The sequence below is a fragment of the Vitis vinifera genome, chromosome 5, assembly GCF_030704535.1.
Source record: "Vitis vinifera cultivar Pinot Noir 40024 chromosome 5, ASM3070453v1".
Taxonomy (NCBI): domain Eukaryota; kingdom Viridiplantae; phylum Streptophyta; class Magnoliopsida; order Vitales; family Vitaceae; genus Vitis; species Vitis vinifera.
The window spans coordinates 5,656,574-5,796,517 of NC_081809.1; the positions used below are offsets into that span (position 1 = coordinate 5,656,574).

Below are 139,944 nucleotides of genomic sequence, written 5' to 3' on the forward strand. Positions count from 1 at the left end.
TTAAATATCATAGCGGACGAAAGTGTATTTTAAACTATTACATCTAATAGAATATAGTGTGTTAAACTTATGTTTGGTTTAGATTTAGAATGGTGGAGGGAGTAATATTGTAGTAGGGTTGTTGAAACAATGGGCGAAAGAGAGAAAAGCAACAGTGAGGGCATTAATGGTTAAGGCCATTCTCGACAGGGCATGCAAAGAGGGTGAGTGTGAGAGTGACGGAGAAAATGGATTTTTTGGGGTTTGGGGAGGAGAGAAGAGCGACGTGATGGAGGGATAGTGAGTGGGGCGGTGTCTTGTAACGACAAAGAAAGGAAAGCGAGTACAGAGAGAGAGACAGGAGAATGATCATTTTTGCTTACATGTTTTGTTTCTTGTCTTTATGTTTTCAAATTTAAAAAATAATAGTTTTTACTTTTTACATAAGCTACGGGAAAATTAAAAAATTAAAAACTAAAGCTGTTTTAAAAAAATGATAAATCAAAAATATTTATTTACTTAAATTTTAAAATTTTCAAAAATAATTTTTAAAGGTATAAAATAAATTTATATTTTTTTTATAAGATATTCTATGTTTACATGATGTCTTATCCCCAAGTATTGTCTGTTTTGGGCACAAAAAGTTTCCACAACTTTAAAACAATGCCAAAAACTTTTTTCCCAATCCAATGTTAGATATCACAATCATTATTCCATATAAACATAATATCCTCATTGTATCTCATGGGACTATGGAATTAAACGTACCCTTACACCAAGATCAAAGATCGATACCATTGTAATGACCTACCTAATCAGACAAAAAAGTTCCACCTAATTAAGCATCATTTGTTATTTAATAGTTAAAGTAAAAATATTTTGAAAACATTTAATTTGATTTGATATATAATTATTATTGACAAAAATATGAAAAAATGTTTGGTTGAAAATTTTTCAATGTTTTACATGTTTCAACTCAAGAGTTTTTATGAAAAAGATTACTAAACTATATCTCTTGTTTACATTTATAATTAAAAAAGAAATTAAACATGATATGGTATTAATAGTCTTTATTAAGCTTTAAGTTCATTCCTTAGTTTGGACGTAGAATAATAGTTAAGTTGGAAATTTGTTTTTTAAGGATTTTTTTTTATTTAGACATTGTTTAAATGTTAAAAATAAAATACTATTTGAAGTTATGTGGACGTGTTATTTAGTTTTTTAAAGTTGAGTAATGGTTAGGTTAGAATTTTTTTTAGGATACTTTTTTTTATTTTTGACTTTTATTTTTAAATATTATTTAAATGTTAGAAATTAATTAATGTTTGAAGTTATATGGACAATAGCACAACGATTGATGTGCTAGTTTTTAAAATTGAGTTTTAAGGATTATAGTACCTTTTATTACTTGCACAGGAATTTGGTGATTGATAATCTTTTAGTTATAAGATGATTATTTGAATTATTTGCACTTCTAGTTACAAATATATAATATGCTTGAGTATTTTGGCGTTATATATATATATGAACTTTTAATCTTATAAACATGTTTTAAAATCATGAGGGTTCCTTGGGCCCAAAACAGAAAATATATATACAATTGGGGACAAGTTATTATAAATGGTATTAAAGTTAATACTCGACCTTAGTTTGAGAGTTTGTTTGGTCCCGCAATCTTGTGGGACACAATGAGAATGTTATATCTGCATAGATGAAGGAGAGTTGATTGTGATATCTCACATCGAATAGGGAAAAAAGTTCTCAATGCTATATATATATATAAGTTTTGTTTTTAACTTTATAAACACGTTTTAAAATCGTGAACCCTCTGGGCTCACAATAGATGAAGTCTATATGATTGATATGATTGAGAACATGTAATTTTAGGATATATATCATATGGATACTAAATATATTTATTTATAATTTATATTTTTCATGAATTTTTATATTTTTGCCTACTCATTTTATTGTGGTTAGCTTATGTTAATTTTTTATCTTATAACGTGTGGCCATTTACAAAATTATATTTGTATAATGGATATAAATTCATATATATTTTATTTAAGAATATATCAATTGATCAGTTAGTGAACCAATTGAAAGGACATTCATGACTCTTGTGTATAGAAAATTAAAATTATAAATAAAGAGTTAAGAAATTTTTGTTAAAAAATTAGTTAAGTTAAGCTAAGCTAAGGTAACCACCCTAAAGAGGGGTTGAATAAAGTAATGGTCTCTTTTTGCAAATTTAAACTATATAAATGTAAGAAACAATTATATGCAAATATATAATAAATATAATGAAAAATAATTACATATAAATTAAAGAGATTAGGGAAGAGAGAAAGCAAATACAAGATTTATAGTAGTTTAACCCAATCTCGACATACATCAACTCTTGTTTAACTTTAATCCTAAGCTTAAGATTCCACTAATCCAAGACTTTCAAACCAAGTTGTTAAGCTTTATAATTGAATTCATCGGCTCCAACAGGAGCAACAAAAATATTTAAGAGATACCTCACTCTTGAACTCTCCAAGTGATATCCAACACTTGGTAAACACTAAGTGATACTTTACATTTAGATTTTCCCTCAAGTAATGCCCTATGCTTAAGTTCATCTCACAATGGTTATAAATGATAAAAATTGAACTCACAAAAGTCTAGTACAAAATTTAAGTGCAAATGATACAAGATAAATTAGGATTAAATGATGCATTAATAAAATACAAATTTTGAAACAATGTGCACTAAAAAACACTCCTCCAAGACTCAAATATGTTCATAAAAGATCTTGAACTCATACTCTTAAAAACAATGAAATTTAGAGTCTTTAAATAGGAGTTGGAAGCTCAGACTAGTTGTTAATCACATTTAGGGGGTCGATTATAGTCAAGTACCAATTTGACTGGTTCGCTAGTCGTTAGCAATTAATACTTTTAACAGGTGACCATTAGGGTCAAAGTCCTCAACCAAGAAAGGCAAAGCCTTGATTGACTTACTAAGCTACTAGTAGAGAGAGTGTGTAAAAATATCCTTCGATCAATCAAGCCCAACCAACTTAATTGATTCCCTAGACCCTCAATAGATTGCAGCGTGAAGTGCTCAAATACTCCAATTTAAGGCTTGTAATCTCTAATAACTTGTATTCAACTTCTTAAAACCTTTTAAATAAGTTTAGAAAACATTTGGTACAGAATTTTGATAGAAAATATAAAATCATCTAATTATAAAATAATTTAAAACATTTTAGTTCTTGGATGATTTTAGCTTTTGTAGATTTTGCTACTACATTCTAAACTAAGGAGACTATAATAGTATGCTAGATACTGTTGTAGGGGTGAACAAAGGTTATAAATATATAAGCCCAATAAATTTTCATAAAACCAACTATTGCATCCAAATAGGATCAAAGAATATATATATATATATATATATATATAATTAAAATTCTATCTCTGATTGCAATGAGATGTTAAATGTCATTAATTACTTAGAATGAAATATCATCAAATACAATTCATCCATAACCCTAAAGATTGGAATTCTCAAAGGAAAAAAAAAAAAAAAAAACTTTATTTATTAACCCTCAAGAACCTAATTCTCAAAAGTTTACAATAGAATGAGATGATAGCTTAGTTAGTTATAAAAAAACGGATTATTGACTCCAAATTGCCCAAAAAAAAAAGTTCATTCATTATCAATAATTATAATTTTTCAAAAGGTTTTATTTCTATGTTTCTATTTATTTGTATACTTTTTTCATATAAATTAAATATAATTTTTCAAAAGGTTTTATTTCCATGTTTCTATTTATTTATGTAATTGTTTCATATAAATTAGCATTTTTATTTTTCTTTTATTATATTGTTAGGACGATGAGTCTACACTATATGTTGATAATTTTGTTTCGATTATTTTCTGACTTAAAAAACTTTTTAAATAGTGAATTGAAGGTTGTTGTTTGCTCAATCCAAAAGTTATAGATAAGTTTAAAAAAAGGTTGAGTAAAAGCAAGCTAGTTTTTCCAATAAGGTAAAGTTGAATTGAAAATTTAATTAAGTTAAAATGTTTTAATTATTTGGTAAAAAATTTAAATTGAAAAGTTAAAAAGAAAAATCTTTCTAAATAATAAAAATAATTTGAAAAAGAATTTTAAATTGAGGATATAAGATATAAGAATTTTAAATAGAAAATTTTTCCAAATCTTTTTAATTTGAAATATGAAAACTTTTTTAATTATTTGAAAAGAATTTTAAATTGAGAATTTGAAACAAAAAATCTTTCCAAATAATAAAAATAATTTTGGAAATGAATTTTAAATAGAAAATTTTTCCAAATCCATTTTAATTTAAAATATGAAATATTTTCAAATATTTTTAAAACTCTTATGTTTCTAAATTGTTTTTAGTAAAATATGATTTCTAAATCGATTCTAATTCTACTATTTTTTTTTTTCCTATTTATACCTAGGTTTTTTTTTTTAAACACTTTTAGAGATATTCAACCTAATTTGGTTAATCATTCCTAATCTTTTAAGAAGAATTCAGAGCATTGAGTTTTGGGTTGTTGCGTTGTAAATATGGATCAAATTGTAGGTTTTGGAGAATAAGTTTTTAAGGTAAATTCTTATATCCCTTACATGCTTATTTGTTTATTTTGATTATTTCGATTATAGTGACTATCCCTGATATCTCCTAAATTAAAATTGGGTTAAAAATTCAACTTTTTATTTAGTTAGTATCCATAGGATAAAATTGAGTTAAAAATTCAACTCTTTATTTAATAATTTTTTAAAATTCGTCCATGACACATTATCAATAATTACCGTTCATTTTCAAAGTTGAAAATTGAGGTATCAATTTCTATCTTACGAGGCTAGGAAAGGAACCCTCCATAAGATTAATAATAAAATTACTTAAATAATAATAAGAGTCCGAGACTGATCCAAAACTTCTTCAAGCTGCATCCTTAAACCCTAAACCCTAATAATAATACGAGTCCGAGCTTGATCCAAAACTTCTCCTAAACCCTAATTTTCTTCCTTCCTCTCCAAGATACTCCATTAGATCAATGAGCAAGAAACGGAGTCGAGTTGTGTGGTCGTCGAGTCTTGGAGACACAGGTCTGTTCAACAACATACAGCCCATAGAAACTCCGGCAGCCGTTTCAAGACCAAAGCCGAAGCAATGGGAGCGGCCTCGCCGGAGCATTCTGACGTTGGGGTCACCGCTGAAGGACTCGAACGATGATGGATCTGACATTGACGAAAGCTTTGGGGTGTTTCTTCAGTCTTGTTTCTACTGCAGAAGGAAGATTAGTCCAAAGGATGATGTATTCATGTCTGGGTGCGTATATATGCGGTATGCCTACTTCATTGATTTTCTCTTCTTCTTGTTTCAGGGTCTTTCAAGAACTACCCTTTTTTTATGATTATTATATGCTTTATAATTGTATGCAATAAATTACATGATCATGCAATAAATATTTCAATTTAAATTTTTGTATATTTATATGGGAAAAAAAATATTGTATTAGATTCCATAAAAATTTTAAAATTTTTAAAAACATAAATATTTTTATAAGTTAGGGTTTTTGGTGGAAATTCAAAGAAATTTATTCCTACACAAAAGTCTCCATTATTTCTTAATCGTTCTCCATAATGCATTTATGATCTCAAAAATCCTATGCTTAAGTTGCCATCATACTTTATTTGAAAGCTATGTTTGGTTGGAGAGAAAATTTTGAGGAAATGTGTAAGAGTACTTTTTTTAAAAAAAGGGATTAACATCCTATTGAACTTTTGGATTTGATATTTTTAGTAAAAATTTCTAACTTCATTTCATTTATTTTAAATTTTTTATATAAAAGTGTATAAGTTTTTAATTAATTTTAATTATATTAATTTTCTTTTCTATTTTACTTGATAAAAACAAATATGAGAATTTTCTTTTCTTTTCTTTTCTTTTCTTTAAGTTTCCTGGTAACCAAACATATATTTAAACAATAGGTGGGTGAAATACACTTGATTATTATACCCAATAACATGAAGCGTGAAACCTTGATGGTGCAGTTACCTGCGCGCATTTTGCTCCGAGTCATGCCGAACCACACACATTGCTCTGGAGGAGGCCGAGCAAGACGCGGCTTCCCGACCAACACAAGCCACTGACTGCCTCACCTCCATTTAAAAATTTTAATACTTGACTCAAACTGTGTAGAGAAAGCGAAGAGCTGCTGTTATTATGCTGACAACAGCTTATGCTGGATACTTTTTTTTTCTCATTTCATTTGTTAGAAGTAGGTCGGAGAAGAGAAGAAGCTGCATGTAAAGCAGGGCATAGAGCTTTGTATTTTTTATTCTTTTGGATTTACAGGGTAAGGGCTGTCATATGGCTGTATCTGCAAATCGATAAAGCATTGATCTTCATGAGATGTTCATATACTTGTGATGATGGTACTTTCCTTGTATTACTACCAATGCGTTTTAATTTGTTCTACTTCTCCACCCACATTCAATGTTATCATCTCCATGCTTAAAAATTTAGAATTTTTAGAATTTTGAAGATCATACGTAGATGGAGACTATGTTAGATGGCTTTCAAGTTTCAACTTTGTTGAAAGACAGAAACTAATGATTTAGTGTAGACCCAGGAGGTATATATAATATACATTATGACTTTTAACTGTTGTAACGACAAATGCTCATAATTAGGCCACTGCAAGCAGAGAAAAAGAACAAGTGGAGTTAGAGGAAGGTCCCCCAAAGAAAAGACAGCCTCTAAATCATGAGATCCAAATATATGTATACAAGCCAGAGCTGTGAAGAACCGTGCTCTGCTTCGCCACTTTGTTTTTCACATCTTACTGTACAAATTAAAAGCAAAATCATTAGCAGACTACCTTTTCAGTTAAATCATTGGCCGAGGCAGAGACCCAAAAACTAAAAACAAAGCAGGCGGCTTCAGATATCCATCATAGGGATTACAGACTTCAATTTGTCATTCATACTTTTTCAGGTCATTATCTCTTTGTTTCTCTATTAATTTAAAACCAAAAAGAACTTGAAATAATCAAATGATTATTTTCACCACCTTTCATCAGTGTTTTCAGTCATCAGAAGTTCCCTAAGCCTGGGCTGCTCAAAGTCATGTATCAGTGCTTGTGGTTATGACAACTGCTGCAGTGATTATTACTGTTTGTATTTAGGAATTTATCATCATTGTGGTTGTCCATCACTGATCCTACAGGAATCATTCTCCATTTACATTCCCGCATTACTTTTCTTAACACCCCATCGCTTTCTTCTCTCATGTTCTTTTTTTGAGTTTGAGTTTGATCATCTCCCCTAACTCTTCATCTCCAAGTTCTGAGGCTGAGCAATGCCCTTATCATGAATTTGTTTGTTGCATTTGCACACATTTTGAGTAAGGTTAGCTAGCAAAACCATGCAGAAAAACAGAAATGCTTCCCCTGAGGACAATATGGCTGAGTTACTAGGAAATTTGCCCATGCCCACATGCCAACTTGAAAAATGTGTTTCAAGTTGTAATCGAGTGATGTTCTTCAAGATCAGAACTCGTTCTTTGAAGAATGATAGAAGGATAATGTTGATTTCTGTCCTCAAAAGAATAATCAAAGATGGTTTCCTGTTCAGTAGTAGTAAGCATCCAAACCATCAGTCAATAAATTCTTTGTTTTCTTTGGAAGAAATGAATCAGTCCCACTTCCCCTCTTGTTTTGCTGCTTTCAATTTATATAGGTATTTTTTTTCTCCAACGTCATACTCGTGAGACAAGCTAACATTGGATGTAAAGAGCAAAAGACAAGAGGAAATGGAAATGACTCCAAAAGAAAAACCCACTAGATGATGACTTCCCAATATACCTTGCCAGATCTGTCAACTGTCCTATGCTTTTCTAGTTTGTTGTTCACCAGTCACCACAGAGAAAAGATAAAGCAGACGACAGTGGAGATGGGAAATGGGAGAAAATCAAGAAAACCAACTTTTTTTTTTTTCAGTAAAATCATTAGTGGCAACAGAGAGCAAGAGCTTTCAGATCTCTATCCTAAACTACAATTTTATATCCTTTGTATCACTTCAGTCATGACTATCCATCAGATCTTTACATCTTTTTTTTTTTTTTTCATTAAAACAAAAGGGAAGTACCCAAATGATTGTTTTGACCATCTTCCATCTTCTTTCAGTCATCAAAATCCCCTCAACAAATAAAGAATCATGAATAAAATAATCTTCATTTACCCACTTGGCAGTTTCTGATTGAGTGAGTCCATCCTGCAAGATGAGGGGAAAAAAGTGAATTCATGATTAAATGGGTAGTAATATATATGCACCCAAATGATGGAATGATTAACAAAAGTACAGTACCTGATCATCATGCAGGAAAGCAAATGCTAGTGGGAACTTTGAGATGCCATGAAAGTGGGTGTTAGTCAATCAGGTAACTACTGAATTATGCTTCATACTGGTATATTATTCACTAACAAAGAATGGGTGAGCAAAGGTACAGCAAGTTGGAGTTGTGTGAAATTAGTTGGTCAACCATATTACAAAATTTACACCTGAGAGGAAGAAAGAAGGATGAAATTAGAAAAAGGAAAAGAGATGCACAGGAAAATAAGAAAAGGAAAAGAGAGAAGGGCCCAACCTTTATCGGTTAGTGGGCAACGGAATGTCTCCATCATCCTTCAAAGACAAATTTCTCCAAAGCAATTCCCGCCTGCAACTGGGGACCAAAGAGCAGATGAGAATAGGGACATGCAACATATAACTTTTGAAGGGGGAGAAAATGCAATTTATGGAACACTTTCAGAAAATATGCCAAGTCACATTCTGTTGTAGGGATGAATTTTCCTACCGATTCGAATAACCCATGTGCCTCTGAATCATTTGGTTCCTTGTGAAATAAATTATAGGTATCTCCTCCAGATTCACATCAATGGACTGGACCCACAAGATTAAGTCTGAGAACTACCATAACAAAGGCCCTGATGTAATAAGCCATTTATTTACTCCCAACCACCCAGTTGATAAAAGAGGAAGAAAAAGAAGAACAAGAAGAAGAAGCAAAGCTCAGTGGGGTTGGTCACCTGATTGATTGTGGGGGACAGACCATACTTGATGTGCAGAAAGACATTGAAATTCTTAAACAGGATTAGCCCTTGTTAACCACTCAAATGTGGGAAAAATGAAATTATTTGCAACTAAGTAGTTGCATCCAAATCATTTAATCATAGATGTAGCTCTCCTAGATATAAAAGGAATTAATTAGCTCCTAATGTAAGGTATCCCCCAGATTAAATGCCTAGTTATTAAGATAAAGGTACTGAAATAAAAATATGGAGAGAGAGAGAGAGAGAGAGAGAGAGAGAGCATACTTGATTGTGGTTTTTAACAATTCCCTCCATCCTTCAGAAAAAGCTTAGTTCAGTGTATCCATGAGAGTATGGCAAGAAGTCCTCTACATCAATCCTTGAACTAGAATAACTCGTGCTTTTCTTCAATCGGCTATTTATTGACTCAACCTCAGCCCAAAATATGCTATAAACCGGTCTATGATCTGAGAATCTAGATTCCCCACGGACGTAAGACAATTGATGGAGACCACCCCCATACCACAAAATACGATCGCACCTTCACATGCAAAAGAATTTACTAAATCAGATTGGGTTTTAAGAATCTATAAGTGTGCTCAAATATGGGCTTCAGAATGCTTATTTCTTTTTATTTTTTGTTCTATATATATCTGTATGCTTACTTCTTTATATCTTGAGATAGGATAGGTGTACATACCATGCGGGTGTCCGTCGTTTCTCCTTGGGGTGCATATCATCCCCTGAATATCTGTCTGAGTTATTTGAATACTTGTATGTTGGTGGGAAATATATCTTCCCTTCATTCCATCCCTCAAAAACACGACCTCGTCTCTGTTCTATCCTTAGCTGCCATAAAAGAACATCAAAATTTCAGATTGAAAGCCCTCAATAAATAAAGAAAAAAAAACCAAGGATTTTAAACACAGAGAAAGGAAACAGAGAAGTGGATGGGGAGAGGATTTGGATCATGCCTGGTCATTCTCTAACAAAGCCCTCCAGTTTTGCATCTCCACAAGTGCCTTGGCAGATCGATAGGAGAGAGCAATACGATAATTCAAATCCCCAAGCCAAATAATTCGACTGCAAAGAATTTTAATGATCAGATAATTGAAGGGGCTATGCAGATGGAGAATAATAATAAAAATGGAGTGTATCACCTGGTAAAAGAAATTTTTGTGAGTATGCATGTATTCATGAAATTATGTCATTTCTTGATTAACCCGAGGTAATTTAGGTGTGAAAGCAAACAAATTCTTTCTTTAAACACCATGAAAAGCATACTGTAGTTTGCCTAAAGATGATTTTAGATGAAAGAACAATTAGATTTATTCAAATTCTATCAGTCATTAAAACACACACACAGAGTCTAATTTCAAATCTGATGTAAAGTAAGATGAACTAGTTTGATGTCAATGGAACATCCAGAAAGCAAAAAATAAACTTGTTTGGAATATTATGAAAGACAAAGTGGAATTATTTGACTCTGGAGTTTTTTCAGAATCCCCATAAGAGCAGAGTTAAATGATAGCTGATGATTATGTCTTACTCATGCTCAAGAATTGTTTCTGGAGATTTCTCATCACCCGTATCATTAACTCGTGGAAACCTTGTCTTCCTGAGGATTTCCATGACATCAGAGTTCCTTCTTAGCTCATCGCCTTCCTTCTGTCCTGAGGTTAAGTGGCTACAGACGAAGCAAAAACTTGTTTGGTGCAAAGACATGCTGATCGAGATGGATCCCTGGAGAGGCAAGCATAACATCGTTTCATTATTTAAGCGAAATGGTAATATTCATTAATGCTTCTGATTTTTCAATTAATCTAATCAAAGATATACAAAAAACAATGAAAAGACCAGGATTTGATCAAAATGATACCTTATTTCCAAGGTAACCCATTAATCCCCTGCCAACACAAGAGACTTTCATGTTTCGAACATAATCCCTCAGCTCACTTCTCACCCACACTGTAAGAAATATGCCAACCATTTGCTTACTCGCAACTAAGCAGTATCTTGAATTCCCAGGCATTCTATATCCTTCTTCCACAGGTGCAGAACCTCCACAAGAGATTGGTGAGAATAATACAGTGCTTGGTGAATCCCCAGGACCATTGTCATCATCAGAAGAACCCCATCTGGAATAGTCACTAGGCCTGTGACCCCATCTGAAATTAGGGTCAAAGTCACTTGGTCTATGACCAAAGATTACACGATCACAAACACTGAATCGCCGATCAAGTCGGGGTTGAGTCATTGAAGGGTCATTGTCCATTCTCCAGCTGCGGGTTGTCTGGAAGGATCTGCGATGGAAGAAAGATGAGGCCTTCTGCCTAGCTGATCCCTCAAAATCTGCATCCAGTTCTACAATGGGCTCTGGGATGGGTGATGGTGTATAGCACCCACCACTTCCACTGGTTCCAGGAAGATTATTTAGAGTATTCCGAATCAGAGAGAGCCATTTTCTTGCTGGGCCATTATCTTCTGCTCCAAGAACATTACCCGCATTCAAAGGAACTATTTCCTGAAATCTGAAAAAAGGAATACAAATGTTTTCATTAGTAGTAGGCCTAGAACTGAGTTAGGAAAAAGAAGATATGAAGATTAAAACTAACAAATCATACCCAAGAACATAAATGTCGGCAGGAGGTGAGGCATGGAGCCAATCATCCAGATTCAAATTACTAGGTGGAGATTTTCCGCCCACATTCCAGGTGGTAACAAAGATGCTGCCCTCAAACCAAACACAGAAAACCAATTAATACTAATACACCACCAGAAACAAAACATGTCATAAGAACATTTCCAAGAGAAAAAATACCTATAATTCTGCACATCTATAACTCGAGGATGGTCAAGATCTATTCTGCTCTGCCGGACCCGCTCTGCACTCTTGCTTATTTTCTCTGTGTATCAAAATGAGGAAAATAATGTCAAGGAAGTAATGACATGTTTTATTATCAAAACAAATCTTTTCTTCTAGGTTTTTGTGGTTCTTGGAAGGGAGTGCTACAAAAAACGGGGTAGTAACGATACTGAACCTGTCTTGCTTTTCTTGATTGTACATGGCTCCCTTTCGGAGAAGCTAGTCCTCCATTCTACATCACCCCCTGCACAGGAAATCACTGTTAATGCATGAACTTGCATTGAAAAACAGATAGAAAAATAGGAAAATGAAGAAAAATAGAAAAAGAAATTTGAAGAATGTAATTTTGAAAAGGAGAGGAAATAATGTCTTAAATTAGAATTAGTAGCAGCACCCACAAATTTGGTCAAAATACTGTCACAGAAAAGATGAATTTACATGCTGATGCTCTGTTTGATTTCAGAGAAAAGGTAGGAAAAGCAGAGAAGTTAGAATTTTGAATCTTAGATTCTTGACTACTTGGGAACCCAGAAAACAGAAACTCCATCGAACTGAAATTAATTCAACTGTTTGGCTCATTTTAATTCAGTTACCAACCATAACAGGATAAAACATAAAGTTCAAATGAGAAATTTTCTTTTTTGTTTCCCTCTGTTTTCTCAACAACCAAACAGAGAGTTGAGAATCCTAGTAGGCCTTTCCAAGTGGAGGAAGAAAAATAGCTTTTTCTTAATTATTGGAGAGAAGGCTTACTCTCAAAACCCTATCTCATAAATGAACCTGACTCATACAAAAGCAAAGAACAGAAGCCAATAACAGGGACACCCACCTCCGCACACAACCTCATCTGCCTGAAATTCCTCAGTTTTGCTCTTGATATTGAACCACTTTCTGACCAGTGTTTTTGACCATGAGAGCTTCATCAAACAGAAGACAAAGAACCAACCAATCAGAAACAAATTAACGATCATAGGCTCCATGATGATGAAAAAAATCAGGATTTCTTTCCATGAAAAGTAAGTTCGAAAAAACCTTGCTTTTCTTCGAGCTCCCATCTCTCATTGTTTCAGTACTTCTTCATACAGCTCTTCTGCTATTTCAGGATTTCTGGGTTTCGCTACGAACCCACAATAATGTCAAAAATTCAATAAAAAGACTCCCATATATATGGGATTCCTCTCACCTAATTTGTGGGTTGTCTCTATAAAAAGCAGTGGGCTACTAACATGCTTCGTTCTTTGTTTCAGAAGTTTCTGAAACTCTTACAACTAATTCAAAGAAGCTCGAACGCTTAAGAAAAGACACGAAATAATTGATGGGTTTTCTTATTCCCCTCTTCTTATGTCATGTATATACTCTCTGAAAGTGGAACAACAACACCACAACGACTATAGAGAGAGAGAGAGTGAGAGAGAGCTTTAAAGCGTGGAAGTGAGATGAGATTCTGGGGGTAGAACAAGACAATGCGGCAGACATAGAGAGGGAAAGCAGAAAGAGAGAGAGAGTAGAGAGAGAAGCTTTCTCTCTGTTCAAACAAAGCCTGCCTCTCCCTTCTCAGTCACAGCAAAGTATCGAATTTGAACAGAATAAAGGGCTGAGACTGGAGACCCCCTCTCTCTCCAAAAGGCTTTCCACCCCAAATCTCAAGACCACCCCAACATGTTGGGGCAACGGGCATGTCGCCTGGCTTTACCCATTACACACAAAACAACCCGGTCAGCTTCACCGCCACCTGCCCGCTGGTCAGCAAAGCATAGAGGTGTAAGATCTAATACCTCCCTCCATCTGTATCAATTCTCCCCCATTTGGTCTTCCATGAAAGTAAAAGCAGTTAAAGAAGGAAAAAGATAAAGCGATTGTGTTGCTGGTAGTACTAGTACTATATGCGTTTTTTGTTTTCTCTAGCTTTTGTTTTTTCCTTTCTTTTCTTGGGTTATATGCCTGTAAGGAATGTTTAGACTGAGGGTGGTAATGTAGCATGGAGAAAGTGATGCTCCTCCCATCTCCCTTCCCTCTCTCCCTTTTCTTTATTTTATTTTTTGGGTTTTGTGAAATTTCTTTCATTATTTTATTTCTGCTTCATTTTGGTTTCTGGAGCGACGTGCAATTTTGTAGGTCACAGTTTGAGATTGTATGGGGTAGTGCCGGGGGTTGTGGTTAACCAACTTTGAGGGCCTTTTTGGCTCATTCTAGGGTTTGTGTCCTTCAAAACAAAGGCAGTTATCCCAACTTGGGGACCCTGGGAGTTTTTCCTTTTCATTCCTTTAGCCCTTACAAGCTAACAACTTTGCGACCATATTTATGAATGTGTAGACTAATTTAAGGCTGTGTTTTTTGGGTACATGGCCGAGTGATCTTAACCTAGTTTGCCGCGCCCCCCGCCGCCCATGCTCGGTCGGAGCCCTTGGCTCAAGCACCCCTTGTTCGAAAAAACTTAGTTGACTGGTCTTTGTAGTCTTAATAGTTAATACCCATATGGAACATGCTGTTGGGTGTCCAATGGTATTGGCTTCTTTCCGCTCTTCATGATTGTTGGGTATTTAAGAATTGATTAACACAAAACTTTACAGGTTCAAAGGCTAATCCAACATTCCAAAAAAGCAAATCCCGTAAACCATGGTATATACAGTACATAAATTCAAAATGGAGTCCTTGCCGAATAACCATAACCCCTCCTCCAGTCCACCTCCACCGACCAATTGTGTAGCCTCCACTAGCTATAGCATAACTATTTGGGTTCCAAGTAGAGATCATTAAGGCTTGTCCAGAGTCCTCTAAGTGTCACTGTCAAGCAAGTGTCCCGTGACATGGTGTGTAGCTTCTCTTCTTAGATTTTCCTGAGCAAAAACTCCCTAAATCTTCCTTTCATTCAACTCAGAATCTCTTCATGTTTGCCAATAGTCCTGCTCTTTGTCAAACGTGTCACGCTCTTCTCCACAGGTTCTTTCTTGTGGCGGCCTTCCCCCTTGCTGATAGGCAGTCCTTTTCTCTAAATTGTGACACGACTCCACTTCATACTAACTAGTATTACACTTTAAATTTTTAATTGAACTTGTAACGGTTCACTCCTTTTATGTAAATATTATTGTTTGAAGTCCTCCACAACTTTAAAAGTTGTCATTTCTACTCGTACGAACATTTGAATGTCTTGAGATATACATATATATATCATTTCTACAAGTACGAATATTTGAATGTGCCTATATATATATATATATATATATATATATATATATGAAATCTCTTGTTGTATCTTTGGTACTTGTGTAGATGGGTATAGACATAATATCTATGATATATCTTTAGTACTTGTGTAGATGGGTCTCCGGATAATATCTTATTAAAAGTAAATTATTATAGGATTAACAATTAGAATTATTTATTTCATGGGTTTATGAATTGGTAAAAACTTACCTATGAAAAAGTTTAATATTAAATTGTAGTCCTGTTGGATGATTCTCATAGGCGCACAAAGCAGCAGGGCGCAGACAATCAGCTGGCCTCACAATATAAGAATGCTTTTACTTTGTCAAAATTTAAGCATGTAGAATGAGTGGACTTCCATTTTGATCAAATCAAGGTTATCTAATCAGCATAAAATCAATAATAGTCATGAAATGGTGGATGATGTGCTTTCCCTTTATGAGAAATCCAGAATAAACTTTGTTTTTGCTTCTTCTAATGTGGGTCTTGGAAATCATTGGTGGCAATAAGGAGGAAAAAGTGAAGATTGAATAATGCAAAGAAACTTGTATGGTGAAGACTAGTATCAAAAACTAAAGAGCAATGGGCCATATCTAGTGAATGAATATATCTAAGGTCCAAAACAAGTGGCCCCCATCAAGTTTGAAATATTCCATTCTTATATTTTTCTTCTTTGACAACCTTGATGCAGTATTCTCATTCTCATGGAATGGTATCTAAGGGAGGATCAATGTTTTTGGATTCAATGAAGACATGATGAAAAAGGAAGTGTTTGGAACCGCATTTTCTTCATGTGTCATTGTATGGAGGAAAAAAAGCCTGCATCATTTTAGAATGTTTTTCCTTCATTAATGTTGTTTGGTTGTATTTTCTCTATACTAAAACATCACTCATCCTTCTATACATACTTTTCTTAAACTAAAAATCTTCATGGGTAGAACCAAAATCATCCATAAGATAGTATATATTTGTTCTAAAGATGCAACTTACCTTTCACACTTTCAAATTTTAGTTAGAAAAAATGGGTTGAATGAGAAAAGGATCATGAGATTGAAAGGGCATGAAGATTCAACCCAAAAATGATGGTGGTGAAGTGGGGGTTGAGGGGGACTTATCTGAAAGATATGCTTGGAAATGAAAATTTGAACATATTTGTATCTACTGTTCTATCTACTTCAAGTCATAATAGTACTATTGATGATCCGTAGGCATCTATTTCCACAATGTGAAACCGTTAAAGTAGAAATACACATGGACCAAGGAATAATATTGTAGACGAAGACATGGAGAAGACCATATGAATTTGGATTCAAAGAAGCCATAATGAATCCACGGTTCTCATGATATTCTCCATAGAAAAAAGGATACAAATGGGATCTTACACCCAAGCACCACATTAGTATTGCGTGTTGACTCTTGAGATAATTTTAGGGCAAAAAAAAAAAAGTGCAGATCATATACTGTATATACTATCATGGTGGCACTTTTCATTGGAAAGAGAAGTGTAGGTCATATGTATTCATTCCACTAAGAATTGGTATAAATGTTGGAACACAACTGTTGTCATGCTTTGATAATTCTGTGGGTAAATCAACATAATCTGGTCTACATTTTGATCACAAGCTTAAAGCCTTGAGTGCATTAAGGACGGTCATGGATAATCATTCTTGTAATGAGCACATCTATCTTAGTGTAGAAGCTTCTTTCATTTAGCAAGATCCTAATGGATTAGTGGGTGACAAGCCTAACTCTTTAGGGAATATTAGAGTATGGATGTATACTTGACTTTAACTCATCGAACTGACTCAACTCACCTCCTCAAAAAAGAAAGAGATAACATTACATTGAATTTGATATTAAATGTATTGAATCTAGTTGTTACCAATGATTTAGTCAAGACATCTACTATTAGATTTTCAATCAAAATATATTGCAAATCTATCTCCTTAGCAATTACTTTGTCTTGAATAAAGTAGTATTCACATTAATATGTATTGATCCCGCATGAAAGACAAGGTTAAAGGCCAAAAATTGAGGTCTTATATTGGCACTGCACAATATAAGACATCCAATAATTTTAAAACCAAATTGTATCTATGACAATTTGGGCTAAGGATATATATTGTACTTGGACAAGTTAAGACCTTTTGTTTGCTCGAACTCTATCAAATTGAATTCCAGTGAGTTAAACCTAATATCCATTAGTGCACCTACTATCTCATCCACACCACTAATTATCTAATATGTATCTATGAATCTTTTCAAGAACAAGGCATTTGTTGATCATAATCAGTTACACCCATAAGTAGTGCAATAGTCATTTACAAGCGTGACCAAAAGAAATTGACTTAACTTGATAAAAGAAAAGCAAATATCAAAGTGTTTCATGATTGGATATTATAAAGCGTTATCGTGCTTGTATATAACAGTGAGTAGTTAAAACAATTCTTTTGTAGAGATAATCTCCAAGTAATTTTAAGTTATTGGTAATAATTAAGATAGTCCAAAATTAATAATTATTATGATTTAACTTCAGTGTTAATGTAATCAAATGTGATAAGAATAAAATTAGACTTGATTATCGAGGATTTTAATTTTCTCCCTATCATGTTGTGCTTGAACCATAGAGCGAATTAACATCGGAAGCCATCATTGTAAGTTGTTAGCTCTAATACCAAACCAATGAAACATATCTGGCGAGTATCTAAAGAAAAAATAAATCTAACTTTATTCCTTATTACAATGATCACTACTATATTTATTTATATTAATACATTGAAATTTTCTTTCATCCAAAAAGATCCGGACAGCGTAACTGAATAACAAACTTCAATTCCTTTCAAGATAGTTGATTGAGGCCTAACTCCAACCCATCCAACCGAGCCAAAACGAATCGGAATCTCACACAAAATACCTAATATGACAAAGACCACAATCAAATGATGGAAAGATGACAAAGGGTGGACGTGATGTGACTGGCTAGGTGACAAAAGAGGATGTGACAAAAGTCAAATGTTAAAAATCATTGGACCATCCTTTGTTTTTTGTTTTCAGTGTAATTTGTTTTTAAACCTCAATATAATCTTAAATTTGTGAATAAAATGTGATTAAACTTTGAATTGTGAAAAATAATTCATTGGATTTTTTAGCAAGAATTCATGGATAGGGGTGGCAACGAGCAAGTTCGAGATGGGTCACCTCCATCTCATCATCATCTTATTTATTTAAAATAATTTTTAATTTCGTTCTATTAAAAAAATTAAATTGGGTGAATAAGGGAATTTTAAAAAAAATTTCAAATAAATTATTTTTAAAATTTTTTAATTATATTAAAATAAATATATTTTTATAAATAATTAAAAAATATTATAATTTTTCATAACTTATTTTATTGAAAATATTTTTTTATTATTATATATATTTAAAATAGAAAAATAAGAACTAAATTAAATTAATTTTATATATAATTTGAACAAGACGGGATAAGACAATACCCAAACCCTCTCTAAATCTGTCTCCAATAAAAAAAAAAAAATCTCAAATTTTCTTTTAACTTATTTATTTAAATTTCAAATTCATCTCATTAGGAGTAGGTGAGACGAATATAAAAAAAAAATCGTCCCATCGTTATCCCTATTCATAGAAGAAACGACCTTCGTAAACTCATTCAAGAAAAAATATATTTTTTTTTTACTTGAAAAATGTCATAAAATCGTTGTCTAAGATAATTTAAGTGATAGAAAAGTTCATTTAAGTTTGGTTTATATGATGAAAAATATTAAAAAAGAAGAAGAAACATAAAAAAAATTAAATTAAAAAAAAAAACCAAATATAATGAAAGTATTTATAAATTTCTATACATCATGAAAGAAAATAAATACAATTAATGGAAAAAAAATTATGAATCAAACTTATTTTCGTTTTGCTTCTACCTTTTTATTTTGGACAAGTTGGTGTATGCTACACAAAAAGCAATGTTATGCCTTGAGTGATCATTAAAATGGTGGCAAGGAAAATGATGAATTCCATCCTCACCTGAAATTGAGAAAAGTACAAAGATGTTAAGCAGAAAATGCTAAGAATAATCAATTTGATGATAATGGGGTTAAACAAGTTCTTTTCATGGGGTGGGGTCCAAACTTAATTATGGTCCAGGGGGACGAGACTAAATGATAGTGACTAAGAAAGTGGGACGGCTATCCACTTATCAACAACAATTAGCCCTAGGAACCCACTTCATCCTCTCCATTTTCAAGTAATAATAATAATACACTTTATCCTGTTCATCTTTTGGCAGTTTCCCCCTTTCCCTTATATTTCCTTCTCAAAATTGTTAAACAATATCACACTCTTTTAAGTGACTATTATATTCCAATATTTGGTCAATTTGTTGGTAAGAACAAACACTTTTAAAAGAAATAAAAAATAATATTTGTTAAATTTTAATAGCCGGTCTAGTCTAGGATGGCTCCTTTTTTTTTTTTATTTTAACATAAAGTTAATTGGAGTAAAAGTCGTCATTTTAAAAGCCCTTTATAATATATGATAATGGGTAAGACAAAATCAATAAATAAAAAAATCTCTTCACCCAAAAAATGACAAAGGAATTTCAACCCGGGATGGTTTTGTTTAGAATTATACTGGTTTTCAAGTCCGAAACTCTCGATCATCTTTTCAAAAAATAATTTTTATTTTATTTTTGTTCTTCCAAATAGAACATGGTCATATGACTCATATCCATGTGAGTTGATATTTTTATTGGAGATGTTTAGTAAAATTTAATACTTATTATTTAATTATTTAAGTTGACTTTAAGTTAAACTATACTTAAATTATTAACTTATAATTTATTACTTAATTCTTATTTTAAGTATTAAGGTTGTTTAATAAAATTAACTTAAAACTAACTCTAAATTATCAAATTGACATATTTATTGTAATAAAGTTTAATTAGAGACAAAAAAAATCTAATAATAATGAAAGTCATAAAGTAATAAAGGAGAATATAGAGATAAGTAAGGTAAATAAAAATAAAAAAATAAAATAAAAATATAGACTTAAAAATAAATTAATTATTTTTACTTTTTAGTTAAAGTTGTTTTTGACTTTAATCATACTATTAAGTTATTTTACCAAACTAGTTAATTTACTTAATAACTTAAATTAAGTTATCAAGTTATTTGATTTATCAGATACCCACTAAATATGAAGAAAAAAAATTGTGTAAATTAAAATAGAGTTTTTATTTTAAAAAATATTTTTTTTACATCATAAGTTCTTTAAATAAAATTAAATAAATTAAATATAGAAGTTCGGATGAAACTTCAAAAAGAGTTTTTACTTTCTACCTTCTCAAAATTCTAGTGGATGAACAATTTTTGGCATTATGTTCCAAAGTAACAAAATGGTTTCTTGTCTTTGCACTCATAAGTATTATACATACAATAGTTAGGGATGGATTGCCCCATTAGATTTTCAAACACAAAATAAAATATTCGAGATGGGTCAAAAACATAGAAAGTATTTCAAAGAAGATTTGGGTTTGCTTTTATTTTTTCATGTTTCCCAAACTAGCCCTCTTTTCTTTTTGGTGAAATCTAAGAGGAAATCAGGATTTACGAGGTAGTCAAAGGTGGGATTTGAATTTTTTCTTGGTAGAGATTCCTCTTTTGTTGCTTTTTTAGGCTTTAAGATCGAAGGCCTCTTCCTTTTGGTTTTTTTTTTTGGTTTTTAGCCATTTTAAGGTTCTGAATTTTCACATCACTAGTCATTATCCTTGGCATCTTTGAACGGTAGGTAGTATTTATCTTCCAAGCATGGTATGCTGTGATGTAGACGTGACTATCTCATGTATTTATCAGCTTGTTTTTGTCCAAATATAAAGAGGGACTATGAGTTGGAATCACATTAAATATGTTGAAAAATTAGGGCAGGGCGGGTAGTCAAGAAGAAAACAAAAAGAATTGAAAGCCAACATGAATTGTTGAATTGTTGTCTAAACTATAGATCAGATCCCTAGAAATCCTATTGGACGGGTTTGACACTATGGGTATTTTGAAAAATGAGAAATTATGTAAATACGTACTATTTCCAAAATATGGAGGAAATGATAACTCATAAAATTATTTTCATAGAGAGTACATTTTAGAAAAAATAATTTTCATTTCATATATTGGAACCGTGTATACTTCACAATACGCTTATATGCGTATATTATTTGTCACCTATATTAGCGCAACTCACATAAGGATGATACATCATTCAACAATGTTACTTTTAAGACTAAAACACATAAATATATTTTTAAATAATGTGAGGTAGACATTGTTCTAATGCATGAAATAAAAATTATTTTTCGGTTCTCTTTTCATCTATATTTTATAAATATTATATGTTAATATAATTTCCCCTTTGAAAAAAAGAAAAGAAAAATACAATAATGTTTTAAAAAACATTTATTGAAATATGGTACTTTTGATATATTTTTAAATATATTGTATTTTCAATAAATTCATTTGAAAATTGTCTTTTAAAAAAATAATTTTAGTTGAATGTTGAAGCTACAACTTCCAATTAATGTTATCAAAAGTACAATAAATTCCAAAATAGTTTTAAAATTGTCATAAATTCAAAAATAATCCCAAAAGTATCATATTTTAATAAATATTTTTTTAAATACATTTTTATTTTTTTAATTTTAAATCCCGCTATGACATGCAAATGATTCTTTTGATATCTCCCTTTTCCTCTTTACATGTGAAAAGTTTTGTAATAATTAAACAATCATGTGAAGACATCCAAAATTTTATTAACTTTCTTCCTTATTCCTTCTGCATTTTGGCAGCTAACATTATGAACTCTAGCTTGATTTGATCACTAGGAATTATTGTTTGCTTCGATTGAGGAATTGAAAAAGAAGAATACATTGAACCTTAAAACAAACATGTTCCTGGGTTTGCACTCAAGTCTCTTAAGCTCCCAAGTCTTTTTGTCGATCAAGGAGAGCCACAAAGCTTGATGAAATAATTTTGCCAAAATCTACGGCTATCATCCAAGACGCGTTTGTTTTGGGCCCAATGGGGCCCTCACATAATTATGCAGGAATTATTGCAGCCCTGAATTTTAGGGGGATTATCCCCACAGAAGAGAATGGGTCTTAAATGCACCAAATTCATAGGAGATTGACGCCAAAGTGGCTTCACCAATGGCGTAAAAAGGATTTTAGAGATGGGATAAGTAGAGGCATCAACACCCACCTCCCAAGTTGGCCATCTTGGCTATCAAATCATAAGGTTTCTGTCATTTTCAATATTGTTTTCCCTCAAACTCTCAATGCAGCATCTAATTCCATATGGGCCTGCTGATGGCTGTGGAGGGCTGAGTCAAATCCCTATCTCATCGTCTCATCCCGAGCAAGTTGCGTCTCTTTTAATTAATACATAAAAATAATTTATTAAATTTAAATCTATTTTCTATTTTTCTTCCCAAATTTTCCTTGGAGTTTGAAATGGCTGCTCTCCTCCAGTCTTCTTTGAACAGCACATGGCTGAGATGGGCGGTGCTTGAAATTTTGAAATGAAAATGACCAATGGTCATATTTTTCATAAACCCAGAAAATTCTGGTCTTTGTGACTTCGCCATCAAATGTAGCTTTAAAGGAACAATGTCATTGTACCAATGACACGTCCATTCCATGTCTGTTGCCCTGTAGAATTCACTTGACCAGAGTGACCACATAGAACTGGGAGAAATTTTCCCCAATTCCAAGCCTTACTCCTGTCAACTGTCCTTTTCAGTTAGTTTGAATGAATGATGTTGCAAAGAGATGCTGCTCTGCTCTTAACCTAAAAAATAAAAGGGTATATCATCTTTTCAAATTTCATCTAAATGGCTTTTACATATAAGATTTATATCAAAGAAATATATCTTTTTCGATATTTATAAATAAAAAATAAAAAAATATTATCAATCAGACTCATTATTCGTACCTTAATCCTATTTATTTGTATTTTATATCTTAGTGTCACTCGTCTGTAATCTCGTTGATGGAATATCACTATAGTATCTTTATATTAAATAATTTATTTTTCAAAAATTTACAACTTCTCTCTACATTTCTAAAAAATAATGGGGTCTAGCACATGGATTTAATGTTTATTTAAATTATAGTTCATTTAAGAAAAAACCTTTTAGGCAAGTTACCGTTCAAGTCTTATTTTTAAAAAAATTAGGAAATTAATTTAAGTATGAAAATTTAATTATAATATGCTTAATAGTATAGAAAATAAATTAAAATTCAACTTTACACTCGTTTATTACTTTGTGTAATGTTTTAATTATAAAATATTTTGTCTTTGTAATAAAGTTCGTTATTTAATTAAATTTTATTTTTATAATTTTAAGATATATAAAAATTAATAAATTTATATGGATTAACACTGTCATGACAAAAGTACGATTATCCGAACCACTAAAAATCTAAAATTCATGTTATTGTGTCGTGTAAAAAGTACAATCCATGGCCTTTTGTTGGGCCGTAGATAGAAAACCAACGAAAGGCCCAATGAATATGTAAGTACGTACTCTGGCCCAATGGATCAAAGATGTGGGCCACTTCTTGCCGGGCACTGTCTGGATGAGGTTCCCCAAGTCAATTTCTTGTGGTGGCCCAATGATGCAATCAATTTATAATTTTAATTGAAAGAAAATATATAAAAGCTACCCTCAAATGTAGGTATTGATCAAATCAAAATCAAATTATTACTTTTATGATTTGATCTATGACTCCATTAGTCCATTATATTCAAAAGTGTTGGAAATTCTCCCAAATTCTTAATTAATAAAGATTTTTTTTATAAAGAATATTGTATAAAATATTTCCTAACTTGATATATTATTATAATATTAGATTTTTTATAAAATAAAAAAAGTTTGTTGAAAATATCTCTATAAATATATTTAAGTTATGAGAAAAAAAAAAGTTATAAGATGTAGATGAGTCTATAAAGACTATATAAGGTGGATAGAAATGTAAAGGGAATACCAGTCGAACGCAGAGGTTGAAGGCTTGTGGTTCAAGTTGTGGACGTAAGTAATGGGGGTGGTCCAGGGTGCAAACAAAAGAAGTGGAGAAATATGAGATGAAAAATTATTAATTTTGTACATTAAAAATAAAAAATTCTAATCATTATTATCATACAATTTGAAAAGAATAAGGGAAAGAGTAGTCATACTAAAAAAAAATATCTAACAATGACAATGGAATTTTTTTTTTTTTTCATTTATTACAAATGCAAAAAACTTATATCCTAAGTATGAATGTCCTCTATATAAGAACGGGACTAAGAAAGGAAAGAAGAATGTAACAATGACTACTTGAAGTGATAGTGACGATAATTTTACTAAGGAAGAATGCAAAAACAAGTGGTCAACACGTGCTTGTGCTTCGTATTTTTAGAAAATTATGAAAATGAGATAAATTTTTTAACTAGTAATATAATCTTCAACAAGCTTTTGAAGAATAGTATATTGATTTTGAAAAGTTTGGTTTAAGAATGTAACAAAAAAAATTTATCTCTTGAAAAAGAACTTAAAAATTATTTTATAAAAAAGCCTCAAGTATTTCTCTTTCAATCATTTGTAACTTTTACGGGAGAGAAGGTTAAATTAGCAACACTTGTCATTTGAGAAAATTATCATTTATTACTTATAAATCTTTTTATTTGGGTTCTAAAGGGGAGAAAAACCCCCAATGATTGGTATTAAAAATTAAAGGAAAAAAATATATGTTATTTTTAAGAGAGTTTGGATTTGTTTGATAACAATTTTCGAGAATGATTTTATGTTTTTTAGAATAAAAAACTAGAAAACAGTTTTGAAAATTAGAAAACTATTTTTTATTTTTTGTCATAAAAAATAGAAAACATCTTTTAAATATTTTTAGTTATTTTCACTTATTTTTTAAGAGTTATTTTTTTTAAAAAAATTATATACAATGATTAAAAATAAAGCTTTAAACATAAAAAATATTTTAATTTCCCAAACAGAATTTTGTTATACATAAAATGGATTTTAAAATTTATTTTTCAAAAATGTTTTAAAAAATAGTTACTATTCCGGGACTTCATAACTTGTTGGATGTTGTAAGTTGTAACTTCCCCATTCATCTTCTAGTGTCATATTCCGGAGAAGGCGCGAGAATCACAGGGTTCCGATGAAATAGGCACTCGCCGGAGGTCTCTCTGGGAATTTGTTATCTTATAATCCTCGATTCTTTCTAGTTTTGGTAATTCATAATATCGGGGTATCCAAGCATGCCCTCATCATTCTTACTTCGCCGGCACTTGTCATTCTCCGGCATTTCTCCTACATTTCACGGTTCGCGTTCTACTTTCCTGTTTTCTTCTTATTTTATGTGTTTCTCCGATTAAGCTATAATCCTCTGTTTGGTTGCAAAGAGAACAGAAGAACCAAAATTTTAATTTCCTGTTTTCTCTTCCTTCTGTTTCTCGGGAATCAATTGGGGAAAAAGTGATATGCCTGTGGGTGGTGATAAGTATAATTTTACTGTGCGTGGGAAACCCGTTTGGGGAAGGATCCAAGAAAGAGGGTTTTCCAATAAGCTATACACTTGAACGAATTGCCATTTATTGGCAAAATGACGTTTTGTGCGTGTTCATTGATTGGAGAAAATGATTTTGGAGGTCTTGAAGATTTAGCCAAAAGCTGAGGTAATCACTACACCACGGGGCCACATATTTCCTAGGTTGAAGGCTTGAGGGCAGATGCAGAAAGAATGCCCTCTTATGGATGGTTGCTGTTTTGTAGCTATCAATTTCACATATGTCGAACATTTGGTGGGCATTGTATCCCAAATTAGGCAATGTTCTAGGTTTTTATATGTGGTGAAGAGAGACACCATAACAATTTACTTCCTTGTTTTACTGCTTTAGTATTGGTCATTTTCCATGGCATGGTTAAATGTAGCTAGCTTACTATTACTTTATGCCAATGTGGCTGCACGAAACCCTGTTGGTTGAATCATATGATTGTCTGTATGTGCTGCATGCTGCTGGGAGTAAACTGGGTAGTTCAAGCGTATCTAGGTTTAATACTTTGAAAAGGGTGTTTGGGCAACTTAATGGATCAAAGCATATTTTCTTGTGCATGCTTAGTTATTGGATTGATCAGATTTAAAGCTTAGTTAATTTATCGTGCATGCAAGCACGATATTTCAGTTTTGTCATCTTCTGTCCTGTTTTCATTCCTACTATTTGGTAGACATTTCCGCACATTACCAAAAAGAAAAAAACACTAGGAGTTTTTGAGCAAGGTAGTAAATATATTAACAAAAGAAAAAACGGAATGCTCTAGGAATTTGTCAAGCAAGGTGAAATGGGTAATTCTTATCTTCAAATTTCTCCACTTCTGTTTAATCACTATAAATTTAGGATTTAAGTTGTATTGATATTCATGTTACTTTTTCTTGGCAGGAACGATGGAGCCCTTCCATCGGCACCTGGAATTGAGGTTCAGAATTCTAGTTGGTGTTTGTAATAGGATAAGGCAGTTCAGCAGCTCCAGTAGTACCTCGAAGCTTGATTTCATGGACCTGACGTAAGAAATTGTTTTGTATTCCAAAACATATTGATAAAAAACTTAAGCCATGTCTGCAATGATTCTAGTTTTTTTTCTTCTGATAGGCTCGGTTTTAGGATTTCAAGCTATCTTTCCATTTCTGTTTTTCTTATGGTATAGGCTAGGATATACTTCTCAGAGTAAATTTTTTAATATCTTGGGATCACAAAACTTGCAAGTTGCTATAGGTCGGATTTGGGTGAATCAGCTGAGTCTAGTTTTATAAGCTGAAACCATCTATCATGGGTGAAAAAAAATCAATTATTTTCCTAAACAGTGTTTCAAAAATGTTGGAGTGGTAAAAACATATTTTCTAATAATTAACCATAGAATATGTGTGATGTCTGTGTCAGTGCTTTTTTTTGGGTGGGTGGGTGGTGGGGAGTGTGCAGGTGGGCAGGCGGGCGTGTGGGGTGGTGGTGGTTTCCTTTGGAGATAGAGTGGGGGAATGCAGAGAAAACAATCATGTTTCTGTGCTTTCTCCCATCCCTCAGTTCGAATTTTTGAATAAGCAACTTAGATCAGTGTTGTTTTCCTCAATGGTTTATCTTAGTTCTATATACATCTCCAAATTGATCTTTTGTGCTAAATGTGATCATAATTTTGGCCTAGATATACCTACCATCTGCTGGTATTCTTCTTATAATCAGGTTTCTGTTTAATTTCAGTCATCCTCATACATGGTACCCAAATGCTCGAAGAAAGAGCCGGAAAGTGATCATGCATGTAGGTCCCACAAATAGTGGTAAAACACACCATGCTCTGAAGCGACTAGAGTCAAGTTCTTCTGGTACGTTAGAAATGCTAATTTACCATGATTTTTATTTTTTGTTTTCTTACCCAAGTACTTAGTAGGACATTGAGGGTGTAATGAAATAAAAATAAACTGGTTCAGGTTCAAATTATTTTCATTTGATTTGTTATTCTGCAGGCATATATTGTGGACCTTTAAGACTCTTGGCATGGGAGGTGGCAAAAAGGTTGAACAAGGCAAATGTTCCTTGTGATATGATTACAGGACAAGAGAGAGAGGAAATTGATGGTGCAAAACACAAGGCCATGACTGTTGAGATGGCTGATGTGACCTCGGACTATCATTGTGCTGTCATTGATGAAATTCAGGCATGTTAATGGTTTATCTATAGAAACATTTTATATGATAGTCTAGCAAGCTCATAACAGTATTTCTTGCTATTAAACCCAAGCCGGACATTTTAGATGGAATGCCAAGTCAGAGAAAGCAAGTGCTAGCAAACAGCAGGTTACAAAGTAGTATCTAGGCCTGGGAATCAGCCAATCAACTAATTCTGTGAGGGTTTGGTTCTGGACAACCTGAAACTAACCTGTTTGTAGTTGGGTTAGAAAATTTTTTACTTGTTCTCTACCCGTTTGGTATGGATTTAATCTTAAATCCAACTGCCAACGTTTGTATTAAAAGCAACGGGAAAGAATTAGTAACATAAGCAATATTTTAAAATAATAATGGGGTCGGAATCTTTTAATGAGTTCAGATGTTTCCAGCTCCAGATGTTTATAGCTGGGTTAGAAAATTCTGATTCTTGCTGTAACATTCCATATGGTGTTAGCCTTAAATTTAACTGCCAACCTTGTAATATTAAAATCCTATGAAAAGAACAAGAAACATAAAGAAATGCTTTATAAAAGATCATAAGATCTCTTTTTCTATCAAAGCCAAAAGCCTAGGCCAAACTGAACTTGTCTGTATCTGAGTGCTTCAATTTGACCTGTTCCTTAATTGGTTCCAGATAAATGTTAAATCTCAGATGCTCTCATGTCTTTGGGGTTGATTTATTCAGCTATTAGCGTCTTCTGTCCTTGGGCAATTGTGTTTCTAATTTTCCATATAAATACAAAAATAAGGCAAGTATGCCATGTGGAGTTCCTAATTCTCTCACCTCATGCTGCTAGCACTGCATCATAGTAGCATTGTGAAATATGCCTTGAGATGCACAGAAAATAGATCAGTGATGAATTTGGTTTTATTTTGTACTATAATATGGATTATGTATGAGACTGAGTTGCTCTGTTACCTTGTTATGTCAATTAATAGATGGTTGTTCTTAAATCTTTATTTGCTTTTTGTTTGAAGTAATTTGAACCTTTAAGCAATGAGTCTATAGTAACCATTGTTGTGCTTGTTTTTCAATCAGATGTGAATTTATGATAAATAGTTAGGGAGGACTAATCCTTACTGTACTGTAGGAAAAGCCTCATACTATGAAGAAATATATGGAAGTGGGATTTATCCCAAATGTATGATTAAAAATAGGATTTATCTCTCATCTTGGTGACTTTATAGATGTCTTAAGCTATTGGTATAGCCTTTTAATTTTCCCTGTTGTGGCTCCTTCAGGGGTGTCTCATGTACACCATGTATACAATCTGCTGGGCCTTTGGTTCCTTCTAATTAATTACAAAAAAGCAGTCTATATGTATTGATTATTCAGTTGCAGTTCCTCATTTGTCTTGCACTAATGAAGTAATCTCACAAAATAGCTAAGTCCATCAAAATGATATGAAGCAAACTCCTGATATAAAGTTTTGTTGTTGGAACTTGTTTTTTATCAAGCAAACTTGTGGAAATATCTTTTCATCATTGTTATTGTTGTGTGTTTTTCGTTTTTTATCATCAATGTTATTGTTGTCTTTATCATTGTCTTTGTTTTATCTTTATTTTTATTTTCTCCCTTTTTTTCAGATGTTGGGATGTAGGACAAGGGGTTTTTCATTTACGCGTGCTCTATTAGGAATTTCTACTGATGAACTTCACCTCTGTGGAGATGTGTCTTCTGTTCCTCTTATTCAGGGAATACTTAAGGTGACAGGAGATGATTTTGAGGTAATGAAATCAAGTGTAGACATGCATTTGGTCAAGTTGCCTCTTGTTTTAATTTTTGAAGGGACATTTTTTCTGCAATACTTTCCTTCAGATGAGATTCTATTAGAACATGGTTTAGTGGGGATTTTAATGCTGTATCTTGCCCATGTACACATCCATCTATTAATGTTGAAAGGTACCATTGTGCAAAAGGTAGATAATGAGAAATGATAACTATACTGCAAAGCTGTTATTGTATTACCTTTTCCTTCTTTTTGGTGTGTGGGTAGGACAAGGGGAGAGATTGGTGTTGACGATTTGGGGTTCCAGGTTCATTTTGATCCATAAAATTGCTTTTCCTGCAAATTAATGTACCATGAAGTTTTCTTTTAAAGGCATGGATAGCATAGGTGGACATCCATGTGAGCAGACTCTTAGGAAAGATTGTCTGGGAAGTTTTTTCACCTTGTTGTGCAGTTCTTTGACTGATTTTTTATTGTGTCGCTTCCTTTTTTTTTCTTTGGTGTTGGGGGTTGAGGGATTGGGGTTTGGGAGGGTGCTTCCACTATTTCTAGAAGCACTTCTGTTGATTTGGCTGTAAAATTGCTTCTCCTTGCACTGTGTCTAATTCACTAAATTCTCTTAAGGGTTTTCTGTTACAGTGTACAAATGGTAATGATCCAATGGTATTAATGAAATTTCTTTTTAAATATCATGTGTACCCCCTCAGTCCAATTATTGTTAAGTAATCGGTAAATCCTTCTGATTTTGTGGCATTGGTTTGAGTGCTTTTATCATGTTGCTTTTGATGTAATACTGTTTTGTTCTGTTCTTGGCCTTAGGTTCAATATTATGAGAGACTTTCACCTCTAGTTCCATTGAATGTTCCTCTCAGATCCTTTTCTGATATACAAACAGGCGACTGCATTGTAACTTTTTCACGTCGTCAAATATACAAGTTAAAGGTGAAAAATTACTTTCCTTTTAGTTTTGTTTATTTTTTTTCCTTCTTTTCTTGCCCATGTTGTGGATTCAACCATTTGGCATAGAATATTCTTGTATTTACTGGAATTTTCTCATTGTTCACAATATGTTTGCTTTGAACATGACGCTTTATGTCATGTAGTAGTTTGGTTGTTAGTTAGATCCACAAATTTGTACCAATAAGCTGTGGCCTTGTGGGATCCAGAGGCTTCCTTCATGACCCCAGGTTTGGAGTTTGGGATTTCAAGTCTGCCAGGTAGCATAACTTATATAATTCAATTAGTAATGAATTTCTTGGAGTGAAACATCCTCCCAACCCCAATACCCAAAGACAATGTAGGAGATCACTAACCATGTGGCACAAAGGGTAAGGACTTATTTAAAAAACAGTTTCCATTTTAGTCTACTTCTGGTGTCTGAAACAGAGCAATTTTAAACCTGGACTTGTTAAACTGTCTGGCCTAAAACCACATCACATCAGGTTGGGCTCACTGCTGATCTAAATTGAGCTAACAACCTGGATGACATGATATAGCTGCATGACTAGTGTGGATGGTAGTTGAAGTGGTTTGAACCTTAATCTAGGATGGTAGTTGAAGTGGATCAAACCTTAATCCATCTCACAAATGATTACCTATGTTTGAAATAAGTTGATTCCACATGTTGAAAACTGTATTTACATGTCCTGTGTTAAACTTCACTAAACTGTATTTATCTTTTGCTGTGATTATCATTATCATTATTGGCTAAGTCTTGCACAGGACCTTATGTTGTTAATTATATATTGCCCTTAGTATATGAGCCCAAGTAACTTAGTTTCTTTTATCTTTCTGGCTTACTCTGCACGGTTGACATGCAATTGAAGGGACTAACTTTTCTAACTGCATTTGTGTCTTCTCCAATTCTGCTAGAGACAAATTGAAAATGGGGGGAAGCATCTTTGTTCTGTAGTTTATGGTTCACTGCCACCAGAGACTCGAACAAGACAGGTATCGGTTCCCTCCTATTAAGAAGTACTGTTTTGCTTCATTAAATTTCTTTTGGTTTGTACAAATGAATGCTCCCAGTTGACAACTTTTAAGTTTTTCTTTCTTTATGCATGTCCATATTTTTTTTTTCTTTTTTATTTTTCTATTTTGAATGACATCATTTCCTAATGTTGAAAACAGAACTCATTCTCTCAGGTTTTTTCCTTAGTCAAGTTTGACTTTTGCTATTAATCCTTTGTCCTAAAATATCGTTTGTTGTTCTTATATTTGATCTATCTCTCTCTCTCACTCTCTCTCTTATATATATTTATGTATGTATGCATATTCATCCATCCATCTAATTATGTATCTTTATATTGATCTATCTACATGCTTGTACACATCGTGTCTCTAAAACCTTCTGAAGGTACACTGTTGTTCTTATATTTGATAAGGATTAGCTAGTTAAATTTTCTTTAGGGTTGCAGGCAACAATGTTCAATGATGCAACCAGCGAGTTTGATGTTCTTGTGGCTAGTGATGCCATTGGGATGGGTCTTAATCTGAACATTTCTAGAATCATATTTTCAACATTGAAAAAATTTGATGGCATAGAGGAGCGGGATCTCACTGTACCAGAGATCAAACAAATTGCAGGTACCTTATTATCCATGTAGCAGAAGTTTGGGATTTTCCCTTTGTATCAATATGCCTGTTTTTGTATTTAGATAACTATGTCCTTTTCTTTACATGATGATTCTGAAACAATTTTAATGTTAGTTAAAAACCATTTTATCTGTTTGCCTGCTTCAATGTTCATTTGTCATAGACTCATAGCTGTTTGTTTCTGAAATTTTGTGAATGGCTGCTTATCTTTTATTTGCACAGTCCTAGCCAATATACATGCTCTTCTAAAGATGAATTTAGCTTCCTCCCTTCTTTTTTTATTTTTTAATTATTTGCTTGTATCATTTTATTTTGATGTAAGAAAAAAAAAATGTTGCAATCAAGAATATTGCTATACTGTTGGGGAACCCATTTTTTAATTTAAGATGGTGGCTTGTTACTCTTGTTAAATCTTTGTCAAATAATGTGGTTCAGTGATGAAGTCTATGCTATATGTGGCTTTGTATGCCAACCCTTTGCATATCTAGCAAAGTAGTTTATTTTAAATGATTAATTAGTTGATCTCTTTCCCCTTGAAATGAGGCAACAATATTTGACTAGAATCAGGGGGCATGGATCATTAAATATACCCATTTGAACAAAGCCTTGTGAGAAGTTTGTGAAAATTTTGGCCTGGTGGTTAGGCCTTTTATTTTTTCCTGTTTTGGCTATAGGATGATGTATGCTTTATATGCCCTATAGTGCACCCCATCTATGACACACACACACACACACACACACACACACACACACACACATTATGTGTTTATGCATACGTATGTGTATATGTATATATATTGAAAAAGAAAATTCTGCTTCAGATGGCTTATTGGTTCTTTTTAGGGAGAGCTGGCAGGTTTGGATCAAAATTTCCTGATGGTGAAGTGACTTGTATGAATGTGAAGGATCTACCCTTGCTACATTCATCACTGAAATCCCTATCTCCTGTTCTAGAGGTGATTGCACAATCGAAGAAGTGACCAACATGAAAAATATCCATTTGATTACTCTCAAGAGATTAGACCTTGATATGAATTCATATTATTTACCCCATAGATCAAATTATTCCAGGCATTACTAGATTTTTTTTTTTGGTTTTTCACCCTACTTTTCTATTTTCCATTCACTAAAACAGAACACATCTTGTAATGCAGCGTGCTGGATTATTTCCAACCTTTGATCTCTTGTTTATGCATTCACGTTTTCATCCAACAAAAAGCCTCTATCAGATGTTGGTAAGTCACTTTTTTAGTATCTCTATTTCACTGTCTTCCTGCCTATCTAAATATCTTTATTTCATACCTCAGTAACATGAACATAGGATTTCTCATGCTTGATATTTTATTATTAGGTAGAACAGATGTGTAATTGCAGTGCGTTTGTGCAGGGTTACCTTGAATGGTTTATGAAAGACTGTCTAGATAGGATAACCAAATCAGTTATTCTGACAACTGATTTAGGATATGTTTGGTTGACCATAATTGGATGCACATAACTTGGAAAGTTTTGATTTGTTATTTCAAATTTGGGAACATGTCGTACCTATGGAGGACTTGGTAATTCTTCCCATTCCTAGGAAGAAAGCTAAAATGAAGGTGGATAACTTATTTTTATTCTCTGTATTATTTACATCTAAACCCATGTATTAGTATTATTGGGAGTGTTAATTGTGTAAATCCAAATTAATTCTCAAGATAACTAAATGCTGTAATGGAAGTAAAAAATGACAGGAGTTTCAAATTCCCAACTTTAGCCAAACACTAGAATGGATCATATTCATTATATTCTTGGACTTTATTTCCAGAAATATGATTTCCATTCTCAAGTTTAGATGCTGGCGAACCAAATGCAGCCTTAATGTATCTTTTTAATCATCAAAAATTGCAGAATAATTTCTATGAAATTCTGTAAGGAATTCTCTGTTCTGATCTGCAGTCTCCCACTATTTATATTTATCGTATGTATAGACATCAACCTAATTCTGGTTGAAAGCGAAACACAATATTAATTGTTGAAATTTGTGGAATTTCCTAGATAGATTTGAGATTTTCAAATTTTTGAAGATTTTGAAATAGCTCGAGATCCAATTCTAAATGTTGAAAGTTTTAACAATTTGAAATTCAATCCATCCTGCTCTTTTCTGTGACACCTAATCATGGTGCCCACCACTATATAATAAGTGTCACACACACTGATACTGTGATACATATTTATCTGACTTACTTTTTCTTTCCAGGAGCATTTTGTAGATAATGCCAAATTATCTTCAAACTATTTCATTGCTGATTGTGAAGAAATGTTGGTAAAGTTCTTAGTGTCATGTTTTCTTCCCTACTTTCCAGAAAAAGGCCTTTTTTTTATCAACTGAGAATATTACCTTTTTTGGTTATTTACTCTTAATGCCACTTTTGCTTCATTAACAACAGAAAGTTGCTGCAATCGTTGATGAGTTGCCCCTTGGGTTGCATGATAAGTACCTTTTTGTCATTAGGTAACATTTCTGGCCCCTTCTCAAAGAGAGCTTTAAATTTATATTACTTTGTTCCCCAAAACTCTTTACTTTTTTGTGGAGGGTAATTTTTGAGACCCCCTTTACCCACTATCCGAAACTATTGAGTCTCCTGAAATTATTATTCATGTTGTTATGTGGGGTTGATAAAGTTCAACTTAGCTCATTTGCCAAAAGATATATTATGCTGTGGCATTGGGGTCTTACAACTCAGTTCTGCAATCCTAAGGTTTCAGGATGTATTGGCTAGCACAGTTTCTTGGATTGTTGCTGATTGCAAAGCAACTTAGCTGACTAATTAAGCTAGCTTAGGTGTATTCTAATTTCATTAACTTGATTTGATTTAAATTTAATGATGTTTGTGATGTGCAGTCCAGTTGACATGAACAATGACATTTCATCTCAGGGTCTTATACAGGTAAGATTCATCTGAAGTTTTGATGATTTTTAGATGTTTGTTGTGAATGAGGGAACTGAGATATATTATTAATTGGATACTGTGGACTAGTTTGCACAAACTTATGCGAAGAAGGGCATTGTTCGACTTCGGGAAATATTTACACCAGGGACACTTCAAGTGCCGAAATCACATTCTGCACTTAAGGAGCTTGAATCCATTTACCAGGTTAGATTTGTTCTCATCATCTTCTTGTGTTCTAAGGAGTAACATGAGATTCCACATCCAAATACCCTGGCTACAAATTGTCACTCAAAGGAAATTGGTATTTGTAGCTTGTTTACTGAATGGAGAAAATGTGCAGGGTTGGTATTCAAAAGTTCTAGTTTATTTAGTGGGTGAATATCAGAGCAGGATCAGGAAAGTGAGAAGTATGGAAATCAAGATATGAAAGTTGAATTTCAAGAGTAAGAATTACGTTTTGTCACAATTTTAAAATTAATTAAAAAATGGTGTCATGAAAAATCAAATTGTTATTGTTTGTCTAGGACTAAGTTTTATGTATCAACCAACAGCTTCTTAATTTACTTGTGCTTTACGGCTGTTTGTTCTCGTGGAAGTCATTTTTCGGCAGAAAAATATCATTCCAGTGTCTGACTCATTGCACAATTTGGTGTGTTTTCTATTTTTCCAGTAGGAAGTTTCTCCAGTATTTTCACCTTTTAAGCTGTTGTTAATTGGAGGTTCTCTAGCTATGTTAATTTCATTTTCCTATCTAGAAATAGCTTTGAGACCAACTTATGGAGCCATGAAAGAAACCTATTATCTGTTGCATGTAGTCATTTAGTTGTTTGATTTTCTTCATATATATTTTTTTTTCATCAAACCAGAAAGCTGAAGGATTTGTCAAATACAAGTGAAAAATGATTTCTAGTCCACTGTCAACTATTCTGTTTATCAGATCAATTTGCTGCTAAAATCTTCTTTCTAATTTGGGTTATCACCTACTGAAGGTATTGGATCTTTATGTGTGGCTGAGTTTCCGATTGGAGGATTCGTTCCTAGACCGTGAGCTGGCATTGTCACAGAGGGCCATCTGTAGCATGTGAGTGCTGTCCGGAGCTTTTCCAGTGATCTTTTAGTTTTCATTTGGGTTGATATTTTGTTATTCTATATGAAATTTGTAGGTTGATTGAGGGGTTCCTGGAAAGAGGAGGGTGGCGACAGCCAATGGCAAGTAGTGTGCCCTCTCGCATTAGCTCAAATTCTCTTTTATCACAATCAAACAAGCAAGATCTGTGAGACATCATTTGAAAAAGTTCACTCCATCTCCTTTACGCTCTGTTTGACTTTGGACGAGTATGAAGGTTAAAGTAACTTGGAAACTAGAACGGCCAATACTTGCTACTTTCTTGTAGTCTCTGTAACTAATATATCCTTACCAATTCTTTTGGCAATCAAACCAAGCATTAAGCTTAAGCTTTCCGAGGAGAAATTTCATGCTTCTGATGCTACAGTTTTCTTGTAAATTCTAAATGCACACTTTATTCAACGTTGTATTTTCTTTTCTTGCTGAACATTCTTTGTTTATGTGAACCAATTGATGGAAAAGAAATAATCAACTATTTTTTTTGTTATTTTTTCCTTTTAAGTTCTATCTCTGTATATTGTGTAGCGAAAAGAAATAAAGTTGTTCTTTTTTCCATGCTTTTTGTTCCATCCTTCCATTTGAAGCTCTCTCCATAGTAATATGGTGCACACTTTTTGTTCCATATTTCCATTTGAAGCTCTCTCCATGGTAATACGGTGCACGAGAATGTAGATGCATTCTTAACTTTTGTGGTTACCTTCTTGTCCAGACATATATGCATCACAAATGAAGCTAACTGGAAGTTCGTTGCAATGCTTGGTTAGTAATGTCTATATATACATTTTGTGGTGGAGGTGTACAACAACTAAGAAAAAGTTATATACATGAAAACAGGTTAAAAAGATGATCTATTGCAAAAATAATTGAAATCAACAAGTATTCACATCAGGATTCTACTTCCTAAATCAATGGAACCAGAACCCCCATTGAGGGCTCCAAGATTCATCCTGGTCGCATGAAATGGCCATGCAAAAACAGGTCTCCCTACCTTGCCACTTTATCACAGTCATCAAATGTAGTTGTATTAATCAAATATGAAGCTACAGGATGAAACTTTAGCATGAGATGGCACATTTTATCATCTGAAGATCATGCTCCCCCTAATAGCCGACCTCTCCAACATGATGTCCTGCGGAGAGTTGCTTTTGCCATTGGCAATGTCTTGGAAACTAACAAAACCATTACACAAAATGACCCATGCCCAGAAAGAAAAAGAGTAGAGAAAAGTGATGGATCAGGGGATGCATCCTAAATCTCAACAGTCATCCTTGTTGTCTAGCCTGTGACATCAACTTTTCAACCCTTTCCTTGGCTTCTACCATACTCTTCTTTTCAAGCTCTTTCAGCAACAACTTGTGGGTACAGTCCTTAGGAACCAATCCCTTTGACACCATTTCCTCAAAAAACAAGCAAGCATGTTCAAGTTTCCCACTCTTACACAGTCCATGCACCAAGAGAGAATAGGTTCCAGCTTCAAGACTTGTGTCGTTCTTAAACATGTGGTTCAACAATGCTGAAAGCACCTTCATTCTGTTGTTTCTGCAGCACATTTTCAGTAAAGGGGAGTAAGTATTAAGATCAGGCTTGCAGGAACTTTCTTCCATTTTCAGAAGCAGCTTCAAGGCATCTTCTTCCTGGGAATGCATGCAGGCAGCAGAGATCATGGTATTATAGGTCAACACATCTGGGATTGCACCCTGCTTTGTCATGTTCTCAAATACATCCCGAGCATCCTTAAGCCTACCTGCTTTGCTTAGTATGTAAATCAAGGAACTGTAAATCAGGAACACAACTGCTTCCATTCATCTTCTCATACACCTCCAAAGCTTTAGATATTTCCTTTCCCTTGCCCAAAGCATGCATAACAATGGTGTATGTCACTACATTTGGGGGACACCCCTTTTCCTCCATCTCATTTAGTACAGAATCGACTTTGCGAAAATATTTCTCATGACAGTAAGCTTCCACAATGGACGTATAAGAAATCACATCTGGGCAGAACCCATGTTCCTTAATCTCTACCATAGACTTCATGGCATCATTCATCTTCCTAGCTTTGCACCAACCATGAATCAATACATTGAAAGTATGAGAGTTCAAAGGAATTGAATCCTTGAACTGTTGAGAAGGTCAACGACATCTGGCTTTCCATTGACAAAAATATCCAGCCATATTGTATTAGTTGTATATTTGATTAGTTGCCATTTATACTTAGACTACCAAGAATAGATTAGCATGATTAACATGATTGTAGGAAATCTCTTGTATAAAGCTACGTTTCCTGATTCAATAGTATTATTCAATAAAAAGGAAAATATTCTTTTCCCTTTATTTTACATGGTATCAGAGCAGGGACTGATACCCTAGCTCTCTGTTTTTCTTTTTGCCTTTTTTTTTATCGTTGTTTCTTATCATCATGGCAAATGAGCAATATTCAGATGGAGGCAAGCTTGATGCTATCAATCCATATTTCCTTCACCATTCTGATCATCCAGGGATGATGCTTGTTTCCAAGCCTCTCAATGGGGATAATTATTTGACATGGTGTAGAGCCATGATGATTTCTTTGAATGCCAAATCCAAGTTAGGTTTCATAGACAGGACCACCACAATGCCGTCTGCCACAACCAAACCAGATGACTATGCTTCATGGAAAAAATGCAATGATATGGTCCTCTCTTGGATTCTTAATTCACTCACACAGGATCTTGTAGGCAGTGTCATTTTTTCAACCACCGCCCAGGAGGTATGGGAAGACCTTCGGGATCGTTTTTCTCAAAGTAATGCCCCTCGTATTTTTCAGATTGAGAGAGACATTGCTTGTCTTGCTCAAGATCAAATGACTGTTGCGGCTTATTACACAAGGCTAAAAAAATTATGGGATGAACTAGGATCCTATAATGACACCATTTGCTCTTGTGGGGTGGATCATAAGAGACGCAAATTGATGCAATTTCTCATGGGACTTAATGAGTCCTACAATGCAATCCGAGGACAGATTCTATTGATGAATCCATTACCTGATGTTGCCAAGGCTTACTCTTCCATTGTACAAGAAGAGAAGTAGCGAAGCCTAGGGGCTGCACGTGAGATGACGGAGAACTCAGCCATGGTTGTTCAAAGGATTGAACTGGTGGTTCTGGCTGTTAGACATGGACAAGGTTCTTCTTCTTGTTCCAACTTGTCCAATAGAAAACCTTTGCATTGCTCTTATTGTGACCGTGACCATCATGTGCGAGAAACATGTTGGAAGCTGAATGGGTACCCACCAGGACACCCTAAACATGCATCAAACAAGTCCAATCAAAGAAGCACTCATTTTAAGCGCAACAAAAGCCATCAGCCCTCTTTGAACAATGTCAAAGAGGGTCCAATGATGTAGGAAGTGCCATTGGTGACAAATGGGCTCTCTGATTTGCAAATTCAGCAAATCTCATCCATCATGCAGGGTAAAGGAACAACACAATCTGCCAATTCTAAAGCTGATGTTGTTGGTACTTCTTCAGGTTTGTTACAAACATTGTTGCGCCTCCATCAATTAATTATCGACAGTGGTGCAACAGACCACATTACCTCATCTCCAACCTTGCTTGTCAACAGTAGTAAGAACACCCGTTTGCCACCAGTTGCTATGTCAAGTGGAGAACAGGCTCTGATTACATCCATTGGAAATTTACCTTTGAATTCCAATATTACTTTAAAAAATGTGCTTGTTGTGCCATCTTTCAAGGTGGATTTAATGTCTGTGAGTTGTGTCACCAGAGATCTCATTTGTTCAATAACCTTCTTTCCTCATTGGTGTATTTTGTAGGACTTGATGACGAGGACAACGATTGGTTTGGGTGAACAACGAGACGGACTTTATTACTTAGTTGCATTGGCATCAGAGAAGCCAAAACCTCAAACTTCATCCACAACAACTACTTCTTGTTGTTCACCCGGTCCTCAGGTCACCTTCTCCACCACTTTGTGGCATCGTCGATTGGGGCATTTTTCTTCCTCTAGATTACATTTTATGGCAAAACATTTGTTAAGTTTCCCTTTCCAGTCTAATAATGCTTGTGATGTTTGTGCCCTTGCAAAACAAAGTCGACTTCCATTTTCTGTTAGTTCAATTTCGTCTGTTAGACCTTTTGAATTAATTCATTGTGACATTTGGGGCCCCCATAAAATTGCCTCTCTTTTTGGTGCAAAATATTTTTTGACTATTGTGGATGATTATTCTATATTCACATGGGTATTTTTTTATGCATCACAAAAGTGAAACACAACATTTACTTGTCAACTTTTTTTCATTTGTCCAAACACAATTCCATGTTTCTATAGCCAACATTCGGGTTGATAATGGTGGAGAATTCTTCTCTATGCAGGAATTTTTTAAACAAAAAGGGACCACTTATCAACATTCTTGTGTCTATACCCCTCAACAAAATGGGGTTGTAGAGCACAAGCATCAACATATTCTTGAGACAACTCGAGCTTTTCGTTTTCAAGCCCATCTTTCTTTACATTTTTGGGCAGAATGTGTTTCTACTGCTGTTCATATCATTAATCGTTTGCCCACACCACTCCTTTCTCGTCAAACTCCTCTTGAGCGACTCTATGGAAAAATTCCTTCTTATTCCCACCTTAGAGTTTTTGGGTGTCTAGCATATGCTACTGATGTGCACGTTCCCTATAAATTCGCTCCTCGAGCCAAACGTTGTATTTTTTTTTGCTATCCAGCTAGTCAGAAAGCTTACAAGCTCTATGACCTTGACACCTATAAAATGTTCACTAGTCGTGATGTTGTTTTTCATGAAACTATTTTTCCCTATGAGTCCATTTCTTCCATTTCCTCAAATTCAGGCCTTGTGGTTCCTCTTTCTGTATTCGATTCCTCACCATCAGAACCAGTTTCTACTGTCCAACAACCCATACCACTGAATTCAATTTTGCCTCCGCAATCACCTACTAGTCCTCCTCGCGAACCCATTTTATGTCGTTCTCAACGACCTCATCACCCTCCCATGACTTTACGTGATTATGTTTGCAACTAAGTGACGTCTCCCACCATTTGCCACCTTTGTCATCAAGTCTAGAAAAAGGTATGCGATACCCCCTTTGCCATTTTGTCTCTTATCATCGTTACTCACCACAACATCGCTCCTTTATTCCTACTGTCAGTCAAGATATTGAGCCTACCTCTTATACAGAAGCAGCCTCTCATCCCCATTGGCAAGAAACAATGTAATCTGAATTGGCCACTTTAGATGCCAATCACACTTGGTCCCTCACTTCTCTTCCTCCTGATAAAAAGCCAATTGGTTGTCGTTGGGTTTATAAAATCAAACGGCACTTAGATGGCACTGTTGAGCGTTTCAAAGCTCGTTTGGTTGCAAAAGTTTACACACAATTGGAAGGTTTAAATTATCATGACACTTTTTCTCCCACTGCTAAAATGATTATTGTTCGTTGTTTATTGGCTTTAGCAGTTGCCCAAAATTGGTCTCTTCACCAACTTGATGTCAACAATGCATTTCTTCATGGTGATCTCCATGAAGAAATTTATATGACTCCACCTCCTGGTCTTCAGCGACAGGGGGAGAATCAAGTGTGTCTCCTTCACAAGTCGTTGTATGGTTTAAAGCAGACTTCCCGAAAATGGTTTGCCAAGTTCTCTACAGTTATCCAAGCTGTTGGATTTACTCAATCCAAAGCTGATTACTCGTTATTTACATGTCAGAAAGGTAAATCTTTTACAACTTTGTTAATATATGTTGATGACATTCTTATTACGGGTAATAATGTCAAAGACATATTAGCACTCAAGCACTTTCTTCATAGTCATTTTCGAATTAAAGATTTGGGTGATTTGAAGTATTTTCTGGGCATCGAAATTTCTCGGTCAAAGAAAGGTATTTCCATCCCACAACGAAAATATGCTTTGGAAATTTTAAAAGATAGTGATTTTTTGGGTGCTAAACCAGTGAGCTTTCCCATGGAACAAAACATAAAGTTCTCATATTTAGGTGAATTGCTTAAAGATCCATCTCAGTATAGACAACTTGTTGGACGCCTAATTTATTTGACTATTACCCGACTAGATATCACTTATTCGGTCCATATGTTAAGTAGATTCATGCATACACCACACAAACCACACATGGAAGTTGCCTCACATGTGCTGCGTTATTTGAAAAGTAGTCCAAGATAAGGTCTATTTTCCCCTTCTCATAATGATTTATCTTTACGAGCTTTTTCTTATTGGGATTGAGCTAGTTGTCCAATATCTCGTAGATCCACTACATGTTATTGTGTTTTTCTAGGATCTTCTCTTATTTCTTGGCGGACAAAGAGACAGAAAAACGTATCTCTCTCCTCAGCAGAAACCGAATATAGAGCCATGACAGGTGCATGCTGTGAATTATCTTGGTTGCGCTCGTTATTGACAGATTTGAGAATATTGCATCTGAAGCCAACATTGTTGTATTGTGATAACACAGTCGCATTACATATAACAGTCAATCCTGTTTTCCATGAAAGAACCACACATATAGAGATGGATTGCCATTTTATTCGTGACAAAATACAAGATGGTTCAATTGTAACCAAACATGTTGCTTCAAAGAATCAACTTGCAAATGTATTCACCAAGCCATTGGGAAATGAAGTTTTCTCAACTATGATGGGCAAGTTGGGAGTTCTTGACATTCACTCTCCAATTTGAGGGAGAGTGTTGAGAAGGTCAATGACATCTGGCTTTCCATTGATAAAAATATTCAACCATGTTGTATTAGTTGTATATTTGATTAGTTGTCTTTTATACTTAGACTACCAAGAATAGATTAGCATGATTAGCATGATTATAGGAAATCTTTTGTATTAAGCTACGTCTCCTTATTCAATAGTATTATTCAATAAAAAGGAAAATATTCTTTTCCCTTTATTTTTACATGAACTCTACAAACACATCATTAGCATGCTCAACGCTATTCTCCTTAACAGGGCATCCATAAGCGTATTCATCGCCAACGTGTCCTTCACGCCAAACCTCTCCATTCCTCGAAATGCCTCTATGGCATCCTTCCACCGACTCGCCCTTGCAAGCCTTCTCATGACCTTAGTCATTGTGGCCAAGGAAACATATCCCCCCAATCGATCCATCTCCTCCACCAACTCCCACATAAGATCAAACTTCTTCAACTTCCCTAAGATGTCAACCATTGAGTTGTAGGAATTCACAGAATGCCTATAACCCGTTTGAGCTTTTGCCCACTTGAAAAACCCAAAAGCCGGGATCCAATCATTGCTGAATCTCTTCAAAACTTGCTCAACCAAGCTTTCAGATACACTCACGCCACACCCACCTAGAGCTTGGACAATAGCATCAGCCGAGGAGTGCCTAAACTTGAGAAGTTCACTAATTTTATCGATATCACTGTCAATAGTCTCCTTTAGCACGTACGCATCAACTTTACTGCGATGATCATGCTTTTGATTCTCCGCCCAATAAGCAAGTTTAGGAATCACGAAATCATCATCAGAATCTGAGCCAGCAGGGCTGTTATTCTGAGAGAATTTGACCCAGTCCGGAAGCTCGGGTGACTCGGCCGTGGTGGGTGACCCAGTTGTGGTGCAGAAACGATTAAGCGACAAGTAATGGAGCGCATTGAGAAGGAGATTATTACCTTTATACATATATGGAGTTGTCGATGAGCCTGAATGCGAAAAAAGATGGAAAATTTTGAGTTTTGAAAGACCATTTCAGGCGTTTTCTCTCCAGGTCATGTAGAGAAGATACCCACCGTGGAAACCTTTCCAAAGGCCCTCTGAGGTACAAGCGTTGAAGAAGGGGCAATGGATTGGTCATTGTATCAAGCTCCAGAGGCTCCTCCTTATTAAGGGAGGTTACATTCAAGGAGGGGAGATTTGGCATCTTTTCAATTGAGAGGCACAAGCTCGTCCCATGTTCTTCTGCTAGTTCTACAATGCCCAACTTCCTCAACTGCGTAAGATTGTCGAGCCCTTGTATCATTCTGTGCTTCCGACTCATTCTGTGTTGCCCACTCGCCTTTACAAATGATAGCTTTTGTAGGTTCTTCAATCCCCTTTGGTGCCTTGAACCCCTGAACAATATCAAAAGGTGCACTTTCCATATTGTAGCAATAAATCAGCAGATGGCGAAGTTTCTCCAGAAATGTGATGGATTACCACTTGGGATTATTGAAATCAGTAGGGCTTGCGGAGTAAGCCTCGTCAAACTAAATACGAGTGGAAAAAATTACGTGATAGCCTTGAGTCTGAATTGAGAAGCGGTGGTGCCCTTTCAGATATTATGAGAGTGTTTTCTGCAAGTTACAAGGATTTACCTTACCATCTCAAGTATTGCTTCTTATACATGAGTATTTTTCCTGAGAATAATCCAGTTAAGCGAAGAAGACTGATTCGGCTATGGATAGCTGAGGGATTTGTAACAGAGGAGAGAGGCAAGACTCTTGAAGAGGTGGGGGAAGAGTACCTGAATGAGCTTATTTGCAGGAGTCTGATAAAGGCAAATGAAATGGACTTTGATGAAAGGCCAATAACTGTTGGAGTCCATAGTCTCATGCATAGGATAATTCTCTCAGTGTCACAAGAGGAGAACTTCTGTACTGTTTGTGCAGGACCAGAAGGAAACTTGGCTGACAAACCCTGGCGCCTATCCATCCAGACGGGAAACTTTCATCCGGACGGGAAACTTTGATGTGTCTCAGGACTTAACCTGTGTTCGAACTTTTTTCAGTTTCAGTACAGGTAGGGTAAACATTGGTTCGAATTTCAAACTATTGAAGGTTTTGGACATACAAAGCACTCCTTTGGGAAACTTTCCAAGTGCCATTACAGATCTTCTGCTCTTGAGGTACTTGAGTTTGAGGAATACAAATATAAGGAGCATCCCCAAATCCCTCAGGAACCTACGACACCTTGAGACCTTGGATCTTAAGCAGACTCTGGTAACAAAGGTACCCAAAGCAGTCCTACAATTGGAGAAACTTCGCCATCTGCTGGTTTATTGCTACAATATGGAAAGTGCACCTTTTGATATTGTTCAGGGGTTCAAGGCACCAAAGGGGATCGACACATTGAAGAACCTACAAAAGCTATCATTTGTAAAGGCGAGTGGGCAGCACAGAATGAGTCGGAAGCACAGAATGATACAAGGGCTCGACAATATTACGCAGTTGAGGAAGCTGGGCATTGTAGAACTAGCAGAAGAACATGGGGCGAGCTTGTGCCTCTCAATTGAAAAGATGCCAAATCTCCACTCCTTGAATGTAACCTCCCTTAATAAGGAGGAGCCTCTGGAGCTTGATGCAATGACCAATCCATCGCCCCTTCTTCAACGCTTGTACCTCAGAGGGCCTTTGGAAAGGTTTCCACGGTGGGTATCTTCTCTACATGACCTGGAGAGAATACGCCTAAAATGGTCTTCACTCACAGAAAACCCGATTGCAGCTCTTCAAAACCTCCCAAATCTGACAGAGTTGCAGTTGCTTGATGCATACACTGGAACCCAGTTGGACTTCAACTCAGGAAAATTTCAGAAGCTTAAGATATTAGACCTTGAGCAATTGAAACAGCTGAGGTTTATCATAATGGAAGATGGCACATTGCCTTGCCTACAAAAGCTGATCATAAGGCAATGCAATGAGCTGGAACCTGTCCCCGTTGGTATTGACAGGCTCCATCATCTCAATGAGCAGCACCTCTGCGATATGCCTGAGAAATTCGTGGCCCAGCTGAAGAAAAACGGTGGTCAATTTCGCCGTCTGGGTCACCATATTCTGTGTATTGATTCATATAACCAGGGCCAGTTGAAAGATCTTTCTTGATCATTATACATCTATGAGAAAGAATCAGGTCTGTAGAACAACCTGAATTCATCGTTTCCTTCTTACCTTGGATCTTAAGCAGACTCTAATAACAAAGGTATTGGATCTTAAGCAGACTCTAATAACAAAGGTACCCAAAGAAGTCCTACAACTTGAGAAACTTCACCATTTGCTGGTTTTATGTATCAACCAACAGCTTCTTAATTTACTTGTGCTTTAGGGCTGTTTGTTCTTGTGGAAGTCATTTCTCGGCAGAAAAATATCATTCCAGTGTCTGACTCATTGCACAATTTGGTGTGTTTTCCATTTTTCCAGTAGGAAGTTTCTCCAGTATTTTCACCTTTTAAGCTGTTGTTAATTGGAGGTTCTCTAGCTATGTAAATTTCATTTTCCTATCTAGAAATAGCTTTGAGACCAACATATGGAGCCATGAAAGAAACCTATTATCTGTTGCATGTAGTCATTTAGTTGTTTGATTTTCTTCATAAATTTTTTTTTCATCAAACTAGAAAGCTGAAGGATTTGTTAAATACAAGTGAAAAATGATTTCTAGTCCACTGTCAACTATTCTGTTTATCAGATCAATTTGCTGCTAAAATCTTCTTTCTCGTTTGGGTTATCACCAACTGAAGGTATTGGATCTTTATGTGTGGCTGAGTTTCCAATTGGAGGATTTGTTCCCAGACCGTGAACTGGCATTGTCACAGAGGGCCATCTGTAGCATGTGAGTGCTGTCCGGAGCTTTTCCAGTGATCTTTTAGTTTTCATTTGGGTTGATGTTTGTTATTCTATATGAAATTTGTAGGTTGATTGAGGGGTTCCTGGAAAGAGGAGGGTGGCGACAGCCAATGGCAAGTAGTATGCCCTCTCGCATTAGCTCAACTTCTCTTTTATCACACAAGCAAGATCTGTGAGACATCATTTGAAAAAGTTCACTCCCATCTCCTTTATGCTCTGTTTGACTTTGGGTGAGTCTGAAGGTTAAAGTAACTTGGAAACTAGAACGGCCAATACTTGCTACTTTCTTGTAGTCTCCATAACTAATATTTCCTTATCAATTCTTTTGGCAATCAAACCAAGCATTAAGCTTAAGCTTTCCGAGGAGAAATTTCATGCTTCTGATGCTGCAGTTTTCTTGTAAATTTCTAAATGCACACTTTCTTCAACATTGTATTTTCTTTTCTTGCTGTACATTCTTTCGTTTATGTGAACCAATTGATGGAAAAGAAATAATCAACTAATTTTTTTTGTTATTTTTTCCTTTTAAGTTCTATCTCTGTATATTATGTAGCGAAAAGAACTGAAGTTCTTTTTTCCAAACTTTTTGTTCCATCCTTCCACTTGAAGCTCTCTCCATAGTAATATGGTGCACACTTTTTGTTCCATCTTTCCATTTGAAGCGCTCTCCATAGTAAAATGGTGCACGAGAATGCAGATGCATTCTTAACCTTTGTGGTTACCTTCTTGTCCAGACATATATGCATCACAAATGAAGCTAACTGGAAGTTCGTTGCAATGCTTGGTTAGTGAAATCTATATATACATTTTGTGGTGGAGGTGTACAACAACTAAGAAAAAGTTATATACATGAAAACAGGTTAAAAAGATGATCTATTGCAAAAATAATTGAAATCAACAAGTATTCACATCAGGATTATACTTCCTAAATCAACGGAACCAGAACCCCCACTGAGGGCTCTAAGATTCATCCTGGTCGCATGAAATGACCATGCAAAAATAGGTCTCCCTACCTTGCCCCTTTATCACAGTCATCAAATGTAGTTGCATTAATCAAATATGAAGCTACAGGATGAAACTTTAGCATGAGATGGCACATTTTATCATCTGAATATCATGCTCCCCCTAATAGCCGATCTCTCCAACATGATGTACTGCGGAGAGTTGCTTTTGCCATTAGCAATGTCTTGGAAACTAACAAAACCATTACACAAAATGACCCATGCCCAGAAAGAAAAAGAGTAAAGAAAAGTGATGGATCAAGGGATGCATCCTAAATCTCAACAGTCATCCTTGTTGTCTTGCCTGTGACATCAACTTTTCAACCCTTTCCTTGGCTTCTACCATACTCTTCTTTTCAAGCTCTTTCAGCAACAACTTGTGGGTACAGTCCTTAGGAACCAATCCCTTTGACACCATTTCCTCAAAAAACAAGCAAGCATGTTCAAGTTTCCCACTCTTACACAGTCCATGCACCAAGAGAGAATAGGTTCCAACTTCAAGACTTATGTCGTTCTTAAACATGTGGTTCAACAATGCTGAAAGCACCTTCATTCTGTTGTTTCTGCAGCACATTTTCAGTAAAGGGGAGTAAGTATTAAGATCAGGCTTGCAGGAACTTTCTTCCATTTTCAGAAGCAGCTTCAAGGCATCTTCTTCCTGGGAATGCATGCAGGCAGCAGAGATCATGGTATTATATGTCAACACATCTGGGATTGCACCCTGCTTTGTCATGTCCTCAAATACATCCCGAGCATCCTTAAGCCTACCTGCTTTGCTTAGTATGTAAATCAAGGAACTGTAAAATGAAGTATCAGGAACACAACTGCTTCCCTTCATCTTCTCATACACCTCCAAAGCTTTAGATATTTCCTTTCCCTTGCCCAAAGCATGCATAACAATGGTGTATGTCACTACATTTGGGGGACACCCCTTTTCCTCCATCTCATTTAGTACAGAATTGACTTTGCGAAAATCTTTCTCGCGACAGTAAGCTTCCACAATGGACGTGTAAGAAATCACATCTGGGCAGAACCCATGTTCCTTCATCTCTGCCATAGACTTCAGGGCATTATCCATCTTCCTAGCTTTGCACCAACCATGAATCAATACATTGAAAGTATGAGGGTTCAAAAGAATTGAATCCTTGAACTCTACAAACACATCATTAGCATGCTCAACGCTATTCTCCTTAACCAGGGCATCCATAAGTGTATTCATCGCCAATGTGTCCTTCTTCACGCCAAACCTCTCCATTCCTCGAAATGCCTCTATGGCATCCTTCCACCGACTCGCCCTTGCAAGCCTTCTCATGACCTTAGTCATTGTGGCCAAGGAAACATATCCCCCCAATCGATCCATCTCCTCCACCAACTCCCACATAAGATCAAACTTCTTCAACTTCCCTAAGATGTCAACCATTGAGTTGTAGGAATTCATAGAATGCCTATAACCCGTTTGAGCTTTTGCCCACTTGAAAAACCCAAAAGCCGGGATCCAATCATTGCTGAATCTCTTCAAAACTTGCTCAACCAAGCTTTCGGATACACTCACGCCACACCCACCTAGAGCTTGGACAACAGCATCAGCCGAGGAGTGCCTAAACTTGAGAAGTTCACTAATTTTATCGATATCACTGTCAATAGTCTCCTTTAGCACGTACCCATCAACTTTACTGCGATGATCATGCTTTTGATTCTCCGCCCAATAAGCAAGTTTAGGAATCACGAAATCATCATCAGAATCTGAGCCAGCAGGGTTGTTATTCTGAGAGAATTTGACCCAGTCCGGAAGCTCGGGTGACTCGGCCGTAGTGGGTGACCCAGTCGTGGTGCAGAAAGGATTAAGTGACAAGTAATGGAGCGCATTGAGAAGAAGATTATTACCTTTATACATATATGGAGTTGTCGATGAGCCTGAATGCGAAAAAAGATGGAAAATTTTGAGTTTTGAAAGCATCTTGGATTACCCAACTGCGGCTAAGCCAAAGAATTAAAAAAAAAGGCTGTTGGATCACAGAGACTAGGAAAAGAACGGTCGGTACGCAGATCCCAGTCCTGGGAGAAAGTGATCAGGAATGGAGACGGAAACAATGCGCTTCGCTCCTTTCTCTTCACTATTTTTGCTCTCTCGAACTCCTTTCCCGGATTAAAACAGAAACAATAAGCCGACTACGCGCTACCCATTGCTTTTTAAAAACAGTTTTTGTCTTTGAAAAGGAAAATTTTTGAGACTTCAAATGTTTTACTATAATACCCTTACGTTGGTTTAATTTCCCATCTCTCGGTAACATACCGTAAATACCCTTAATTTTTGCAATAATTTACTTGCCATCCGAGGGGGATTTCAGACAAAATCCGAAGGCATTAGCATCAAATCTATAGCAACAAAAGAAGTATAAACCCTAAATCTCTATCTCCGTCTGCTTCAAATAGGACCAATTCGGGTGTTTTGAGTTTGAATAAGCGCCAATTCACATTTCCAAGTGGAAAAAAGGGTGCCGATTTTCAGAAACTCTTTCTTTGTTGAAGGTAAACTTCTGCTCTCATTCATCTTTTTGTTTGTTCCTTTTTTTGGTGATTTCCTTTTCTATTCTAACTCATCCCGGCTTTTTAAGGATGGATTTTATTCCTCTTAAATGGTTTGGCTGCTGAGAAAATGTAGGAAATTTTTTTTTGGCTTTTTATGTTTTGTTAAGTTACTTGATTTTTTCTTTTTTCTTTTTTGAAAAAAAAAAAAAAAAAAGGAAAGAAATGTAAGGTTGGAGGTTTTATTTTATTTCCTCTCTCCATATTTTCTCAGAAAACAAGGGAAACTTGAAGGAAGGAGAATTGAAAATTGAGTTCTGTTGTGTTCTTCATAATCATAAGGGGAAAACTTGAAAATTTAGAATGGAGTGTTCTTCTATTCATTTTTTTCTCATTCTAGTTAAGATTGAAAAGAAATGCAGTTCCAGAAGGAGAAAATTATGATGGTAAAATGGTTGTCTGTTTGGTAATTCACATGATTTAGCTTATCTACCTGTATAATCAAATGCTTAATTTATCATTGAAACTGCTTATTTACTGCATCATTGTGATTTCATTGGTACTGATAATAGAGAGAATATTGTTTGTCTTCTGAGAAATTTCATTCTACCAATTGGAAAAAGTGGAGCCAGGAAATTGGTTCTTGGGGAACCTAATATGATGCTTGGAGTGGTAAAAATTAATTAGGACAACATATACTTCGGCTGGGACGGGCCTTAGCTTGCAGAAATTTCATTCAAACTTCATTTTGTTTAGTAAAGGCTTTGAAGTTGTACTGCAGTAATTCACTCTAAAAAAAGATTGTAGGATCTGGGACAGGAGGAGAGGGGGTGGAAGGAAAGAGAAGAAGCAAACCACTGTCAAGTTACCATCAAACAGCTTCAATGTGGCTTGATTTTGGAGTATTTTGCTTCAGGGATGATTTTTGGTTGGTTGCATGGATGTCCAATCATTAACTTTTGCCTTATGATTAGAATCTTTTAAATACATTTCAAAAAAAACAGAAGGCTCTAATATTTTATAAAATTATTGTATAAAATTTTGGGCGACTCTAATTTCCTTATTTTTCAGGATAAGTAGCTTTGGTTGAAGATGCTGTTAAAGTTGAAAAGAGAATGTAAAAAGTTGAGTGTAGAAGAAAGGATTTTTCTTAAAAGCATTATTGGCTGTGGCACTTAGTGTGAGTGTGGATGGTTGTGTATAGTGTATGCAATCTTTCTTTGGGGGTAGGTTGTTGCATCAATTCAAGTCACTATGAAAGAGTTCGGATCCTTGGTTTTCTTTTTCTCTTTATTTGATTTTTAGTGCTCTTGTTTTATTATTATTATTATTTTGTGGGTTCAAGTTAGTGCCCAATGGGTTATTTACTTTTTTTCCAGGATTACATATTACACCATGAAGAGGGCATTTCCATGGAATGAACAGGTGGATGTTATATCATCAGATGAATCTTCTTCCTCCAATCCAGGTGTAGAAGTTGATAATGGGTCTGTTGACAAGAAGTCAATGGATATAACTATTGATCAACCTGCCCGACAAGAGCCATTTGAAGGTATTTGCATATTTGCATTGGAGCCAGTGGATTTATTGGTTGGTTACTTTATTCTCTAGTGATACTATCATACAGAAAACCAAGGGTGTGTTTTCTCTTGATTGTTTTCTAGGATATACTTTCACTTTAAACCATTGCTGCTTCTGTTGAACATATTATAAGGCCAGATTATTCAAGCAATTGAGACTTAACCCTTCCACTTCATTTTCTGAAGTGATCCTCATGTTCCAACTGTGAAGAATGTCACTAATTATGGGTAAATAAGAAATTTCAAGGAATAAAATGACCTCACTTTAAATCATAGAAAAGGACTATCTTATGTTTTGCATTCATCTATAAGATGCACAGAGTACCAGTTTGCTTTCTACAAATACTATCAATCCATGGTACCACAGTTAAACTGTTCAAGTGCATGGGATCCTTTAGTCTAGCAGTTTGAGCATAACAGCTCCAATTGTTGAAGGTCAAACTGCCAGCAGTTTGACTTGTCCATATTTTTATACTGGAGTGGCTGAGAGATTCATTAGTTCCCATCTTAACCTTTATGGTTCAGATGTCTGCAAATCAGTCCACTTGCAGTTCTACTCCTTTCAGTATTTGTGAGCTAATCTGGGACAGGAATCTAGAAATTTGGCTTGCCATAATGTTAATGGCACAAAAGGTTTTGACTTCTCTTGCAAGGAACGAAACCATAAACACACTACAATTTTGGGAGGCTTCTTTCCTTGAAATAGGCTAATTGTCCTCCATTGATTTCATTTTATATATACGTCAATGATGATGTACTGGGATCAAATTCATAATGATACTTGCTTCATACATACAGAATATTTGCGTTCATGATACTTCCATGTTAACCAGCATGTAGAAAATCATGGAGAAAGCGGTAGCATTGCTCAGGCTGTACTGGGTCTGCTGATACTTGATGCTAAAAAAGGTCCTGATATGTAGGAACCTCTTGGAAGATTCCAGGGCTGATTGATCGGTTAATTAGACTTTGCATCCTTTCAATTGGCTTTCCCACACAAGTTTCTTATTAATTGTGCTCTGGCTCCCCAAATGAGTCCTTAGCTGTTGTATGGATTTGCTTTCTTCAATTATCAACTGTATCCCTATTCTCACAAACGGTGTTATTGCATGAAAACTTGCCTTGATGCAGATGTAGTGATCAGAAGGGCAGAAATGTATCAGGAATACATGAAGCAGATTCCAATCCCAGCCCGTCGAGGCTCTCTTATTCCATTTGACACATGGATGGGATTAGCCAAATCCATAAAGCAATTGTATGGGCAACCTCTGCATTACCTCACCAATATTCTTGTAAAACAGTGGGATCAGTTAAGGATTGGAAGCAAGGATGAAAATAGGTCACTGGATTCCATTATTCACCCAAGTAAAGCTGAAGCTAGCATCTGGCTCATTGAAGAGGTCCACCGACAAACCACGTCTCCCCATCATATGGCAAAACTCTGGCTGTCAGACCCAATGCACTATGCTTTTGTTGATTCCATCTTCCCACAAATATGAAAGTTGCTCCGCAAGGCCTGTAAGTTTCTGCCTTAGGGCTACTCTTACTGGGTGTTTCCTAAATTCCTAGAAATGGTTTAGAACCATATAATGCAAATTTGGGGAAGATGCAAACACCTTTCTTGTTCATATATTTCGCCTTCTATTCCCATAATTTTTCAACTCTTCATAAATTTTGTGGCAAAGTAGCATCTTCTCTGGCATCTGTTCTTGATTTGTTCTTTTTGATGAAGCGTTCAAAAGCTAAAAAGTGCTTTGTACAAATGAAATAATGTAAATGGATTGACATGCTGAATTGTCCAAAAAATACTTACCAATGAAGTTCATGTAATATTACCAATAATCACAACAAGAACATAAGCCTTGCCGGAAGAAGTGAAACCTATTATTATCTCTAACAATAATTTCCCGATTATATATTATTGATGCCATTTTGGCAAAGGAGTGGCAATCAGAGCACATGCGCAGATTCTTAACAACACGAATTGGCATGCTTCGGCCTGTAGCGATAAGCCCAAATGCAATAGCAAGTTTCTCACTATGTCGACTGAGCAGGTACTCTTTCTCCTGCTCATCAACATCAAGTAAAACATTGGATAGATCAGGAATATGGCCAGCGTCTGAGAATCTGCAGTTCATCTCCTGTAGCATCAAGGCAATGTGGGTCATTTCTGGATGTGATTCATCCCCAGAGGTGAACTCATGTATTACACCATTAACCTGTACCGAGCTTGATCCGGGCACTTTGCGAACCCCTTTTTCCCTCAAGTTTAGTCTCACTCTTGCAACGTCCGTCCATTTCCCAGCAGAAGCATATATGTTTGAAAGAAGCACATGGACCCCAGCTCTCTGAGGAGCCAATTCATTTATCCTTTCAGCTGCATATGTAGCCATTTCAACATTCTTATGGACCCGGCAAGCAGCTAAGAGAGAACCCCAAACCACATCATTAGGCTCCATGGGCATGCTCTTTATGAGATCAAAAGCTTCCCTCAGTAATCCAGCTCGGCCAAGTAAATCAACCATGCACCCATAATGTTCAATTTGGGGGGAGATTCCATGGTCCTCCATCAAACTGAAAATATGCAAGCCTTGTTCCACTTGCCCACCATGGCTACATGCAGTCAGTACTTGCACAAATAGTACCACATCAGGTTTCACTCCTTGAATAAGCATCTGGTTGAAAAGTCCAGTTGCTCCTTCCCCATTTCCCTCCATGGCCATTGTTCCAATGGCTGCAGTCCAAGCAGATACATCTCTTTCAGTCATTTTATTGAAGACTTGCATTGCACTTTGAGGATCACCACACCTAGCAAACATATCAACCAGAGCTGTATTGAGCCGCATATCACAAGGAATTCCATTCTTTTCAATGTAAGTGTGAACCCACTTTGCAAGCTCTGGAGCACCTAAATATCCACAGGCAGAAGCAATGCCCATCATTGTCACCCTGTCTGCTTTTATTCCCTCGCCCTGCATTTCTCGGAACAGTTCAATTGCGTCCTCAAACAAGCTCTTCTGCACCAAACCACTAATCATGGTGTTCCAAAACACAGCATTTCTCTCTGGTATTTGATTGAATACTTCCCAAGCTGATTCCACATCACCATTTCTGATAAATCCCGCCGTTAGTGAATTCCATGAAACCACAGTCTTGTTGGACATAAGATCAAATACTCTACAGGCCATTTCTGGTTTCCCACACTTCATGTACATGTCAATAATCACATTTCCAATGCTATCCCAACCTTCTAGCCCGTTCCTTATCACATAACCATGGCACACCTTTCCATAGAAAAGATCAACTAACTGTGCGGAGGCCGAGATTGCAGATAACATTGTGACCCTGTCGGGTCGAGGGCCTTGTTGCAGCATTTCATCTAATATGGCAAGCGCCTCTCTCGCCAACCCCTGGCGCGCATAATTTGACAAGATCGTATTGTAAAGGACCAAATTTCTATCAACACATTCATCAAAGAGCCGCTTTGCAGCATCGATTGCACCGCATTTCATGTACATGTCGACGAGCGCATTCACCATGACTTTATTGAGCTTCAGCCCCAACTCACCGATATAAGCACACACTCTCTCGCCCATGTCAAGATCCCGCAACTTGGCACATGCAGAGATCACACACACCATGGTAACCGAACTAGGTCTAATACCCGCCTCCACCATTTCAAAAAACAAAGAAACGGCCTCTTTTGGACGATCCCCACGAGCGTAACCACAAATCAAACTAGTCCACGAAACAACATTTCTTTCAGACATTCCCTCAAACACTTTGTGCCCATGATCCATGTGTCCACATTCAGCATAGAAATGAATCAAACAGTTCTGTATAAACACATCTTCCTCTAAACCCATCTTGACAACCGACCCATGAACTTGAATCCCCTCACAGAAGGCTGCGATCTTTGTGCACCCACTCAAAACAAATGGAAAGGTATAGTGATTAGGTGTAACGCCTAGGACCAACATCCGAACATAAAGCAAGATAGCTTCGCGGCCAAGACCAGCAGAAGAGTAACCTCTGATCAAAGAGTTAAGCATGAAAAGCGCATCATCGCTTCTTACATCTTCTTTGAAGAGCTCAAAGGCCTTTCGAGCGTAGTCTAAGCTTTCCGGCGAGGCAATTTCTGCGCCAGCGTTGACCAGCTTGGTTAGAGTAGAAGGGATCTGATCAAGACCGTTCTTAGTAATTTGACAGTGTAACTGCTTGAGTTGGTTCAAGGTTTTGCAACATCGAAGTGATTCATTCAAACAACTGTCTTTGGTCATGGGGTCGGCCTCTTTGATTTGGGTGGCGGAGAGCAGAGGAGAGAGGCAAAGGCTGGAAGCCATGGCTGTTTTCTGTTGGATTTCTAACGGCTGCCTAAAACTGTTTTTAGATATTCCTAATAATATCTGTCTGTTGTTTTTAAAAACAAAATAAAATGCTTTCAGACAACAAAAAGACTTGATAAATTTTTAAAATAAAGAAATATATATATATAAAATATATGCATGTCATATTTTTACAATTTTTTTATTAAATAAATAAACTCTAAATTAAGTAATACTTAATATGTTAAATTTATTAACAAAATCAATAATTTTTAAAATTAACTTAAAATTAAAATATGGCGAATGGACTAATATTAAAAATTTATGGACAAAAATTAGTTTAGAATAGCCTTATCGTTTCTCTTTTACATAATATCGTTATTTTTCGACTTTTTTTCTCTAAGCAAATGAACTTCAAATTAAACCAAACTTAGTGTGTTTGATGTATTAATAAGTTTAATAATTCTTAAAAGTATTTTAAAACTCAAATAGTGAACTAATTAATATTGAAAATTTATGAACAAAAATGGATACTTTATGGTTTCTCTTCTATATAGAATCATTACTTTCTATATTTTTTTTCATTAGGCAAATGAATTTCAAATTAAACAAAATTTAATACGTTGAATTTATTAACAAGTTTAATAATTTTTAAAAATATTTTAAAATTCAAATAGCAGGAATTTGTGAACAAAAATTAGTTTACAACAACTTTATTTTTTATCTTCTACATAAAGTCATTATTTTTTGAATTTTTCATTAAGTAAATGAAGTCCAAATTAAATAACAAGTCTAATAATTTTTAAAAATAACTTAAAAATCAAATAATGATCTAATCAATACTAGAAATTTATGAACAATTCTATATAGAATCATTATTTTCTAATTTTTCTCAACAAATAAATTTCAAATTAAACAAAACTTAATATGTTAGATTCAATAAAAAGTTTAGTAAATTTTAAAAATATTTTTAAATTCAAATAATAAATTCATTAATTCTAGAGATTTATAGATAAAAATTAGTTCACTCTATTTTTTTTCACATAATTATATTTTTATAAATTTTGTCACCATAAAAATGAATTTCAAATCAAGTGATATTTTTATTGAATTTATTAATAAGTTTAATTTTTAAAAAAAATAATTGAGAACTAAAAAAATAGATCTAATCCTTAAAAAAAATAATAGTTCAAATATATTATAAGTCATGGTTTTATAGTTTCTCCCCATACATACAACTATCTTTTTTGAATTTATGTAAATAAATTATAAATAAAATACAACATAATTAATAATTTTTAAATTTTTAAGAATAATTTTGAATTCAAAAAATCAATCTAATTAATTTCATATTAAATCAAAACATTTTAGCCAGTACTAAATATGTGCATAAAATGAAAAACTTAACTCATTTACATATTAAAAAAAATTAAAACTTTATTCATTATTTATTTTAAATCAAATAGTTAATATCCATATCTTTCTAACATATATTAAAATAATATATTTTTTATAAAAAAAAATATAATTTATAATTTTATTATTTATATTTTGCTAAAAACAATTATAAAACTATTTTCATTTTTAATAAGACTTGAATTAAGTTTAATTTATATTATATAAATTGAATTTGCAATATTTTTATAAAATAAAAATATATATATTTTTAAAAACGACTTATCCAAACAAGTTTTTTATGTTCTTTGAAAGAAAGCTTCCTATCAATACCTCAAAAAATGTTGAAGATTTGGTGATAGTTTTTAAACTATCTTTCTTTTCTAATGTGTATTTTTTTCCAAACCCTGATGTTCTGAAATGCAATTGTTATCCACATTGTAAAACCATATATATGCAAACCCAAAGACACTTTTATTTATTAACTTCAGATTTATTCAAGTTCTCTACAAGGCTAACTTCCATTAGTGGTTGGAAGCTGGATTTGAAGCCGCATTTTCTCAACATGGGTTAAACATTTACATCTTTGTCTAAGGCAGTCTTGAACACAAGGATGGTCACTGCAGATAGCTGGAGAGAGTCATAGATATGGCCCTTATAGTGTGGGGAGAAGTCCTGCAGCAGCCTCCAAAAAGGGAAGCCCCAGCTTCACGCCACTTGCTCACATAGGATACAAAGTCTCCATCTTGAACTCCACTTGATTTCTGCAACACAAAACATACATCAGATTACATGCTAAACATAAGACAATGGACTTGAAAGTTAACATGTCAGGTCGATCAGACTGGTGCTAAGATTGCAGGATGATCGATGATCGTAGTTGAGCATATCTAGTTTCTGAATTTTATGAATGCTTCAAAACTATATGTTAGTATGAAATAGAACCAAAACAGAATGTGTGGCAGTTGATAATGCAGGCAAATATGAGCCACTTCAAGGATAATTAACTTGGGAACAAATAAAACATCTATTACTAACCATTACCCATTACCCAGGATCTAGACTCGCAAGCCAATATTCAGAGGGGCCAGAGAAGATGAGCACTAGTGGCCAGGTTTGAGCTCAATTCAAAATTTGAACGAAATAAAACCAAGGAAAGAGGAAACTCACCACCCACTCCTTTCGTACTCCATCATAAGTCTCACCGCTGTTTGGATATATGACTACTGGTTTAGTTGTTACCTGCAGGATTAAATAGCCGATAAGAAGCCAAGTATTTGAAAAGGTAGAAAGCTGTAAGGAGAGAGAATAAAATTTAAAAACTCATATCTGAGTTTCATCTCTTTTCCTCCTATCTGAGTTGCATTCACCATAATGAAAAGAGTCCTCTTCATAGAGTAGTAGTATGGAAAGATACATACTGATAAGAATAAGAGCAGAAAAACTGTCTTTCAACTTTTCACAGGCATTTGGAGAAGGAAACAGAGTTACCATATCTATTTTGAAAATTAGTCCTTGTAAAAAGAGCATAAACCTGGCATAACATACCTTCTGAATCAATAAAATCAGTCCATGAATAAATCTAGGAGGGGTGCAGTTGATTCCAACTGCAACAACTTGCTTGCATGAATCTGCAATTGAGGCACACTCTATCAAAGAATCACCACTAACCACATTGATTCCATCCAGAGAAGTGAATGAAAACCATGCTGGAATCTTTATGTTTTCTTCATCAAGAAGTTCTGCATAGGCCTGCAATAGAACCAAAAAGGGTCAAGAAGTATACGACCAGAATAAAAAATCTCATTTCAAGTAATCTCATGAGCCCAGCACTCATGCCGTATGCTGGTGGACCACACAACCATAAACCTATGTTAAACTGGACCACAACTGGAGCTGGAGAGGCAAAATGTAAACCAACCAGCAAACCAAGCTGTTCAACAGCATGAAGTATAAACTCTTCTTCAGATCACGAATTCCATCTTTCCTGGATTCCAAATTTAATACGTTCTTTACATGTGATGCAATTTGGTGGATATAGCAGTAATACCTTTGAATTTTACAAATAATGAAATGATATACATCTTTATAAAAAAAATAAATACGGTAACTGTTTGAGGCTTAGTTTATACCCCACCTTAAGCACTTTGCAACTTTATAAATAGCAAAAATTCATACAGATTGTATGGACAAGGTTAAATAGCCTTTCCACAAATAACATAAAGAAAATACCTTTGCTTCTAGCTTATTTGGAATTGTTTCAAATGCAATCAAGTCAGCACCTGACTCAGCTAGAACCTGGACCCGTCTCCTGTGAAAATCTTTCAAAGTTTCCAGAGTAACTGCAGCACCATAGTGCCCACTGTAAAGGAAGAAAATAAGGCATGCCATCACTAAAATATCATAATCTAAATACTGCCATAACTTTAAATTCAAACATAAAGTAATGAAACAGTAATTTGAAAGGTAGGGCCTGGAAAGAACATGCCCATGTTATAAATATCATTTATGCAGGGACGTTGCTCGACTTTAATTCCAGCTCTGAGATCTTCTAGGCTAAATAAACTTCCAAACAATTTTGTGCTTTTTTCTTTTTCTTTTTCTCTCTTTAGGCTGAGGCATGCACATTGCTAACATGCAGCCTAATTATAACTTACAGAGTAATTTGCTATTTGCTCTGCATTTCCTAATTCATCGTGATGGAATCCTAGGATTGAGAAGACATGATATCATGAAGATTAAATAGCCCAATCATACTAGTGCACTCAATACCTGGTTGAACACAGATGACAATACAGCACATCACTTCAGTTGTAGACACAAGAAATATGATTGCAACATAGGAAGCTACTATTAAGAATTACTAAGTAACTCACCTATACTCGGATCCATCAGCCAGATAAGCCCCGTAGCTGCCAACAGAAGCTGCAACTAAGATTGGACGCTGCTCTAGACAAGTGCCCTTGGCACATCTCTCATGATAAATATCCCTTGCCTCGCATGCAATTTCAACGCTTCTCCTTAGCAAAACTTCGGCTTCTTCTCTAGACAAGCCTTTGGCCTCAAAGCCCTGAATAGTAGCCTGTCTTACATACAGAACAATGTTACCTTTCTTTTCTTTCTTTCTGTTAAGCAAAATGAAAAATCTATTGGTTTGATACACATAAAAACATAGAAGGGACAGCACAATAACCTGATAAGATGCTGTTATTATGATACTTGCCCCTGCTTCAAGGTAATCTAGGTGCACCTGTCATAGTAAAACAATCAATCAACAAAATCCTCTATGAAAGGCAAAGGAATTAGCTATCAAAGTGTCTTTCAGTTCTTCAAAATTGATTATGATACAACTACAGAGGGTAAGGGTAACACTACCCGATTTTTAAATCCTTTGTATAGAAAAATTATCAAGATGAAACTATGGCACTTGGTATTGCGAATTCTATGGAATCCCACGGTTGTTTTATTCTCACCTAAGAAAGCCAGCATGCCAACTTTGTTTTCTCAAAACACGACATTCAAAAAACTGTGAAGTAAATTGATCTCATCACCACAAGGCACATCACAAACCCAACACCAGTGCCCATTCAAGCCTATAATTCATTGAATTTGGTTGCAAGAGAACCTTAATTCATCCAAGGACCGCTATAGACTCGACCAGCGAAATATCATATTAATCAAGGACTATGAAACATGCACTCCTAAAAGACTTTTCAAACACATTTTGGTTTCTGATTGAACATGCGACAAGAAAATCTCCTTCACATATGGATTTCTTACAAGCTTGTCAGATTCCAGCTAGGAGAAGACAAAGATGATTGAAGCATTTCAACATCCCAGCGTGGCCCACATGTCCTGCTACAGGTATCTAACACATAAAGCTAAAGTCTCCATGATTTTTTTTTCTATTCTAACTTCTCACAATAATTCCCTTTACGAAAATTGCATTTGATGTTTCACTCTTGATGCAAAGGACCATTAAAGCATCTATCACCACACTCTTTGTGATGTGAAACAGAAACCTGTATGAATCAGCTGTTCTTACCTCATCCCTCTTTGTAATTTACCTATTTTTCAAACATGCATGACACACGACAGATGTCATGAAATAACGTGAGCTCATAAACAAACATGAGGTGGATTAGGATAGCCTTTGCCACGTATAATATAGGCAGTTTTTTATTTTTGCTTTGTGAGCCTGCAATTTCTGATGTGACTGGCCACAGTTTCACAGTGTTTCCTGCTCTCTGCGGCCTCCATTTTAAACCTCAGATGACCATCGGGTCCATCTATTTTAGTTAAGATTCTGAAAATACTCTTCTTAATTTTGGAAGGTTTTTTTTTTTTTTTTTTGTCATGCTCTAGTGAAGTTATGTTCTAGTGAAATAAACCACAAGCAACCCATCAAGATTCTACCAACAAAAAGCTCAAAAACAGAGCAGACAACCGGAAAAGCACATGGGCTTCTCCCAAAGAAACAAAAAGACCAAATTTCAATCCATAAAACTCATAAAAATGAAAAAAAAAATTAAAAATACAACCCAAACCCAAAAAATAAGCAACGAAATGATGAGGAAAAAAAAAAAGAGGAGACAGTGAGAAAGAGAAACAGAGAGTGTATTACCCTCCTGATAAGGTCAGGAGAATGAATGAGGCATGTGGCGCTCCAGAGAGGGTCATTGAGGTCGGCGCCGTGACGCTCGAGCTCGGTGGCAAGGCCGCCGTCAATAACCGCGTAGCCGCCGGACTGGCGGATGAAATCGGCCATGAAAGTGGGTGAATGGAGGGTTGCGAATCCCATATGGAAAAAACAGAGATTGAATGAGAAAATGAGAAAACGAGATAAGGAGAGAGGTTTTTATGGGAGTTTGGATTGAGAGAGCTAACAAGACAAGCTCCACCGTTTTACGGTTTCCCCTGTCGAAACTCCAGCCACCCCCCTTTATTTGGAGGGAAGATCCTTACAATTACTCAAATGCCCCTACTCCTTTCAATTTTCCTTTTATACCTATATTTTTATTTCTTTTTCAATTAATAATTAAATGATATCATGGGAATAAAACTTAAAATTTTAAATTTCTTATTTTAACCAAATATTTAAAGTAACCAAATATTTATATAAATAATTCCATTATATTAATAATATTATTTTTATTTACCATTTACCAAATTTTAGGATTAAAAACAAATGATATTTAAGTATAAAATTGAATAATGCATTAAAAAAAAACCTTGTAATTGTCTCTTACTTTTGAATTTTAACTAGAAAAAAACTTCATTTTATTTATTGGATTTGCTTTGGAATTGAAAATTTAACAAATTGTTTATTTTTAATGCTTTTTTAAGAACAAAAATATAAATAAATAAAACACTAGGGGAGATACAAGAAATTGGGCGATGATTAGATATACGATATTTAATAATTAATAATTAAAAAGGTTTTTGATCAATAAAAACCCGATTTTGAAAATTTAATGGTTGATTCTCTTTTTGTCTCGTTTTAAAAAAAATGTTCTCACTCACTTCCGTAAAAATAACTATTTTGAAAATGCAATCCTTCCCTTTTTTTACCTTATTTTAATAAAAATGTTCTTGTTTAATGTAAAAACAATTATTTTTTAAAAATTATATATAAATATTTGAAATGATAAAAAATATTTATGTAAAAAAAATAATAATAAATTATTTTTTAAATAAAGAAATAGAAAAATTAGATTTTACAAATTTGAGGATTTTTTTTTTTTAATCAATTAAGTCTAATAAAAAGGTAATATATACATATAAAATTATTATATATTATAGTAAGTTTGATATTGTTTGTATTCGAAGGTTTTTAGTCAAAGTGTTTTCTTTATAAACATTTTTAGGAGAAACATCCATTATGTGTTTCTCTGAAACATAATCTAATTTTTAAAAAATATATATATTTTAAGTTGAATATATTTTCTAAAATCATTTATTAGTTTTTCACGCTACAATTATTTTTTGTTAATAATAATGTGTACATTTGTGTCATAGAGGGATGGATATATCTTATATCCAATTTTATAATAAAGTTTACTTGTAGGGACCTTGTTCCCATGTGGCGTATTTAATACGAAATCATAATTTTCTACTTTTGAATAAGAGTCGAAGGATATTTCAAAAGTAGCCTAAAAGGTTAATTTCAAACGGAGAAAATAAATAAATCGGTGATGATTCCAGGTAAGAGTGAAGGAGTTGATGGTAATCTCATTTTCCGAACCAAACCATAGAAAATAACAATCAAGGACATGAATGAATGGGGATTGATTGACGGCCACATTCTTTAGAGATAAAGGAGAGAGCGGAAAAACGACGCCAGTCTCCTATATCCTCAAAACTTCAAATGGACAATGACCTCCATTGCGTCCAGGTGATGACTGCTGTCTCAAGAAAGGCTCTCCTCACTTATCACTTCATCCCTTGGGCTGCTCCGCCTACCTATCACACAACGCCATCTGCGTTAATTAATTCTTTTTAGCTCCTCGAGGCGAGTCACTTTCACGTGGATTTTCGTTACTGGTTTAAAGAAATAAAAAATAAATTTAAAATTAATAAATTATTTTTATTTATTATTTTAAGAGATTGGATTTGAAGGAAAATTGAGTCCCCTCTTCAAGACGATCTAAAAAAGAGATTGGATTTGCCACCATCGGATTGAAGGATTTCAAGATATGAAGGAGATTAGATTTGTTACAGTTGGAGGATTTCAAGTGACGAGGATAATCCAACTTTAAAAGATTTGACCTTAAGAATTATATAATATTCAAATTAGAAGTCACCTAACTTGTACAAAATCTATTTTTAGATAATTTTACTAAATTAGTGTCCAATTTAAGGGAAAATTTTTAATTTCCAATGTGATATATGGAATATTTATATGCAATTCCTCCTAATCCTATATGAAATTTCAACATATTTGGAGTGCTCATTGGTAATTTGTAGTGGATTGGAAAATTTTGATTATTTTGAGGGAGGTGAAGTGGGTAAAACAATACTCATCATTTCATTGATCAATAATAATATCAAAATTCATGAGGTTGTATTTGTATTTGGGGAGTAGATGAACGTATTCATAAAAGAAATCATCTTTATAGAAAAATAAAATAATTTGAAATGATTAATGAACTTCATCTCTAAATTATTTTTATTTTTTAATGTCCATCAAGACAATGTATTATTTTTTCAATTTCATTTACAAATGATACAAGAACATGAAGCTTTTGACAAATATAATTAAAATTAGTAAAAAATTTATATATTTTTAATTATTTAATCCTTATATATTAAATAAGTATAATGAGTCTGCAAATAATTTATTAATTTTAAATCTAATTTTTATTTTCCTTTCATTTTCACTCAAATTTTTTGAAAAGTAAGTATAGGAAATAAAACTTTCCTTCCAAATTTCATATGAATCTTTAATAAATAAAAAAAGTTATTAATTCACGATTTATTGATTGATTTGGTGATTGAATCATAGTCAAATCAATTATGTCATAAATATATAATTATATTTTATTAAATTTAAAAAATTAAAAATATATATAATTAAAAATTTTAACAACATTTCATTTTTTTTTATATTTGATATGTCAATTAAATGATAAATATAAATATAAATATATTAATACATCAAATTTTATTAAATATTGTATATATAATATTTAAATATGAAAAGAATATTATAAAAAATTGCAAAGAACATATATATATATATATATATATATAACCATGTAGCACAGTGGTTCTCTCTTTGTTTTGGCAACCTCAGCTCCACCAATCAAAGAGGAAGCAGAAAATTCGGGCCAAAAAAAAAGGAAGCCCATTATGATTTTAGTTAAATAATATGTTGATTGGTTCACATGAAATTGGATGGTTTGACCATCGGGTTGGACGATTTGACAACGGTTTAACCCAGAGTGATTCATTCCACTGAACCAAACCAGAAAAACTGCTGCCGATCCAATCCCATTTTTAAAACAATGTGTCTCTCACTTAAATTCTACCACACCTTTCTCAATTAAATTCCTTCCACAACAGTATCACTAATCAAGACTCCCAATACTAATTCAAATAATTACTCCCATTCAACCCATATGAAACTTGACTATGTATTATATTTCTACTAACATGACCTAAATTCAATATAAACTTTTTGAGGGAAAATTTTGCAAATTAACCAACATAAGCTCTTGGAATGGTAAGGAAGAAAAAGGTAGGCTGGCACATGAAAATTGGAAGGCTATGCATTATCCATACACCAGTTGACGTATACAAATTCTCTTCACAAATATAGATGGGAAAGAAAGGGAGCATGCGTGTACGTAAGCTGTTTAACCCTTTGGTCTTTCTTACTCATCTCTCCATAGAAGGGCAACCAACTGAAAATGCGATATCTTTCCAATTGCCTATTTGTAAATTTAACATAATTTACTTGATGAGAATCCTCCCTCACCAAACATAATAAAGTTTCTTAATCACTTTGGCCAATTTTCTTCATTTATGCATTGTCGAAGCATGTCCTTGACAGTTGGAAAATATGCATACTAGGAGTAGGAATCAAATGAAAATCTCGACGTCTTAACATGAAAGACATAAACAAATGAAACAAGACGAGAAAATTATGGACCACGGACATTGCTGAAGCAGAAACAGACTGGAGTCTGGTCTTCAGGTATCATCCCTCCTCCTCTGCTTGTATCAATTGCTTCCAACATCTTCACCACCTCATTCATGTCAGGCCGTTTTTCTGCATTTGCGTCCCAGCATTTTCGCATTATGTTTGCTAGAGAACTCGGGCAACATCTGGGGATTTCTGGCCGCAAATTCTGTCAATAGGTTCACACAATATCAAACTCCCATGAAAGCAACAGACCACGGTTTTTGATATCAGAAAACTTTTCACAAAATATAGAATAAGATAATAGAAAATAGAACTGCAAATAGTTTTCATGATCAGCCGAGAAAAAATAAAATGAACCAATTGTTCATAGAGCTTCAACTATGATCCCTGTACGGGTAGCCTTTTATGAAAGTCAGCATAAGGAAAGAAGATAGAAAACCACAGATTTTGTTGCAGAAAAAAATTCTTGAAGTGTGTTAGGTGTTAAATTATTTGCAATACAATATGCCAAATATGGTCAATGAAATCATTCCATTTAAATACCAACGACAAGCAAGCATGTTTTCATATTGAAACATTACAAACAACTCGGAGGATATGAAACGACACAATAAATTCAGTAAATTCACTGACCTGTCGAACAACTGCTGATGAAACTTCAGCAAAGCTAAGATCTGGATAAGGCATATCACAGCAGTAGATTTCCCATAAACATATGCCAAAGCTGTAGACATCACATCTTCTATTGTAAGGCTTGCCATCGAGGACCTACAAAAAAATCTTTTTAGTCTTAAGGCTTACATTGACAACAAATAGCTATTTTCTCACTCTTCTTATCCATCTGAGAGAGAAAAAAAAGCATATTTTCAATCTATAGCAATTGTTTGCATTTTGGTACATTTGGGTCCCAAATGACCAAATTCATTTTGATGAACATCATTCTTGAGTTTTTCTTCCCCCTCTTTAGTAAGATGCAAAAATGATTGGTGCAACCTCTCTGCAGAGGGACAGAACACAGTTATGAACCCCAAACCCAGCTAAAGCAGCTACTCAAAAGGAGGGCCCATCTATTTCTACACAACTAAAATGGAGAGACACATTAATCTCAAATGAACAGTCCACATTGGAACCCTAAACCCAGCTAAAGCAGCTACTCAAAAGGAGGGGCCATCTATTCCTGCACAACTAAAAGGGAGAGACACATTAATCTCAAATGAACAGTCCACATTTGAACCCTGAACTCCATCCAGAGCAGCATAGATACACACAACTAAAGCAGAGGAACATATTAATATCATCATGTCGTCATCATCACCATTTATTACTATTTTAAAGATTATTATTCAGGTTCCAAAATGTTTAAGAGAAAATTTTTGTTATTAAATTAGTAGGTTCAATAGTAGCCTGTTTTTTCTCAAAGAAAAACTTACAGTGATAGGAAAGAATGCGTACCTCTGGGGCCATGTACCCAAGAGTACCAGTTTCACCGGTCATTTCCCTTAGATTTTGAGCTTCAACACGAGCAACACCAAAATCAGCAATTTTTAACGTTCTTTGTGCATCTAGTAACATATTTTCACTTTTGACATCACGATGCACAATCTTCTTGGAATGCAGGTAGCTCAAACTACAGAATTGAAACAAATAATGTAAATCTTCAAAAAAAAAAAAAAAAAAAATATTCACAATCTTTCCAATAAAAAAAATAACAAAAAATTGAAACTCACCCTCTGGAGAGATCCAAGGCAAGTTGAATTACAATCTTAAAGGCCAGTTTTTTACGCCTATTCCTTATCAAGTACTGTTTTAGCGTCCCACCCGGGAGATATTCCACAACAACACAACATGCTCGAGTAGGAAACCTATCACCAGCAAGCGGAAGGCTCTGAGTGGGAACCTTAAGATTTGAGGTTCCCATTGAAGCTCCAATAAACTGAAATTGATGATATACAATAGGTTATCTCCGTATCTCAAAAATTTCCAAGAACTAAAAAGGAAATTCTACTATTGTATCAAGAAACTTCAAAAATAAAAATAAATTTCCCAAAAAAAAAAAAAAGGTTTTTAGTTTGACCTAAAAGCTTAAATTGTTAGGTAATTGGCCAACAATGTGTACCAACCTAACTATTAGGGCATTAGACTTTGTTACGTGTTTATTGACAATTTTGCTCCTTTTCATTTTGGCATAGGATCTTTTTAGATAGTGACTTACTCTCTATTAAAGATTTGAGATTATTGATTGCTTAACTAGATCATCGCAGGTAAGTCTAAAAGGTTTGGGTAAAGATAAGTTAGCTTGTGAGAAGGTATGGGTTGAATTGGAAGTTTTAATTTTGAGCAAAAATGTTTTATTTAGTTTTTAAAAATGTGCAAGAGCGCTCAAGCGCTAAAGCCAATGCTCAGGTGCTTATTTAAGCACTCAAGCACTCAAGGCGATCAAGCGATGGGTTAGTCCGTTCAAGCGCTCGTTTTGAGAATTGTCAAATTTTGATAGTTTAGTTTTGGAAAACTGAGATTTTTTTTTATGAAAATTTTGTTCCCAATCTTACAAGCTTGAAGGACTATATAACCCCTACCTAAACATGTTTTAGGTTTGGATGGTCCCTTTAAAAAAAAAAACCCTAACTTGCCCTATCGATCCCAACAAGTCTCAACAATCTGCTTAATGAATTCTAGGTTGTTAAAGATTTAATGAATTCTAGGTAATTAAAGAGACTTGCACGCTCTTAAAGGCTTTGCGAATTCACTAGAGCACTTGAGGTGCTACGTCATGAACATGGATCATGATATAGGTGCTAAAGAATAAGTCTTAGGTAGCGTCTACCAGGTAAAACTGTGTATTATGACCTAGTATAGTGAATTTCAAATCTGAGGTCTTCGCCCTCGTGGTTTTTTATTTTCACACATTGTATGAAAGTTTTCCACGTAAAATCTTTTGTTTTCATTGTGGTTGACTGATTTTATTTATTATTCTCTCAAAGGATTAATTAAAATTGAAATATTCAACTCTTGTATTAAAATTTTAAAATTCACCCTTTCAACCTTCTCTGGGTGTTACCCTAATAGAACATAGGTTTTTCACTAACCTTCCCTATGCAGCCCTATATTTGCATGTGGAGAAGTAAATTACTCAACATGAATTAAACCGATAGGAGAATAACAAACGAAGCTTAAACTCTTAAACAATAGGCCAATGATTATACTAAACAAACAAATCGAATTCAACAACCATAATAAAAAATGCTAGATCAAGGTCTTAAAACAATAAAATGAACGCAGCACACTAAAATTATTCAGATTATGTTTATGATAGGTCTTAAAATAAAATAAAATGAATTTAACTTGTTGAAGAATATGATTTTAGTACCTTCGTAACATTTGGATTGTCAAGCTTGTGCCAAACAGCAACCTCTTGCCGAAATGATGCCCGCAAAGCAGCAGTTTCAGCAGTTGTGGGAATGCCATCCTCTCCCCAGTCTAATACCTTCACTATGATATCAAAAAATGACTCTGGTGAGAGTTAAAATAAACACAAAGATAATGAATTTGTAACACATATTAGCTGAACATAATGAGTTAGGAATATTGACTAACTGTTCAAATGCATCTGTTCTCATCAATAGGAGAAAGAAAGAGGTGGAATCAAATTACTTAGAATATAGTTAGGTTCTATGGTCGGTCTGTGACCCCTGGATGCCGAAGGTGCTCTTGGAGTCTAGAAGATACTGGATAACAAATCTAACAATATCATGCTACAGATTGCCAAACACTGTGACAGAACTTCTCAGTTTTCCAAACCATTTCTAAATCAAAAATGGCCTTTTACGAGGTGTGAACATCCCAAATTCATTGCGTATAATTCAGAACTTTATAAATTTCACCCTTATTGCAAAGTTAATGAATTATTAGCTATTTCCTAAATAATCTAAATAATCCTAAGCTGACAACTCATGCCTTCTTCCTCTAACAAGCAAATTTTCCCCATTCAAAACTCATTCTCAAATGCTATACTCTCACCCCAACTCCTCCATGATATTGTTTGTCCTATTGATCTATTTTTGAATTAAGTTCTATGCACTAAATATTTTCCAATCCCAAATTTGTAACCATGATGCACAACTGCCTCATAAAGAAGTAATACTTTGGGCTCCATATTTTAGATGTTTGAGGAAATACCATATGGGACCATGTTACTAGGTCTTGCATTTGAACACAACAGTGTGATGCCTGAGACTTGCATAGTGATGTATCAAAATATTGCAAAATTTGCACTAAATAATCATGTTTAGCATATAATAACAGCAAATAATCACCTTATTCTAATTTTACTAAAAAAGTTCAACCCTCGAAAATTATATACCACTCTGATCTTCCATAAAATTGTTCACATGTAATGAAGCTTTGCATTACCAAAGAGTTTACAGGGAAGAATGAGGAATTTCCTTATTTTGAAGCAGCTTGTTTTCATGTTGTAATATAGTCTGAATCATATAATGTTATTCCAGACTTTTAAAATTCATGGGAAGGAAAAAGGTGGGAAAATCAGAAAATACAAGCTGCATTCAATACTTTAATGACAACAAAACAGAGCAAGAAAAGGAAAGAACAACAAACGATTTTTCTTTTGTCATGGATTCAGTAGCAAAAGACCCAAAAAATATGGAGAAAGAAGGCTACATGGAAGTCAAGAGATCACAACTCTAAAAATGTATAAAAATAAAATAAGATGAGTGCAAATTGTTGACTAAATTAATGCTCAAAACTTGCAGAGAAACTGAGGGGAAAGAGGATCAGGATTTGGAAATCTTGGAATAAAAATTTGGACTTACAAAGTCTAATTATAACATGTAGAGGAGATACTTAGGAGAGGATTTCAAAAATTTAGACAAACAAGAAAAACCTTCAAAAAAGAGAAAGAAAGAAAACAAAAGGAAGAAATGATAATAGATTGTATTATTCTGATTGTCAAACTGACATTGAACTAAGCCTGTGGGTGGTCTTCACTATTTTTCAATTCAACCAATAAAAGTTCGATAAGCCTTATAAGTCACAGCACTCCCAGTGTGGCAGAAAGAAAAAGGCAAAAGAAAAAACAGAAGATGAGTTATTCTCCTATCATAAAAGGCGGAGAAAAGAAAGATATGTAACAAATATACCCCTGTCTGCACTGGATCTGGGCCCTTTGCTCTTCATCAATGGAATTTACTCATTTGAAAACTATATATGTACGTATACTTATACAGTTAATATTAGAACACAAAAACAGGAAAACAACAACTACAACTAGCCTCTAACAAGAATTTCTGGTTCAAAAGACTCTTTGGAATCTTGCAACAACCTGACCAAGTTATACAACTCCAAAGTTTCTTTATCTTTCTATCTGCTTTCAAGGCAGCCAAACAGAGGTAAGAAAAAAATACAATTCAGGAAACATGAAAAAGAGGGTGATTACCTGCAACATCTTGGTTATCGTAAGTACCCTGGTAGACTGTACCATATGTCCCATGAGCCACAACATGCTTTATATCCAATTTAGATAAATCTATCTCCCACTCTTCTTTAGGCCTTTGGGAGTCGATGCTTCTCGACCAAACCCTACTCAAGTGCTTCTCCAACTGTATATCCAAGCTTTTCAGATCAATTTTATCCGCTCTAAAAATCTTATCCTTATTACTAAGGCTTCCTGTACCCTTCACCTTCGAGCCCGTACTGCTTTCTTTGCAATCCGATTTCTCAGCAATCATAGCTCCTCCAATTTCCTCCGTGGTTTTCAAATCCATCATTAGAATCTCAAATAAAATAAACCAATACTGTAAGCAACCAGATTGCTGGAAATCTTAAATCTCGAAAGCAAGCAAAGCACAGTTCACTGGGGCTAGTTCGAAATCATGGAAAGAAAATCTAAAAAAAGAATCTGAATTTTCATCCCTATGAAATCAGAACGATGAATTTTGCATCAAACCCGCAAAGTTAAGTGCTCAAATGAGCAAAAAAAAATCCAAACCCTGACCAAAACATTCCAAGGATAAAACATCAATCAATCCAAAAAAAAAAAAGAAACGAAAATGCAAATACGCCAGCCCCACTCCCTCCAATATTGACTTGAGAAAAAAAAAAAGAAGAAGAAATATACGTAAACAACGGCCCCAATAAAATAAATCTATTTATTTATATCAGTAAACACTCACACTTCTTAGCTCAGAAACCCAAATTCCTCATCACCAACCATATAAAAAGCAATAAAAAACAAGAAAAAACCCTAGGAGAACGACCCAATTCCCACCATTATAAGGCAAAGACCAATCACCCAAAAAAACAAATCAAAAACAAGCCTTGAAAACCAATCAAAAAAGCATGAAAGGCAGACGAAAAGGTTGACCCAGCCCAAAGTTGACGAAAACGCAAAGGGTTTTGAAATTCAAGCGTGATGGAAGACGAGTCGTTGGAGGGCATATGGCATCAGCTGATGAAGGTGAAGGGTACAGGTTAGAGGTAGAGCTTCTGGGGGGATGTGATCTGGAGGAGTAATCCCCGAACCAATCCAGTATTGGAGAAGGAAAGGAGGCAAGAGATAGAAACGAATGAAAACTGAATCGAAGAGAATGGGGGCGAGAATCTGTTGAGAAAGGAGCGAAAAGCGCGGGGTTCCATTCATATACGACTCTGCCGCAGAACTTTTCAAAATCCAATTTCCCTATTTTCTATTATAATCCCTATTTTGTATAACTACATTACCTGTCTTTTTAGGATAGCCTTGCCTCATTTGTCCTTTTGGTTGCCTCTACTCCCACTATCCTCTCTACAAAAATGGGTGAAAAATTTAGTATTTAATTAAAGAATGTTTGTTAATTTAAAATAATTTAGTATTTAAATAAAAAAATCAAAGTATATGTTAAGAAAAAAATATAAAAAAGATAAAATAATTTAAAGGATAAATAATTTTCTTTTGTCAATAGATGCTTTGATTGATCAAAGGAATAATCAACTGCTAGACGGCATGTCTCTATGTTGATCACGATCTAAATATAAAAATTAAATATTGTATCAAAATACTAAACGTGATAAGCGACATTTCCATTTTTAATTTTTTAACTCAAAAAAAATTATAAATGGGATAAATGGGTGATTTTCGGAGCCACCAACATTAATCCTATTGGACAAATCCAAGGCTTATATAGGATTGTTGTTGAGTGCCTAAGAATTATCCATTGGTTTGATGTTCATATATAACTGTCATCTAATAGTTATTTTATGATATCAAAGCTAAGTCTTTTTGTAGCTTTATGTACTTTAAATTTAATCATTATCGAATATCATTTTTTTGCATCGAATTTTTATCATTTTATTTAAAAATCAATTTATGTCTAGTGAAGATGTCAACACTATACCATTTATAAAAGTCCCACCATAAACAATAGTTTATAATTTTATTTATTATTCTTACTATTATTATTATATTTTACTTTTTCTTTTCTTTTCTTTTCCTTTTTTCTCTCTCCCCTCTCTTTTCCTTTACCCCACTTGCCCTCCACTTTCTTCCTTGCCTCCCACGACCATACCACCTCCTGACCCTTTCTTCCTTCCAACTTCCTATTTTCTTTTTTTATTATTATTATTTTCTCTACTCCCTTTCTTCTTACTTTTCATACACAGTTTTCTTTCTTATTTTATTTTATTTTTTAAAAATAAAATAAAAATAAATAACAACTCGATGCATTTTTTTAAAAACAAATTTTCATAAATTAAAACGAATCCCATCAAGTGTGAACGCATGTGAAAAACGTGGGTCCATAATTATCTGATTCGATTTTCTTGTATCGAATTTTGATCATCTTATTTGAAAATCGCTTAATATTTATTGAAAATAAATTAAATCTTTTATAGCATTCAAGAGCACATCATATACAAATTTGCTCTAAGAGCTATCCTCGGGCAACCAATAGTGTTATATCCTAACACACTTTTTATACATACATGGGCCCATGGGCCCATGGGCCAAAATCTTTCTGTCCCAGCATTTATTCGCTATCCTAGTTCTAGTAATGGTAGTTGTTGCATACTGTCGTGGACATTATGTTTGTTTTGATGAATTGTCGTGGAAATCTTTGTATAATTATTGAGTCAGCTGTCGGGAAACGATTATTAGCATTGTACAAGGCTTAGTCCAAGAATAAAAATTGTAAGTATTCAGCAGGCATAATTAAGAATTAATAGATGAGGAACAAGAAATTAAAGTCTATGCATGGCATTGGATTATGTCCTGGATTCAACCGTGTCTCATTTTTCAACACCTTGATTTGTCGGATGTAAAAGAAATATGATCCAGGATCCAACCATCTCATTTATTTCTTCATAATCTTTGTGACTTTGACTTTCTCAACATGTGTGAAAATGGCTACATGAAAGGCTATTGCTTGAGTAATGTTTTTCCAACTCTTTTGTCACAAGGAATTTCCTAAGACCAATTGGAGTGCCAGCCTAGCCATCATCAACCTAACCCAACTAAAGAATGCTTGTGAAAATGCCTAGAGTTGGCAATATCAAATGAACCTGATTTTTTTAGTCATGGAAATGTTGGAATAGGGTATTGAAGAGACTTTTGATTCTTTAATAGATTAGATTCATGAATGTTACACTTTATTGTAACAACATCCTCTGAACAAATCCTGATAGCATAGAATATAATAAGCTACCTATATCCTAAAATAGATAAGATACGTATATCCTAAAATGTCTTATTTTAAGATATGTAATATTAAAATATCATATTAAATTTGATAAGATATGCAAATGTTAGGATGTCTTTTCCGATATGATACGATATCCTTAAATATTATATCTGATGGATATTATATCTTAAAATTATATTTGGTTAATGGGTTAAGAAAAAATATATGTGTTCTAGAATATTATACTTCTATTTTAGGGCATTATTTTTATTCAGATATCCTTAAATACTACATTTAGTGAGGGATATTATAAGGTTTTGTATAAGGAAATGTTATATTGATATTTGATTTGTAAAATGAATGAAAATGGAAAACATGTTAATTGTTAATGTTCAATATTTGTTTAAATTAAAAATTGTATTGTATTTCAATATTTTTTATTAAAAAAATGTGAAATCTCTCTCATGTTTACCATTATTTCAAAATTGTTTAACAATTTAAAATTTAGTAAATAATGATTTATTTATTTATTTAATAATATTCATAACATTTAAATTTTAATATTATTTTAAATATATTTTATACATTTTTTTCACTTTTTTTAACTCAAATTTAATTCTTTAATCAAAATTTTTGTTTTGCAAAATAAGTGACATAAAAATAATTAAAAAAATGATGAAAATAATAACTTTATAATATATAAAATAGATATGAAAAGAGTTTAGATAATATATCTCACTAGTTATCGCATATGATTAAGGATAAAAAAATTGTAAATTGAAATAAATTAAATAATATTGGAGAATTTGAACATAAGACAAAAAGGTTAGCTTTGAAGCTTTGGCAACCATTGCAGCAAATTTCCTCCCAATATTATGCATGCACAAACATGTATATATTGAAATCCATCACAAAAACAAAATATTAAAAAAATAAATTAATTGTATTATTTTATTTTTAAATTTTACTTAATTGATTATCTAAAATATAAAAATTATCATAAAAATTTTCTTAACAATTCATTTTTTATATCATTTATATGTTAATTAAATATAAAAAATATAAATATTAAAAAAAACATACATATCTCATCATTTTATTTTATATTGTTGAATACATTTGAATTAAATATGTCATAATTTCAATATTAAATATATTTGTAAGTCAAAGATATTATTTTCAAATAATATTTAATGTACTTTAAAAATAAATGTATACTTACAAAATTCATATTTTTTATCAACGTACACATGACATTATTATTGAATATAATTTTAATGGTTGGTTTTAGACTATATGATGAATTGGGTTAGCAAAATGTCTATCTCATATTGTTCATGTTGTGCTTAGGGTTACTTTCCATTTTCAGAAAGACCTTTCATATGGAAAACAACCCTATCACAACCAAAAATGAGGCCCAATAATGTTGGATATTTTAGCTAATAAAAATGACTTGAAAATAATTTTTAAAATTTAAAAGTTACAAAATTTATCCAAGATTGAATAATGGCTATCAATTGGTCCACAAGTTTAAGCTCATTCCCCTTTAAATTTTAATGTAGATCTCATAAGGGAAAATCAACAATAAATAAATATGTATTTTGGTCTAATTAGATTTTAAAATTAGTATTTTTTATAGGTTCTTCATTTGTCTTCCCATAATATGACTTGTAAATCCATCAATGAAGAACCCTTGGGTAGCAATAGAAAGTTGGTGTCGATTTAATATAAAATTCACTAAAAATTTACAAAAATCAACTATTAATTGTCAAAACTCGATCAAATAAACTTTCTTTCCCAAAAATTGTGTTTGTCATTATCAACACCAAAATTTCAACAAATTTTAATTGATAACCACCAACATTTTAGTTCTTGGCTAAACCTAATAAAACTCATTATCAAAAAGTGAAAACTTTTATGCAACATCAGTGGTAAAGCCAGAGACTTCTGTTAGGGGGACAAGAGAAAAATGGTATATTATAGTTAAGGTAATTAATGGTAATTATTATTATTATTATTATTGTTATTAATTAAATAATTTTAAATATTGATTATGAAAGTGTATCAAATTAAACAATCATAATACTAAGAATAATTTTTAAAAGTTTTAGTTTTTATATATATAAAAAATTCAAGAACATTTAAAGGAAAATTTCAAAAGAAATTAAGAAAATAGAAAGAAAAACCATTAGGAATTTTCAATAATTTTAATCATTTTAGCAAAAACTTCAAAATTATTTTAAAGAATTCAATTATTTTTAGTATAAATTTTGATATTTTTCAAATGAAAGAGGTATACACATGAAGGTCTCGTTGTTTTATAAATTGATTTTATTTGTTTATATCTTAGTTTCATTCTTTATACCGGCGTCGAAGCCCTTTTTTTTTTTAATGTACTTTCAAAGTGGATATTAAGATTTTCATAAATATCAAATAAATACTTTTTTTTTTCTTTTTTCAAATAAATTCTTTTACTTAAAACTTATGTTTTATACGGATAATTGTGTTTTGGACCTAGTTAGGCCCAAAAATTAAGCTTTGGTCCATATAAGTTCACTATTTAAACCTAAGACCTAAAGGAAGTGTGAAAATTGAGAAGAATGATATGGATTTTTTATGTTTCTAAAAATGACATTATTGACTATGAAAAAAAAAAAAACAGTAGAAAAACATTAATTTAAATTTTATTTCTTTTGCAAACCTCAATAAATTTTAATATAACTTAGTGATTTGAAAAAAAATACACCATTTTCCAAAAAAATAAAAATAAATTGTTATTATTTAAAATTCAAACATCTTGGAAAATATATATATTTAAAATTATGTATATAAAAAATAATTGAAAATATGTCAAATTTATTTTTTTTAAATGATATATTTTTATAATATATTTTAAAAAAAATTAGTTTTCTAAAAATAATAAATTTTCAGAATAATTATTAAAAAAAAAAAGTTTCTCAAACATTATGATAGAAAATAATTTTGAATGGTATATTGTTCTTTTCATATTTTATATCCTCCCCATCAATTATGCAACTTTCATGGGTCAAATCTTAATTTTTGAGTCTAGTTGGATCCAAAAGACAATTGTCCCTAAATCATCACTAAAACACTAATACCTTAAAAGTATTATTTTTTATGATTTAGCTAATCCCAATAAGACAAAACCATAAAAAAAAATTGAATAAACAAGGAAAAATAAGTACCAATATTAAATGGGATTTTGTTTATTTTTAAAATTTAGTTCAATCTTAATATTTTATTAGTAATTAATGGTAAGTATTATTATTTTTGTACTATTATTCAGTTTACTTTTAAAAAAATTAAAATTAAAATTATATTTTTTAGATGGGGTAAAATTTTCATTTTGATTTTTATTTTCCTAAAAAGTTTTACCATGTAAGGAATTTTTATTTTTTTGGGGGGGAAATTAAAGGGGACATGCCCCTAGCCTTACTTGGCCTGGTTACTTATTTTACATTATTTAAAGGGAAACACAAGAAAAAAAAAGAAAACTCTATCCCCTTTATAAAGAAATCAAATTTATGAGCTTAATAAAGTCTTGCAATATTTTAGATTATATTGATTTTACAAATATTTCATATTCAAGTATCTTCTTAATAGAAACTTAAATAATACGCCTTTAGTTGGTAATTTTACGCTTTTGTCTATTCATTTTCTTATATTTTTTGTTTGATTGGATGACGAAATGACTTTAGTTGGTAATTTTATATTTTTGTCTATCTCATTTCTTATTTTTTGTTGGGCTAAATGAAGAAATCAAATTCATGAGCTTAATAAAGTCTTGCAACATTTTAGATTATATTGATCTTACAAAAATTTCCTACTCAATATAGAGAGTATATTCCTAATAGAAACTTAAATAATATGATATACTTTTGTCTATCTCCTTTCTTATTTTTAAATATGTTGATTATCTCTTAAAATCACACAAATTTCTCCTATTAAAAAGCAATTAACATATAAGTAGATATATTTTTATCAATTCAACAACATAGGGTTCAACACCCATTGAACTTATAAGTTGGTATATTCATGTAGATTATTTTTATCTCCATATATAGAGTAATTTATGAAATAAATCATTCATTGATGATTTGGAGTTCGAGTTTCACTTACATGTTAACCACATATCGAAAATAGGAAAAAACAAAAAATCAAATTTTATTAAAAAAAACTAATAAATAAAAATTTGATTGTGAAGAAATAAAACAATTTAATAGGATTTATAAAAACGAAACTTTGAAAAAATGAAGTGACAAGAAGAGTCACAAGATGAAGGAAACAAAGAGGATCATACAAAATTGTGATATGTGAAAACCGTGAATATAAATATAAATTACCAAAATTATATTAATAAAGACACAACAGATACTCTTGTACGATAAATTAATCATTTATTCCTTAATATTTAAGATTAAAAAAAGATCATATTATTATAAATGGGTTGGAGATCAATAAAAAAAGGTCCCCTCCCTCCACCTTTTCCTTTCTTCCCATACTCACCCTTTTACTTTCTTCTTTGTATATCCATTACAAACTTTCTCTTTCTCTTATTCTTTGCCCCAATTGCCACCCTTCACTCCCTTTTCCTTTAAAATTTTGATTTTCTAAAAAATTTATAATACATTTGCATTCATTCATTCATTCATATCAAGAACTCGAATCTAACCCCCTATATAAAAATGACTATTAATTAAAAAAATGACAAACACCCCGTACTTTCATATTGCTTTTATTTATTATATATATAAAACACAAAATTTAACTCTAAGTATTAACTTTTCCACCCTCTGATTTTAATATTGCAGCATGGTGTCAGTTGGCTTTGGTACAAAGAGTATGAAAGGAAATAAAATGGGCAGGTTCACAAGAATCACAACATCTACCAAATTAATTCAAGTATTAAAATTTTCACCCTCTTGTTCTGATATAGCACTGAGATGTCAGTTGCCTTTGGTACAAAGAGTAAAGACAACTAAAAAAATTAAGGTCCACAACACTTAATCCGAGCTATGCCCTACACTTTGAGTTGATTGCATGATGCTGTTTTGTATGTCACAGAGAGTGTGCAGTTCTCAATCCGCTCTACCAAAATCATAAATCATGGTGGAATCAAAACACCTCGAGTAACGAAAGTAAGCCATCCTGTAGAAGTTTAGGAACATGGGGAAAAACAAGAACCCTGTCTGCCCACAACAGCCAAGAAAAGACTCCAAAAAAGGCAGCAAGAGAGAACAAGCCTCAAGAATTTTGCTTCATATGCTAATGGAGTTGTTAACATCCCCACTTTCTTTATTTACAACAACTTGGACTAAAGCCTCCGGTCCAACTGGTTGGTCAACCACACCTTTATTCTATTCAACCCCCGAATCTGACACACCCCTAAAAGTCTCCAACCGGCACATTACTCGTTTCCCCATCAAATTATCATCACACTAATGAAAGACTTGACTATAAAATAAGACCAAGTCATTGCCCCCTAAATTTCAACAATAATCTTTTGGTACATGGTGTGGGTTCATTATGTCCAAGTTGTGCTAATGAGTGATGCGGCACATGCCCAAGTACGCATGCCCTGGACATTATTATCCCTTCAGATAATGTGGGAAGTTGGGAAAGAGTGACACACTGCCTTCTCCGTCCAGTGATAAACGCGCTAGGGTTGAGTCACGTGATACTTGACTTTATATTAAAGGGACCACTGCCCCTAATTAAAAGGTACCCTCCTCCTCCTCTTAGTCCTCCCACTTACCAACTTTGAAAAAGCGTTTTAGTTAATCTACTATTGGCGGGGGGTGGAGCTCCGTCACCGCCGTACACGTGTAGTTGCCTTGTATCCAACGGTGGTCCCGGGGGCACTGTGGATTTTTAAAACTTTGATGTGAACGCCCAACGAACCACATAATGTTAATTGTTACGTTATGAGTAGAGAATGGAATCTAAGCTTCTGAATATTTGGTATGGGCGTGAGGTGCATGGATGATCATGGACTTCCTCCTTCCACCGTTGGATCAGCCTGACATCTTCACTGAAATGCCGTTGGATTAATCAATCACTGAATTAAGTTATCTGGGTTGATGCGGTGTTCGTCAAAAAGGCTCGGATTTGGAATCTGATGAATTTTTGTGGGATCAAGGGTTGGAGGTCCATAGCATGTGATGCACCTCAGTTCTAATGTATAACAAGCCGTTTGAAATTTGAGGCGCCAAAATAATTTGCTGAGTTGTTGGTGGCCACCCCAGAGATTTAACGGTTCCGAGGACCCTGCATGTGCTGTTAAGTCTGTTATTATTTGACAGGAAATTCAAGAATTTTTAGTGGAAATCTAAACGATCTTCCAATAAATGAAAAACAAAATTAAAAAAATTATGCTAAAATTTTAATTGAGAATCGAAGTGAATAAATCGATTAAAATAAAAGAATTTAATAGGTGGAAGGTGATGTCATAGAATTGAGAAACCCGCCTGGCAACAGCAGGCCAAAGCATTTGTTTCCTGAGAGGAAAAAAAGGTAAAATAAAACAAATGTAAAAGAAATAAAAAGAAAAAGATAAAGGAGGAATGAGTAATATTGGCAAAAAGAAAGGGATTGAGATTTGAAAAAATCTGGAATGAATGAGGATTGAAGATAATACTGTACGTTACTTTTGTAAATTGCTTTTTGAAAACATTTTTCAAGAGCGTTAAATGAGAAGAGGTGAGGAGTGTGGAGTGAGGAGTGAGGTGGATGGGATGGGTGGTGAGTGGTGAATGGTGAATGGTGAACGGTGATGGTGGGGTTGGTGGTAGGGTCGGGTTATCACCACGAGGAAATCTCCTCCAGCTTTCCCGCTTCTTCTTGAATCTCTGTATCTCACTCTCACACTCCCATAGAGGGATAGAGAGGAGGGAGAAAATGACTGAAAATGAGAGAAAAGTGGGGGAAAGCAGAGAGGCGATGTAAGATAATGTGGAAGAGTTCTTGCAGCTGCTGCTCTCGAGATGGACACCCCTGAGAGGAACCAGATCGCGGCTCCCATTTCTAAATTCGAGGTCGTTTTTCCTCTTCTGGGTTGCTCTCCATTCTCAACATCACGTCCTTTGTTTCACAAGTTCCGAATCAGTGGCTTCTGATTTCAGAATTCAATTTTTTGGGAGGGATTAGTTTCTTTTTTCTTTTTTTGTTTGTTTTATTATTATTATTATTGGTTTGTTCGGGTGAATTCTGGTTCTGACTTTGTAATTTGATGTGGGTCTTGGCATCTTTGTGTTGTGGTGGTCTCAAGTTTGTATCTTTTTTCAATAGTTCTAATTCAGTGAGTCTTGGTTGGTTTGCTGAATTGGCTTAATTTGTGCTGAATCAGACTTGATTTTGTAACTTGACGTTGTTGAGTTCTTGTGATTTCGGTAATTTTAAGCTGACCCATTATGAGGATGAGGATTTTGACTGCTCTCCTCGTGGTTCATTCAATCTCTTTGTGTTTGATCTTTATTCCGGTTTCTCTTCTTCAATAGGGGGTTTCTCGTTTGGATCTGGGGAAAATACTGAGAATTAATTAAGAATTCCTTTTTCAAGTTAACTTTCCGTATTTTTCTTTTCACTCTCAATTCTTTTCAAGATCCAAACAGGGCGTTGAAAATTTTTATGGAGAGAATTGATGGTATTTTTGTTTTTGTTTTTGTTTTAAAATTTTGGGTGACCAGCTCGTCACATAGTAAATCATTGTTTCTTTCATGGATCTCCAATTTAGGTTTCAAATCTTCATCTTGATGTTCACCACTGACCTGCAACCTTTTTTATTTTGAGTTTCAAGCTTTTTTTTTTTTTTCCTTAAAAGTTTTTGTTTAGATTGTTTATGCCTTACAAATACAGCTTTTAGAACTATTTTTCCAATTTTCAAATTGGAATTTACTGTAGATTGCTGTTTTTTCTTTTTTGCTTTATGATTCATCACCATCAATTGCTTCCTCTATTTTTCATTTGCCAGTGATAAATCCAAGTGTGGATTTCAAATCACACTCTACGCTAGAATTTGACGTTATCTCAAAATAGAAGTTGTCTTTTGCAGAATTCAAAAAATTTATAATCTTTGAAAATTCATCTTTTTGGTTTTATTGGTTTAGCATCCTAAGTGCCTAATGATGCGAAGATTTGACCTTTTTTTTTTTTTTTTTTTTTAAACGGAGGAGGGAATTCATCCTTATCTTGTTTTAGATTCATTATTCATGAATCCTGATTTTGTTGACAATTACCCGTTCTTCCTTGTCCTTCTGGTAGCTAAGTTGGATAATAAGTTTTGCTAAGCTATGGTCTATACTCAAGAACATCTCATTGTTTATTTTTGTACTTGAATTAATTTACATTTAGTGGTAAGACCAAGTCTTTTGTACATCTACTGTTCTTTTTGCTTTATGTTTTCCTTTCTCTTTGATACTGTATGAATGATTTATTTGTGTTTTCTTTACATGCAGGACTCTCCTGTCTTTAACTTCATCAACAGTCTTTCTCCTATTAAGCCTGTCAAGTCCGCACACATTGCTCAGACGTTTAACTCACTCAGTTTTGTATCCCTTCCGTCCATTTTCACTTCACCCCATGTCAGTTCCCACAAGGAATCTAGGTTCTTGAGAAGGTGGATATATATTCTTCTTGATTTTTTCCTGCAAAATATAAAATGAGTATCTACATTTGTGCTTGATTTACTTATTTCAGTACTGTCTCTTTTCAGGCATAATTTCTCAGACCCGTCAAAGCCCGAGTTTTCTTCTGTAAATGGAAATAAAGTCAGTACAAATGAAGAGGTTATGGATGCCGATCAGTTGTGTGGGAACTCTGGTAAGCCACTGGAAGATTTTGATCCAAGGAGTTCCATTGGAAAAGCCTCTTTTGAGCGAAACAATGGACACTCTGAGCTTGCAATTGAGCTGCCACAGACCTTAAAATATGGCTGTGGTAGTCCTGACTGTGACCCAACACCTTGTGGGGGTACCGAGGTAGAGCTGGCAAGCAAATCAGGATCACTTGCTCCATTTTCTGAGGAGGCCTCTGAAACAGGTAGATTCAACAGTCAATTGCATTTAAAAGGAATGTGTCAGATTGAGCAAAAAAAGGAAGAGGCAGGCTGTGACTGGGAGAGTTTGATTTCAGACGCTGCAGACCTTTTAATTTTTGATTCACCTGATGACACGAGGGCTTTTAAGGGTCTAATTCAGAAATCATTAGATCCTGGGACAAGTGTTTGTGCTTCTCTTGGATCGCAGTTTTCACAGGATGATGTTAGTGATTTGCAGAAAAAGCAATTTGTTGGTTCAGATGATTCTGGTGAACATGAAACAGATGACCCTTCCACTCAACCTGAAGAAGCCAGCAAGCTGAATGGAATGGACCAGAAACAAGAGAACCTTGCTAATACTTCTTTCAAGGACTGCATGGGTAGCAATGCAAGTGGGGAAATGGATAATGAGGGTGGAACAAGCATTCCAGTCCCTTCTAAGGTAAAGCAGCAGCTAGATTGTATTAGTCATTTTTCCCAAAATAAGTTCCATGCATGTTAAAGTTGATGAGTTGAAACCATAGAATAGTTTTGTATTGGCATAAAAGACTAATTTTCATCTCATTTTTTGTTTTCATTTAAAAAATGAGTTCATGAATCATGCATGTTTACATTCAGTATAATGTGTACCTGTAAATAATAAATGTGGATTTCATGATTAAAGTAAATAAAGTCATGATTTATTGCATCGATAACAATCACCATCAACAATGATAAACTTTATGACTCTACCCAGATATCAGTTTTCTTACATTATAGCTTGCACTAACTTAATTGACATATGCGGTGTTCATGACTTTAATTGAATATGCAATTTTCTATAATTTGAATTGCCTGGGTGAGGAAAAGCCCACTGGCCAGTCTCACGTTAGGGTGTTCTGGTAACATTGGTGTACACTTTTCTTTTTTCTCTAGCAAACATACTTGTCAAAAATACGTCATTACTACTTGCATTTTATGTTTATATCCCTTCTGGTGATACATGTATGAAAGGAGTTGTTCTTAGTTCTTATAAATGAGGACTCCATATAACCTTTTTTTTTTTTTTTTTTTGATAGGTAGAACTCCATAGAACCTTAAAGAGGGGGTTTTTATCAATCACCCATATTTTTATATATTACTTGTGATTTTGCATACAGAAGATACTAAAATTCACCTAACAGCAATATAATGGAGAATAATGAAATGTAGTGACAAATTACAATGTCCTTCACCGAGTATACTTCATGCTTGGTCACTGAACTGGGATGATTATGTTTTATGGTTATGTTGCTGTAAATGAACCCACCTCATCAACTGATATTCTGTATTGAGTCAAGCCCATCAATCCATCTGGACTATAGCCCATCTTATCAGTTCATTAGCTCAATAATCACAACACTTGAGCAGGGCAAGTGGGTTTCCATGTTATAAAAACAGAAAAATATCAACAAGCCATTTGAACCTAGGAGGTGTTGATGAACATCTGTGGCCTTATTTATGTTAAATTTGAAGACGAGAGAACATCTACATCCTTAGTTTATGCTAAATATGAAATTGAGATCCACAAATAAGGGATTGGGTTAACTGATCAAACCCCTCTACCATCTGCAACAAGGTCATTTTTCAGTTCCATTGTTGATTAAGACATTTCCTTTGCTCATAGTTATTGGGAAATAACTGCTTCTATTTTATGTATAAAAATAAATAAATCAATTTAGCTTTTCTGGTAACACCTGTAATTAACATGATTTTTCACCCACTGATGAGAAGCAGCTACCATAAACATGCAGGTGCTATATTTGTTAGATATTGCAAACAGGCTCATTAGAAACTGTGTGAAAGTATTGGCCATTTCTAGACTCACTTTTGTTTTCTATGAAAAAAAGGGTAAGTCTTATCAAAGAGTCTGCATATCGCTATTCCCCCATTCTTTTTATTTCCTTCTTCCTTGCTGGTTGATCTGTGATATTAATCTTTGAGAATCTTGTTTAGTTATTTGTTGAGGTTCTTTTCATTGTTCTTGTTTTCTTTCAACCATAAATACATGGAAGATATTTGGAATGGTCTAGTAATATATTAGTCCTTTTGCATGTTTTTATGTACAGACTCTTTCCAATTTGCATCGTGGTATGAGAAGACGCTGTCTAGTTTTTGAGATGGCAGGAGTTCGTAGAAAAAACATGGATGATGGTTCAAATTGTAGTTCTTCCATGTTATCACAATCTGATGGAACGTTTGTGCCTAATGACAAGCAACTAGTACCTCTTAAACCTGGGAATGATTCTTCACGACGCATTCTACCTGGAATAGGTTTGCACTTAAATGCTCTTGCTACAACTTCAAAGGACTACAACATTGTCAAGCATGAAACTTTAACTTCAGGAAGGCAGTTAATAAGTGTGCCAAGCTCCTCTGGCTCATATCTTTCTACAATAGAAGGTCAAGAACCTGTAAATAAATCTTTGGCTTTAAACTCTTCAGACAGAGAGACAGACCCTGCTGAAAATGGATTTCAGGCTCTGGAAGATGCTTCTCAGGCATCTGCATATGCGATTAGTGAAGAGCTCAATCAGAGTAGCCCCAAAAAAAAGAGGCATGTGCAATTTACTTATCATTCTTATCGATTTAGTATTTTTTATATACATCCTTTAGTAATGTATTCAGTTTTTTAATCGTCTTTCAGGCGTAGGTTGGAACATGGTGGAGAAACTGAGGGCTGCAAGCGCTGTAACTGCAAGAAATCTAAATGCTTGAAGCTGTAAGTCCTTATATTTTGTTTCATTTTGAATTAAAACAAGGTAGTTCAGAGTCCAGATTTAATGTGCTTACGAATGGTTGGCTATATTTAAGTCTCGGTTTCTGTATTATTATGCTCCCAATTGATTAATTTTGTTTCTAGTTTTGTTGTCATGGTTTAGAATCTTGGTTAAGTGTGTAATTTGATCAATTCAGTAATGATGAATAGGATATTGAAGTGGCTCCTTGAGTTTATGGAACCTTTGTTAAAACATCATTTTTGTGCTATGCTCTTAGACCTATCAGAAACACTTCTAATCATGTTATACTCTTCTGGTATATACATACCTTTTCTCATATGGGCCCCTAAGGCTTAACTTGGTGGCAAGGGATTTAGAGGGTGAATGGACAGGTTCGAGTTTTAATTTCAAGTAAAGAAAAAAAAAAGTTGACTATAAACTACTGTCTTTTCTCATATATGGCCCCACTAATGGTAGCATGATAAGATCTTTTACAGTTATTTGAGATAATGGAGCCTTGCTAATCATAGCAGATATACTTCTCTGCAACTTCATGTTCATCAGTGGTTTGATTTTGGTTAAACTTGGAAGAGTCCTGATCAAGCAGTCAGATTTTGGTCCAACCGGGAATGTATGCACATAGACTCACAGTTTCCTGAACTTCAGTCTGTGTCTGTGAATCATGCTTCCTCTATTTGCTGCTTCTAAAACTTGCAAGAAACCTTTTTGAAATTAGAGAAACTGTCATCTGGAAGTGACATTTCCATGTCAATTTCATGTTCTCGACACTTTCAGGCTTTCCTATGGTTGACATATTTATATCTCAGGGGTTCATCTCCAGAGTAACTACTGTTGTCCTGTTCATTGTATCTTTTAAGGTTGCATTCCTTTCTTACATGTGCTATACTCTCCCCTGGACCCACTTCCAAAGGTAACTCTGAATACAAGTTCACATAAATCTGTGGACATCTAAAGGAGACCTTGGACTCAAAAAATGCTTCTTGAGACTAAACAGCTAATATAGGCAAATCCATAAATAAATTCTTGTTAATTGGCTGCTATATTAGTGCACACTAGAGAAATCTCCCTAGGGGGCTGCATCTACTGACTTCTCCAGGTAGGCTATGTGGAATCCATCTAAGGTCATGTAGCACCTTACATCTAAGATCATGGCATTGTTCATGGAAGTCCTTTTCTGGGTAGTCGAGTTCCAATTACAATATAACTTCCAGCTCCATCAATTCTATGTTATATTTAGTTGAGGTCAAATATACTATCCTTGTTATGCTTCTGAATCATTTCTTCTCTCCTATTACTTCAAGTGGAGTCAGTTATATTTCCATTGCCTGTTTTTTCTTTCTATTGCAGTTTATGGCTGTTTTCTGTTTTATTTTGTCTTTGAATCTTTGAGGGGGGCAAAGGAAAATTAGAAATTTATTTTATTTCCTTCTGTTTTGTTCTTATGATTTGACCTTTTAAGCTTCTTCATGCAGTTACTGTGAATGCTTTGCTGCTGGTGTCTACTGTGTAGAGCCATGTTCATGCCAAGAATGCTTTAACAAACCTATTCATGAAGATACTGTTCTTGCAACTCGCAAGCAGATCGAATCTCGGAATCCACTAGCATTTGCTCCCAAAGTGATTAGGAGCTCTGATTCTTTGCCGGAAGTTGGGGTTAGGACATAATTCTTGCCTTGTGTTTATACAGAAAATCTGAACTGCTAGTTACCCTGTTAAGTGAGGTTTTCTCTTGCAGGATGAACCTAGCAAAACTCCAGCTTCAGCACGACACAAAAGAGGATGCAACTGCAAGAAATCAAGTTGCCTAAAGAAATATTGCGAATGCTATCAGGTTTTTCCCTTGGTCCACCCTATATTTTTTTTGATGTTCTATATCATCTGATTCAGAATTGGTGCCTTTCTTCTCAAAGGGTGGTGTTGGATGCTCCATTAACTGCCGGTGTGAAGGGTGTAAGAATGCATTTGGTAGAAAGGACGGTTAGTGTGCCTAAGCTTTCATGAAACTAAATGTTGTGCATGCTGTGTCATTGACGTTCTTCTAGTTTGAACTGTTTCTTTTGTCCTTGATTCTTCAGGTTCTGCTCTTATAGGAATGGAAGCAGAACTAGAAGAAGAAACAGAGACATTAGAGAAGAGTGTGGTGGACAAGAATTTGCAGAAATCAATTGTACAGAATGATGAAGAATATCTGGATTCTGCTCTTCCAGTGACACCATTGCGCACTTGCAGGTTTGATTCTCTCAAACAATTTTTGGCCAATGAAGTTGACAGTCATTATTATGATTTTCTAAAAGGACATTTTGTATGCCAGACAACCATCTCAATTGTCATTTCCCTCAAAGACCAAACTACCACGATCGTCTTTTCTCACTATTGGGTCCTCATCTGGGTTGCATACTAGCCAAATATTTGGAAAGCCAAATTTTCCACAACCTCAGTCCAAGTTTGAGAAGAAATTCCAAACCATCCCAGAAGATGAGATGCCTGAGATTCTTCGGGGCAATTGCTCTCCCACCAGTAGTAGCATCAAGACTGCTTCTCCCAACAGTAAGAGGGTGTCTCCTCCTCACTGTGATTTCGGATCGTCCCCTAGTCGAAGGAGTGGCCGGAAGTTGATACTGCAATCCATCCCATCATTTCCTTCTCTTACACCTCAGCATTAAATGTTGGTGTTTCCATGGAGTTGAGATGAAATTATTTACAATCTTATTCAAGTATGCTGTTTATCTTATGTCAGGTTGGAATTTTCTTCTGTACTCTAGCAATAAAGATTACATCTTGCTCTCATAATATCCAACTACCCCTTATAGAAGTCTCACTTTTAGCCCTTCTTGTTCTTATTTTCATGGTCTTAGCACCTTGTTGGGCCTTCTTCAAACCGTCTTGAGTTGTATGCCACTTGTGGTAGGCACCTCCTAAGCTGGATGCTTAAACAATTCAAGGGTATGCAAAAAGGCTGATTGACCCGATCAAACCGAATCGAACTGATCGATTTTAACCATTTCGATTTTCTGAATGTAAAATTGATTTGGTCCATTGTTTTTCATTTAAAAAATTAATAATCAATCAAATCAAATCGAAACAAATGGATAGACCCTTATCATATGTAATAATTATTGATTATATTATTAATTTGTTGTGTATCTTTGACCTTCAGTAGGAGTTGGACTCTTAAGTTATGCCTACGTAGCTTTTCTTTTTGGTTTTGACCCAAACTTAAAAAAAAAAAAAAAAAAAAAAAACAATTTTATTGTTAAATTGGACTTAAATTATTATTACTAAATTGAATGTTTCCTCTTTAAGTTTAATTATTTACGAAATCAATCAAATTTTATTTTAATTCTAGACAAACTAAGGTGGTGTTTGTTTTTTTGGTTTTTTGCTGAAAATCATTTAGTTTTAGAATTTAGGTTGTTTGTTTTTTTACTTTTTCATGACTTATTATAAACTTTTTACTAAATAGAAAAAGCCAAAATATGTAACTTTTTACTATATATTTTGGCTTTTTCTATTTAGTAAAAAATTTATAATAAGTCATGAAATAGTAGAAAAACAAACAACCTAAATTCTGAAAATTAGTCACTTTCAGCAAAAAGCCAAAAAAACAAACACCACATAAGTCTTAATACCTGAATCTAAGGGTCTATTTAATAGATTTTAAGAAATGCTTTTAATTTAGAAATTATGTATTTGAAAACAAAAATTAGGTATTCGATAAATTTTATGAAACATTCTTAATAAATCTGAAAAATCATTTATAGTGTTTTTTAAAGAAACACTTGATAAATAATTCTCATAAAAACATTAAAAAAAAAATGATAATCCCACACAAATTGAAAACAAAAACAAAAAAAATCACTAAAAATATTTCTAATTAAAACATTTTAAAACTATGTTTAGAAGTGATTCTAAAAAAAATTTCTAATACTAGAATCCCAACTCCCAATGATTCAGTTAAAAAATTGAACAATTACAAATCTATCATTAAATTGACAAAAAATAATAATAATAAAAATAAAATAATATAATTGTTTGGAGCCCTGATTGATTGAAAAGAGAAATCTTCTTCAAATTAAAGAGAAAAGTATAAAGAAAATAAAAGGAAAAAAAATAAATTTAAAATTAATAAATTATTTTTATATTTTATTTTAAATTTATTTGATTTATTTAACTTTTTATATGAAGATTAAATAATTTAAAATCATATAAATTTTTTATTAATTTTAATTATATTTTATTTTATTTTATATTTTTTTATAGTACATTCAAACATTAAAAAAAATTATATTTTAAATTATATTTTATTTTATTTTCTTAGTAAACCTCCCAATGTCAACCCTAACCCATTGAATGATGATGTAAGCTCTAATTATGACTTCCAAGTTTAATTATAGGACCTAAATGCTTACATCCTTACTATGATTGGCACAAATGATTCATTTTATCTGACGCAATTCTACTATTATTGTATATTTTAATTGAATTATTTATTAAGAGGTACCTTGACACGTGTTACATAAGCTTTTCAAGGACTACTAATTTTTTATTGTTGACGGATGAAAATGTATATTTTAATTGAATCATTTATTTCAAGATAGACGTCAGACGTGTGTTCTACAAGTTTCTCGAGAAAAACAAGTTGAAATAACGAAGAAAATGATTCAAGTTGAACGTATATTATAGCATAAGGCTCACGGGTGGTAGGTAAACCAATAACTTAATTTAACTTATTAAATAAATAAGTATATTTGATAAAATGATTTAATGATGTGATGAAAGTAAAAAATAATTTTAAGTAATAAATAAAAATAATTAATTTATTTTAAAGTTCATATTTTTATTTTACCTTTTTATCCTTATTTACTATAATTATTTTAACGATTTTTTTTATAACTTTATGACCTTTATTGTTATTTGACCTCATTTACCCTAATTATAATTTATGAGGATAATTATATTAATTTGATGATTTAAAATAAATTTTAAGTTAATTTTATCAAATAATTTTAATATTTAAAGTAAAAATTAAATAATAAGTTTTAAGTCAATAACTTAAGTATAATTTAATTTAAGTTCAAGTATAATTTAACTTAAAGACAATTTAAGTCACTAAATAATAAATATTAAGTTTTACCGAATATCACCTTAGTGGGTATTTGGTAAATAAACTTAATAACTTAAAGTAACTTAATAATTTAATTTAAGTCATTAAGTAAATTAAGTATGTTTAGTAAAATAATTTCATGATACCATCTTAAGTAAGAACAATTAACTTATTTTTAAGTCAATATTTTTATTTTATGTTTTTACCTTTATTTACTCTATTTACCTTCATGATCTCTTTTACTACCCTAGGACCTCTATTGTTAATTGACCTCCTTCACTCTACCTATGATTTATGAGAAAAAGTATGTTAATTTAATGATACAAAATAAGTTCTAAATTAATTTTATCAAAAAACTGTAATACTTAAAGTAAAAAGTAAATAATAAGTTTTAAATAATAACTTAAATATAATTTAATTTAAAATCAACTTAATTCAATTAGTAATAAATATTAAATTTTTTCAAATATCATTATAAAGTATTTGGCTAATAATTTTGAAAATAAAATTACCAATTTAATTTAATACATTAATATCTTGCATGTAGACATAATTAGTCCTTGTAAGAAAGGTAAAGAAAAAAAGAAAAAAGAATGAGCATCGTTCACGAAATCCTAAAATCCATCTCATGATGATTCTGTTTATTAAAAATTAACTTAAGACATAAAAACTTTAGAAAAGTTAATCAGACCTTGATCATTTTGCTTTGAAACAAAGGCTGAAACCACAACATGTTTTTGGCAGGTTTCTGTGGCATTTCTGGTTTGATGATGGCAAAATTCTACCTACTGATGCTGCCACTAAGCTTCTCTCGTTTCTTTTCTTTTCTTTTTCTAAAGAACTGTGTCGTATACTACTCCACTCAATTAATTGCTAGTGCAGGTGTTTGGTTTTTTTTTCTTCAATGACATCATGCCAATCTAGTGAAGCTCTTCATTACTCTTTCCATTTCTTTAATGTGGAGGATGCCTGATTAGCAGCTTAAGATGCAGAGGAACCAGGAGATAAAGCATATAACAACTAAGGAATAGGATCTTGCAAGGCCCCTACCTCTTTTTTCATTCTAGTCACTAGTAGCTAGGAATCTCTCCAGTACTTTCAGTTTCAGACACTAATAAAGTGAAGGGACAGAAAATGTAAAATATTCAACCTTTTCTATACTTGTATGGAATCTCTCCAAGCTAGACAAGTTCAAGTTCATGGGGTGTGTTCCACTACTATAATTGTTGAGGAATCATGGGGTTTCAAGGGAGCTGATGATGGATTCAAAGCGAAGACTGAAGAGGAGGGGCCATCTTGCAGACAACCCAATCCAGAGGTCAAGACTTTCCTGGCCCCCAGGGCCCCAGTCTGAATTTGGTGGGGCCTAGGAGGGGTCCCTTTCTCCTTGTCTGTAATTCCATCTGCAGCAAGGGATGCCCCTTTGTCATTTATATTTGGGCCGCCTTGCTCAGCACGTGAGAACCTTTTCAAAGTTGGCCCATTATTCTGCCCTTTTTTGCTACTCATGCATGGCTCTCTGAAAAAGAGAGATATCCATCTCCTACCACCATCATCATTCCATGTATCTTCCACTTCTGCAATTGACTCAGAAAGTGGTTGCATGCATTGGACCACCCTTTAGTTGATTTTTGTAAAAGATCAAGAAGTTGGATGTTGGACCATTCAGTTTTCACATTATTCAATATTTTCAAAAACAAATTATAGTATATCATAAATGACAACAAATTTAGAAGATGGCCCATTTTGAAGACAAGGATAAAAAAGAAAAAAAAAACCAAAGGGTTTGGAGACATGTGAGGGGAAATTGGCTCATATGGGCACATGGATGGGCATGGAGAAACATGACTTTTCAGTATGGGAGTTGAGTAAGGGGGAAAAGGGTAGGGAGTGGCTCTCATTGTTTTCTCACTTGCACCCACAAAGACCCAGCAAAATTATACCACCATGCTCACAAACTTTTCAGAATCTTTAGGGAAACATGGAGGGCATAGCTGGCTGCTCCACTAAAAAACGAAAATATGATTTGGCTTTTATCATTGTTTAGGGCCCCAATTGCTTTTCTTTTCACGTTTCAAAGGCAAGTTGTTAAATGGGGTTGGTGGGGTGGTGTGTGATTTATGAGAGGTAGATATGGAGTTCAATTCTGGAGCAAGCTCCATTTTGATATCATATGGGTCTCATCCACTTTTTCACACTCAATTATATGAGAGAGAGTGTGTATGAAGGTGTTTTCACATCAAGTGTCGGTGTGTTTTCAAATGGTGGCAGGGCAGCTATGGTGGGGGGCAACCATCAGGGAAAATTAGACTTTTAATGTGGGAATGGAAAAGGGTAAAAGGGGTTTGGCCTGCAGTGCACTCAAACAAACTGGGTTTGTCCTTAATTGTCAGTAATAATTAGGATTTGGATTAACTCTAATTTTGAACAACAAAGCAAAAGGTTAACAAAATAGTGAAAAATCAGAGCTTGTCAATAGCCCAATTAAAATTGAATTAAGATTAGGTTGGAGTTGGTTGGACAGGTGTAGGTTTGAATTTATGGAACAAGGTTGAATGATATGATAACTTGAGTTATAAATCAAAAGAATATGACCCAAATATATATATATATATATATATATATATATATATATATCTCATACATAGGGTAGGGTATGTAGACACCAATTTCAAAAGCTAGAAATGCCAAGTCTCAAAAGCAACTTCATTTTGTCAGTTTGTGCCACCAAAATGCTGTTGAGGAGATGAGACCTCTTATAAAGTTATTCATCTCTTCTATGTAGAAATGATTTTAATTTCTGTTGAGCTTGTTTTGTTATAGACTTATTGCTAAACATCACTTTACTTTTGAAGTAAAACAAAACTAAAAACCCACTCTCCCTTACATCAGGGTCCTTAACCACTATGAAATGACCCTTTTTTTAATATATTGGTGAGCAGTGAGCTCTTTCATTGCTGATTATCCTCATCTCTCTCTCTCTCTCTCTCTCTCTCTCTCTCTCTCTCTTTCTCTTCCATTTTGATGTAAAACATGACTGACTTCACTTCCTGACAAACTAAAAATCCTTTCCCCCCCTTTTTTTTTTTTTCTCAAAATTCTGAATCTGAAGAATTTGAATTAAGCTTAATGATCTGTGTACCTCAACTAACATCATTGAATTGCACTTTCCCTTGAACGCAAGTCTACTCATGAAAAAGGCCACACCACCATAAAAGTCATGGTTGATTGTGATGTTAAGATAATTGTCAACAAAAAATACATCTACCAACTCCATAGACATAACATGTCTTTCTTTCCCCTTATTTGCGAGCATTGAGATCCACTCTTAATGGGTCTTCTTCCATAAAATACAACTTAGAGAAATTTTATGCTAATTATAAACATCATGTAATGCTTTATCGGAACAAAAAACCATGCACATATGCATTCAAAATTTTAAAATGGGTAATATAATCTACAAAAAATGAATGGATTGTGGTATTTTAGATAACAATTTATCAACAATCGAGAAGGGTATGGGATAACAATAAGACGGGTTTGTGACAAATCATCCTATTCAAACTCTATCTTCCTCTTAAATAAAATTTGATCTAACCTAACCCGAGTTTTAAAAGAAAAATCTTAAATTTGTTGTTATGCTAACTTTTATCCTAAATTCGTTTGATTAGGGATAGTGCGGGTACTGCCTCATCCCTGTACGTGGATGAAGGTAAAAAAATGAGGACAAACTTGCTGTTATGCATCACTTCAGTTCAGAGACCACGACCAGCACCACTGTGGTCCATGGACCATTTTGATTTTATGCACATCAAATATATGATAAAAGATTTTAAATGAGTTGTCCAACCATTCATAGGTGGGTGGGCCCAAAGTCATACAAAGTCCAAATCCCACGCCCTCATCTCCCATGTGCTGATGTAGAAGACTCCATTGCTGAGCATGCTCACTCCAAAAATTAAACCCCCACCCCCCCACAGCTGAAATGATCATATAATGAGTTTAATTGTTCCTGCAATAATACCTCATCATTCACAAATCACCCATATATATTCTGCAATCATTATTCCTTTTGGTTTAGGCACGGCTATCTTATTATTGCCATCTTTTAACTGAATTTAGCTTCATGGTTGTAAGGCATAGCTATCTCAATTTGGCATGGTCGGCCCGAAAGCTTAAATTTTTTTAATGCATTGGTGAGAAGGGTGGTGCCGCCACCGCCCAGATGCTCACGGGCCACCTTTTACCTTTAAATAAAGTGTGCTAAACTTAATTCAATTTATTTAATTAATCTTTAACCAGGAACAGTAGTATCCACAAAATCAGAATCAAGGATTGGACCCATTATGAAGCAACCTCCAACCACATCTGCTTTTCTTCATTATTGGGGTTTGAGACATATATAGCCTACTGTTTGCCCACTGCAATAATTTTCTACCATATATGGCTACAAGTCAATGGTTAGCTGCTTGCTCATGGAGTTGCCTTTTTCATAATATGGGCATGGTTTTTTTTTTTTTCTGTTTTTTTGTTTTTGTTTTTGTTTTTGTTTTTTCAACTGAATTGTTTTGAGGGAAAGAGCCCATAATATCATAACAGCTTTTTGGATAGGGAAATGATGATCTCTTTTACTTTGCTGTGGTGCTTTGCTTCATGTTGTAAGAAAATGAAAATATGTTGGATGTTGTAATGAAAAAACAATCACATGGTTTATTTTTCTCTTATAGGATTAGTACTTTTTTTTTTGGTATTCTTAAATTTCGTCTAACATGGTTTATTGGAAATACTTTTAATTAAAGTGATATGAGGAGCTTTTTGAGAATTTTTTTAATTTTTAAAAGTGTTTCTAAAATTTTGTGAAACATTTGATTTTATTTTTTTTATAGATTTTGTTAAACCTATAAATGAAACAACTTGAAAGTGGAACTCTTAATAAAACAAACAATTAGGGGGGGAAAATGAAGAAGAAGATTGTTTTAAATCAGAAATGTGGTGTTTCCAAATCAGTGGACCACTGTAAAACCCAAGAAAAGACATTTTTGAGATGCTAAGCAATGTTGGGATTAGATTACTGATTTTAAGTTGCCACTTAACATCCACCATGGCACCGTCTCTATGCACAGTGACTGTACTGACAAAAAGACAGCATAAAAGAAATCCAAAGAATGTGGACTTTTCTAAGCATCCCAATTAATTAGCTTAAAACCGTTAATGATCATAAATAATAATAAATTTTCATTTTTTTAATATTTGTATGCATGTATGTACATGTACACGTATTTATCAGAATTTCCGAAAGTTAAATCGGATTTCCCAAATTTGTTACTTTATTTTATCTGTCCTACATTTTCATTTTCACAGGCTCAGTGTACCAGATCACAGAATATAACGGAAGGAGAGACTACAGGGGAGGAGAGAGAGAGAATGTGTTGAGTTAGGGAGAGAATGGGGTGAATGGGAACGTAAGCAGCTGGAGATTTTCTTTGACGGCTGCTTTTGGAACCCCATCACAAGTTTTGGCCTTTCTGGTGAGTTACTGATCTTATGGTTGAGCGGAAGTCATTTCTTTTCAGTTTTTGTTGAGACCCATTTGCTTGAAATTCATGATTTGATGTTCCTCTGGGTGGTACTTTCACTTACCTATGAATTTGATTGTATTTCAGTTACTGTGTGTTTTTTTTGGATGTTCATATCTAGGTTCATTTTGTTGGATCATTTGTGTTGATTGTGATGTGGGGTCTTGTTGATCAGGTGATTTGAAGGTGTATTTTTCTGGGTTTTCTTTTCTCCTAGACGTTGGGTGATCAAAGTGTGGATGTCAGGTATTTGCGGGTGTTTTTTGGTTCCTAGCTTTTGCCTGATATGATTTACTATGAACAGAGAACATCCAAAAATTTGTCTTTTTTTTTTTTCTTTTTCCTGAACTTCTTAGTTTTAAAGATCTGATTTTTATTATTTATTCTTTTTTTTCCTTCTGGATCAGTGCGTCTCCGATTTGGAGGGTCTGTCGAAACAAGGAGTTGCATCTGCTTCACGGTTATGGAAGATGTTTTCATTTGAGTAGGTAGTCTGCATTTTATGTGTAAACTGTCTGTGGGTCTGAAGGAGATCTACCGTTTCTTTTTCTTTCTTAAATTTTATTTATCATTTTGATGATCTTTGTGGGCAGGTGCTAGCAATGAGACCCTGAAAAAATTGTGCAAAGCTTCATTTGCGGTTTAATTGGATGATATTGGTTAAATTTTGATTCTGGCCTGGATCCATTACCTGGATTTTTATTCCTGGTATAAGAACAGCCTTTGGCAAGGTCAAAATCGGTTGCAGTGTTGTTCTTCGCTGCAGTCATGGCAACCCTGTCACATTCCGATTCCAGGCGCCGATATTCATGGTGGTGGGACAGCCACATCAGTCCAAAGAATTCAAAATGGCTTCAGGAAAATCTTACAGGTGATTTTTCTCATCAATTTCAGTTGCAGTTCCTGGAATTTTGTTACCGTGTTTTTTCTCTGCATTTTGTCCATTAATTAGAAATTCATTTCTGAGATTAAGGTGCTGGAATACTGACCTCTTATGAAATGGTAATTTCTAAATGCTCATTCGTAAATTTAACTTTTTTGAGGCGATTTTTAGTGGCATAACAACAAATCTCCGTTTGAACTATCTTCATGGCTTGGTATCATGTATAGGTGTATATTGGTTTAAACCACAGCTCCGAGTTGATTTTTGGTTCATTTTGTAGTGAAATCAACTCCTAGGGCTAATGTAAGTCCACAGAATTTTAATATGGAGTAAATTTTAATATGCTCCACTATTAAAACAATAGATGATGGAACAGGATTTAGAATTTTCTGCTGTCCATGGTTGTTGTGGTCCATGCGCCATGCATGGTTTAGGAGTGGTTGGGCTTTCCTTTTCAAATTGATGATTAGCAGTCGGACAACATGTTCATTGTCCTTACAGGAACTTATGATGCAAGTTATTCTCCCTTTTCCCAAACAATGGTGTTTCTGATGAGCATCCAGTGGATGCTATGGTCGAGTTGCCGTTTTCCTTGGAAACTTATTTCTACCTACAAAGTTCAGGATAGAAAGTGCCCGCATTCTTGCTCTTTTATTGTGTTACACAAAACCACCAAACTTGAAACATAAAAGCAAAAAAGTTTTTTTATAGTTTTAGCTCCAGCAAGGTCACAGCTTCCACCTTTTTTCATCCTACATAGCCTTGAAAATTGAAATCAGCATCAAATATTGTCAAATATGGTGTTGTATTTTTATGTAAGTTTTATTACAGATGAAGCTTGTAAAAGAAAAATCTTTATTGGTTTTAAAGACCCACAAATTCCTAGATGTAGCAGGGAACAAAGATGGAACAGAAATGTTCTTTATTCATCTTTTTTTCTTTTCTTTTATGAATGAAACTTTTTCTTTTCTTTTTAATGAGAATGAGTGAATATTTTTTTGTTACCAAAGAAAAGAAAGGTGGTATTCTGGGTCTACAACATACAAAGAAACAGTCAGAACCAAAAATAAATCAGTGTTGCAAGTTAAGAGAGACAAGATTACCAGAATATAACCAACCACCCTCTTAACTACCCCACAATAAAAGATGTTTGGCAAAGATCTATTTAGTTTTCCCATTGGAATATCCTTGTGTTAAAAATTCTCCTATCACGTTGGAGACTGTATTCATGAACTGATTTTCTGTTGGGAAATTCTGAAAACAAAAGATATGCTTTCCACCAAGGTTGCAATGGAGCCATCTCTATTACATGCCAGTAGACAAGATTTTGGTGATCATAGACTAAGATCTTCCAATTAATAATCAATCAAGTCTTCTGCTCACTTGGAAATGTTGATCTGCAGACATTATCCTATTTTGGAAATAGTAAATTCATGAGATGTCTGATAAATTGTTTTGGTTGTTTATTGATCAGATTGATTTTTTCCTCTTTTTTTTTTCAACAGCCACTGTATTCACTGATCCTATATGTATTATCTCTTTGAATAGATATGGATGTCAAAGTGAAAGCAATGATCAAGCTCATTGAAGAAGATGCAGATTCCTTTGCACGGAGGGCAGAAATGTACTACAAGAAGCGTCCAGAACTAATGAAACTGGTTGAGGAGTTTTACCGAGCTTATAGAGCATTAGCTGAACGGTATGATCATGCAACAGGGGAGCTACGCCAGGCCCATCGAACCATGGCAGAAGCATTTCCTAACCAAGTACCTTATGTACTGGCTGATGACTCACCCTCAGTTTCTACAACCCCTGGGCCCGAGCCACACACACCTGAAATGCCGCATCCGATTCGTGCATTGTTTGACCCTGATGACTTGCAGCAGGATGCACTGGGGCTTTCTTCATCCAACTTGGCTGTCAAAATAAATGGAGCTTGCTCAGAAGAATCTGATGCCGGAACAAGTAAAAGGGGTTTAAAACAGTTCAATGAGATGTCTGGTTCAGGAGAAATAGTGCCAAAAAATTTAAAACTTTCAGAAGGAAGGATTAAAAAAGGGCTCAGTGTTCAGATAGAAGAGCAAGCACACAGTTTGCAAGGTGGGCTCTCTCAGTTATCAAGTGAGAATCGGACTCTCAAACTGCAAGTTCTTTCTGAATCTGAGCGTGCAAGTAAAGCTGAAACTGAAATTAAAACCTTGAAGGAAGCACTGTCAGCAATGCAAGCTGAATTGGAAGCTGCTCTTCTTCATTATCAGCAGAGTTTACAGAAGTTATCTAATCTTGAGAGAGACCTCAATGATGCACAAAAGAATGCCACAGAACTTGATGAACGAGCATGCAGAGCTGAAACTGAAGTTAAATCATTGAAAGATGCCCTTGTGGGATTAGAAGCTGAGAGGGATGTTGGTATTCTTCGATACAAGCAGTGTTTGGAAAGAATATCTAGTCTGGAAAAACTAACCTCTGTAGCCCAAGAAAATGCAAAAGGTCTTAATGAGCGAGCTATGAAAGCAGAAATTGAAGCTCAGAGTCTCAAGCTTGAGCTTTCCAGATTAGAAGCTGAAAAGGACGCTGGGTTTTTACAATACAAACAGTGCCTGGAGAGGATATCTTCCTTGGAGAACAAAATCTTACTTGCTGAGGAGGATGCTAAAAGTCTTAAAGCACGGAGTGAAAGAGCTGACGGTAAAGTTGAAGCACTTAGGCAAGCTCTTGCTAAATTAACGGAAGAGAAAGAAGCTTCAGTTCTCAAGTACGAGCAGTGCTTGGAGAAAATAGCTAAGCTGGAGGGTGAAATCAAACGTGCCCAAGAGGATGCCAAACGACTCAACTTTGAGATTCTTATGGGGGCAGCAAAACTAAAGAGTGCTGAAGAACAGCGAGTTCAGTTGGAGACATCAAATCAATCTCTGCAGTTAGAAGCAGACAAGCTGGTGCAGAAAATAGCAATGAAAGATCAAGAACTTTCAAAAAGGCATGAGGAATTGGAGAAACTTCAGATCCATATGCAGGATGAGCACTTGCGATTTGTTCAGGTTGAGGCCACTCTCCAGAACTTGCAGAATTTGCACTCTCAATCGCAGGAGGAGCAGAAAGCTCTAGCTTTGGAGCTGGAAACTGGGCTTCAAAGGTTTCAACAGGTGGAAAAGTCCAAACTTGATTTGCAGGAAGAAATTAAGAGGGTCAAGGAAGAAAACCAGAGCTTGAATGAACTGAATTTATCCTCCACCAGTTCAATGAGGAATCTGCAAAATGAAATATTTAGCTTGAGGGAGATGAAAGAAAAACTTGAAGGCGAGGTTTCGCTGCAAGTGGACCAAAGTGATGCCCTCCAGCAAGAGATTTACCATCTGAAAGAGGAAATCAAGGGATTGAATAGGAGATACCAGGCTTTGATGAAGCAAGTGGAGTCAGTAGGTTTAAATCCAGAATGCCTTGGGTCGTCTCTGAGGGAACTGCAGGACGAGAACTTGAAGCTGAAAGAATTCTGCAAGAAGGATAAAGATGAGAAAGAAGCTCTTTTGGAGAAGTTGAAAAATACGGAGAAACTTTTGGACGACCATGATACGATAAAGCGCTCCTTGTCAGATGTGAATAGTGAGTTGGAAGGGTTGAGAGAGAAGCTTAAGGCATTTCAGGAGTCCTGTGAGCTTCTTCAGGGAGAAAAATCCACTCTCCTTGTTGAGAAAGCCACCCTGTTTTCTCAGATACAAATAATTACCGAGAACATGCACAAGCTCTTAGAGAAAAATGCCGTGCTGGAGAATTCCCTTTCTGCTGCAAATGTCGAACTTGAAGGTTTGAGGGTGAAATCAAAGAGCTTGGAAGAATTCTGCCAGTTTCTCAAAGACGATAAGTCCAACCTTCTCACTGAGAGAGGCCTCCTGGTATCGCAGTTGAAAAGTGTTGAACAGAGGCTAGAAAAACTGGAAAAAAGGTTTACAGATTTGGAAGAAAACTATGCTGGCTTACAAAAGGAGAAAGCATCCACACTTTGCCAAGTTGAAGAATTGCGTGTTTCCCTTGGTGTAGAAAGACAAGAGCATGCAAGTTTTATGTTCTCCAGCGAGGCCCGACTGGCATCTCTGGAAAACCATATTTATCACCTGCAGGAAGAAAGTAGGTGGAGGAAGAAAGAATTTGAAGAAGAATTAGATAAAGCCTTGAATGCTCAAGTTGAGATCCTTGTCTTGCAGAAATTTATACAAGATATGGAAGAAAAGAACTACTCTCTATTGATTGAGTGTCAGAAACATATTGAGGCATCCAGATTGTCAGAGAAACTGATTTCAGAGTTGGAGACTGAAAATCTTGAACAACAGGTGGAAGCAGAATTCCTGTTAGATGAAATTGAAAAGCTAAGAAGGGGGATCTGTCAAGTGTTCAAGGCTCTTCAGATTAATTTAGATAATGTGCAGGAAGAGAAGATTGAACAAGAGCAAATACTTCTGCGGCATATTATAGGGAATATGGAGGACATGAAAAGTTCTCTCCTGAAAAGCGAGGATGAGAAGCAGCAACTAGAGGTTGAGAACTCCGTTCTTTTAACTGTACTTCAGCAACTGAGAGTAGATGGTGCAGAAGTTGAGTTCGAGAATAAAACACTTGATCAGGAGTTGAAGATCACAGCACAGCAGCTTTTGCTGCTGCAAAACGAGAAACATGAGCTTCTAGAGATGAACCGGCAGTTGGGGCTAGAAGTGAGCAAGAGAGACCACCTGGAGGGAGTAAAGTGTGATGTGGAGAGTTTATGCAAGAAGCTGGTAGACTTTCAGAGAGCCAACGTAGAATTGAAGGAAGAAAATTCGAAGGAGATTGAAGAAAATAGATATCTGTCAAAAAAATTATCAGATGTGAAGGAGGAGAAGTGCATGTTGGAAGAGGAAAACAGTGCTATTCTCCATGAAACTGTTGCCCTCAGTAACCTGTCTTTGGTTTTGAACAACTTCTGGTCTGAGAAGGTAGGGGAACTAAAAGCACTTGCTGAAGATTTTGACAATCTCCATGGGGTTAACAGTGACCTTGGGGGGGAAGTGGGAATTTTGACAGAGAAATTGGGACTGAAAGAAACTGAAAATTTACATCTGAAAGGGCTTGTTGAGAAGTTGGACAAGGAGCTGCATGAAGTTACAAATTTAAGTGATCAGTTGAACAATCAACTTTCAGTTGGAAAAGATTTGCTAAGCCAGAAGCAAAAGGATCTTTCAGAAGCAAAACAGAAGCTCAAAGCTGCACAGGACTTGACCGCAGAATTATTTGGCACTGTTGAGGAATTGAAGAGGGAATGTGAAAAATCAGAAGTTCTAAGAGAAAATTCAGAGAAGCAGGTTCTTGAACTATCTGAAGAAAACACAAGTCAGAACAGGGAAATTGAATGTCTTCGCAAGATGAATGGGAACTTGGAGTCTGAATTGGATATGTTACATGAAGAAATTGAAGAATATAGAATCAGAGGAGAGAAGTTGAATTCAGAGCTTCATGAAAGAAGCAATGACTTTGAACTATGGGAGGCTGAAGCTACAACATTCTACTTTGATCTTCAGGTTTCCTCTGTCCGTGAAGTTCTGTTTGAAAATAAGGTGCATGAGCTTACTGGAGTGTGTGAGAATCTTGAGGATGAAAGTGCTTCAAAAAGTATCAAGATTCAACAGATGAGAGAAAGGGTTAGCTTCTTGGAAAGTGAAATTGGAGGACTGAAAGCCCAGTTGTCTGCATATGGTCCTATCATAGTTTCTCTGAGAGATAACATAGCATCCCTTGAGCACAATGCCCTCTTCCGATCAAAGCTTCAAGTAGCTGACAATCAGAAACCTAAGGTAACATTGTTTTCTCTGTTAAAAAACCCATTACCTCAACAATTCTCCTGAGAAGGTTATATATATATACTTCTAGGAATGTGATTTTGCCCTTAATTCATACATGGTTGGTCAAGAACTAGATTTCTTTCTGAGAATTTAAAATCTGGTTGAATGTTTTTCTTTAAAATATTTTTCTTCTTATAGCATCATACCTAAGGCTGCATGGTCATAGGATTTAAATTAATGATATTTCTTAACACTAATCATATTTCCTAACATTTTTCTCAAAATAAGGTTGTTTTGGGTTTTCATTAAATGCTCCCACTTCCATTTGATTATGATCTTGAAATTGGATGACTTCCTTCTTGTTTTCCAAAGTCCCATTAGCTTTTTTCACTTTGAACTTTTAACAGAAATTTTCTGGGACTTGTACGGACTGCTATTCCAAATGACTCTTTTCAAGTGTGCAACCTTCAATAATGCTATCTAGATATCATATATATTACTGGAAATTTTACACTAAAACATAATATATTTTCCATGCACTTGTTTGACAGGATATGGAAATGGTAGTTCATGAAAAGAGCTCTCAAGAGCTGAGAGAAGATCAAGGCACTCCGATACCTGATGGAATTTCAGATTTGCAGGAGATACAGACCAGAATTAAAGCAGTTGAAAAGGCAGTGGTCCAAGAAATGGAGAGGCTTGCAATGCAGGAAAGCTTAAACACGGACATTGAACTAGAAGAGATTGAAGAGTTGAAATCTAAAAGCACTTCACATCAAGCAAAAGATATTCAAAAGGAAGAGGGGAAACTTATGGATGAGCGGCTCAGTGATGATCACATGGCACAGAGGGCTAAGCCAGAAATTTCTAAAGTGAGGCATGGAATTCTGATGAAAGATATTCCCCTTGATCAAGTCTCAGATTGTTCCTTATATGGAAAAAGCAGGAGAGTAAATGGTGGTTCCAACGATCAGATGCTTGAGTTATGGGAAACTGCTGAGCACAGCACTGGCTCCAATCCAATGGTCAATAAGGCACAAAAGCAAGCATCTCCTTTGATGGAGGATGGCGTTACTCACTATCATTTTGAGGATGTGAAGCAGAAGAGTGCACGGCCATCTTCAGAACTGCAGGTTGAGAAAGAACTGGGTATTGACAGGCTAGAAGTATCTACAAGTAGCATGCAGCCAAATCAAGATGGGAACAAGAGAAAAATCTTGGAGAGACTTGCTTCTGACGCTGAGAAATTGATGAGTCTTCAGATAGTAGTGCAGGATTTGCAAAGGAAGATGGCAACCACAAAGAAGAGCAAAAGGGCTAAGTCTCTTGAATACGGAACACTGAAGGAACAGCTGCAGGAAGTTGAGGAAGCTGTAGCGCAGCTGGTGGATATCAATTGCCAACTGACAAGGAATATGGATGAGAGTGCATCATCCTCAGATGGAATGGCTTCGCCAGAGTTGCAGGAGGCTGGAAATGTCCAGAGAAAGAAAGTAACAGAACAGGCACGAAGAGGGTCTGAAAAGATAGGAAGGCTGCAGTTGGAAGTGCAGAAAATCCAGTATGTGTTGTTGAAACTGGACGATGAAAAGAAAAGCAGCAGGAAATACAGATTTTTGGCTGGTAGGACAAGCATTCTTCTGAAGGACTTCATTTATACTGGCAGGAGAAGAACCGAAAGGCGAAAGAAGGCATGTGGCTGTTGGAGGCCTTACAATAATGTGGACTGAGGTAACGACATAAAGAAAAGTATGGCGATCTATCAGCTGCAAGTTTCCGTTCCTCGAAATGTCCCGTATATCATGTGTTAAGAAAGCATTTCCTGGATCAGATAGAAGCCGCTGTTGTTTTCTTATTTTTAGCTTAGAGGACTGTAAACATTAGACAGATGTAATTAAAATAAGTGCTCCCTTGAGCTTTTCTTTGTCTTAAAATGTCACATTAGGTAATGGACAACATTAGATAAGAAACTGGACTCAATTAGTTACAGCTTTCAAGACATTTTATAGGGGAGGTTTGTGGAGTAACGCACAGTGCAAATTGAGACGACAGGGCATTGAACTCGGGTTTTGTTTTGTGTTTGGAGTGGGGAGTTTTCCAACATAATGCAAAATCCATAGCCACCAACCATATGTTATCCCATGTTTGGGTTTTTAACCGTCAGAGGATCAATTATCCACAATGGGGAAATGCAATCAGATCATGTACAAATCCATCCAGTGACCTGAGCCTAGAACCCATTTGTAATTGTTTTTAAAAACAATTTTTTTTGTTCTTGAAAATAAAAAGCTATTCTCTTGAAAACATGTTTAGTGATTTTTTATAACAGAAAATAGAACCCAAAATTTTTTAAAAACATATTTTAGTTATTTTTAATTGTTTTTTTAAAACTATTTCAAAAAATAATTATATAAATATAAAAAAATAATAAAGCAAATATGTAAGCCATTTTTAAAGAATATTTAATAATATACTTAAAGTTCCCAAACATGCATTTATTTTAAAATAATAATAATAATAATCATAGAATTGTTTAAAAATCATTTTCAAAAACATTCCAAACAAACCCTTGATCATCATAGTTGCAATATCTCCAGTGTAGATTAGATAGGACTTGAGAGTGCATATCTAAGCATTCATGCATACTTCAGAAGGGAATGAAAACAATTTAGCAAATTAATCGAATTGATTGAAACTCAAAATGGGTTTCTTGAAGTCAAAGCAAAATCTAAATCTCTCAGCTAAACCAAAATCTGCAGTTTGCGCTACCTATTCAAGTCATTCATTAACAGAAATATAAGAAAATAACAAAGGGGAATCACAAAATTGATAATTCAAGCTCCAATGACTTCAGTTACCCCCTCAGCCACTGGTTCATCAGCAGGCCTCTCCAACTTTGTGCCAACATCTTCCGAATAATCACCATGAACCTGCATACACATGTGATACTAGGAATTACAGAATGCGTCTTTTAAAGGACCATCTCTCGACACTAACAAAAATCTGATTTCCCATCTAAATACTGTCCAAATTCTACAGAGCACCACAAAAATGTGTATTATTCAGAAAATGAACTAGTTCTACAAACCATCCAATGAGCTTTTTAGCTGACTTTCCCTTCATTGGGCTTGACAAATAAGGAAACTAGCTAATAGATTCAGCATCCTTCTTATGACTATTTTGCAACTATACTTTGCATATAAAGTTAAAATTGACTGCATCTATGCCAAGGGCTTTTCATCCACTAACATATTTATTGGGCAAGTTAGAGACTAATTATTTTGGGTAAAGATCTTTAACTTTCCTTTGTGTTGTATATCCACAACTACCATTGCTACAGCTGCAGTACATTGAAGTATAATAATTTTTTCCATTTTTTAAAAGATTTCACAAGTTCCTTTTTATGACTTCAACAAGACCTCAAAATTTTCCTATTAAGTAATTTAATAAAATTATTGATACGAGGCAACACATGGTATAGATTTTATGAATCTTGAGCAATTTCCATCGCACTGCTACTTCTTGGCAGGATTTGGCATAAAAAGGTGACAGGTTTTTTTTTTTAATGGTTTAATGTTTATGTATGTTAAATTAGAAAATAGACAAATGAAAAGAGTTAAAAAAAAAAATACCTCCATCAGCTTTCCAAGATCAAACTTAGGAGCTTTCAAGATCTTAACTTTCCGAATGTACACATTCTGTAAAGGATAGATGCTTGAAGTTGCCTTCTCGATCTCTCGGCCAATACTCTCAGGAATGAACTTTTTGACCAATTCCTTCAGATCACAAGATGTTGCCATGTTTGTCATGATTTCTCTCATCTTCCGTCGAATCTGTCAAAACAAAAAAATATATATATATAATGTCATATTGAGCAAACAAGTCATACAAAGAACATAAATATTCAGATTTTTTATGGGTAATCCAGAACTTGAACACAAACATTTGAATTACCACAAGATTATCAATGCGTTAAGGATTAAATCCATCCCCTCTAACTGCTTTTAGGCAAATGAGGTGATGAATTTACCAAGTTCACCAAATGAATAGGTGAGGTCATTCAGTCTTCTGTTTGACTGACTTACTAAATTCAGAAAAACAAGATCCCTCCTACCCAATCATAAAACAATGTAACAGTTCTCAAAGCACACCCATCCATAGACACAGCAGATGCACACAACCAAAATACTTCCTTACATCCTTTGTTCTTTCCTTGTAGGAAAGAGCAAGTTAATTTATTTACTCCAATCTTAATATAACTCACTCAAACTCCCTCTGATTATGTTAGCATGATTGCCGTCTATAAGTGCCACATTAATTTTAAAAAGAAAAACTAAAGCATTTTAGATATCTTATTATGGGTAAATTTCATGATATAAAAAAACTAATGCTTTGGTGGGAACCAGATAGCCTATCTGGTCATCTGCATTAAGGCCTCAAGGAGGTTTGTCATCGAGTTTTGTGGGACACCTTGGTTACCTAAGTTGGCACCCTCATCACTGGTCATAACAACGATAGACACTGTTGCAGTCATTCCAAATCATCAAACATTTCTTTATTTAAAGAATAAAATTTATAAGAAAAAGGGAGTGAAATTGTAAAAAGAATGAAATCACAAAATCAGGACTTGCATATTAACAATACCTGTCGAATTTGGCTGGATTGTGCGTAACAAGTCTTCTTGTTCTGGTTTACACGCTTCTTAGTGAATGCAATGCAGAACAACCTCAAGGTGTAGTTGTCAGTTGTCTTCACATCCACATGAGCTTCAATCAATGTTTGCCATTTCCGCACCAAAGACCTCAACTTGTCAGTTGTAAAATCCATTCCCTGTATTTTCCAAAAGGAAAAGAAAAACATTTTGTTAAAAAATAAATAAATACATAAATAAAAATAAAAATAATCATAAGATTACATAGAATGAAAATTTATAGGACCTCAGGATCTCTGTCATACCCAAAAGTTTGTCAGAACATTCCTCCCTTGAACATCTTCAGCTCTCAGTCGAATCTTTCTATAAGCCTGATCCTCATCAGCCTGAAGGTCAGCAAGTGATATCTCAAACACCCGATGTTTGAGCCCTTCAGAAGCTATCTGTTAGAGGACAAGTTTAGATTAAATGTATGCATGTGAATAATCCTGCATGCTTGTAACCATATATGTAATTGTCAGCTATGTTGGGCCTTAGTTAATGATGTTAGAAGTTCTCTCCATGTTTGTGCACATGCACAAGCTAAATCCTCTGCTCTAAATTGGTCTGTTTGCATGTGTGTGCATATGCACAAGCTGAATCCACTTTCCAATTGACAAGTCAGATTTCCACACATATGTAAAACTTTGGTGCTATTTGGCATTAATAAAATTATAAAACATCATTTTTGAAAGTTATGCTTGCATTCATATTTCTATAATGTGTTAAAACCAAAGTTAAAATTAAACTTTTTTTGGATCCCATTCCCCCCTAAATTTTTTAGTGCACCTACCAAGCACCAAAAGAATAAATCAAGGAAAATATTCTTCCTCACATTGTTGACAAAAAATATAAATAGCTATTTTACATTACTAATATTCAGCTATTATCATCAATTAAAAAAAAAAAAAAAAAAAAAGAAAAGAAAAAACCCAAACCCTCATTACCATCATGTCTCCATCTCAACACACTCTAGCCACTGAAGCCAACATTCCCCAATCAGTATTGTAATGAATCACATCCAAAAACCCCATTTTCGGTCACTATAGCTATTACCAAAGATCATTTCCACCAAATCCTAATCCAGTATACCAAAAAAAAGTAAACAAAGAAAAGAAAAATTGGAAAAGCTCAGTCATGTTGTTACACACATACCCAGACACCAATTGCTCCAAATATCTACAAATAAACTAAAAATCAGAAAAAGTATCCACTAGCAATGCTTAGTCCCTTACTGGCATATGTTCCCATCCTTGATAAGAAGGTTTAATCAAACAAATTTGCTCCTAATATTGACAAATGGTTTAACTGACATGATGTCTTACACATATGGAAAAGTTCAAAGCCTTTACCCCGGCTAAACAAGATGTTATCATTAATTTGATTTATAAAATCCCTGACAAATCAAAACACCAGCCAAGCTGTCACCATGCATTGTTCTTCTCCACCATTACACATGTTAACTTCAATCACTTGTTTTAGTTTTTAATTATTTAAAATGATTTTCTCATTTTCCTAATAACAAGGAGAGCTTTAAGTTGTCCTATTATTTAAATACTAAGTTTCAATGTGCACCAATTTAGCACTTACACAGCTCAACAATAAAAACCCATTAGCATTATATTCCAACACACAAGATTTGTACACAAACAAGCTCAGATTAACAACAAACCCCACAGACATTATACTCAATAAATACACTCAACCCTGAACTAGAGAAGCTCATTCAACTGCAATGACACATTTGACGACTAAAATACTAAAAACAAAAAACAGTAAAAAAAATGATGAAACCCCTACCTTGGTACCCTGGGTGCGGGAAACGAGGGTTTTGCCGACATTGCGAACTTCGAAGACAGAAGGAGCCTTGATGTCGTACCAATCCTTCTTTGCAAAGGGATCGGCTCTGCATTGATTATATCAGGATGAAAAATCAAGCAACAGAAGTTGATAAGGCCAATTCAAAATTTGATTAAGTTGTGATATTGCACTCACGCCTTCTTCTTGCCTCCCTTTTTTCCCTTGGAAATCCTCTTGTTCTTCCTGTCATAGTTCAAATCAGACACATGAGTGTATCCAAACACAAATGCATTGACAGAAGAGCGAGTCAGAGGAGTACCCAACCGCCATTCTGGAAGGAAATGAGGGAGTGAGGGTAGCTTCAGAGGAAGAATGCTACGAAGAGGACGACGGCTCTGACAGCAAACCCTTGACCGCTCAAAACCCTAATTTTAGCGTCCGCGGCTTATATACATATATACTAGATGATGGGGCTGCAACTTGGTGATCAAACCCATCCCACCCAGGCCGGTGGGTTACCCTGCACAGGGTTTCACCGGGTTCGGGTAGAATTTGCGGGCAATCCGGTCAGCCCAATCGCACACATTATTGCTTATTTATTTATACTTAATTATATTATACATTATTTTATTTAAATGTTAAAAAAAATCTGACATTTAAAATATTTACATTTAAATTATATTAGAATAATAAAATTTATTTTTATTTAATTATTAAATTCTTGTCATAATTAAAATTTGAGTTTGTGAGTACCTACTTATATTAAATTAATAATTTAAAAAAATTATTTTGTTTAGAAATAGTAGGGATTCATGGAATTTGAATTACCAATAGATTTAGGGTGGTGGGTAAGAATTATTGACTCAAGCTTGGGTTTGATATACTTTGATTTCATATGGATTAATATATTATATTATATTATTAAATTTATTAAAACAATTTATATTTCATAATATATTTCTCATCAACTATATGAAAAGAGGATAATTCGTAACCGTTCACGAAAATCATACGTTAAGACACTGAATGGTGTCGGTGTATGAAAGTGACGTCTATCCAATAGAAAGTATCGGGTGGGGCTATGCTTGGTTGACCCTAAATCGATGGTGCTGGCCAAGTGGGCTAAAGTCTGGGCCCCCACCCAGTTTTGGGTCAAATCCAAAATCTTCTCAATGTTCCTATACTCAGGCTCCTTGATTAGGCCTAATTTGCATTTGGGTTTGATTATGCTTCATCTTTATCTCCCCAACCATGATTATGCTTCAAAAATATAATACTACATTGTGTGTCACGTGATTCTAACATTTAACGAAACGAAATTCATAATACGACGTATAATAATGACTTTCATCTCAACAAAATGTTATACAAATCTAACAAATAAAATTTAATATGCACCCAGAAACAATTACAATAGTAGATTTTTTAAAAATTTAATTTGTAAATCAGCGGATAATATCAAATTCTACATAGATTATATAGATTTAGTTGTATATTAGGAAATTAGTAAGTGAACCTTGAAATTACACGAATTTTGTTATAATAAATGGTGTTATAAATTTATTACATTATTAATTCAACATATTGACCACCCCAAATTAGGATTGAGGTATTATATTATCCCTTCCCATCATGTTTATTTATATAATTAAATAAAAATATTTTCCTTGATTTATTTCTTTTCATTTTCCCTTCTTTAACACATCTAAAATTTTAAAAAAGGGTTTCTCATTAAAAATAAATTATAAAATTATAATATTTATTTATTTATAAATTATATTTTTAACATAACTAAAATTTTTAAAACTGAAAAATATTTAAAAAATAGAGAAATAAAACAATCTAGAATATGGAGTATGAGAAATTTTTACTCCTATTTAGCCTATCTTGTTAATTTATTTATTTTTTAGATGGAATGAGTTTAAATAATTAATGAGGCGGGTTTGGGACGATGGTGACCCATCCTAAACATGGTTCATTACCATCCCTTCATAACTTATACATATTAGCGCATTGAATATGCTAAATCATCTTCCTCATTTGTGCATCACGTATTAATCCATTGAAAAAATCTTCAATTTTCCCCTTAGGTTAAGAGTTGATTTACCTTACAAAATAACTTGATCTTCAACATATTTAAGGTTGATATATAAATATAAGAGGTTATAATCAGGGTTATTCAAGTCCTTGGGGAACATAAGTAAAGTCCATATTCTTCGCCAACGTTGCCATTAGAATTGTGTTCTTTCAAAGCACAATTACTTACAACATATTTAGGGATGATAACGGACAAATATTTTTGAATACCCACCATGTCCTACCTCATCCCGCCCTCCTGCACCCTATCCTACCCCACCACTAAAAGGGCAAGGTTAGGAGAATGTTAAATGGGTTAGGGGTTGTTCTGAGAAGATATTTTTTTTTTGAAATTCAAGTTAGGTTCAAGTTTTGTTCCGCACATAGTTTACATGTATATAATTAAATTAATTTGTCATTATTATTATTAAAATTTTTTACTTATATAAAATAAAAAATTCCACAAATAATTTAAATTTAATTTTTTTAATTTGTATCTTCAATTTTTGGATTGAACTAATCCATTGATAGGAATGGCAACGGGGTGAGTTCGGGACAGGTTGCTCCCATCCCAACCCCGTCCCGTTAATTCAAGAGAATTCTCATTCCTAGTCTGTTTAACTTTTTATAAAAAAAATTTTAATTATATTAAAATAAATATATTTTATAAATAATGAGAATAGACGAGTCTTGGACAAGACAATACCCAAACACATCATGATTTTTAAAAAAATTCTCAAACTCATCTTTCTATTAGGAGCTGGCTGAGTACCCGAAAAAGCCAACCACATTGCCATTCCCATAAAAAATGAGTTATTTGGACTCCCTTCAATCCTTTGAGAAGGGAGAAAAATCCACGTACCGACGCATCTTCCCTAAACAAACATTACCAAAAGGAGAGTATTTAACACGATAGATCACGGACTTGTATCAGATATTGGACAAGAGAATCTTTATAAGAAGGAAGTGCTACGCTCTTACCTTTGTTTTTCTATATTATGCCACAGAAGACATGGTGCGGATATGGACACCTCAATGGACGTCTTTTTTGGGAAGTCTTTACTGAAAATTCACGACATTATTATTCAATATACCCCACTTCAATCCAAAAAAAAAAAAAGAAGGAAAAGCCAAAAGTTCGTACATGTAACACATATACAATGCAAGTGGGGTTTCAACCATGGACTTCTGAAAATGAAAGGAAAAAGAAGAAGATTAGAGAGCCCATGTTTTCCTACATATTTTCATTTTCTTCTTCAAATAATTTTAAAAAAAAAAAGATCATGGATGGTGGTAATAAGACAAAGGTGATGACGGAGGTGGGAGTGGGGGTGAGGGTGGAGGAGGCGACGGCGGCGGACTTCTGGGTAAGCAGCCAAAGGCACCGCAGTCAACAGGTTGTGCAAGGAAAGCTGCGCATTCCTCCGGTGACCTCTGCATCGGCCTATCCGGTATACAGTTTTTCTGATCATCATTTGCCGGCAACTTGAGGCATGTCGGTGGTTCACCGCAGAAGTAATTGTAGGAGTAGGTGAAATTCTCCAAGTTAGGTAAAGAGCATATGGTCTCCGGAATCTCCCCGGATAGTTTGTTATGGGCTACGTTCAGCTGCTCCAAGCTCTTCATCTCCCCTATAGTCTCCGGCAACGGCCCTACCAACTCGTTTGAGCTTACATCAAAAACTGTAACATTTTTCAACAACCCAATCTCTGGTGATAAACAACCTTTTAAACCCGCATTCGTGATTATGAGTTCATTGAGTGTTTTCGCCATTTTCGACAAACTCGATGGAAGGCAACCATTAAGGTTGTTATTCGCAAACACAATAACAGAAACAGGGGAGTTTCCGATATTTCCCGGCAGAGATGACTTAAACTTGTTGTTGTTAACGAATATAGCATCGAGTTTCAAGTCGAAAAGGCCCGTTGGGATGTCACCCTCGAATTCATTGTACCGAATGTCAAGAAATTTGAGTGAAGGAAGACAGAGAACCACAGAAGGAAACTGGCCTTTGAATCGGTTGTTGCTAATATCGAGCTCGTAAAGAAGACGAAGATGGCGAAAACTATCGGGCAAGGTTCCACAGAAGCGATTGGAGTTGATGTGAAAGAGAGCGAGGTCGGTGAGGAGACCAAGCTCTTCTGGCAAAGAGCCCGCGATGTCTGCATGGTTCAAGTCAATTCCGGCGACCGTAGTGATATGAGGGTCATCCGGGGCTGGAGCACAATAGACCCCCTTGTAGTTGCAGACGTCAAAGCCACACCAGTTTGAGGTAAAGTTCTTGGGGTCAGAGAGTATCACATGTTTCCATGCTTGGAGAGCTGTGTAAGCATTTAGGATTCTAGGGTTTGGGAGAGGTGGAGGAGAATAAGAATCTTGGTGAGAGGGTGCAGAGAAGGAGAGGAAGAGTGAGAAAATGATCCAGAGGGCTGAACTCATATATGGGTTCTTCATTTTAGAGGACATGCCACACTGACCTGGAGTTTGCTTCTTAGGGCGTTTGGTATTTGGCTACAAAAAGCCTATAACACCTCTCTCTCTCTATTTATACACGCGGCTAGTGACTACTCCAATGAGAAAGAGTGACTTTTCGCATAATATTTTGCGTAAATAAAAAAACATTTATATAGCCTTGACTGAATCTCACTTTCATTTTTAATTCAATTTTTTTAAAAGAAGTATTGAAAAATTGTTCACATTTTTTGGGTTCACACATCCAAGAACGTAATTACGTCATGGCAACGCACTGGCATGGTAGGGACTTCTCTGTATTACTTTTTAGAGAGTTGGAACCTGGAAGGGCATATTGGTTTTCTTATCTCACCAAAAACACGGTTCTCAGCATTTTTGGTTTTAGATTATTATAGGCCATTATTTTACGGAGATTGGCTGATTTTGAAGGCAAGGAGGAAGGCACAGTGATACAGTGACCCGTTTGTCTCAAGGAATTATGAGACCAAGTCAGGAGGACTTTGGCATCCAAGCGTTTGATAGAAAAAAGTGTGAGACCAGTGGTGATGAGAGAGCTCTTGCGAGTGGCCATCTTTGTTAGAATGGGATTGGACATCCACAAGGCCCACCATTTGGATAATGAAAGAGTGGTGGTTGTTGGAAGCTTTGAAAGAGCAGCACCCCTATACATCAGCCTATCAGAGTCCAGAGATCGTACATGCCTCTCATGTCTTCTTCCTTTTTGTATATTATTCGCATGCATTGACAAAGTAAATAATGGTTTGTTCAAGTATGTCAAGTAATAATGGCTGACACATTTGATTTGATTAATTTGAATTTTGTGCAGTTGTTTTTTTGAACCAGAAATCTCCATTGAAGTACATCACCCACATGGCCTTCATCCCACAAGAGGTCTGTTCTCCTTTGAACTCCTCCACATGTATAGGTTGTGGGTATATTTTTCTCCAGAAAACTTTCAAGTATTCTGATATTATCAAATGGGAAAGGTCAAATGAAGAAGCAGGTGAGTTCAAATGTTCAGTAGCTGGCAAGGCTTAGTTTGCATAGTCCATTCAACCATATGCCTGTTTAAAATTCTGAAATTTGTTTAATTTAAACCCCACTTGCAAGTGGAAACTTCTTGCAAGTGGAAACTTGTCTGGTAGAGAAGAGATGAAAGTCAAATACCATATGTTTGGTAGGCAGGAAAAAGAGCGCTGGAAACAAAGAAAAGGGGAAAGAAATCAAAAGAATCAGCAGGAAATCAAAGAAAAATATATGTTATAACTTTACACAGAATCACAGAACAGTGATGACCCTGTGGATAATCAATGAAAGTATGAAAACTTTAGACATTTCATAGGCCTACAAGTAACAATCACATAAAGGGATGAATGTTGAAACCGATACTAGCACCATCATTGTTCTAATCGAGTTATTTACAATTTATTAGAAGAGTTATAACTTACGCATTAACAAAAACTAGGAGTGGACCCTTCCATGAATCGATGTACTCCTTTTTTTTTCCCGCAGATGAACCATCAACATCAGTTCTAGAATGATAGATTTGTACAAGTATGAATTACAGATACCAACTACTGAAGATAATTTATCCTATTTATGAACAACAGAATATGAACAGAAACTCAATTTCAATGATGGGTCTGCAACGAATTAGAAGACATGCTTGGGTAGGTATAGAGCTTGGTTTCGAATGTAGAGAGAAAAATACTAGGAGGGTCTGTATTTAGCATGGTATGTTGTTTGTTGGTGTGCATGGCTATATCTTGAGATTGGTATGTGTTTGTTCTATTAGTTGTCCTGTTATGTCTAGAGTGGTTGGAATGGGAGAAATATGCCAGTCAATCATACATTCCTTCATCGAAACGCCACCCATCCTCCATATTTTTGAGTAATTATTTTGAATGGATTTTAGTAGTTTACAGAACGACTAATGCTAGGTCAATGGATGGCAGTCATTTTGCCTATATGGGGTTCTAGTATAGCATAATTATTTCAACTTGACTTGGCCCCTCGTTGTGTTCCCCACGATCTCTTTCCTTCTGCCTCAGAGGAGAATAAACTTAAGTAATTTTAAGATAATTAAGAATGTAACTTAAATGATGTTTGATAAATCAACTACTGATATGACTTACTTTTAAGTCACTAAATAAATTAAATATATATGACAAAATGGTAAAATAACTTAATATTATAATTTAAAGTAAAAAATAATTTTAGATATTAAATCAAAATAATTAATTTATTTTTAATCTTAAATCTCTTTTATCTGGTTTATCTATATTAAGTGAAAATATATTTTATAATTATGACTTTACATTCACAATTTATATTTTGAAATAAATATTTTTTTAATTAACTTATTTTTCTACAATAATTTAAATATGAATGTTTAAAAAATAAATTTATTATTTAAAATTAGTGAAAATATAAGTATTAATTAAAATTAACAATAATAAACATGTCAAATTTGACTTTATCAAACAATCTTAATACTTAAAGTAAAAATAATAATTATAATAATAAGTTTTAAGTGAACAACTTACAAACAATTTAACTTAAAGTTATTAAGTAATAAGTATCAATATAAAATTTATGGTTTCATCTACTTGTTTATTAATACTTTTTGAATAATTTAAGTAAATATTAAGAGGGTGTTTAGTCAAACTTAAAACTTATTATTTAATTTTTATTTTTAAGTATTAAAGTTATTTGGTAAGGTTAACTTAATTTTTTTAAATCATCAACTTGACATATTTATTCTCATTAATTTTAACTAATTTCTACTTTCACTAATCTTAAATGATAATTTAAGGTATCATAACTATATAAGATAATAAAAAAATATTTGTTATAAAATGTAATTTGAGAATTTGGATTTATGATCATAAAATATATTTTTAATTAGATATGGGCAAATGAAAAAAAAATGAGATTAAAAATAAGTTAACTATTTTAACTCAAAACTTAAAGTTATATTTTACTTTAAGTTACATAAAGTTACATATTAAGTTTTTTTACTAAATATAGTTAATTATTTAATGATTTTAAGTTATTCTGTTATATAAAGTCATTAAATTGATTTAGAGGGTGATTGATAAATTAATTTAATGACTTAATATGACCTAATAACTTAATTTAAATTATTAAATAAATTAAACATGTTTAGTCAAATAACTTAATATCGCAACTGAAAATCAAAAATAATTTTAAGTACTAAATCACAATAATTAATTTATTCTTAATTTCAAATCATTTTTATCTTATATGCCCATATTAGTAAGAATATATTTTAGAATTATGATTTCATATCCATTACTCGTCTTTTTTTATAATAAATATTTTATAGTTATATGCGATCTATAAAAAAATAAACATAGGTGTTTTACAAATAAATTTATTGTTTAAAATTAATAAAAATAAATATGAGTTAAAATCAATAAGAATAAATATTAATTAAAATTAATAAATGAAGGGAGAGTAAGAAAGGGGAAAAAAAAGAGAAATAAAGAAAGAGAAAAAGAAAAGAAAAAAAAAAAGAAAAAAAGATATAAAATAAAAATAAAAATAAAGTGGGCTTGAAATATTTGATTAAAAATATAAATAGAAATTGCTTAGGACAAATTTGGGGTCTACAATTTGATTTTTGAAAAATTTAAGGAAAATAAAATAAATGCTATGTTTGGTTCCAAAAAAAAATATTAAGCTTTCATATTTTAATTTTACTGTAAAAAGACAAATATATATAATTATAATCAGTTAAAAGTTCATATATTTTTAAATTAGTTAATATTGATAAAAAAATGTTAAAATAATAGAAATTAGTTTTAAATAATATATAAAAAAATGATTTATTGATTTTAAATCTATTTTTACTTTCTACTTTTTCTCTTATTATATTTTCATAAAAAAATTGAAAACTAAATATAATTGAAAAGTATAAGAAAAAACAAGAGTGAAGAAAAATAAAAATATATTTAAAATAAATAAATAAATTATTTTTATATGTCACTTCAAACTCTTCGAATTTATTTTAACTCTTTCATATAAAGATGAAATAATTTAAAAATACTTCTAATTAATTTTAATTATATTAAATATTTTTTTGTATTTTTTATGATAAAACCAAATATAAGAACATTTTTTTTAATACTTTTCTAAAATCAAAGATAATGCAAAGATAAACTCAATTTATAGGAGAAGATTGAAGATGCATGGCTAGCCGATGATCAAATAAATTATTTTTATATATTATTTCAAACTCTTTGAATGGAAAAAATATTTCCAAATCTATCATAGAGAGTTATTGTAATTATTGATGAAACTATTGATAATCACAGATATATTGGTACTTCGATTTTACGAATATATTAAATAATATTTTGGAAAAAAAAATAGTAGCCTAAAATTAATAAAAAAATTATGAAAACCTAAAATTAAAAAAAATGAAAATATTGAGAAAAAACTCTAAAAATTATATAATAAAGAATAATATACATTTTAAAGTTATTTTATAAAAAAAACAATAATATATGTATATGATATAATTAATCATATTTGATAATAATATCGTATGAGTCCATAAAAAGATATAGATTTATTTTTTACATCAAATGTTATTCGACAATAATATTGTGATATTTGATTATAATATATCTTATTTTAAAATTATAATTCATTTAATTTTAATTGTATTAAATGATATAAAATAAATGATGATATATGTATAAATTTTTTTAATATTTATATATTTTTTATATTTAATTAATATATAAATGATAAAAAAAATACTAAGAAAATTATAATAATAGGTTTTATATTTTTAGTGATTAATTAAATAAAATTTTAAAATAAAATAATTAGAATTAATTTGTTTATTAAAATTATTTTTTAACATTTTGTTTTGTAATAGTTTTACTATGTATTTATTTGGTGTCTAATATTTAATAAGGGAGTAAGTCAATTCAATGGTAGACCATGGTAAGGATGTGTTTTGGCGAGGTTCGGGTCCTAACACCCCACGCACAATTTCATATTTTTAAGGCTTTGAACGTGATGATTGGACCGAGAAATACTGATCAATAAATTGGCAAAAATTCGATTTTTTGGCGAAAAATTGTCGAAATTAGTTGAAAAATTGCCTCATCGATTTTTCGTCTTCCTATTTGTATCATCAGTCGTCGATACACAAAATTTGGACAAAATTTTCCAAAATTATCATCCATGATTGTAACAATCCAAGACAGTTATTGTAACGACTCACATCCAACCATATAAATATTGTCCACTCTAGACCTAAAGGGGTTCTCACTGCTTTAAAAGTTGTTTACAAGGTTAAGAGGAGTCCATATTTGTATAGCGCAAAAAACTTTCCCTTTTATTTGATGTGAGATGTCACAAACACTCTCATACGGGGCCAATTAAACTCATACGGGATTGAGGATTGACTCTGATATTATTTGTAATGACTTACATTCAATTATGTAAATTTTGTTCGCTTTGGATCCAAGACGGTTCTCACGGTTTTGAAACGCATTTATAAGGTTAAAAGGAGTTCATATTTATATAGCGTTAGAAACTTTTCCTTTTATCTAATGTGAAATGTCACAGTTATAGACAAAATTCATCTATTGAAGAGGCGATTTTTAAAAATTATTAGATAAAAATCATCTATTAAAAAGAAGATTTATATATATATATATATGTCTTTATAGACTAAAATCGCCTCCAAATTATAAGCTAAATTTGTCTATTAAAGAGATAATTTCTGACTATAAAATATCTATAATATCTAACTTAATATAAAATAATACATATTTTTTAATATTAGATGTTAAACATAATTAATACCTTTATAAATATTATTATTGATAAATAACATATTTACAATAAGTATAATTATTTTTATATATTTATTTTAGTTGATAAAATTAATAAATTTTATAATGCATATATTTATAATAATTATATTATCATATAAATGCTCTATGTTTTCTTATTTTGAATTATGTTTTTAACTAATAATGCAATGCTACTTCATTTAGAACCCGTTTCTTCAAAAAGTGATTTCCTTAAAATTAAAATTTTATTTATTCTCAATATTTTACATTGATTGAAATAATTGTGATCTAATTAAAATTTATTGCTAAAAATAATATTAAAAAGTAATTTGGAAGTGAAAGAAACAAAATAATAAATAAAATTTTAAAATTAAAATATTTATTATTTACAGTAGAAAAAAAAAGAATATAAAATTAAGTTAATTGAAAGATAAAATTTGAGATAGAGACAAAAATATTTTTTTAATCAATATGAGATGATAAATATAATTTATAATTTTATAAATATTATAATTATAAATAATATATCAACAATAATTATAATTTATTACATAAAATCAATTAGTTTTACTACACATATATTTTTAATAATTTTATTATTAAAATATATTATTAGTTAAAATATTATAAAAATGAAAAAGAAAACAAGTAGCATGAAAGCATTTTTTTTCTTTAAAATTAATTTTTTGAAATTGTTTCTTCAAAAGAGACCATTTTAGCTTATATATATATTAAACATGATCATTTTTGCTTCGATTTTTTTTTTTTAAAGAATTTTTAAAAATTATTTTTTCAAGAGAGGATTTTAGTCTATAATTTTTCTAAAGAATTTTTAATAAAAATCTCATATTCAAAAGACAATGTTTGTCTTTTTTTTTTTTTTTTTTCAGAATTTTTAGAAATCGTTTATCTATAATTTTCTTTGATGATTTTGCTTTAAATCCAAACTTTTTTTTCGCAATCAGAAAAAACTAAGATAAATTTGAAAATATTTTCTCTACTACCATAATATTAGGCCAATGGGCCATGAACGTACTGTTTCTACACACTTGGCATTTTGGGTCAGGTTTGGGATGGGCCGCCGCCCACCGATATCTAACCAAAGCCGCGCTCAACATTACACCCAGTCCACTGCAACAAAACTAGGTTATAAACCAGAAGAAAGAAGAACGAAGAGGGGGGTACAGAATGATGGAAGAAGCAGATGGAAAGGGAAGAGCAGCATCAGAATCAGAGCAAGTGTCACTGAAAGACAAGGGAAATGAATTCTTCAAAGCAGGAAACTACCTGAAAGCAGCTGCACTCTACACCCAGGCCATCAAGCAAGATCCTTCTAATCCCACTCTTTACAGGTACCATGTTCTTACTTCCGACACCCACTTCCAAATTTTCAAATGGCGTTGTTCCCATTTGTTTCAGTTTGCACCTTACCCTCTTGCGTTTTTTGTTACATTTTTAATATTTTCGTCATCGGTCGTGACCACAAGCACTTTGTTGATACAAATTATGTTTCTGGTGAAAATTTGATCTCTGTGTGCTTCCAACTTGATGTTCTTCTAGAGAATTCTTCATATGGTTAGGGCCTTTTGGGGTGATGAGTTTTACGTCGTGTTGATTGTTCAGTCCTCTTGGGGGTCGATTTGCATAAATAACTGAATTCACTTGTATACATTTATGTCAAGAGGGTTATTATGTTACATTGGGTTTTTCAATTGCTTTGCATTGCTGCATTATGAATTAGCTTGAAAGTATTGCACCAACTGCTTGAAGAAAACAAACGACGGGCCTACCTCAGTGCAGGGTTTTTCCCGTAAGGTGATATTTGCTACTGGGTGCGGCCATTTTGCCCAATTCACTTATCATGTGAACATTAGTTTTCCTGGAGGATTGCTGGATCCCCAGTTGTTAAACTCCAAGGGCCAAACCCCTTGGAGCTGCATTTGATGGCTTCTTTTCCTCCTTTGATTCAATATATTGGGACATGATCTTGGTGGAAAAGTTTGTACCACATAGGATTTTAATGACTTCAATAGAGTCACCTAACAAGAAAAATAAGCATTGACTCGAAAGAGAGAAAGGAATTAGATATCTTTTATAAGTAACGGGATAGTGAAAAAGGGGTGCAACCCCCCATGTACACAGGATGTAAGAACAATCCAAAACATCATTAAGATATAGAAGGGATTGTCTGCCATCATTTACTGAACCATCGATCCTCTTAAACTATGAATGTAGAAAACATTTTTCAGCTGTAATTGGATTGGCACAAACCATAAAACTTCTTCCATTGCATTCCTTCCAAATACCTCAAATTAAGCAAAGTGGAGTTGTATGCCATACTTTCCTCTTACACTTAGTTACAATATTTTCACTTAGTAACAATATTTCGGTCCCAACTATGTAATTTATCTATAATTGATTCAGGAAGCACCTTGAGAATACCAAAAATTGAAAACAAAATGTTCATTCTCTGTTTATATCCATAATGAATGAGTATATGGTTAGTTGATTCCTCTTCTTTCATACGCAAATAACACTAAATGTTCTCTTTTAGCCATATCTCTCTTACCACTTTGATACAACATGATAAACAAAGGGAAAAAATGGAAATCAATCAAAAGTAAATATATTCGTGATAAAATGTTTCCCTTCTTTTCTCTTTTATCCCAATAATTTTTTTCTTATCTCTATACATTTTTATAAAAGTTCATGTTTCAGCAAAAATTTTCTTTGTTAAGTATTATCATCTGCTAAAAAGTTGGAAGTAAAAAAAAAAAAGAAGTAAATTAATTAAAGTTAATCAGCCATATCTGAAGCAAATAGGAGTATCAGACGAGAATCCTATACCTACGCACATGTTGTCATGTTGTGTCATCTTGTCATGTTAACAAGAGAAAATCCCAATTGAAATAATTCTAGATCTTTTCTATATCCATCTTGCAAGTGGACCCCTGCCCTAACTCTTTTGTTCAGAATTGAGAACCTCGTTAGCAATTAAAGCCGCATAAAAAATTTGTCCACCCTTCCACTAATGCATTCCAAGAATATGATAGTACTTTGCACATGACCTTTTTCTCAATTTATTTGCCAGTTTTTTTACCTGAAGTTTGTAGAGATCCCCTGCCAAACTAATGGGTTTGAAATCTGAAGAATTTCTGAATTCTTTTCTTGATATTTTAGGTACACACCATACACATATATATACACAAATGACTGAATAAGAAGATATCAATCTGGCTTGATTCTCTCCTAAAATTAGGAAACTGAATCATCCTAAATGATCTCTCCTTTTTTATTCCTAAAACAACTTTCCTAAATTAAGAACCCTAACTTTGAATGCCAAATTTCAACACTCCCCCTCAAGCTGGAGAATATATATCATATAATCCCAGCTTGCAAGTTAAGTCTTCGAAGTTAGGCCTAGGTAAAGCTTTGGTGAGGATGTCTGCGGTTTGGTGCTTGGTAGGAACATAGTTCAATTTAACCGTCTCACTAGTCACCTTCTCTGTGATGAAGTGTCTGTCAATCTCAGCATGCTTGGTCCTGTCATGATGCACGGGGTTCTTTGCTATGCTTATAGCTGCCTGATTATCACACATCATCAGAATTGGAGATGAACTCGTTTGTCCGAGTTCACTAAGAACCCTTTTTATCCAAATCCCTTCACAGATTCCCTGTGCAAGAGCTCTGTACTCAACTTCTGCACTACTTCTGGCTACAACTGATTGCTTCTTACTCCTCCAGGTAACAAGATTTCCCCAGACAAAAGAACAATATCCAGAAGTGGACCGCCTGTCAATGATGTTTCCTGCCCAATCCGCATCTGAGTATACTTCAATGTCACGGTTCTCTGCCTTTCTGAAGAATAGACCTTTCCCTGGTGTCATTTTTAAATATCTAAAAATCCTATAGACTGCTTCCATGTGTTCCTCAGTGGGGTTGTGCATGAATTGACTTACAGCACTCACTGCAAAGCCAATATCTGGCCGAGTGTGTGAGAGATAAATCAAGCGCCCGACAAGCCGCTGATATCTCCCCCTGTCTATCGGTGTACTTTCTTTCTCGATACCAAGTTTCTTCTGACTATCCATAGGAGTATCAATTGGTTTGCATCCAAGCATACTGGTCTCCTTAAGAAGATCGAGTATGTATTTTCTTTGAGAGACTACAATTCCCTTCCTTGATCTAGCCACTTCCATACCAAGGAAATATTTCAAATTTCCAAGGTCTTTAACTTCAAACTCTTCTGACAAATACTTCTTCAACTTCTGTAATTCCTCCATATCATTCCCAGATAGAATAATATCATCGACATAGACTATCAATATGGCCATTTTCCAGGCATGAGACTTCTTGACAAATAGAGTATGATCAGCCTGACCTTGTTTGTAACCCAGCTTCAGGACTGCTTTTGTGAATCTATCAAACCAGGCTCGGGGAGATTGTTTAAGGCCGTACAAGGATTTTTGGAGTTTGCAAACCTGATTCTTTGCCATACTTTCTTCAAAACCAGGTGGTATTTCCATGTAGACTTCCTCTTCTAGGTCACCATTTAAAAACGCATTTTTTATGTCCAGTTGTTGCAAGCACCAATCTTGATTGACAGCCAATGAGAGAAGAATCCTGATAGTGTTCAGTTTTGCAACAGGAGCAAAAGTTTCCTGATAGTTTATCCCATAGGATTGTGTAAACCCTCTAGCTACCAAACGAGCCTTGAATCTCTCGATTGATCCATCTGCTTTGTATTTTATGGTGAAAATCCACTTGCACCCCACGGGCCTCTTTCCAACCGGCAAATCTGTGATAGTCCACATCCCATTCTTCTCAAGTGCATCAATCTCATCTTGTACTGCCTTCTTCCATTCTGAAATTTTGAGTGCCTCTTGTATTGTGTTGGGAACCTGAGTATCATCAAGAGAAATAGCAAATGCTCTGTAAGATGGTGATAGCCCTTCATACGTAACATAATTCCCAATTGGATGATCTGTACATCTCCTAACACCCTTCCTCAATGCAATCGGCAGACTAGAATCATCAATGCTGGGAATTAACACCTCTCCAGCCCTATCCTCACCTATGTTCTCTTCAGGAAGACTTGAATTGGAGTCAATATATTGGCCACATGTTGACTGTGATCCGTGCTCTAATTCCTGTCTTTTCCTCCTCCTGATGTAAACTTGTAAGTTCTCATTAGCAAGTTGTGGGGCTATAGGTTGAATAGGCATGTGAGACTGGATGATCACGGGAGAAGGAACATTTGTGTGCTGGGCTGGCTGGACTGATGACGGCATGGGTGTGGACAACTCAGTGGGCGCAAATTGGGAAGGATTTGGTGACTCTGAGTGAAAGGAAGGTACACTCTCAAGGAGAGACTCCCAAACTTGATGTTCATTCATGCTCTCCCCCTGAACGTGAGATTTGGGATAGAAGAAGACATGTTCAAAGAAAGAGACGTCCATGGTGGTGTAAAATCTTTTGTTGGTTGGAGAATAGCATTTGTACCCTTTTTGGGTTGGAGAATACCCTAGGAAAATGCACTTATTGGCTCGAGGAGCAAATTTGCTACGATTTTGAGGATACACATGAACGAATGCCGTGCAACCAAATACTTTGAGTGGTAAATCAGAAGAGGCTGCACGGGTGTGAGGAAATTGTTTTAAGAAAAGTTGACGTGGGGATTGAAAGGTAAGCACCCTGGATGGCATACGGTTGATCAAATAGGTAGCTGTGAGAATAGCTTCCCCCCAGAAATAGTTTGGAACATTAGAGGAAAACATAAGGCACCGGGCAACTTCCAAGAGATGTCTATTCTTGCGTTCAGCCACCCCATTTTGTTGTGGGGTGTCAACGCAAGAACTTATGTGGATAATGTCGTGATTTTGAAGATAAGTACTGAGACTACTAGTAAAGTATTCCTTTGCATTATCTGACTTGAGGACTTGAATTTTGGAATTGAATTGATTTTGAACCATAAGATTGAAGGTTTGAAAAATGTGCCCGACCTCTGACTTTTCTTTCATAAGGAAAACCCATGTTACCCGTGTATGATCATCAACGAATGTCACAAACCATCGAGTGCCAGAAATATTTTTTATCCGAGAGGGACCCCACACATCACTATGTACTAGAGAGAAAACAGTCGAAGGTTTGTATGGGATTTGAGAATATACTGTTCGAGTATGCTTTGCAAACTGACAAATTTCACAGTGATAAGATGCTGGATGTTTATTTATAAATAATTTGGGAAACAATTTTGCAAGGTAAACAAAGCTAGGATGACCAAGGCGATAGTGTAACATTATAATCTCACTATCTTTATTGACCTTAGAATTTGACACAGAATTGAAAGACTCTAACATACTATGAGACTGTACGCAACTTGCTTGAGAGACTTGGTTTGAGAATTGGCCACATGAGAGGAGGTAGAGCCCGAAACACAGTTCAGCACTGCCAATCATCTTCCCCGATTTCAAGTCCTGAAAAACACACGAGTTTGGATAGAATTTAGTAACACATTGGAAATCACGGGCCAATTTGCTAATAGACAAAAGATTACAATCCAAGTTTGGAACATGGAGGACAGAGTCAAGATATAAGTCTTTAGTAAGTTTTATAGAACCTGTCCCGGCAATTTTTGACTTTGAACCATCAGCAATATGGACGGATGAATGACCATTACTTGGCTTGTAATTTTGAAGAATGGCAGCATCTCCTGTCATGTGATCAGAAGCACCTGTGTCCACTATCCACGGCTTCATTCCTCCTCGATTAGCAGTGAGGGCTATCCCGGTAGTACTGCCACTGCCAACTTGGCTTAATAGTTTCTGTAGCATCTCCATCTGCTCTTTGTTGAATGGACTCAGCTCGGGAACAGATGTGCTCTCAGAGTTGGCAGCCACATGTGCTCTGCCATCTCTATCAGACCGTGGCTTTGGTTTCCAATCAGCCGGTTTGCCATGAAGCTTCCAGCAAGCCTCCTTATAATGGCCTGGTTTCTTACAATAATCACACCAAGGCCTATCCCGTTTCTGACGATCTCCACCACTACTATTAAATGACCGAGTAGCAAGGGCAGAGGCATCCAATGTTGGGGCAAGTTGCTCTTTGGATCCCATCATCACTTTCTTTCTACTTTCTTCACGCCTAACCTCTGAAAAAGCCTCCCTGAGACTTGGAAGGGGTTTAATGCCCATGATTCGGCCTCTAACATCATCCAATTCCCTGTTTAGTCCTAGGAAAAACTTGAATAGCCTCTTTTGTTCCACAATTTTCCTGTATGTTGCTGCATCATCCGAACATTTCCATGAGTGAGTCTCGAATAAATCAAGTTGCTGCCAATACCTTGTGAGTGTGTTGTAATACTGAGTAACTGACTGCTCTCCTTGGCGGAAGTCATGTAAGGCTGATTCAACCTGAAAAAGTTCTGAAGTATTTTCAGAACTTGAGTAAGTTTCTTTGGCTGCATCCCAGATGTCCTTTGCAGTCCTAAACAGCAAAAAATTTTCACCTATGTCATTGTTCATGGAATTGATAAGCCATGACATGATCATGCTGTTTTCAATCTTCCACTTCCTGAAACCCGGTTCTGTAGTTTCTGGCATAGCTGCTTCTCCAGTGAGGTACTCATCCTTTCCTTTACCGCAAATGAACAGCAACACAGATTGTGACCACTGTAAATAGTTATGGCCATTTAATTTGTGTCCTGTGATAAGAATAGGAGAGGAATCACTACCACCAAGGTTTGGAATTTCAGATCTGCCCCTTGATTCTGGTGACGTGACGTTGGATACTTGTGATGATGCCATTCCGTATTTTGTCATGGACCGGAAAGGTAGAAGAACACTTCCCAAGGCACGTGCAGGGATTGGAGTTGAGAAAAAATAGCCGGAGGACGCCAGAAAAACTGATCGGAGGGCCCGTGGAGGCAAAAGAACCCCAAAAGAGGCACGTGCAGGGCTCGGATGGCAGAAACAGGTAAGAAGGGTGGCTGGTCGGCGTCAGGCGAGCTTGGAGGAGGAAGCGCGTCACCGGAAAGTGGCTCACGCTCCCTCACGCGCTGGCGCGTGAGATGCAGTCGCTGGCCAGAAAAACGCGCGTGGATGGCGCGTGGATGGTTTTCTGGCTCCGGTGCTTTGGGAAAAATTGGAGATCTCCTCCAGGCGGTCCTTGCGGTGTAGAAAAAAACCGTCGTCGGAAAAGTTCGCCGACAGTGAATGTTTTCTGACGACGATTCGACCGATCGGAAAGCGTTTTCTCCCTTGGCTCTGAGAACAGGGACTGATGACCGGAATGAAAGACGGCCAGAGAGAGATGGTCGGATTGAGAGATGGTCAGAGAGATTTGGCCGGAATGAATGATGGCCTGAATAAGAGGTGGCCAGAAGGGATTAGGGTTTCAGAAAACTGGCTCTGATACCATGAAGAATTTCTGAATTCCTTTCTTGATATTTTAGGTACACACCATACACATATATATACACAAATGACTGAATAAGAAGATATCAATCTGACTTGATTCTCTCCTAAAATTAGGAAACTGAATCATCCTAAATGATCTCTCCTTTTTTATTCCTAAAACAACTTTCCTAAATTAAGAACCCTAACTTTGAATGCCAAATTTCAACAAAATCCTTAATGTCCTCTACCCCATTTTTTATGGGATCAAAACAAAGAAGGCGACATCAAGACTTCTTTGAAAAGACCCTGCCTCACAACATTCTTGAAGGAACTCGATTACCTTCCTATGTCCAGCGTGCCCCATTTGCTAAAAAAAAATCAGTAAGAGTAGCCAAAAGCCTACTACTGCCCAAAAGGACCCTCATGCCCCTCTCTGTTGGCCCTGCCAATTGATTTGAGCTCCATCCTCTTCTATACTTAGCCTTCCACCCATGGTTCACCCTGCTTTTTAAATGCTCAATTGTCTAACATCAGTTCTTTTTTTTTTTCTTTCATTTTTTCTTTCCTATCGTTTTTTTAATGGCAAATAGTAGTATGATAGGAGTGGGTGTCATGTCAAGAACCTGTATGTGGCCATCTGTTCTCTATCAATCTTTTTATATTAGTTCATCTGTTTATATGTTTTTGGAATTAATTTTGCATCTCCATGTATTTCTATGTTATGCATGTGTGCATAGTAATTAATGCATCTTCTCCATTAATTTTCTATTACTGGCCAGCAACCGTGCTGCAGCATTTCTACATTTGGTCAAACTCACCAAAGCACTTGCTGATGCTGAGACAACAATCACATTGAACCCTAACTGGGAAAAGGTACACAACCCTTTCTTCTTCGGTACTTGATGTTATTAAGCTGATCCTTGAATGATGCCTTTTTGATGGACGTCCAGGGATATTTCAGGAAAGGATGTGTATTAGAGGCCATGGAACGATATGATGATGTATGTGTAAAGTTTCTTCCATTTCCACACAGCAACCCCCCACGCCTCCACACCTCTGGAGATGAGCCCATGCCTTTGGTTTTCTGCTTCTGATGTTTCTTCTTTTTATATACTGCAGTCTTTAGTAGCCTTCCGGATAGCTTTGGAGCACAATCCACAAAGTTCAGAGGTATCAAGAAAGATCAAGAAGCTTACTCAGTTGGCAAGAGATAAAAAGCGAGTTCAGGAAGTGGAGAACAAGAGATCCAATGTTGATATGGCAAAGCATTTGGAAACATTGAAATCCGAACTGGTGAGTGTAGTTCTCCTGCTAAGTGTCATGATTTCTTTCTATCTAGTTGTACTTCTGGTTCAGTTTGTAAATATATGTGAAGTAATCTTTGCAGATCCCATTTATCCTGTCCGGAGTTTTCCCAGTCGCACAAAAATTCTGTCTAATGTGTATGTGGTAGTAAAATATGCTTGCTCAGGGTGGTCTATTTTATTTTTGTCTCCAATTGCTTTGATTCTCTCGCAGATATTATGTTTTACCATCTTCCCTTGTATATTGATCTCATGAACTGTATGATGCTGGTGAGTATTTTCTTATAACATTCTCAGAGATATTGTAGATTCCTAGGTGGATCATCTAGAGTAGGATTGTCTTTGACATTCCTAATGTGGAAAATTGATCTTTTTCTTTGCAGTCTGAGAAGTATGGAGATGCAGAGCATTGGAAAAGCATGTTTTCTTTCACTGTTGAGACAATAGAGACTGCCATAAAATCATGGCATGAAACATCTAAAGTGGATGCTAGAGTCTACTTCCTTCTTGACAAGGAAAAGACACAGACAGATAAATATGCCCCGGTTGTCAATATTGATAAGGTAATAATGTTTCCAACTTTACTTGTTTTTGGACATCATTCTGCTCATTGATTTTGAACATGTTCACCTCTGCAGTTTCTTTGGTTTTATGATCCCACCCTTCTTGTCAAGTTAGCTGCATAAATGGGATTCCAGTGAAGTGTTAGATTATGTGGAGCATCTAATTTGTAACAATTTACATAAGAGAATAAGCTGTACAATGCACTGGAAGCCCACCATAATAAATACATAAAACAATAAAACAAATAAAATATACTTTGGTGTTTTGTGAGGCGTCTCAAAACCAGATGACTTATCTAAGCTGGCTTCTTATGTGGTTTGAGGCTTGCTTAGGTTTGAGAATCAATTTGGAGAAAAGTGAGTTAATTTTGGTGGGTGGGGTGCATAGTATAGAAGACTTGGCCTTGAAGTTGGGGTGTAAAGTGGGTGGTCTCCCTTCCCGCTATTTGGGTCTTTCTTTGGGTGCCCCCTTCAAATCAGTGACAGTATGAGATGGTGTTGAAAAGAGATTTTGAAAAAGGCTAGCAATGTGGAAGAGATAGTATATCTCAAAAGGAGGAAGACTCGCCCTAATTCGAAGCACATTGTCTAGCACGCCTATCTATTTCATGTCCTTTTTTTGCATGCCAAGACAAGTGAGGTTGAGATTGGAGAAGATTCAGAGGGATTTTCTATGGGGTGGTGGAGCTCTTGTGCAGAAACCGCATCTTGTTAGGTGGAACATGGTTTTCTTGGAGAAAAGGAAAGGTGGCTTGGGTGTGAGAAATCTATCTCTGATGAATATAGCTCTCTTAAGCAAGTGGAATTAGCGATATGCCAATGAAAGAGAGGTCCTTTGGAAGCAAAGTCATCAGTCAAAAGTATGGCGAAAAAGATGGAGGGTGGTGCTCCCACAAGGTGAGTGAGAGATATGGTGTGGGATTGTGGAAAGCTATTAGGAAGGAGTGAAATTATTTGAGTGGTAGGTCGGCCTACTAAGTGGGTAATGGGCAGAAAATGAGATTCTGAATGGACAAGTGGTATGGAGATGAGCCACTTTGTGAGTCCTTCCCTTCCTTGTTTACCATTTCTTTGTCCAAGGAAGCTTGGATGGTGGATGTATGGAACCCTAATGGTGATGGGGGTGGATGGACCCCTCTTTTCTCAAGGGCGTTTAATGATTGGGAGTTATAGTTGGTGGAGAGCGTTTTTTGCAAAAGATCCAAGCTTTTAGGGTGCACAGGGATGTGGAAGATAGAGTGATTTGGATAGTTTCCAGGTGTGAGACCTTTTCGGTCAAATCTTTTTATTATATCTTGAAGCCCGGAGATTCTCCTTTGTTCCCTAGTGGTAGTATTTGGAGATTGAGCACACCTCCTAAGGTGACTTTTTTTGCTTGGGAGGCTTCTTAGTGGAAAGTTTTAACTTTGGACCAACTTAAAAGGAGGAGACACTTCTTGGAAAATAGGTGTTTTCTTTGCCTCTCTAAAGTAGAGATGGTTGATCACCTTCTGCTTTACTGTGCAAAGACTTGGGTTCTTTGAAATCTTCTTTTCTCTCTCTTTGGCGTGTCTTGGATTCTTTCTTATTTAGTTAAAGAAACTCTTCTTGGGTGGCATGGGTCATTTGTGGGTAAAGCTCATAAAAAGACTTGGCAAGTGGCCCTCCTATGTATATTTTGGACAGTTTGGAAGGAAAAGAATTTGTTAGCATTTGGCAATAAGGAGCTTTCGCTCCAAAGATTGAAAAATTCTTTTGCATGTAACCTGTGGTCTTGGGTTAGAGTGTCTGTAGATTTGAGCTATTTTTCGCTTGTAAGCTTCATTGATTGGTTAGGTTCTAAGTAAGGGCAGATGATGTTTTTTGTTTCTATCCCACCTCCTTTGGTTTAAGCATTTTGGCTTCTTTTGTATACTTCCTGTATACTTTAAGGGCATTGTTTTTTGGTGTCCCCTCTTTACTTCTTATACAACTTTTCTTTACCAATCAAAAAATAAATAAAACAAATAAAATAATACAAATCTGTTTCTTCTTAACAGTTTGGCCACCTCAAGGCGTCTTTAATTAAGAAACCCAATTGTTCCTAAACTCTTGTTAAAATTGTTTTATTGAATGGAGAATAAAAAGAAGGAAATGTAAAAAAGTTTGTCTTGACATGGCTCGACATGGCATTTTAATTTTTTCTTTTTCAAACTTTTTAGTAATGGAGTTATGAATTGGATAAATATTGGTTTGTTAAGATCTAACAACCACTACAACTTCAAAACAAACAAATTACTTGAAGTACTTAGTTCATGAAACCATACAGCCAAATCTCATAAATCCTGTGGATAAAGTTCCAGATGAATTTTATATAAAATAAAAAAGTTCCACATTCATTACTAAAGGCAATAATTCTTCAAATTTCCCTTTTGTCTTCTCTCACTCTCTCTCTCTCTCTCTCTCTCTCTCTCTCTCTCTCTCTTTCTCTCTCTCTCTTTTCTTTTAATGAATATTTTTCACTATGCTAGGGTTGTGTGGATAGAAGAATGTTGGCAAGATTTTTCCTGCAATTGAGTTTCCCAAAGTTGGTTCCCTCCCTCATGATTACTATTAGTAAGGGTTTAATTAAAGATCCTAGATATTGGAAACAATGAAAATTGAATGCAATTTAGGTTTATTTTAAGTACCTATAAAAAAAAAAAAATTAGGTTTATTTTAAGTACTATAGTTATAATTAAGGTGTGACTATTTTCTGCTATTAAGTGATTGGTTTATTTTCTGTCATGATTTTCTAAAAAAACCAAAGTTGCAATTCATGAGAGTGCGACATGTGGGATTTTATTTATATAAATATTTTGGCCAGTTAATCACAGTTTTATGGTTAATGCTCATGTTTTATATTGTTCATGATTCCAGGCATTTGAATCACCCCATACACACAAAAGTTGTTTTACATTTCTTAGGGATTATGCTGAAGAATCTTTCTCCAAAGCGGCTTGCTTGGTGGCACCCAAAAGTATCATATCTTACCCACAGGTAACTTTTGACATCCTCATTTATGATGAATCTCCTTAGAAGAAAAAAATTTAGGTTCTTCCCAAGACATGCTGGATAACTCTCCCTATTGATGATCAGCAACAGGACACTTGCCGTCATAGACACTTGTCAACTTCAGTCTGGATTCTTACCAATACTTTTGTAATGTGCAAAGTGTCTCAGTAAAAATTGTGTGCAGGCTGGTGGGTCAATTTCATTTCAGATTGGAAAATGCCAACTCAAGCCTGATCCAATCATTTTCACTTTTAAAAACACCAACTTGGATCAACCGGCCTACCTAGGAAAAATTCCAAAACCTTTTTAAAAAAAAATTATATTTAAAAATAATAAAATATTATAAGCTAATGATAAAATAATAGTACTTCTATATTAGAATGGTTACAAATTAGTTACTTGTTGATTAAGTAACATTGATTGGGTTGGATTTGCTCTAACTTGAAATTATTTTGGGAATGCTTGTGGAGTTGGGGTTGGTAATTGCCAGCTCTAAGTGTTTATGCTCTGCATTTTTTTATGTAGGACCTCAAATACACTTTTTTCGTTTTCTTAGTGTTAGTGGCCACTGGCTGGAAGACATTATGATCTGATGTATTCCTTATAAATGTTTTGAAAAAACCACAGCTAATTTTCATATTAAAAGAAATGAAAATCAGAGAAGTCAAGTTTTGGGTTGATGCTGTCTCAGTTGGGTTTAGAGAATGGTGAATGCTGGCCTCCAGATGAACATTGAATTTAACAAATACTATTTGGAAGATAAAAGTTTTCATGTGGAACTGTTGGGGTAATGCTTACTTAATTGCTTTTTAAATTCTAATGTACAACTCTCTTTTGCATCTTATGTTTCCTTCTATATTTTCAAATCTTAAATTTTCAATAGCGGAATTTGTTGGCTTAATGCTTATTTATTTTACTTATTTATCAAAATCTAATATACAAATTTATTTTGCATCATGTGTTGCCTTCTTAGTTCCTCTATTTCTGTGCAGACTGGTTTTTAGCAAATCCATGATTTTCATGAAATCAGTGGAGCCAACAATAAAATGATTTAGAACTGGGTTGGGTTGATTGCTTAAATGGATCTGCTTTATTGATAGTCAGTTTGGGAAATCCTCCCCTTACCAAATTCAATTAGGGCCCACCAGCAACCCATTTAAGTTAAAATTTTTGAAGGATCAAGATAAAAAAATTCACCAAGAGAAAGCTTTCAACCTCTAAGCCCCATTTATTTCAGGATGCGTCATTTTCATTGTTTTTATTTTTATTTTTATTTTTTGGGTGTTCTGTCTCAGATTTTTTCTGCTCTAAGTAAGTCTATATTCCTTAAAAGTTATACTTCTGGGACCTTTTTAAAAAGGAGTGATTGATCAAGAAGAGTAATCACAGATCTAAGAAGTGATGTTTTTATGATATTACCAATCTAAAACTGGAAGGTTTAGTTTCAGTAACGCTCCTCTGATCACATACTCTGTCTGCACCTGGCAGGTCTGGAAAGGTCAAGGATCACGGAAGTGGAAGCATGGGCAAAGTGATGGTTTCTTTGTTCAATTTGAATCACCTTCCTTGCAAAAGCTATGGTTTGTTCCTAGTTCTACAGAAAAGGGGCAATTGTTGTGCAGGTCTGTCTATCTTCCTGTCTCGCTTTCTCTCTCTCTGTGCATTATGATTGTGTTCCATGAATGGTTAAACTCAAATGACCTGGATGGTGGCTAAATTGTATCAATACACAAATGTAAATTGTTGGATTGGTTACATTCTTGATCATGATTACATTTTGAGAAACTAATTTAGATTTCCAGACAATGCCAGTGATTTGATTAGGTAATCTGGATTGATGAATCCACCAAAGGTCTTGTTCTTCCATCTTTATCTAGGCGAACGCTGATAGGTGTTTTTTTTTTCTTTTAATCAGAAACAAAATATGTACTAAATATGATAGTAAGTACATAGGAAGGATGAGGAATCCTCCCCAAAAATACAAAAACTGATCAAAAAGTATATGATTGAACTCCTCCACTATACCAAGGAGACCTCCACATTGGAATACTACTACATGGGAATGTACAAATAAAGCATCTTATACCCTATAGGATTCATCTCATCTTCATCCAATAGAGACCTAATCAAGGCTCCTCGCCTTGCTCTAGACACCAAGTTCCAATCAAGCTGAGTGACATTGAAAGAAATGCTTTTAAAAGCAAAGGAATGTGATGCCCAAAAAGAGGAATCAAAATGAGTTAAGTCCCAGAGAATTTCTAAAGTCCTCTACTTGTCCTAAAAAAACCTATCATTTCTTTCTTGCTGCACAATCCAAATCAAGGTGAGGCAACTTATTTTCCAAAGAAGCTTGCCTCTCCTCGTACTCCCTAAACCCCTATTAACAGATAGTCAACTTGTCACATATAGATCATCCACTATAAAGCATTTGTACCCCCAGAAGGTCTATAATTTGTTGACTTCACACTCATTAACTCATTCATGAAGGAAAGTGTTTCTATTTCATATCTTTAAAGTTTTGGGAAGCTGCTTTCCAGGAAATGGGTTCAGTGCGTTCAACAAACTTTAACATGCAAATGGTTCTATGCTATATTCAAATTATGTAGCCTTCATAATGCTCCATGCCTGATCATGTGACATTGATGCACTCCTTGTTTGATATTTTATTTCTCTTGAAATAATGGAATCTCAATATCTATGGCTTTTCAGGGATCCAGAAGTTCTGGACATTGGTGTCCATGAACTGCTTCCACGTATATTCAAACAAAAGCTGCCCAATCCCTAGTCTTTCTATGTTGGGGTGGATTGCATCAGAGAAGAAAAAACAGAGTACCAGGTGCCTGTATTCTGCATTGATCTGCTCCAAAATTTCCTGCTTGGACATGGTAAACATCTGCAAGAAGTTAATTTTCTGAGTCATTCTGTGCATGTGGCAACCTTTTTTGAGCTTCTTTTGAGGGTTTTGCAAGGTTATTGATTGGATAACTTTTGCACAGTTTTACCGTTGTATGCTTAATGATTTCAGCATCATGCTCTTCCTATATTTTGGTGGTAAGGCAGTTTTGGCCCTTGGACTTGGTATATTTGAGAGTTTTGGCCCTTGAACTAGGTGCACTGAGTTGTGCAGCTGATACCATTGTTGTAGTCTCTTGGAACTTGTTTGCTATAGTACATCTTTGATTTGTTTGGTAATGGTTCAAATGGATTTGTATTTTATGTAGAGATTGCTCAACGCAGGGTTTTCCCTATCCACATCTATGCTATGGTGTCTGCCTTGGTTCCTTGTTTTGAATGCCTGTAGAGTTTTAATTACTTGCCAAATACCAAAGTAAGACATCTCTATGTAGAGAGCACACTCTTGTCAATATATGTCAAGACACCTTGGAATGATTACACACCTTCGTTACTTTAGGCAGAAAGAAATTTGAAACCAAACCCAAACCATGTGAATTAATGGGCAGAGAGGAGTTTCATTTGCTTGACTTGTGAACTGATACCTCCAACAGATATGCTCTGATTGTTATGAGATTCTGTTTGGAGTGTCCTTTGTGTAGAATATTTGTTACTTTTGTTGTTTGGATTATATATTTTCTTCATTTACCTTAGGTTGTGCCTCACTTGGTCTGCGCCTTACGCCTTTGAGAACTGAGGGCTAGAGAAGAAAACATCCTGGTGAAGGGTCTTAAGAGTGCATTTGAACGTGCTTTTACTCGAAGTGTTAGTGGAAGTGTTTTGTTTGAAAGCATTTTTAGGAGAATTACCCATCAAGTGTTCTTAGAAAAAACACTACTAGTAATTTTTTAGATTTTTGAAAGTGTTTATTAAATTTTGCCACATGATTTTTTTTCATTTTTAGTTTAAAAACACTTTTCCAAAATCACTGCGAAATGGACTCTAAGTTTTAACATGCCGGCTTCTAGAACTATCTGTGGCAATACCATTTAAAATGTCAGTTTAAATGCTACTCTATGGTTTTGCTTTTTTGGGGCATGTTGGATTAAGTAGTGTCTATTTTTATAATAGATCTTAATTTGGCTTAAATTTGAATGTCATTTAAATGTTAATTTTTTTTATTACTGTTTGAATGTTAGTTAAGTATTAAATTTATTTATGTATTTTTATATGTTAAAAATATTTATTTAATTAATTATTATGTTTCTTTTTACTTTAATTGGAAAATTAATAATTTGAAAAAAAAAAATCGTACTTTAACAATTTTAAAATATCCATTATAAACATTTTATAATGATTATGTAAATAGTTAAAAAAAATTGGTAATTGAATGATAATTAGGATTTCTAATAATGCTTAGTTAATAAAAAATGGTAATTTTTTTTAAATAACCCTTGTTTTCACATATGGTATCTTTGGATTTATAGATATGAGAGTGAAATGTGTTCTATTGTTAAGATTAATTTTAAAATTTTAAATTTAAAACAGTATGAAATCCTAGTTTTTATTTTTCAAAATTAATTGAAATTATTTATTCTAATTTTCCATGGAATTAATGGTAGTTTATCTTGGTTTTGCTATATGTTGAAGGGTTGAATTTTGAAAGTTTGTAGTAAGTTCATTTACAATATAAAAATTGTTATCTTAGTGTTTATTTTTATTATGGAATTTAAGAATTAGATGAATTATGAGGTAAATATAAGTTAAAAGGATGGAAAGGAAAAGAAAAAAGAAAATTATTTTTTATTAAGATAAAATTATCTTAAACTGAAAAAATAAGTAACTCTAGAAATGGTTTAACTCTTGAAGCAGCTTAATTTAGATTTAAGTCGGGTGTTTATGGGAATAGCTTTGACCCAAGAGCAGAGCCCTCCACTGTCCTGGGACTGATGATGATGATATGATGCTTTGCTTTTGGGTCATGTCCATATAGAGAGTGATTATTACTGTATAAACTTGAGAGTGATGTATTATTGCATTTGTTAATGAGCAGAGACTGATGATTGAAGCTTTGATATATATGGGGCAAACCACTTCCTCAAACATTCCACTCAGAATTTATTTGATGACAATATTCTACAAATACATAATCATTGATCTGATCCTTGGGATTAATAGAAGTTCTTTGTAAAAAAAAAAAAAAAAGGAAACTTATATTCTACACTCTCTGGATTTGATGCTGCAGCAGCCTCTTCGTTAGGCAATCCGGTTGCCACATGGCTGTGGTCCGACCCAATAGGCTTTGACAGTTCCCCTCTTTTCAATCTTTGGTACATCACACGTTATCTTGTGCAGTGAGTTCAACAGCCGGAGGCATGCTGAGGGTGGGGGGAGTTCGCTTGCATGTATGCAGCATAAAGTTGCATGCTCCCACGGCCTCTCCCACTGTCAGATAGATCCATTCTTGGCCAATGTTTTGGATGAACTCTGTCTTGTCTAGCTTCTTCATCACCTCACTTCCAGGGTTTGCTAATACAAGCTGTATGGAGGCCATCACAATCCATGATCAACAACCACATAAGCCAATTTTGGAAAGATTGAGACGCTGATCATAGATTTATAATCATAAAATTAAAGAATAGAAGTCTCTACCTTGAGACCCCT

The 139,944-nt window shown here is 34.4% G+C and overlaps 15 protein-coding genes and 1 pseudogene across 27 annotated transcripts in view; 7 read left to right on the forward strand and 9 right to left on the reverse strand.

Moving 5' to 3' along the window:
• The first annotated feature begins 4,858 nt into the window (after window positions 1-4,858).
• On the forward strand, window positions 4,859-6,437 carry LOC104879256 (FCS-Like Zinc finger 6). Of its 2 annotated transcripts, none has more exons than XM_010651628.3 (2): window positions 4,859-5,330; window positions 6,056-6,437. In XM_010651628.3, exons 1-2 carry the CDS (start codon window positions 5,056-5,058, stop codon window positions 6,171-6,173), a joined length of 393 nt encoding a protein of 130 aa, XP_010649930.1. In that variant the 5' UTR covers window positions 4,859-5,055; the 3' UTR covers window positions 6,174-6,437. The 2 variants fall into 2 exon arrangements, with proteins under 2 accessions (XP_010649930.1, XP_010649929.1); XM_010651627.3 differs by having other exon boundaries at window positions 4,868-5,345.
• A 1,608-nt stretch (window positions 6,438-8,045) lies between these two features.
• Window positions 8,046-13,883, reverse strand: LOC100242545 (type IV inositol polyphosphate 5-phosphatase 7). 2 transcript variants are annotated; one of them, XM_059736864.1, is made up of 14 exons: window positions 12,995-13,883; window positions 12,792-12,879; window positions 12,138-12,206; window positions 11,918-12,002; window positions 11,721-11,825; window positions 10,976-11,627; window positions 10,646-10,839; window positions 10,071-10,179; window positions 9,797-9,945; window positions 9,382-9,637; window positions 8,862-9,251; window positions 8,652-8,729; window positions 8,372-8,565; window positions 8,046-8,278 (listed from the first exon to the last, which is right to left on the reverse strand). In XM_059736864.1, exons 1-10 carry the CDS (start codon window positions 13,022-13,024, stop codon window positions 9,415-9,417), a joined length of 1,704 nt encoding a protein of 567 aa, XP_059592847.1. In that variant the 5' UTR covers window positions 13,025-13,883; the 3' UTR covers window positions 8,046-8,278; window positions 8,372-8,565; window positions 8,652-8,729; window positions 8,862-9,251; window positions 9,382-9,414. The 2 variants fall into 2 exon arrangements, with proteins under 2 accessions (XP_059592847.1, XP_002282939.1); XM_002282903.4 differs by lacking the exon at window positions 8,862-9,251 and having other exon boundaries at window positions 12,995-13,881.
• An 11,426-nt stretch (window positions 13,884-25,309) lies between these two features.
• On the forward strand, window positions 25,310-36,791 carry LOC100264771 (ATP-dependent RNA helicase SUV3, mitochondrial). Its single transcript, XM_010651640.3, has 16 exons — window positions 25,310-25,543; window positions 26,659-26,782; window positions 27,472-27,593; window positions 27,735-27,925; window positions 29,523-29,663; window positions 30,485-30,607; window positions 31,538-31,615; window positions 32,083-32,251; window positions 33,104-33,216; window positions 33,415-33,495; window positions 34,497-34,562; window positions 34,687-34,751; window positions 35,142-35,187; window positions 35,278-35,394; window positions 36,180-36,271; window positions 36,354-36,791. The coding sequence occupies exons 1-16, from the start codon at window positions 25,480-25,482 to the stop codon at window positions 36,466-36,468; spliced, it is 1,707 nt and encodes a 568-aa protein (XP_010649942.1). The 5' UTR covers window positions 25,310-25,479; the 3' UTR covers window positions 36,469-36,791.
• A 521-nt stretch (window positions 36,792-37,312) lies between these two features.
• Window positions 37,313-43,996, reverse strand: LOC104879275 (pentatricopeptide repeat-containing protein At3g22670, mitochondrial-like; annotated as a pseudogene).
• A 444-nt stretch (window positions 43,997-44,440) lies between these two features.
• On the forward strand, window positions 44,441-47,423 carry LOC104879257 (disease resistance protein RPM1). Of its 4 annotated transcripts, none has more exons than XR_009465649.1 (3): window positions 44,441-46,267; window positions 46,301-46,894; window positions 46,976-47,423. XR_009465649.1 is itself a non-coding variant. In XM_010651638.3 (3 exons), the coding sequence occupies exon 1, from the start codon at window positions 45,361-45,363 to the stop codon at window positions 46,168-46,170; it is 810 nt and encodes a 269-aa protein (XP_010649940.1). In that variant the 5' UTR covers window positions 44,441-45,360; the 3' UTR covers window positions 46,171-46,267; window positions 46,803-46,894; window positions 46,976-47,423. The 4 variants fall into 4 exon arrangements, 3 of the variants coding, with proteins under 3 accessions (XP_010649940.1, XP_010649941.1, XP_010649934.1); XM_010651638.3 differs by having other exon boundaries at window positions 46,803-46,894; XM_010651639.3 differs by having other exon boundaries at window positions 44,441-46,198; window positions 46,803-46,894.
• A 515-nt stretch (window positions 47,424-47,938) lies between these two features.
• On the reverse strand, window positions 47,939-50,128 carry LOC100249363 (pentatricopeptide repeat-containing protein At3g22670, mitochondrial). The gene has a single exon (XM_002279052.5). The coding sequence runs from the start codon at window positions 49,864-49,866 to the stop codon at window positions 48,196-48,198; it is 1,671 nt and encodes a 556-aa protein (XP_002279088.2). The 5' UTR covers window positions 49,867-50,128; the 3' UTR covers window positions 47,939-48,195.
• Window positions 50,129-50,214: 86 nt separating this feature from the next.
• LOC100244199 (protein RDM1) lies at window positions 50,215-53,717 on the forward strand. 3 transcript variants are annotated; one of them, XM_019220069.2, is made up of 5 exons: window positions 50,279-50,438; window positions 51,032-51,363; window positions 51,507-51,661; window positions 51,815-51,987; window positions 53,147-53,717. In XM_019220069.2, exons 4-5 carry the CDS (start codon window positions 51,831-51,833, stop codon window positions 53,512-53,514), a joined length of 525 nt encoding a protein of 174 aa, XP_019075614.1. In that variant the 5' UTR covers window positions 50,279-50,438; window positions 51,032-51,363; window positions 51,507-51,661; window positions 51,815-51,830; the 3' UTR covers window positions 53,515-53,717. The 3 variants fall into 3 exon arrangements, with proteins under 3 accessions (XP_010649945.1, XP_019075614.1, XP_010649946.1); XM_010651644.3 differs by lacking the exon at window positions 51,032-51,363; XM_010651643.3 differs by lacking the exons at window positions 51,032-51,363; window positions 51,507-51,661 and having other exon boundaries at window positions 50,215-50,438.
• A 51-nt stretch (window positions 53,718-53,768) lies between these two features.
• LOC100266544 (pentatricopeptide repeat-containing protein At3g22690) lies at window positions 53,769-56,412 on the reverse strand. Its single transcript, XM_002279098.4, has one exon. The coding sequence runs from the start codon at window positions 56,356-56,358 to the stop codon at window positions 53,848-53,850; it is 2,511 nt and encodes an 836-aa protein (XP_002279134.1). The 5' UTR covers window positions 56,359-56,412; the 3' UTR covers window positions 53,769-53,847.
• A 1,776-nt stretch (window positions 56,413-58,188) lies between these two features.
• On the reverse strand, window positions 58,189-62,741 carry LOC100264835 (homocysteine S-methyltransferase 3). Of its 3 annotated transcripts, XM_002283008.5 has the most exons (7): window positions 62,360-62,741; window positions 60,929-60,985; window positions 60,612-60,817; window positions 59,968-60,097; window positions 59,284-59,487; window positions 58,906-58,977; window positions 58,189-58,499 (listed from the first exon to the last, which is right to left on the reverse strand). In XM_002283008.5, exons 1-7 carry the CDS (start codon window positions 62,534-62,536, stop codon window positions 58,353-58,355), a joined length of 993 nt encoding a protein of 330 aa, XP_002283044.1. In that variant the 5' UTR covers window positions 62,537-62,741; the 3' UTR covers window positions 58,189-58,352. The 3 variants fall into 3 exon arrangements, with proteins under 3 accessions (XP_002283044.1, XP_059592848.1, XP_010649948.1); XM_010651646.3 differs by lacking the exon at window positions 58,189-58,499 and having other exon boundaries at window positions 58,906-59,155; window positions 62,360-62,662; XM_059736865.1 differs by having other exon boundaries at window positions 58,189-59,487; window positions 62,360-62,663.
• A 3,487-nt stretch (window positions 62,742-66,228) lies between these two features.
• On the reverse strand, window positions 66,229-73,072 carry LOC100259653 (serine/threonine-protein kinase STY13). Its single transcript, XM_002283037.4, has 6 exons — window positions 71,835-73,072; window positions 69,750-69,871; window positions 68,110-68,315; window positions 67,835-68,009; window positions 67,016-67,150; window positions 66,229-66,587 (listed from the first exon to the last, which is right to left on the reverse strand). Exons 1-6 carry the CDS (start codon window positions 72,163-72,165, stop codon window positions 66,381-66,383), a joined length of 1,176 nt encoding a protein of 391 aa, XP_002283073.1. The 5' UTR covers window positions 72,166-73,072; the 3' UTR covers window positions 66,229-66,380.
• An 8,721-nt stretch (window positions 73,073-81,793) lies between these two features.
• LOC100261336 (protein tesmin/TSO1-like CXC 2) lies at window positions 81,794-89,677 on the forward strand. 2 transcript variants are annotated; one of them, XM_010651648.3, is made up of 10 exons: window positions 81,794-82,106; window positions 83,526-83,686; window positions 83,783-84,548; window positions 86,194-86,681; window positions 86,772-86,846; window positions 88,338-88,518; window positions 88,601-88,696; window positions 88,776-88,842; window positions 88,956-89,094; window positions 89,177-89,677. In XM_010651648.3, the coding sequence occupies exons 1-10, from the start codon at window positions 82,056-82,058 to the stop codon at window positions 89,526-89,528; spliced, it is 2,376 nt and encodes a 791-aa protein (XP_010649950.1). In that variant the 5' UTR covers window positions 81,794-82,055; the 3' UTR covers window positions 89,529-89,677. The 2 variants fall into 2 exon arrangements, with proteins under 2 accessions (XP_010649950.1, XP_010649949.1); XM_010651647.3 differs by having other exon boundaries at window positions 81,795-82,106; window positions 88,941-89,094.
• Window positions 89,678-96,471: 6,794 nt separating this feature from the next.
• On the forward strand, window positions 96,472-106,159 carry LOC100254535 (protein NETWORKED 1A). 2 transcript variants are annotated; one of them, XM_010651649.3, is made up of 6 exons: window positions 96,472-97,497; window positions 97,721-97,791; window positions 97,953-98,029; window positions 98,139-98,416; window positions 99,977-104,247; window positions 104,787-106,159. In XM_010651649.3, exons 4-6 carry the CDS (start codon window positions 98,314-98,316, stop codon window positions 105,963-105,965), a joined length of 5,553 nt encoding a protein of 1,850 aa, XP_010649951.1. In that variant the 5' UTR covers window positions 96,472-97,497; window positions 97,721-97,791; window positions 97,953-98,029; window positions 98,139-98,313; the 3' UTR covers window positions 105,966-106,159. The 2 variants fall into 2 exon arrangements, with proteins under 2 accessions (XP_010649951.1, XP_010649952.1); XM_010651650.3 differs by having other exon boundaries at window positions 97,154-97,497; window positions 97,953-98,033.
• A 743-nt stretch (window positions 106,160-106,902) lies between these two features.
• Window positions 106,903-111,291, reverse strand: LOC100249434 (40S ribosomal protein S3a-1). Of its 2 annotated transcripts, NM_001397740.1 has the most exons (7): window positions 111,045-111,291; window positions 110,921-110,968; window positions 110,726-110,831; window positions 109,192-109,329; window positions 108,880-109,065; window positions 107,868-108,068; window positions 106,903-107,165 (listed from the first exon to the last, which is right to left on the reverse strand). In NM_001397740.1, the coding sequence occupies exons 1-7, from the start codon at window positions 111,053-111,055 to the stop codon at window positions 107,070-107,072; spliced, it is 786 nt and encodes a 261-aa protein (NP_001384669.1). In that variant the 5' UTR covers window positions 111,056-111,291; the 3' UTR covers window positions 106,903-107,069. The 2 variants fall into 2 exon arrangements, with proteins under 2 accessions (NP_001384669.1, XP_059592597.1); XM_059736614.1 differs by having other exon boundaries at window positions 106,903-108,068; window positions 111,045-111,284.
• A 2,568-nt stretch (window positions 111,292-113,859) lies between these two features.
• Window positions 113,860-115,366, reverse strand: LOC100251086 (leucine-rich repeat extensin-like protein 6). The gene has a single exon (XM_002279156.4). The coding sequence runs from the start codon at window positions 115,265-115,267 to the stop codon at window positions 114,083-114,085; it is 1,185 nt and encodes a 394-aa protein (XP_002279192.1). The 5' UTR covers window positions 115,268-115,366; the 3' UTR covers window positions 113,860-114,082.
• A 6,803-nt stretch (window positions 115,367-122,169) lies between these two features.
• Window positions 122,170-137,608, forward strand: LOC100266608 (uncharacterized). Its single transcript, XM_002283119.5, has 8 exons — window positions 122,170-122,465; window positions 130,289-130,382; window positions 130,460-130,510; window positions 130,629-130,802; window positions 131,197-131,376; window positions 134,254-134,373; window positions 135,877-136,010; window positions 137,098-137,608. Exons 1-8 carry the CDS (start codon window positions 122,302-122,304, stop codon window positions 137,171-137,173), a joined length of 993 nt encoding a protein of 330 aa, XP_002283155.1. The 5' UTR covers window positions 122,170-122,301; the 3' UTR covers window positions 137,174-137,608.
• A 1,769-nt stretch (window positions 137,609-139,377) lies between these two features.
• Window positions 139,378-139,944, reverse strand: part of LOC100244269 (sulfate transporter 3.1) — a 3,980-nt gene continuing 3,413 nt past the window's right edge. Inside the window, exons 11-12 of the mRNA XM_002283148.5 lie at window positions 139,933-139,944; window positions 139,378-139,819 (exon numbers count right to left, since the gene is read on the reverse strand). The exon at window positions 139,933-139,944 is cut by the window's right edge and continues 65 nt beyond it. Coding sequence (XP_002283184.2) covers window positions 139,616-139,819; window positions 139,933-139,944 — 216 coding nt within the window. The 3' untranslated portion in view covers window positions 139,378-139,615. The remainder of the gene's footprint in view (window positions 139,820-139,932) is intronic.

What these genes read in the sequence shown, in the direction of transcription:
- LOC100242545 (XM_059736864.1), bottom strand. Translation starts at nt 13,024, where the DNA reads ATGAGAGATGGGAGCTCGAAGAAAAGCAAG. An exon ending in AATCAAGAAAAGCAAGACAG is followed by an intron (nt 12,003 to 12,137) that starts GTTCAGTATCGT and finishes TTTGATACACAG; the next exon opens with AGAAAATAAGCAAGAGTGCA. An exon ending in GCCGACATTTATGTTCTTGG is followed by an intron (nt 11,628 to 11,720) that starts GTATGATTTGTT and finishes TCCTTTTTTCAG; the next exon opens with ATTTCAGGAAATAGTTCCTT.
- LOC100264771 (XM_010651640.3), top strand. Translation starts at nt 25,480, where the DNA reads ATGCCCTCATCATTCTTACTTCGCCGGCACTTGTCATTCTCCGGCATT. An exon ending in CATTTCTCCTACATTTCACG is followed by an intron (nt 25,544 to 26,658) that starts GTTCGCGTTCTA and finishes TTTTCTTGGCAG; the next exon opens with GAACGATGGAGCCCTTCCAT. An exon ending in TGACAGGAGATGATTTTGAG is followed by an intron (nt 29,664 to 30,484) that starts GTAATGAAATCA and finishes TCTTGGCCTTAG; the next exon opens with GTTCAATATTATGAGAGACT.
- LOC100254535 (XM_010651649.3), top strand. Translation starts at nt 98,314, where the DNA reads ATGGCAACCCTGTCACATTCCGATTCCAGGCGCCGATATTCATGGTGG. An exon ending in GCTTCAGGAAAATCTTACAG is followed by an intron (nt 98,417 to 99,976) that starts GTGATTTTTCTC and finishes CTCTTTGAATAG; the next exon opens with ATATGGATGTCAAAGTGAAA. An exon ending in CTGACAATCAGAAACCTAAG is followed by an intron (nt 104,248 to 104,786) that starts GTAACATTGTTT and finishes CTTGTTTGACAG; the next exon opens with GATATGGAAATGGTAGTTCA.
- LOC104879256 (XM_010651627.3), top strand. Translation starts at nt 5,056, where the DNA reads ATGAGCAAGAAACGGAGTCGAGTTGTGTGGTCGTCGAGTCTTGGAGAC. An exon ending in TCTGGGTGCGTATATATGCG is followed by an intron (nt 5,346 to 6,055) that starts GTATGCCTACTT and finishes TTGATGGTGCAG; the next exon opens with TTACCTGCGCGCATTTTGCT.
- LOC100249363 (XM_002279052.5), bottom strand. Translation starts at nt 49,866, where the DNA reads ATGCTTTCAAAACTCAAAATTTTCCATCTTTTTTCGCATTCAGGCTCA.
- LOC100249434 (XM_059736614.1), bottom strand. An exon ending in AAGGGAGGCAAGAAGAAGGC is followed by an intron (nt 110,832 to 110,920) that starts GTGAGTGCAATA and finishes TAATCAATGCAG; the next exon opens with AGCCGATCCCTTTGCAAAGA. An exon ending in CCCGCACCCAGGGTACCAAG is followed by an intron (nt 109,330 to 110,725) that starts GTAGGGGTTTCA and finishes GTCCTCTAACAG; the next exon opens with ATAGCTTCTGAAGGGCTCAA.
- LOC100266608 (XM_002283119.5), top strand. Translation starts at nt 122,302, where the DNA reads ATGATGGAAGAAGCAGATGGAAAGGGAAGAGCAGCATCAGAATCAGAG. An exon ending in TGAACCCTAACTGGGAAAAG is followed by an intron (nt 130,383 to 130,459) that starts GTACACAACCCT and finishes ATGGACGTCCAG; the next exon opens with GGATATTTCAGGAAAGGATG. An exon ending in GTATCATATCTTACCCACAG is followed by an intron (nt 134,374 to 135,876) that starts GTAACTTTTGAC and finishes TGCACCTGGCAG; the next exon opens with GTCTGGAAAGGTCAAGGATC.
- LOC100261336 (XM_010651647.3), top strand. Translation starts at nt 82,056, where the DNA reads ATGGACACCCCTGAGAGGAACCAGATCGCGGCTCCCATTTCTAAATTC. An exon ending in AAATCTAAATGCTTGAAGCT is followed by an intron (nt 86,847 to 88,337) that starts GTAAGTCCTTAT and finishes TTCTTCATGCAG; the next exon opens with TTACTGTGAATGCTTTGCTG. An exon ending in ATTCTTTGCCGGAAGTTGGG is followed by an intron (nt 88,519 to 88,600) that starts GTTAGGACATAA and finishes TTTCTCTTGCAG; the next exon opens with GATGAACCTAGCAAAACTCC.
- LOC100259653 (XM_002283037.4), bottom strand. Translation starts at nt 72,165, where the DNA reads ATGATGGATTTGAAAACCACGGAGGAAATTGGAGGAGCTATGATTGCT. An exon ending in ACAATCCAAATGTTACGAAG is followed by an intron (nt 68,316 to 69,749) that starts GTACTAAAATCA and finishes CATCAATTTCAG; the next exon opens with TTTATTGGAGCTTCAATGGG. An exon ending in GCCTTGGATCTCTCCAGAGG is followed by an intron (nt 68,010 to 68,109) that starts GTGAGTTTCAAT and finishes TCAATTCTGTAG; the next exon opens with TTTGAGCTACCTGCATTCCA.
- LOC100251086 (XM_002279156.4), bottom strand. Translation starts at nt 115,267, where the DNA reads ATGTCCTCTAAAATGAAGAACCCATATATGAGTTCAGCCCTCTGGATC.
- LOC104879257 (XM_010651632.3), top strand. Translation starts at nt 45,361, where the DNA reads ATGGAAAGTGCACCTTTTGATATTGTTCAGGGGTTCAAGGCACCAAAG.
- LOC100244199 (XM_010651643.3), top strand. Translation starts at nt 51,831, where the DNA reads ATGAAGAGGGCATTTCCATGGAATGAACAGGTGGATGTTATATCATCA. An exon ending in CCGACAAGAGCCATTTGAAG is followed by an intron (nt 51,988 to 53,146) that starts GTATTTGCATAT and finishes GCCTTGATGCAG; the next exon opens with ATGTAGTGATCAGAAGGGCA.
- LOC100264835 (XM_059736865.1), bottom strand. Translation starts at nt 62,536, where the DNA reads ATGGGATTCGCAACCCTCCATTCACCCACTTTCATGGCCGATTTCATC. An exon ending in GCTGATGGATCCGAGTATAG is followed by an intron (nt 60,098 to 60,611) that starts GTGAGTTACTTA and finishes CTTCCTTTACAG; the next exon opens with TGGGCACTATGGTGCTGCAG. An exon ending in CAAATAAGCTAGAAGCAAAG is followed by an intron (nt 59,488 to 59,967) that starts GTATTTTCTTTA and finishes GTTCTATTGCAG; the next exon opens with GCCTATGCAGAACTTCTTGA.
- LOC100266544 (XM_002279098.4), bottom strand. Translation starts at nt 56,358, where the DNA reads ATGGCTTCCAGCCTTTGCCTCTCTCCTCTGCTCTCCGCCACCCAAATC.